This window comes from Pimephales promelas, chromosome 14, assembly GCF_988280905.1.
Source record: "Pimephales promelas chromosome 14, fPimPro1.hap1.1, whole genome shotgun sequence".
NCBI lineage: Eukaryota > Metazoa > Chordata > Actinopteri > Cypriniformes > Leuciscidae > Pimephales > Pimephales promelas.
The window spans coordinates 28,373,909-28,513,386 of NC_142782.1; the positions used below are offsets into that span (position 1 = coordinate 28,373,909).

A 139,478-nucleotide genomic window follows, 5' to 3' on the forward strand; every position below is an offset into this window, starting at 1 on the left:
TTCTCTTGTCAGGTCATGTTCATTCAAAACAAAGGTCAGGTCACCTTAACTATTGAGCTGCTGGACACAGAGGAGGCCCAGGGTGATGACCCTCTGGATGTTCAGGTACCTTATTTTTACAACAGAAAATGGTTTGTGGTGGGGATTTTTTTTCTTGGAAACTTTAAATGTAATGGGGTAATCTGGTTGGTGGGGATGGAGTGTGCTGCTGTTCTAGTGCATAACTGTCCTTTATGGTGTTGTTTCAGAGCCTGTCTAATTACATGGAGCAGTATATAGGGACAGAGTCTGTGTGCTCTCAGGCAGAAGGCTACTACTTCAAACCTGTGTTTCTACCCAGGTAAAAAAACAAAACATGTTTAACCTGCTCTGTTTATGCCTGTTATTTCCCTTTTTGTAGCTAGATTGTTAATAGTCAATTCCTTGTTTTAAAGGTGCAATGATTTTATTTTATTTCTTTTACTATTAATGTTTTTGGTCATTTGGAGGGGGGCCCAGATCATGGTGTAGACAAGCCCAATACCACTTGGTTTCTCTCATAAAGTCCCTCATATTATCAGACACTAATGTTTCTGTAATAAATTGGTTTCAGTGTGAAGTCATAGACTATGAAAGCTTGTTTCCGCCATGGAATAGAGCAATTTTAAAACATAACTGACCCTTTGCTAAGGCCCCTAGTTACTGTTGCTACGACTGTCAAGCTTTCGCGGCTGGCACATCTATTATAGTGTGGATGCACCGGTGTCAGACATTCCCAATGAGATAATAAGTAATTTTTTGGCGAACAAGTGAAATATCTGAGAGAGCAAGACAAAAGGGACTGCAGTATTTCATTCGAGGGATATATTCACGACATAATATGCATCCGATTAGAGAATAATTTCTTAAAAATTGAAGCTAAAGCCTAACGTTATAGTCCCAGCGCAACCAGCAACCGCCTCATAATATGCTGACCATTCAAAGGGGAAACACAAATTGAGGAACAGCTATGTTCACACACAGCAGGGTATCTGAAAATAATCCTAATAATTATAAATCAAACGGCTTATCCATAAATCTTGTGGAATAACACTAATACCGGGAGAGCCGTGATCGGATTGGGTTAAAGTTACTTAGTCAGGGGTAACGTTAGTAGGACGTCGATTATCAAAATGCTGTCAGTGAGCCTTTGTCTTGTCTTTAATCGTCTTATTTTACGCTATATCATTATGACCAAAGAACCGTTAATATTTCCAAGAAATAGGTATTTTTGTTAACCATGTCGACATTTACCGGTAGTTGTGAATGGGTCTCCCACACTGCTTGATCACGCCCATCATTTCTCCCCTTGGCTTTTAGATTTTCTGAAAGAAAAACAATTCCTCTCCCCCGTCCAAAATTTTAGGATACCGGTATCAGATTTGCACAATCCATACGCACAATGCTTCAGCATGTTTCCCTCATTCGAAAGCTTGCCAGGCCTCCCGCGCATAGTTACGATTGCTAAGACACAATTGGCCAGTGGCGGTTTTCGGGCATGTCTTAGTGAAGGGTCAATTACGACTTTTAAATCTCACAATTCAGACTTTTTTTTTTCCATCTCGCAATTCTGACATTTTTTTTCTCCGAAGTGCCTTGCAATTGCGTGTTATAAAGTTAGAATTGCTAGATATAAACTCACAATTCGGAGAAAAAAAAGTCCGAATTGTGAAAAGTTGCAAATACCTTTTTTAATTTGTGGTGGAAACAATCTTTAAAAAAAACGAGAATTGAAAGAAGTTGAGAGAAGTTTGATGTGTGTTCTGCTCCTCTGTGTGTCTCCCCTTTAGGAATCTGAGACATTTTCGTGGCTGGCAGCTCAAGCAGGTGGAAGCCATGCGCTGCCGGAGAGAGTGGCATCGGAAGATGGGCGTGGAGACAGCCGGGAACCTGGACTGCCGTTTCAAACTCAACACCCACAAGATGGTGTTCGTGATGAACTCCGAAGACTACATGTACCGCAGAGGAGCGCTGGTGAAGGCTCGGAGAGTACGTTGATCAAATAAAATCCAAAAACAAATCCTGACCTTTTCTGTAGTCAATATACATTTTTTTATTCGAGCACCTAAAAATATTAACTGTTACCGACTCTGTAGTTTATTTATTCTTTATTGTGTCCCGTCTCTCTCCTAGTCCCAGCACAGAGTAGCACGGGCTCAACACGAGCGCTTTGAACAGTGGCACCGGGGCTGGTTGAGCGATAACGTGTCCCCCGCCGCCGAGCGCAGCGTGCAGGACTGGCTCATGGGAGAAGAAGATGAGGACATGATCCCCTGCAAGACCACCTGCGTGTCCGTGCAGGTCAAAGGCTTGCAAGTCAACAGGTACCAGGTGCACTACAACAGCAAGGCCCCCGCCTCACCGTAACAACCTCAAGCCTTGGGATGGATTTTTGTGATCTCGTTCTCTCTTTGTCTCTTTCTCGCTCACTCATTCTCACGGCCGAGGTTAAACGTCACGCCGAACAGACGGGAGTGGTTTAAGGAGGACAGACAGCTGCTCAAAGGAGGGAATGCCTCATTGAAAAGCATCACATCTCGACACTAGTCCATCATGATCAATGCCGTTACCAGACGTTTCAGAAATGTGAATGTCAAAAACTTTTCTTTTCCTTTTTTTAAGAAAGTCCATAGTAGTTTTTAGCTCCTGAAACCAGAGTTTTGTTTTGTTTATACTAAAGTATTGAGAGACTAGGTCTACAACATCTGTATGTCTTTTTTTGTACAGTACAGTCGACTCAAGAGCTCGAGCAATTGCATATATACACAGCAGAAAGATTATTCTGTGTGCATTTTCTTGGCTATGAATGATGACTTGGACGAATTATGTTTCTCTGGCGCGCACTGGCATCTTATCCGTAACGTCCTCGTTTTGGTTCTGTTTTGTGTTCTTTGTTATCATCGTCTCTTATAACTGAACAGAGGATTGCCAGTGTTGCCCGTCAATCGCTGCTCATGATTTATAGTCGATTTTGTTACACATCCAGATCATGTATCATATCAATCTCGCCAAATCCTTGCTTTTGTTTGGTGTAATTTTTACATATTAAAACAGAAAAATGACAAAATATCAGTGTTTTGAAAAAAAAAAGAATGTATAACATTTATCCTGTATCAGTTATCACGAAATAAACAACCTAGTTGTGCAGTTCTTAAAGAACGGGTTATGATTCTTGCTGGATTCTCACCTTTGCATCAGTAAACTGTACATTTGGTACAGAAAGCCATATTATGTTTTTTTGGGGTTGTTACTTTTTAATAGTCTAGTCTATCTATAGATGCTATACTGTGAAAACCATATGTACAATTTTTTTTATTATTATTTTCCTGATATTTATGTACATATATTATTTTCCTGGTATAAAATAATTTTGGTTGCACTTTTATTTTGTTACAGTGTTCTACAAATAAGAATGGAGCAATAATAATTAACAACATTAACTTGCTCTATAATTAGGGTTAAGTTGCTTAGTAATCACAGAAAATTATGCATAATTACATAGTAAGTATATGTAAGATATGTAACAAAGACGTAAAATAAAGTATGATCATTTTAATATGGATGTGATTAAAATAATTTAGAATATTGTTATTTAAAAGCAGTACAATATAAATAAAATATGGAACAACAAATACTAGCATGATACATACATTTAATGATGCAGGAATTAAATACATTTTTTTATGAAGGAATTTTTTTTTATGGCCATAGTTAAAAACATTTATGTATGTCCTTTTTGTAAGGAATTGTGGGTGAATGTGCTTAATTTGAAAATGTCACAATGCTAGATAGATCTCAGCTAGCTTTATTTTGTTTTTCTGTTTTCTGGGTGAAATATCTTGACTGGGTTCATTATTTTCACCCAGAAATTGTGTGTATATATATATATTTATATGTAATTGCTAATTATAATTAGCATAGTATAATTAGCATTAATGAATTTGCTACAAATTAACTGCAAATTCATTAATGCACTATGATGAGTTGCACTGTATATATATATATATATATATATATATAAGTTTCCATAGAGCTCAAAAGTTGCAAGATAGCAGCTTTCAATTAGAGTTTAATCAAGTTCAGAACCCTTTCGCTTTTAAAGAGTGAAAAATATTTTTGCATTCTCTTTCTTTTTTTTGTTCCTCTTTTTTTCCCCCCGAAAATTAATTTTAAGAGTGAGTTACTTGACATCTTAGGGCCAAATGAGTGCTTCTTCTTTCAGAGCTTATAAATAGACCCTGAGATGAACTGTAGATTTACTTCGGAAAGGGATTTGGCTCTTACAAGATCTGAAGTGAGTTTGCCTTGACTTGCCCAAAAGCAAGTGTAATTTATGTATAAGAAAGTACTTTTATACTATTTTTTTTAATGTTGTGATGACTTCTATTCTGTTCTAATCAAAACATTTGCTGAATTTAATTCCTTTTTGATTGAGTTTTGGCCCAGCAGGGGGTGTCATTTGCCAGTTGGAGGATGCACACTTGTGCGGTGGGTGTGGGTGGCCTTGAACGACAGAGTGAGAAAAAGAGAAGGCAGTGAAAAAAGGAAAAACGGAGAGTAAAATTGCTGCAGTCATGGACTTGCGCTCAGAACTGCTCAAGTCCATTTGGTACGCTTTCACCGCTCTAGATGTGGAGAAAAGTGGAAAGGTGTCCAAGTCACAACTAAAGGTGAGTTACAATTTCATTAATGTACTATGATGAAACTTTAGGATGCTGAAAAAATGGGTTTCCACACAACTCTCAGACCTCAAGGTCTTAAAAATTATTCCTTGATCCGAGAGTGAAAAAGGATTCAATGAATTATATATATATATATATGCATATATATTTTTTTTTTTCCTTCCTTTGTTATGCTTTAAAAATGCCATATACTTGCTTTAACTGCTTGCGATGTGTTTCCTGTGTGAGCAAATCATCATATGCCACATGGTGAACCTGCTGAATATCTGGGTCACAGGTTTTCATTTTCAAATGCTCATTATAAAAGCAGCAAAAAAATGTCTTTTTCTCATGCATTTTAAAAAGCAAATTATGCCTGATCTCATAGGGCTTAAGGTTTCTGAGATTTACTGGTGCTTTCTTGTTTAGTTTTACAAAAATGTGTATTCATCAAGCTAATTATACTGCAATACACCTTATGTTTGTACAGACGCTGGCTTTGCATGGATGTACAGGTTGTTGCTTAAGTTTAGTCCCATGATTAGGTTTAGTCCAGTCCATATTTTAAGATGACCAGCTATAATGGGTCATCTCTAACCATATGGGGCATTGTGGGTCTGAAGTGGTTAAAAGGGCTCAAACTGATCAACTGAATCTTCAGCTTTGAGAACGGTGGCCACCGGATGTGTGCTGTGAGAGCAGACTCTTTGTTTGATCTACTCATCTCTCAGCTCTGTCATTTTCAAAGAAACATTTAGAGAAGTTCCTAAGCAAAGTTAGAGAAGTAATGCAATGTAGCTCTTCTGTTGTCGGAAGGGGTTTCGTGATGCTGTGGAATCTAACAGCAAATCATTTGCCTGTTAAAAGCATTAATCAGTACATAAATATGACTTATTATACCAGTATCATGAATTCAGTCAAACCTCTGAGAGCTGAGAATGCTAATATTTCTACCTATTGTTTGCCTCATTTCAAGATAAGTTGATTTTTGCATGTCTTTTGCATTCTTTTCTAATTGTGTAAGGCTGAATGGATCTAAAAGCATCAATGAAATCCCCTGTGATGTTTTGTGTATTTATGACCATTGGTGTATGTTAAGATGTGTGCTGTTGCTCTGCAGGTCTTGTCTCATAATCTTTACACAGTTCTGGGGATCCCGCACGATCCGGCGGCTCTCGAGGAGCACTTCAGAGACGATGACGACGGTCCCGTGTCCAGTCAGGGATACATGCCCTACCTCAATAAATACATCCTGGACAAGGTGCACAGCCTTACTATACATTCCCGTACACTGTAGTAGCCATTTTGTTTTGAGACCCAGGCTTTTTATGTCATTCTTTTCAAGACAATATGTTTGTTAATTTCTGTAAAGGTATAAATATTCCTCCAGCACTCAGAATCAGTGCATTTTCAACTTTTTGTTTTTGTTTTTTTTTTGTATATGTTGTGTTGGCTGATATGGCGTTCATGATAAACTCAGGCAACCTGACATCAATGATTTATCATTAACATTCTTGTATTTCTTGATGCTATAGTTTCTGACTTGAGAGTTTGTGTCCTCTCTGTAAGGTGGTGGAAGGCACATTTGTCAAAGAAAATGTGGATGAGCTGTGCTGGACTCTTACTGCCAAGAAGAACTACAGACCCGAGGGAAAGAGCATTTTACCCGGAAAAGACGCCTTCCGGCTCTGGTGTCTGTTCATATTTCTATCGGAGGACAGATATCCACTGGTCATAATCCCTGATGAGGTGAGATTCATGTTTTCTCAGTACCTAAAATAAACATTTTATTTGTCATTTAGATCCCGAGGCCCGAGGAATTTGCCAGGCCCGAACCTCTGATTAAGATCAGTTTTCAGAAGCATTAAAGGAGTAGTTCATTTAAAAAAAATAAAAAATTGCTGATAATTTACACACCTCCATGTCATCCACGATGTCCATGTCTTTCTTTCTTCAGGCAAAAAGAAATTACGTTTTTTGATGAAAACATTCCAGGATTTTTTGAACCAAACGATTCAAGGTCCAAAAAAGTGCAGAGTTTCGGTGCAAAATGCAAAACTTTTCAAAGGGCTTTAAATGATTCCAGACGATGAATAAGGGTCTTATCAAGCGAAACGATTGGTAGTTAAAAAAAAAAAAGTTTTATTTTTATAAGCTCAAATTCTCTCCTTGCTCTGTTCTGTGTGACTCTCCTGTTCGAACTCGTTCATCAAAATGAACAAATCTTTTTCCGAGTCAATTCGTTCATTTCGTTCGTTGAATGAACCAAATGACTCAAAAAGTTTCGTTCATTTTGATGAACGAGTTCGAACAGGAGAGTCACGAACGCGCATCACAAAACAGAGCAAGGCGACCATTTGAGATATAAAACTTTATTTTTTTCCTAATTTTTTTAAAATGAGCAATCGTTTCACTGGATAAGACCCTTATTCATTGTCTGTAATCATTTAAAGCCCTTTGAATAGTTTGCAGTTTGCATTGAAACTGTCTTTTGGACCTTGAACCGTTTGGTTCCCATTGAAGTCCATTAAATGGAGAAAATCCTGGAATGTTTTCATCAAAAACCTTAATTTCTTTTCGACTGAAGAAAGAATGACATGGACATCTTGAATGACTAAAGTTTTTTTTAAAGTGAACTACTCCTTTACATAATCCCATCAGTACACAGTCTTTCTATGCAGAACAAGATGTTTCTTTACCAGGAAGGCTTAAATATCTGTGGGGTATTTTGTGCTAAAACTTCACAAGCACACTTTGAGGACATCAGAGACATATTTTACATCTTGTGAAAAGGGAATTATACCACCTCTTTAACAGTGTAAAAATGCCTCAGAAATGTGAACCTAGTCCTGAGAAAAGTTGTAACATCGTTTATTTCCAGATTCCTCTTTGTCTAACATTTAACAGTTTTAAGTGTTGCTTACAAATACACCTAAAATAGTTTTAGGGCTACTATATCCTTAAAAGTAGAATGTTGTTGTACTGTTGTCTGTCTCTTGACTCTGAGAACTTTCTTGAGTGTAAATCACATCAGACGCCTGTAAACCTGCTGCTAACCACAGGACCACCATTTACTATATGCTATTTTCATTTTTTCCACTTCAACCGAAACTGGTAATTGTCAAAACCCCTGCAGGTTTTTCAGGTTTTGATAATCATACTGCCAAATCTGCTTTTAGTCCATCATGTTCATCTTTATTTTGTTTACTTTTCATTGTGAACGGCACAACTCTGCCAATACATGCATGTATGCTTTAAATAGCTTTTGTCAGGAAGCAAGGGTGATGTTGGTGTCAGTGGGACGATGTCAGAGCTGCTTCTTTAGTCTATTTATTTTGTGATTTTTTTTTTTTCTCTCTCTTTTTTATATGTTTGTGCTGAATGTGTGTGTTTCCCACCGCCCTTGTGCTGTTTCTTCTCTTGCAGCTTGGTTGATTTCCTGTGCTCCGTTTTGCAACTGTTGGTAAAATCATAATGTAACTTGTGACAGTTTCATAGAAGAGAAGTAAGAGAGAATAGAGTAAAGACATCTTGGTGCTTCGTAGCTGCCATACAATTGTAATAATTTCAGTATTAAAACTAACAAGCGTTTGCATTGTGCCTGTTTGAATGTGGTATTTTAGGTCGGTTGGTAAGTGCCCAACTGCAGCATCAGATAGCTGCTCTTATCTTCACAGAATAACACGAAAATATATATTTTTTTTTTTCACAGGTTGAATATTTACTCAAGAAGATATGCATGGCCATGAGTGTTGAGCTGAACCTTGTTGAACTCGAGGACTTCATTTCCCAGGATTCTGTTCAGCAGAATGGCTTCTCTGTATGGGCCTTTCTGGAGATGATGAATTCTGGGAAACTAACGAGGGGCATTGTCAAGGAAACCATCAGCATGGCAATAGAGGAGGTGTACCGGGAAATAGTGGGTGATGTGCTGAAAGAGGTATTAGCATTATCTATTTATATTAGCCTTATTTAATAATCTTTTTTGTGTGTGTGACTTTGTTCCCCTTAAATTGTGAAAACCCAACGCGTGTATGAATGAAGTCTGTTTATGAATAGAAAGTTAAAAAGAACAGCATTTATTCATAATGTATTTTTTGTAACCGTGTGAGTCTTTGTGAAATCCTGAATATATTGTTATTAGCCTGAATATATATATATATATATATATATATGAAGAGTTCAGATGCAAAAGCCTCTAAGTGCCATTTGAAATTTTCTTCTATAATGATCATTTTTATCAAGCTTGTATATTTAAGTTCATTAATTTGACTTAAATGGGAATGAAGATTACCTATGAATTGTCATTTAAGTGAAATTACTGAACTTAAATGTACAAGCTTGATAAAAATGATCATTCTAGAAGAAAATTTCAAATGGCACTTAGAGGCTTTTGCATTTGAACTCTTTATATATAGTTACAAATCTGAATATATAAATATAAATCTTAATGGAAAATATATGGAAAATATAAATATTAATGGAAATATCGAATATATATATAGTAATAATAAGTCAGAATATATAGTTATAACTCTGAATAAATGTAAATACTGAATATATAGTTATAAGTCAGGATATATATATATATATATATATATATATATATATATATATATATATATATATTATCTTGAATATATAAGGGCCTGAATTTTTGTGCAGGATTGTGGGTTTTGCACCTAATTTTAGTCATTCTTACAAGTTCCGTGCTTGTAATGTGTTAAATTCCTGCAAATAATTATTAGCATGCAGGTTGAAAGAGTAAACTAATTCATTCAGATGAACAGAGCAAATCAGTCATTTTAAATCCTGCTGTCAGACTAATTAATCATTGCAACCACATCTTCCCTCTCTCTTGGATTTCAGTGTTCATGTGAAACGTGCTGTATGTAAATGTATATGTGTGCTAAATAAAAAAAAGGATCTACCAACCGCAGTTGATTTTGATATCCTAGGTATTATTAACTGGTTTTGTGACTTTCTCACAATTCTGATTCTGTTTCTCAACGATGGTGAGACATAAACTGGCAATTGTGAGTTATAAAGTCAAATTGTGAGATGTAAACTTGCGATTGGGAGATAAACATTATACCTTTTTTTTTCATTCTGTGGCGGAAAGAAGTGTCCATCCCTTCATGTTCATTACGGTCACACAATTCTGGGCAGTTAAGAATACCTGGGATAACAAAATCACTTTTCTTGATTTGCACTCAAATACGTGAGAACGCACTTTACACACAGATATAGTGAATAATACTTTAAAAAAGAATTTAGCACATTATTATCATGGAACTCATGGGACAGCTGTGCTAAAATTCAGCCCCTAAACAATACATGTATTTATATATTTAGGATTTATAAATCTTTATAACTATGTATATTCAGATTTACATGAATATATTCAGATTTCTATTTATATATTCAGATTTGCATCTATATATTCAGGCTCAGATTTATATATTCATGATTTACATATAATTATTTCCTGTTTGCGTCCCCCCCATTGTGTGTGTGTATATATATATATATATATATATATATATATATATGAGTGTGTGTTCTAATGTGTCATTGGTGTGTGAGATTGAGATTCAAAAATATGCTGTGCTTCCTGACAACAGGGATATCTGTGGAAAAAAGGTCAGCTGAGGAGAAACTGGACCGAGCGTTGGTTCACCCTGAAACCCAGCACTTTAATTTATTTCTCCAGCGAGGACCGCAAAGATCGCAAGGGCAACATTCAGCTAGACGGAAACTGCTGTGTAGAGGTAGGGTACGGGTGTCTGTGGTTACTGGTTAGCATGTGTTTGTTATTAGAAATAAAATAAAAAACAGCATTATTCTATATTGGTATAGTATTAGTGCTACCTCTTAAGAATGCATAAGAGACTCTAGAAAGGAACTTGTCTGCATAATTAGTTCATTATTGACATTGTGGGTAGTGGGTTATGTTTCCCCTCTCTGGCCATTAACACACAATTCAAAGTGAACGTTTCCTTCTGTGGTGGTCACAGCCGTGTGTGTAATACTTCTCTGCTGTGTTTTTAAGGTTCTTCCTGACAGAGACGGGAAGAGGTGCATGTTCTGTCTGAAGACGCTCACCAAGACTTATGAACTTAGTGCATCTGACACCAAACAGAGGCAGGAGTGGACTACAGGTCTGCATGAGATATGATTTGGCTTTTTGCTCATTCGTCAGGTATTCTGTTTGTTTGGCCTCAAATGTGTAAATTATAAGGATAGTTTAAAGATGTTTATTTCTCTGTTGTCTAGTTTCCCTCGATTCAAGAGGCACTTTGTTCATTCTGGGCACTTTTCACTGATATTTACAATTGGCCTTTGTTGTTGTATAACCTTTAAATGCATTATTGAAAAAAAAATGTAAACAGTGAGAAGATGTCACTGTGGTTTTCTGCTGAAACACCCTTTGTCAGTGGAAACCTGTGACATTTTGAGGTTTGCATTTTTGCAAATTCTAAATTGAAACTCCACAGAGAAACCTTTTCTTGAGAGGTGGGATTGAATTTACCTAGCCTTCACTTGGTGAATCAGATTATTGGGGGTGGGCTTTATTTTAGGTCAGTAAGAAATCCCCAATCAACCATCCACTATAGCAGCACAAGAATTTAACATTTTGCGTTTCTATTTCTTTTCTGCCAGCTATCCAGACAGCCATCCGGCTGCATGTGGAGGGTAAGAAGTCTCTTCATAAAGACCTGAAGCTGAAGCGGCGTGATCAGCGGGAGCAGAGGGAGAAGAGGCGGGAGGCGAAGGAGCAGGAGCTGCAGCGTTTGCGGGCCCTGCAGGAGGAGCGCGAGAGGAAGATGGCGGAGCTGGAGCTGCTGAAGGAGGCGCAGAGACAGGCACAGGCACTGCTGGAGCAGGACGAACTCCGCAGGCGACAGCAGCACGAACAGCTCCAGCAGGCCCTGGAGATCCAGCTCAAAGAGGCTGAAGAGGTGAGGATCTGTCTATCCATCAGTCTGACAGTGTATTTCTGTCTATCTGACAGTGTCAATCTATCTGTCTAATATGTCTGTCTGTATGTCATTCTATCTGTCTGACAGTGTCGTTCTGTGTGTCTGTCTGTCTATCTATCTATCGTTCTTCTATCATTCTGTCTATATGCCGTCTGTCTCTCTGTCTGTATGTCATTCTATCAGTCTGACAGTGTCGTTCTATCTGTCTTTCTATCTATCTGTCGGTCTGACTCTGTCATTCTATCAGTCTTTCTATCGGTCTGACAGTGTCGTTCTATTTATCTGTCTATCTATCGTTCTGTCATTCTGTCTATTTGTCTGTCTGTGTCATTCGATCAGTCTGTCTATCTGTCTGACATTCTTGCTAAATCTGTCTGTCTATCTATCTATCGTTCTATCATTCTGTCTATCTGTCTGTCTGTCGTTCTATCAGTCTGTCTATCTGTCTCAGTGTCATCCTATCTGTCTAACAGTGTCGTTCTATCTATCATTCTGTCTATCTGTCTGTTTATATGTTGTTCTGTCTATCTGTCTGACAGTTCTGTCTGTCTGACAGTGTCGTTCTATCTATCTATCTATCTATCTATCTATCTATCTATCTATCTATCGTTCTATCATTCTGTCTGTCTGTCTGTACTGTGTTCTATCTATCTATCTGTCTATATGTCATTCTATCAGTCTGTCTATCTGTCTGACAGTCTCGTTCTATCTGTCGGTCTATCTATCTATTTATTATTCTGTCTATATGTCTGTCTGTCTGTCTGTATGTCTTTCTATCAGTCTTTCTATCTGTCTGACAGTGTTGTTCTATCTATCTGTCTATCTATCGTTCTATCTGTCTGTCTTTCTATCAGTCTGACACTGTTGTTCTATCCATCTGTCTATCATTCTATCATTCTGTCTGTCTATCCATTTATTCTGTGTGTTTGTTTGTCTGACAGTCAGTCGTTCTATCTATTGTTGAATCCATCATTCTATCTGTTATTTTATATGTCGTTCTATCTATCTATTCTTTTAGTAAGCCCTATAAACATTCAAATTTTCACTTTTTTTCAAAACTATCAAACAAGTCTTTTTGTCAAATCATCATTCACAATTTGTCCTGACAAACTGAATATTACAATAATGAATTTGTCTGTTTTATTTCTACTACATCATATTTAAAGTCTTAATCATGTTCGTTTACCTCATTTTAAATTCAGTTCAAGAACTAAATTGTAATTTTTAAAGTATTCTAAAATTAATTTCCGATATATAGATGGATAAAGATAAGAGTGTTTGTTTGCGTGCAGGCGCGGGCGAGCATGCAGGCAGAGATGGCACTGAAGGAGGCCGAAGCTGAGAGACAGAGAACACGAATCAAAGAACTGGAGGACATGCAGCAGCGGCTAGAGGAGGCTTTACAACAGGAAATCAAAGCCAGGCAGGACGAAGAAGCCTTCCGCTACGCACAAGCTCGGTGAGCAGCAGCACGCAAACTCTATTGAGCAATACACCCGTGCTCAGTTTCACCCACAAACACCCTGATGTTATAATAATATGCTTTTGAATGGCACATCTGCAGACTATTTGGTGCCCTGTTTGCCTTTTATATGTCTCATCAGTACTCTTCAGGGAAGAAATATAATAGTTTAAAAGCTCTCCCCCGTTGTATTGCATGTTAATTAATCAAGAGGAAGTTACTAAAGGAAGTAATGGACAGAAGATACTCAGTTTACAAACATTTTTGTCCAGAGAAATGGATATGTGTATATACTCTGAGAGGAAAACTAAATCCTGTTTCAAATTCAGTAAAGACAATGAGACACTACTTCCGTTTCAAATCTATTCACTATACGATACAAGCATGCAAAATGCCATTGTAAACAAAATACTTCTGATGTCTGACACAGTTGGAATAGCAATACACAGTTGAATGCACAAGACTGAGACCACATTGAAGTTTTGGGATTCTGGAAAGATGGAGTGTATAATTAATGAGGATTATTTAAGATTCTGCAGTATTTCTAGGTCACAAATGAAATGAAAAAGCAAATTTGTGACACTGATCATGCGTCTCCTTTGTACAAAGGATCAGATGTTCTTGAAGCGCAGAATGCTCTCTGGATCATTCTCAAATCATGCTGGAGAACATGGATCATAGAAATTAGTATTAATTTTTCAATTCATTATGCTGATAACATGAATATATTTTTGAACGCACGAGTCTCTTTTAGCTTGTGTTGTGTTTGATCATTCGCTGCCTCATTGTTACAGGCTGCTGGCTGAGGAAGAGGAGAAGATGAAGGCCCTCATGTCTCTCCGTGAGGAGCAGGAGGAGTATATCCAGCGAGCCCAGCGGGAGAAACAAGAGCTCAGAGAGGAAATGGAAAGCAAGTCTCGATCTCTGGATGAGGCACAGAAGCAGCTGGAGGAGGTCAGGGCCAATCGCTACCGAGTGGACCAGGATGTAGTGGTGAGTTTCTCTACGGTGATTTGTGTGACAAAAGTTTTTAACTTTAAAAAAAAATAAAATTACCATTAAAAGATTGTGGGCGGTAGATTTTTTTAATGTTGATTGATACATTAATATTGTAAATATTGCGTATTTAAATAACCGTTTTCTATTTTAATATATTTTAAAATGTAATTTATTTCTGTGTGAATTTTCAGCATCATTACTCCAGTCTTCAGTGTCACATGACCCTTCTAATATGCTGATTTGCTGCTCAAGAAACATTTCTTATTATTATCAATGTTGAAAACAGGTGTGCTGCGCAATATTTTTGTTGAAATGTGTTAGATTTTTTGATGAATATAAAAAGCATTTATTTACCATAGAAATCTTTTGTAACATTATAAATGTCGTTATGGTCACTATTGATTAATTTTAATGTGTCCTTGCTGAATAAAGTATTAATTTCTTACAAGCAAAATTTAAATGTTACTGACCCAAACTTTTTAATGGTAGTGTTTGCGTTAGTAATATTAACAGGGTAACACTTTTCAATAACTTCCTATTAGTTAACAATACATTATTTAATGAGTACATTTACTACAGTATCAATTCATTTTAGTTAAATTAAATTAAAATTAAAATGTGAGTTCAGGCTCATTAAATATTAATTTGCAGGTACAACATTTGATTTTATTGATGTAATAGTGAGTTGCATTTAACATGAATCGACGTTTAATAAATGCATTATTAGTATTTTTAAATGTTAGTGTATGTACTAATGTAGTTAACAAATGAAACCTTATTGTAAAGTGTTACATTACCAGTCAATTGATGTGCTAATGCTGATATTAGCCGTTTATGTATATGTAATTGTTGTGGAAATTGTCAAATCAACTAAACTAGCTGATTGATTGATTTATTGATTGATTGGTTGATCTGTATCTTTGTATCCTGGCAGGCTGCTCAAAGGAAGCTTCGTCAGGCCAGCACCAATGTTAAACATTGGAACGTTCAGATGAACAGATTGATGCATCCTATTGGACCAGGAGGTATGTATATCAACTAATTTACCCATATTTCAAGACGCAAAACGCAGTCCATCTCACACTGTTTACCTTTAGCAAGACCATAACCTCATCAACTTGAATTCTCTATGGTTTGAATTTGACTGATGCTAAATATCATTTTAGATTTAATCTTCTTTACATCAAGATTTTTGTTAAACTTTTGAATGAGTGATGTCTGCATCACTCGTTTTCACTGCAGTTTCAGAGATTAAAAAAAAATCCCCCTTCCTTACTGTTAAACATGTATACTTATTTCACAATCAATTGACTCTCTGTAACTTCCCTGTATATTCTGTAGAAAAAAGGTCCTCAGGAGGTGGGTCTTTTTCCAGCTTTCGCATCCCTTCACAGAAGGATCCAGGACTACGTCTGAAGCAGAAACCGGATGACCAGGATGAGGAAGGCAAAGAAAACATGGAAACCAGGGGAGGGTGTGAATCCGACAAGCGTTTGTCTACAAACGGAGACATGGACATACCTTAACATTGAGAAAAATATTTTTTATTTTGCTGTTAAGACTGATTTGAGTGAAAGGTGCCAAGAGCTCATGCCGTTAAAAACGCCATGCTTTTTAATATTCTCATTATTTGTTAATAGCTTGTTAAACTGTAATGTTTTTGTACACTGTCACATGTTTTACAAGTATTGTACTGTAGTTGTTAATTATCTGATTGACTCAAAGCTTTATGTAGACTAAGATGTACACTGAATAAATATTATGCATTTTTCAAGATGTTTTATTGTGCTGAATTTAAAAAAGGAACTGAGGGTATAATTATTAGCATACGAATGTGTTCATTTTAACAGAGACAAAAAAGATCTGCAAATGTTCATGCATGTAAATGGGATTTCTTGTGAGGGAGGAACAAGTTGAAGAGCTGAAGCGTCTGCGGTTTTGAGAACTTCCTGCTTCTGCCGTCAGATAAAAAAACCATGAAGACAACTGCATGGCACACACATGTTCCTTATAGACGTAGATTTATCTGTGCCTTATAGATAGATATAGCTATTCACCAAGTGTGCCTACACAGAGGAAATTTGGGGTTTTTTTTACAGAAACATCCGGTACTCAAAGAATATTAATCTAAAAAACAAGACAGAATAGTATGAGTTATGGGTCAGTACAGATATGATATAAATGTCAAATCCGATATAAAAAATAGTGAGCTAAATATTAATGTATATCAAAAATAAATACGGCACAGACATTTTATAATGCATGAAGTGGAGCTATTACTCGGTTGTTTTTAAAAATGTAGTACACAAAGCGTTTCCAAGAATAGCCAATCAATCAGATGTTATTTTTCAAAGCTGATTTTGCCGATAGTATCAGAACCAGATTAGATTGGTGAAACAGAGACACCTGCTGTTTACCAATAGCTCTTGTGTTATGATACACCCGGGACACTAGACGGCGGTAAGATCCCCAGCAAACCGATACAACCACATTTTAACCCGGAAAAAAATAACCTAGAACAGAAGCTGTCTCGAAACAGCTTCTAGGTACAGAGAAAGCGGTGGAAATGGCTTCACGCCTGAGCCGAATTTGGCCTACCCTGTCCCTGGTTCGTTTGAGCTCGGCGCTCGGGAGCCGCTGTGTGTCCCAGACGCCGAAGTCCAGCGCGTCTGGCGCGGCGGTTGCATCTGATCTGCAGCCCTTATCTCCGGCTCAGGACAGTCATGGACACACAGAGGTCAGCCCGTTTGACAAGGTAAGACGAACACAAACATGATGTATGATGCATGGGAACTAACTAACATTGGGTTAATTAGTGGCTTGAATTATGTTAAGCGGCTCACTCAAGTCTTTCTCTAAACTGTCTGAAGTTTGACCTAACGTTAACTTACCTGTTCATCTTTACACTGTGCACTGCATGATCTCAAGTCCGTTTTCTCGTGTCTTTCTTGTTATAATATGTTTTTTATTATGTTTAAACCTCTATCTGCTAAAGGTTCGAATTTTTTTTAGTCCTCTAATCTGTCCTATCCTTTCCTATTCTGTTAAATGGATACTCCACCTCAAAATGAAAATTCTGTCATCATTTACTCACCCTCGAGTTTTTGCAAACCTGTATTGCAAACTAGTGATTTGTGTTGATAAACAATTATTATAACTTGTTTACATCCGTAAACGCAGGTTTAAATTGTGTATTTTCAGAATCCAGATTTCCATGGCTTCCATCATTCTGACCCGTTTGTGGATGAATGGAACATGAGATTGACCTTTTTCTTTAGCATTTCTGTGGTCATTGTAATCGGAGGCACTTTCGTCCACTATTTACCAGATCACGGGTAAGTTCATAAATAAACTGACTGAATTTTGCACGAATCCAGTGATTGACCAATCAGGATCCACAATAGATACAGTGCATATTTATTGTGTCATGTTTAGTAAAAAGGTTGGAGCATAGAATATCTAGACTATCTGTGTGAAGAGGAACGTAAAAAAAAAGTTTATTTTTATGCTTGACAAAAAGGTGCTCTTAATATGTCATTGTAATTTTATTCTATTTCTATCTTGGCCTACCTGCAGTAGTGGCTGTTGCTATGTTTCACCCTTTTCACTTGAAACAGGCCTCTACTTCTGGTCAAAAAAGATCTCTGCCTCCTGCCATCACACACACACACACACTCACATACCAGGGGCAAAAATTTACTGGGGCAAAAATGGCACCAAAATTAATACAAATGCTTCCAAAATCCAAGTTATGGTGCAAAAAAAAAGAGTCTGTGTATAAGTTCTTTGTTTCTGATATTTATAACCAATATCTTGAGCAAACATGCTTTTTTTCCCGAATATCAGCACGTCTGCAAATGTGATTTTTTACAACAATTCAATGAACAATGACTTAATTGGCTATAGAGTGCCGAAGTTACGACGTCACTCTGTAGGCCAAAACGTGGACGTGAGTTAGCATTTTAGCACTACCGCTCTAAAGTCTATGGGATTTTTGAATGGGTTTTTGCTAAATCGCCTAAAAATAAGGTCTGTGGTGTAAAGCCTCTAAATATTTTCACATTTTGATCAATGACATAGAACACACAGTTATAACCTGCTTGTGGTTTTTTAAACTTTATTGTGTTTTTTAAAAATCTTTATATAGGCTTCAAAATGTATACATTTTGGATTAATTTGAAAAAATTATCTTGCTAGACAAAACGTGTAAGGGTCACAACTCTTTGTTGAACACAGATCTTATTTTTTGCGATTTTCCAAAAGTCTGTGGGGAAAATGCATTGCTTTTCGACCAAGGGAACCCATACACCGCTAGCTTCCGAGTTGTCCTACAAAGTGACGTCATCACTTCGGCACTCTATTAGGTGACTTACATTTTACACCCTATGTTGTCTGTTTATCCTCTATTTTGCCAATTAAATAGTTCCAAATAGTAGAGCCGTTGCATGTCTCTGAGCAACAGAGTTTCAGTTTCATTACTGAATGAATCTGAGTTTTTGAACAAATCAATTTAATGAATGACTTTGTTCCTTACTGAATCAGCCATTTTGAATGAATTGATGGGGGTCTGACTGTTTCTTTAAAAACAGGCCTCCGAATTGCAAAGGTCGCCTCTTGTTAATTGGTTGATAATTGGGTTCAGCAATAATGATTTGCCTTTTTCTTTTAATTATAATGAACATGATCTGCCTCTCTCTGTTTTTATGCTCCAGGATGAGGGGGTGGGCTCGCCGGGAAGCTGAAAGGTTGATCAAACAGCGGGAAGCTGAAGGTCTTCCCCTCATGACTGAAAACTATTACGATCCAAGCACGATTGTTCTCCCATCCTCGGAAGAGGACTAGACAACATCTTGTCAAAAATTATCCTGTTCATTTGTGTTGACTGTACATTTGACTCTCCTCAACTTTATCTTAATAAAAACAAAGTTATAATAAAGCAGTATGTGATATTTTCAAATTGTGATCAGTTGGTATATCTAATGATACTGTAGAATTAATGGTTTGTTTGCAAACATATGGGTGTAATAATAAAGTTGAGTGTTAATGTATGTTGTTTTATGTAATGATTATTATTTGATAGTGCACTATGAACAGTGTGTACGGTTAAGTAGAGAGAGCCAAAGTATTTATATGATGTACAAAACAACTGAAAGTAGTTGTTATGTGGTGCAGTTTTATTCATGTAAACTCAGAAAACATAAGAAACTAGGATGTGGATTAGTCAGGAAGATGAATGATCACAAACAGTCATTTTAGTTACTTTCCAACTGTTATTTATTTAGTAATGCATTCATCTGTAGCTTTATTTCAATTGTCGATTTTCATAAGAAAGTAGAATCGTGAATGATGATGTTTTCAAAACAAAATTCTTAATGAATAATTTAAATTAATTTAAAAAAAGTAATAAATTAACGAATCAAACAAAATAGGAAAGCAGTGACGAGGATATATAACCTTAACATTAGTATCCTCTTAAATGACACTGTTTCAGGAATATATCATAATTTTATTATAAGTTAAATTACATTAGAGAAGAACGAAAAAGGCGAAAGATATGTTGCTGTTCTGCTTTTGGACGTCTCTGCCTCTCTTGATTGGTGGAAACGATCATGAATGGGCGTGTCTTAGCGGCGTGGCACAGTCTGCGGGGCGGGGCCTTGGGGTCGTACAGGAAAAGATAAAGAAAGCGAGGACAGCTGTAACGAAAACGGTAAATACGCATACAAAAACACCTCTGGTACTTACAATCGATATTTTCATTGATTTCCCAAACGGTCTAGAGACAATATTGCCGAGTAACCTTTTTAAAACCACTCCATTGAGTAGAATTATGCCTTTTATATGCGGCTAGCTCAATGCTAATAGGCTAAGTGTGATGATGACGGAAACGGACGAACAACAAGATGCCGAACATGAGTTTATAATCGTATTAAGGTCCGATTATCAAGACCGTAACACGTCTGGAAAGGCTAATACAAGTGTTGATTTGTGGATCCAGTCGAATCCAAGCCAAATTGTGCTAATGATACACTTATTAGGGCGTGATATGAGGCGTCCCAGTTAGCACAGGGAGTAAACCGGGGACTGATCCATTTGGCTCAGACATGCGGCTGTTATAATGACCATCGCTAGTTTATTCTCCAACATAAAAGCCAGCCCGTTTAACGTCGATTTTATTCCCCATTAAGACCTCAGTCTTTTTGAATCAGTTCTTGACTCAATGTTAAACTACAAAAGGTTACTTGAGTGACAATAGGTTGACCTGACTGACTGCATTCAGCTGTTTTTATGGTTGATCTAATCCGATGTGTCACAGATTTTGGCATAACACATGTATTGGTTAGTCAATTGAGTAGGGTGCGGTGTTCGTGTGTGTGTGTGTGTGTGTAGAGTTTGATGCTGCAATGCTATAATAACATAAGAACCCAGTGTACAGATTGATGAATGTACTGAAATGTGAATATAGGCGTACCTAAGATAAGACTATATAGTACTGTATGTACTATATAAGATCACATGTTGTTTTATTTTGAAATATAAAACAGGCAAAGCATGACATAAATTAGTTGTTTATTTTACTCAAAGGAATCTATTTTTCTTGAATACATACAATCTGATATTATGACAGGCCGATCAGGCCAGTGGTTACATTTTTTTTACTTGCCCTGCCAAAATAAAATACAAATATCTTTGGGTAACATTGTATCCTAATAAATGATTTTTAGATACCAGTGAAATATCACAATTCTCATAACTACATAAAATATATATGAATTCAAAATAAACACAATGTGACTGATAATATATATTTCTTACTCAAACCACTTAAATAAGCTATTTTTCTTATTATACCGTAATTATAATACCGTACGAAACTGGTTGATGAATGAATGCAATCTGAATATTTGAAAACATGGATTTCACAAGAATATGGAGTTGCCAATAGAACACATTTTATATTAAAAAAAAATTCTAAAAACAGATTGAGTACATTTTTAATAGGCTAATTTATAAAAGATGCTCATGCTGTGTCTGTAATTATAATTCATAAATATAGCTTTTTTTGTCAAGTTGGTGTATAGGAATGCACCATTGACCCCCAATTGTTCCTAATAAGCCCACTTAGACATTAACTTAATTAATTGAGCTTATGAGCTTTACCCACTTTTCATTTTCACTTTCATTGTGGGGACAAAATTATGGCAACTTAGCAAGTGGTGATGATAGGTTATTGTTGAATGGATCTTCAGGAATGTCAAATTCCAAAACTGTAATTAATTTTTAATTTCTATCAGTAGTTATTTGATTATATACGTTGGTTAATACAGGTTTCAATAATATGTTAAGTATATACATAACACACATTGGGCTTATTTGTTACACAGATGGCTTCCCACAAAGTGTCCACTCTAGACTCACGTTTGAAAATTTTCACTTGTCTCCTGTAATTATTGGCTGATCTTTCTATTTTTTGTGACAGATGGCTGCAATTCGCAAGAAGCTTGTAATCGTTGGAGATGGAGCATGTGGAAAGACGTGTTTACTCATTGTATTCAGTAAAGACCAGTTTCCTGAGGTCTACGTACCCACAGTGTTCGAGAACTATGTTGCTGATATTGAGGTGGATGGCAAGCAGGTGAGATCGTCTTCTAACATCAAACTATTACAGAACATGTGTCTCTTCTAGAGCAGTTTGAACTTATGCAGTTTGGGGTTTATTCTGGGTCCACAATGTGTAATTGTCATGCTGTTGTTGGAAGACAAACTAAAATTATAATATAACATTATAGAAATATAGTTAAATATATAATATATAACATGCAATAATGTTAAAAAGCTTGGGGTTAGTACGATTTTTAAATATTTTATATATGCTCACCAAGGCTGCATTTATCATTAAAAACCGTAATATTGTGTAATATTATTACAATTTAAAAGAGTTTTTTATTTTAATATATTTTAAAATTGAGTGATTTAATCCTGTGATACAAATCTGAATTTCCAGCATCATTACTCCAGTCTTCAGTGTCACATCATTCTTTAGAAATGTGATGCTCAAGAAATATTTCTTACTATTAGCATTGTTGATAACAGTCGTGCTGGGCAATATTTCTGTGGAAATTGAGGATCCAGGATTCTTTGATGAATGGAAAGCTCAAAGGAACAGTATTTATTTGAAATAGTAATCTTATGTGAATACCATGAATGTCTTTACTGTCACTTTTTGATCAATTTAAATGCGTCCTTGCTAAATAAAAGTATTAATTTCCTTAGAAAAAATCGTATTGACCCCAAACCTTTGAATGGTAGTGTAATTATAAATAAAAACAGAATAATTTTTTAACCTTTTACACAAATTGTAATGCTGATAATATAATTTTGAATCATTTTGTTGTCAGGTGGAACTGGCTCTATGGGATACAGCTGGACAAGAGGACTACGACAGGCTGCGGCCCTTGTCCTACCCAGACACTGATGTCATCCTCATGTGCTTTTCCATAGACAGCCCTGACAGTTTGGGTGAGAAAATCCATCTCTACCATTCTTTAAATATTAATTATATACAAGGCTAATTTAGCCTTTAAATACTTTGAGACTATATGGATTAACTAAGACTACATTGCTGTGGTCACTGTATTGAAAACCTTGTTTATTCAAACAGAGAATATCCCAGAAAAATGGACGCCAGAAGTAAAACATTTCTGTCCAAATGTTCCAATAATTCTCGTGGGTAATAAAAAAGATTTGCGGAATGATGATCACACTCGACGGGAGCTGCTGAAGATGAAACAGGTGTGTGTGTGTGAGCTAACACTTTCTACACTAAACTGTTATTATACAGATTTTTAGATGGAAATAACAAAAAAATAATGGAACTAAAAGAGAAAAATGGTTGTTTCAATGTTATTATATTGTTTATAGAGATATAGAAGTGTACTAATGCCCTTTCAATGCTTCCTTCCTCGAACAGGAACCAGTTAAACCAGAAGAAGGGCGAGACATGGCTAATCGCATCAATGCCTTCGGCTACCTTGAGTGTTCTGCTAAAACCAAGGATGGCGTGAGGGAAGTGTTCGAAATGGCCACAAGAGCGGCGCTCCAAGCCAAAAAACGTGGCAAAAAGAATGCCTGCGCTTTGCTATAGAGAACGAGAGACGAAAAGAAAGAACGAGGGAGGGAAAGGGGTAACCAAACTAGGCCAAGGAAAAGGAAAGAGCTATAAAAGTTCACAAATAGAGGGAAGAAACGCCCCTAGTGTTAATTATGTACTCGGGGGGAGGGGGGTCAGAGAGGGTCATTTTCAATCCAGGCCAAAGGAAACTACAGAAGATAGTAGGGACAACTGCACCGGCAAAAAAAAAGGGACTTAAACATTTTTATGGCCATCAGTCCTTTTTCAAATCAAGATTAGTTGACCTTTAAGCCTTCAGACGGATCGATAGCATATGGATAGTGTATTTGTTGGGTAAATAAAGATTGGCGTGTGTTCACAGTGGCTCACAATCAGCGATTGCTTTAGGGGTGGGATTACTAGTGATGTATTCTTTGGCCCATAGCACATCTTCACATTTGAAGATCAGCACTGTACGCAAGAACAGAAACAAACGACTTGGTCAAAAAAGATTCCTTTTTTGGCACTAAGTGCATTATTCAGGGTGTAAAAGGCATTAGTTAGTACTCTACATCATGTGTGCTACATGTCAAGCAGGGAGTTGTTTTTTTGGATCAAGATTTTGGCCACACAACGTAATACTCCCATGATGCCCTTTGTAAACCTTCCCAGGAACCCAATGCCGTCGTATGTAAATCATTCATGCCTGTTTTCTTTTTAATGATCTTTTTTTTTTCCTACATTAACATGCTAATATTGTTGGTTAACACAACTGGTTCCTCTGTGCCCTCCTGTCCTGTCGCAAAATTGACGGTTTAGTCACTGGTTTAAAATAGCTGAAGGTAGTGGTAGTCTTACAATTCTTTATTCCAATAAGATTTAAATATATCTTGTACTTTTTTTTGCCATTTGCCTATAAAAGTCGAAGTAAGATGCATTAAGCAATGATCATACTAATTCACCTTTTTTTGTGAGTATTTTATGTGCTTGCTCGTGTATTATAATTAAAAAAGAAGAAACTTTGGGTTTATCAGCCCTCGTGGAGCTCAAAGCAGAACTGCAGCTCTATATGTTGACTGTCAAGACACTGTTCGATTTTGGCAATATTTTATAATAGGTGACAGTAACTTAATTTTTCCACATATTCCTCTTTGCCTGCATGACAGGCTTTTATTTGGTGTGCAGAAATAAAAGTAATATTTATCTCACTGTGTAAATGAGAATCTCCCTCCATTTCACTCCCATTTGTTTTCTTTTTCTCCTGTACTGTATGTTTTCTTTTTTTTTGTGAAATTCTACTGGCTTATGCTATCTCTTTTTTGCATATTTTACAAATTCTAGTATCTTAGAATTGAAACGTTTTAAAAGAAATAAAGAAGGAAAAACGTAGCGAAATGTGATTTTGAAAGAGCTGTTTAATGCCATATTATTAAATGCAAGTCATTTCTTAGAAGAGATTCTGCATTTCATTTTAAGAAAAAAAAAGAGCCTTTGATGCATCAATTATCTTTTGTATACCAGTGCATCTTTGGATTTCCACAGACTCGTTTGAAATGTATTGAAAAAAATAAATTCTTATAGGGTAATTTTTCTTGGGTCTTTATTTTGTCTCTTCTCCAGTTGATGTTTGCGTAAAATACCTCATTTCTTCACCAGCTAGATGTGGTCTTCAGTAAACGAGTACACATGCTGACAATGTTAGGAGTTAAAAGCAGAGGTAGATCAAATAAATACCAATCTTTTGCAAGTTGACCAGTTAGTCTTTATAGTGATCTGTGCAATCCAGCCACGAATTCGTGATAATAGGGCTCTGAAATAAGAGGAAACGCAAGTTAACAGTTTTTATCATCATAAATAACCAACTATCACATTCTACCAGGTGATTTGACACTAAACCTGAGTCTGGCTCAATGATGGCGTGTCTGATGAGGAAGTCCAGAACCACCATGGCACAGTTTGGCTTAAACTCCTCACTGACCAGGAGATCTTTCACCTGAGAACACATCAGACAGAATAGGCGGTAAGATGTGCCACCTCATAATCTAGTAAACTCCACACACTTTGTCCTTTATATAGAGACAGCCCTTCAAATACAGCTGCCCGAGATAAAAGTGAGTATTTTCTATGCAGAATTTCAAATATCAAAGCATTTATCTATGTGTAAGCAAACTTTTATGTCACAGCTGATCTTATATAAAATCACATAGCATTCAACCCTAAAATCAATGGGATGCTTTTACCTTCTCGATTGGATAGTAGTAAAATGCTTGCACTTCTCCGTCTCCGATATGAGGCTGAAAATTCAGTGGCAGCTCTAAATCAAAGACAAACTGACACTCAGGAAATATTCCTTCGTCATCTTCGTAGGTGTAGCTACGGAGACAGAGGGGAGCATGAATTGAAGATTCAAGATTGCAGAACGTCTTTCAATTTAGCTAAACATAGTAAACAGTTTCCAGGCAGAAATTATGCCGGTGACAACATCCATGTCTTTGATCAGTGACAGTGACATCTTCCAGACTTGAATTCTGGTCATCTTCTCTTGGGCGCTTGCAATATTTCTCTGGAAGCCTGCCAGATGGAGGCTATTTCTGGCTATTTAATCAGTCTCTTTTGTAAGAGAGTTTGAGAGATCTACCTTGGTATCTGGGAAAGGTTTTGAATAGGAAGAACAGTAACATATTTAATCTTAAAAATCGGCAGTTAGCAATAGCTTTATTTGCTTCATACAAGGTTCTAAATTATTTTCAATGACCCAAGTGAAAAAAAGAAAGGATTATGCACCTTACAGTTCCCACGGGACGCGCTTGCTCTGCCAGGCCTGGGGGGATGCAGGCTTCCTCTCCACACTCTTTTACTAGTGTATGCCTTACACTACAGCCTGCTGCCAGTCCTCCAGCCGCCTGAATGATAAATCAGATCAACCCAATTAAATCAAAGTTGGAGATATGCTAATGTACTTCTAAAAGACAGTAGTAATTTATATAGCACATAATTACAATTTTGCAGTCTTTATTTATTAGTATTAATAACTTTATACACTAACATTCAAAAGTTTGGGCTCGGTAAGATTTATTGTTTATTAAAAGTCTTTTATGATCACCAAGACTGCATTTGATCAAAAACTGTAATATTGTGAAATAATGAAATGACTGACCCCAAAATGTTTGAGAGGTCCAACTTCTTGCTCAACCAATGTTGTTAGTTTGGTGTGGCACTAAATTGTAATGAACTGATTAATTTGCGTATTAATAAATCATCACCATGTTGTCCAGTCTTCCTGGATACGTCTGTTTGGTCAGAGATCGTCGTGCCAGCCACATATTAAGATTGCCACTTGAATCCCGAGTGTAGCCATTGACATGGACGCCGTACCGTTTCACTCCGAACAGACCTGTGTTTGACCATTATTTATAAACAGCTATAAGTGCCACTTGGTCTGTGACAAAGTAGAAGCATGAAATGAATATTTTATTAACATACTTGTAGCTGCTCTCTCCATGTACATCAGCGGAGGATCGCAATACCTGGGCATCACAGCGTATTGCTGAAAAGAAATGCACTCTGATAAATATAAAAGAATCAGGGTCTGAATTATTAAACAAGGAAAAAAGGCTACTGTAGTGAATTATTCTGGAGATTTCTATTTAAAGTGCCCCATCATGCTTTTTCAGATATTAACTTTCATGCAGTGTGTAATATAGCTGTTTGTGGATGTAAAAGGTCTGCAAAGTTTCAAAGATCAAAGAACGAGAAAAATAGTTATTGTCTCCCAAAACAAAGAGCTGATTCTGAACTGCCGAAAACGTGTCTGCAGTAACTACAGTCTCACTACCTTAACATCCTTTTTTTTAAATGTAAATTGATGTCATGGTGAGTTGTGTTATATGATAGTGGAAGCCCTTGAAACTCATTCTCCATATCGCTTATTATTTCTGACACTGGAACAAATTGAAACTAATGTTTAAAGAGTAAGGGTGAAGATGAGTAACTATCTGTCTCACCTCATCTCTCCAGCCTATAAGACAGGTGAATGATGCCTCTCTCCTCAGCTCCTGCAAGACCTCATCCACAGCCACTGACCTGCTCTCAAATGTGTCAACACTGGAGCAGAAGGTGATAGAGCTCCCATAAGGTCTGAAGACAGAAGGAAAACGACCAAGAACTGATGCTACTTTTGGGGAAAGCCATCCAACTTGTTCTCCAGCCACTTCAAAACGTAGACAGCTCTCTAAACTTGAACCTGGAATAAAATAATGCACTGATGTCAAGTAAATACATGCATTTTACATGTAATAAGTGTAATAACACAGTAATATCAGTTTCCTTGCACCTTGAATACAGGCAAGTATACAGAACTTTAAAAAAAAGTGTTAAAGTGTTAAAGTCTATATATATATATATATATATATACAAATATAACTATGTTTTACAATTTGCTCATCATCTTACTTACTATAAATCGATTTTTCGAAGTATTTTATAGATCAATAAATCTAATTAAAAAAAGACCAACCCATACATGGCTTGTCCATTCACACTGAATCACATGCAAATGTATCGTTCTGTCAATTTATTTCCCCACCTGGTAAATGAAAGTTATTCATTCGACGCAGGAGTTGTAGCATTTTCTCCGACCACGAAGTCATTTGTCGATTTCACACGTGTTACAGTTAATTATCCGTTCAGAAACCGTGATTTATTATATTGGGGGATTTGTGCTTGTCGTTGACATGCTGTCACACACCCACGGGCTTCATGCTCGCCTCCATTGTTGCATTTCCTGTTGATGTGAGCCCTGATTGGGTGGCAGGTTCGATTGATCTGCGCGCTGATTGGTTGAAGCTCTATGACGAGTTATTTAACGGCGAGTGTTGCTCAGAGGTGTTTCTCCACTAGAGGGCGAATGTAGATTAAAAAAAAAACAAAAAAACAAAGTGCACTTGTTATGTTACTGGACTAAAATACTTTGAACAGGCTTGTCCAAAAAAAGTCATGTCCATTTCTCCATATACAGTGCTAAATGGTTTATTGTTCAATTATCATGTTAATATGTGGAAATTGCACCTACTGTGAATTGGGTCATTGGGCCTTCTCATTAGTAAGTTTATGAGTTCACGTCGTCACATCATATAATCTTTACGTGAAATGCTTATTGCTTGCTGTTTGATACAATTGACGTAAATAGACACAGATGAAGATGAGGTGACAGTGTAACAGCAATGAGGTAAGCATCGCTTCTGTTGTGTTTGGCAGTATTATGAACATGCTCATTCGTAGAACTCGATTTAAAATTAAAATGTGACCATTGATTACCATAATTTGAGTAAAATAACCTTATATGATTGACAAAATATGTCATGACCAATTACATTGTTTTTCACTCATCTTGGGTCTTCACTTTGATTGCACTGGGCTTCACAAAACTGAATTAACCATAATTTCCATCAAAAAGATGCAATAGATACAGTCGACTCGACATGCAGTCATGCTGTCTTCTGCTTTTGTTCGACTGGCTGTGTTAAACACTGACAAAGAGATCCATTACAGATACAGAAAGGGAGAGAGAGAGAGGGACAACTAAAATATTGGTTGCATTACACTTGCTGTAATCTGCACCACAATCTTGGGGTCGAGACTCCCTCTGAGCACTAAAAATATGCAGACAGTAATCACTGTTGTTAGAGAGGACTGAGAAGTATCTAGTTGTAGGCGTTTTTTAATGAGTCAAGAAATGCAAACTGTTCCAAAACACACAGCTAGAGAAGAGATAAACAGAAGAGATATATTTATTTATGAGTATCTATCTATCTATCTATCTATCTATCTATCTATCTATCTATCTATCTATCTATCTATCTATCTATCTATCTATCTATCTATCTATCTATCTATCTATCTATCTAAATGTTTTTCATTCTCTACTACAGTATGAGTTCTCTAAACAGTCTGGGCAGTATTTATCATGTTCTCGACAGGCTTGGCTCCAGCCATGTGTGTGGACGGATGGTGAATTCTAGGAAAAAAGTAAACACTGATTCTCAAGTTGTCATGAAGAAAATGAACACATTAGACTGTTTGCTGTCTGAGGTCGGCTTAGTTCAATTGTACATTAAACCATATTTTTGGAAGTGTCTTCATACAGCCTCATTCCAGAAATGGACCACAGCTGAAGGATGGTGCTAAAACGATTTCGGCGTTATTTGTTTGAGACATTTATATCTGGTATAACCTGTTTTTGGTCAGACTCTGAGCAGATGTACTAGGTAAACCCGAAGACAGGAAGATGTGTGGGTGGCGTGTTTACCTGTTTAAAATGATTGTTTGTCTTCACGAGCATTCAGAGTTTTTATTTTTGAATGAAAGACAGGAAGCTCGGGGCATGTCTAATGGGGGAGTATTACATCCAATTGCCTAATACTTTTCTGTGTGGGAGGCAAAAATAAAGAAAGGCTATAACGAACTGGGGTGTAGGAGATGCAAATTGCAAACAGAATTAAGCAGAACTAATTGATTTATTTGTCCCAGCCTTTTCTAAACACATTTTATATAATCACAACAGGCTTACACTTGTGTGTTAATGTTGTGTTAGCTAACACATATTACGGTCCATATTCTGAAAAGCCTTTATTCTGCTAAAAGCGGTTTAAATGCTTTAGGTTATTCCAGTCTTCCTGTACACATGGTAATTAACATGTTAGTCTTTTCCTGCTGTTTTCTTCTTGAAATAATGCGCTCCTTTTGTTTTGTTGGTTATGTTTATTTTACGATTAAAGTTACATTTAACGTTTACCTCCTCCTTCCCTGAGCTTTAACTGTTACAGTTACGTTTAATAACTTAAATTCAAATAATTTAATTTCATTCTAATTAAATAGTGTTGAATTAATTTACAGGTCACTTTATTTGATTAATTAAAACAATTTTTTTTTTTTGGGCTATGAGACATTTCTTGCACACTGCAGTAAGCTAGGTCAATATTAAAATATCATATTAATAAAAGCTAGATGACTTGTAAATGCCATGCAATATTTTAAAATATATTTTCTGGTGGAGAAAACAAAAGGTCTTTCTGATTTTGCTATGTTAGTCACATGGTTTCTACGGAAGTCAAACCAAAAATCGAGGGTAACGCGGATAATGACATCACTGACACGGGCCGTTACACTCGATAGATATCCATAATAATGTTTTACGGCGGAGTCTTTATCGTCATCACCGGCGGCCATCTTGTCACAGGCAAGATTATGTAAAATGAGTGATCAGCCGCACAAACACAAATATTCATAAGTTCATAAGTATGTAGTATTCACATATTACATATAAGTATTCACAAGTATGCAGTGTCATAACTACATCTCTGCCCAGATAGCAAACTGACATTGAATCAACGTGGAAACGACGTCTCTCATGACATTGAAACAACATTGATTTTGCTCATCGAATTAACGTTGAACCAACGTCAGACGCGGCATTCTTCAAAGCTAAATGAAAATCGAAAATTGGTTTGCTTTCATAACGTTGAAACAACGCGTTGATTTCAAGTTGATTTTCCGTTAGTTTTGAAAGAATGACGCGTCTGACGTTGGTTTAACGTTAATTCGATGAGCAAAACAATGTCAGATCAACGTTGTTTCGATGTCATATTTCCATGTTGATTCAATGTTAGTTTGCTATCTGGGTGACGTTTAGAACAAACCAACCCATTTGAAAATCGGTAGAAAATTGAGCAAGTTATGGTTATTTAAAAAGTACATGCACCATTAAAACGCAGTGTTACGAGTGAGCGTGCTGCCTGTGACGAGATGGCCGCCAGGTGCGGACCTCGACCTCCATTGGACAGTAGCGCGGACGAGACATCTAGCCTTTATTATGGATATCTATGGTTACACTGGTTAAAATTGCTGATGTCTCTGGATTTGAACATTGTTGGAAACATTTGGGATCGTGTAGGAACACAAGTTGACAGAATATTCAATATATAACATTGTGCCTATTTTTGTAAACATTTTTTTTTTTTCAACAAATAAACTTTTTTTTTTCTAGCTGGATTTGCCCATATGCAGGGGTTCAGAATGTAGACTTGAGGCCACATAGCAAAGTCCTGGCAACGACCCACAACAGTTGAGAATCATGGTGAAACATTGTGTTGGGTAATTTTAGTTTCTGATTTGAATAATAAAACCAGACGCAGAAAGAAATTAAAATGTTATTGAAAAAAGTGGTTGTCATGGCAACAATGCTTGTATGCAGAGAGTTGGCCACACTGAACAGAAAGAGGCCGCATGGTCAAGCGAGGTTGCAAAAGGCAATGGAACTTGAAGAATGTCTCAGGAGTGTGGTGCCGTTGGCCCTTCGACAAACAAAGCTAGCGTTCATATCAAGGGCTCCCTATGGTCCAATGTTTTCTCTGCTCAAAAAATTGCATATCAAGAGAGGCTTAAATGAATGTTTTATTCATCAACACAAATCTGAAATCCCACACACTGAATGTGCATCCATTGACGTCAGAACATTAAATCGTGTCAAAGATAAGATTTTTTTTCCACTCAAGGACGCTTTAATAGTTTGTTTGGCTCTGGGGACCGATGGGCGTTTGTTGAGAGGGAAAGGAGAGGCGGTTGGTGGGTCTTCAGGGCAAATGAAAGAGGCGCTTTGTTGAAACTGTTTTCTTTTTCTTTTTTCCCTCTCACTCCCCTGCTTCCGTTCCAATCCTTCCTCCTCACTCTCTGCTCTCACCTTTGCATTTCTTTTTTTTTTTCTCAGAGGGATGGGTTGAACATGATTTCCAGAGGCAGAGAATATAACTGGCCTTTCAGAGGGTGCAGCCCTCAGAGTTATTGAGACGCATGTCTCAGCCAGACCTGAACTGACTCAAGCATACATTCACAATGTACAAGTCTTTAGCTTTGTGTTTGTGCCTGTGTTTAGCGCTTTTAGCAGCTGAGGGAAAACGAGGAAGAGGAAGAGGAGAGAGACAGAGGAGCTCCAGGCGCTTCTTGTCCGCTGAGGATGCGCTTGAGTATGATAACCCTTTCCTTCCTGGTGAGCAATGCTTATGGCATTTAATTTAAGAAAATATTTCCTAATATTGTGACTTTATATTAAAATGTATATTTTGAATTCATATTTGTGCAGTTGTCACTACTATTGAAAAGTGACTATTTAATTAAAGCAACAAAAAATATATTATATATAATATAAACCATTGTGAACTTAAAGGAAACTGACATCATGCATCCACTAAAAATATATATTTTTTTATATTACCACATATTTAATGCAAAGATATTAATGAATTTTAAGTTTCTGATTACTTGTTGTATTATTATATTAATTTACTTTATAGTAATGCAATGACATTTATGCATTTTGTGTGTCCCAATTACTTGTTGGAGCCACTGTGTGCTGATTTCTGAAATTCTGTATCTGTGGACACATGCCAGGGCTTAGCAGCCAGTGCTTGGTGAATGGGATTTCTCTGTTCGAGGGGGCTGTCTGGTCTCCGGAGCCTTGCAGTGTGTGCCAGTGTAAAGGTGGAGCAGCGAGCTGTCGAAACGTCCCCTGCCCGGCCAGAGGTTTGGAAACCACCATATCTTTCTTTCTCACCGCATTCACAGTCTGCTTGATTGCGCCCTCAGTGACAACATCAGATCTACTAATCTATAATCTACATTCTTTATTTTAGATTTCTTACTACCGTTCAACAGTTTTGGGGTCTTTAACATTTTTCTGCGTCTATTTGAGCAAAAATACAGTAAAAATTTTGAAATACTATTACAATTTAAAACTGTTTTGATTTTATAGATAAATATATATCATTACTCTGTCACATAAAATCTTTGAGAAATCATTGTAACATGCTGATTAATTTCTTATTATTATCAATGTTGATTGTTGCGCTGCCTTATATTTTTCTTGAAACGTAACCTTGCTGACCCCAAATGTTTGAACGGTAGTATATGTTCCATTCATTTTTTTTATTGTTTTTTGGGGTTTCCAATGAAATAGTAGTTGGAATAGCAATTTGTAGTTTGCGCTAAAGAAAACGGTGGGCATCCCTGTGGTGATACAGGTGGAGAATTATGTGAAACATCGGCTCTTAGTGTGGCTCTGGGAAAGGTGCCATAAGGGAGTGGGATGCTTGGTGGTGGATACTGATTTTTCTGTTTGCCACACCATGTCTAGCTTCACCCACCCTGAAGTCTGTGGCCAGGAAGACCAATCCAACCTCTGTGGGGAAAACAAGCTTGAAAAACAGACTGACAGGGAATGGAAAACCACCTGTGGGGACGGAGGTTCTGGAGGTGAAGCCAAAGAAGAACAAGATGGCGGTCGCACCAGCGAAAGAAGTATGTAGATGTGCATGTTTAGTTCAATTATGACATTTAAGTAGATTTATAACCATGTTCTGGAAAAAACATTACTGATGTGCATCCTAAGACAAAACAATGCTACTGACATGTTTTAAGATATATGTCAGTGCAAGTTGCTCTTAGTTAAAACTGCTCAAACATGCATTTTAAAAGAGTAGTTCACTTTAAAAGAAAACTTTTGCTGATAATTTACTCTATTATTACTCAATTAAATCTATGTCTTTCTTCAGTCGAAAAGAAATTAAGGTTTTTGATGAAAACGTTCCAGGATTTTCTCCATATAATGGACTTCAATGGGAACCAAAGGGTTCAAGGTCCAAATGAGAGTTTCAGTGCTGCTTCAAAGGGCTTTAAACGACAACAGACGATAAATAAGTGTCTTATCTAGCGAAACGATTGGTCATTTAAAAAATAAATAAAAAGTTTCAGTTTTAAAAGCTCAAATGCTCGCCTTGCTCTGTTCTGTGATGAGCGTTCGTGACTCTCCTGTTCAAACTCCTTCATCAAAATGAATGAATCTTTTTTCGAGTCATGACTCGAAGGGTCCTAGATAAGACCCTTATTCATCGTCTGGTGTCATTTAAAGCCCTTTAAAGCTGCAATGAAACTCTCATTTGGACCTTGAACTGTTTGGTTCCCAATGAAGTCCATTATATGGAGAAAATCATGGAATGTTTTCATCAAAAACCTTAATTTCTTTTCGACTGAAGAAAGAAAGACGTGGACATCTTGGATGACATGGGGGTGAGGAAATTATAAAGTGAACTACTCCTTTAATCTGGGACTAACTTTAAACCTTGTCTGGTAAACCAGGGGTCAATCTGCTATCTTAATCTGGTGCTCAGCTGATTTAACAAATGAAAGTACATAAAACCAGTAAACTAGACCAGGTAAGAATAGCAAAACAATCTAGGATAGTGTTAAGCAGATTTGACCTCTTTTAATTGTTCTTTTTTTATTCAGCCATCCTCAAATGTCCCCAAGAAGCAAGTAAAGAAAAACCAGGTGACTTTGAGTCTGGATCCTAGAAAATTGCATAAGACCCCTTTAATACCCAGAGAACATCAATATATGAGACCAATCCATTTTGATAATGATGACCACGATGACGACGACTATCTGGAGGACGACAGTGACAGCGATGATGATGACGATGATAACAGCAGTATTTCAGTGTTCAGATCTGCTGTTCGCCCTGTAGCAATCGAAAGACGAGTGATGCCGCCCACACTCAAACCCTCTGTACCACGAGCAGAACCGGCCTTTGCTCTTCCTACAAGAAGATCTGTGCTCCTGCCTGCTGGAAGGCCGCTGCCAGCCCCCAGTGGGCGACTGGTGGATCGAGATATTGGCCGCCCAGTCTTCCGCACCTCTGTTCATATGGAGTCTCTTCCAGCAGGCTGCTTGCTTTTAGAGTCTCTTATCGCCTGTGGAAACACTCGCCTTACCCAAATACCCTTCATCAGAGATCCAGGGGTCAAGAGTCTCTTTCTTGCAGGTGAGGTGAGCTCGTGAGGGCTAATAGTACACTACAAAAATATTTGTTTTTATTATCATCATACTGTATATACACACAGTATATACATAGTTTTATGCTTTATATACTCCAGTCCTCAGTGTCACATAATACTTCATAAATGAAAAATTGCTGTTCAAGAAACATTTCTCATTATTAACAGCGTTGAAAACAGTTGTGCTTCTTAATAATGTTTACATTATTGATGAATATAATAAAATCTTAAAAAAATTGACAGACCCCAAACTTTTGAATGTTAGTGGATAAAATATGTATGATAAAAATTTGTGTCACATTGTGAGATATTAAGCTGTGACATTCACAAATTGTGAAATGTTAAGTCACAATTATTAGATATAAAGTCAAAATTGTGGAATATGTTTTTTTAAACATTATTAAATAAATTTGTGTGTACTGTTTATATAAAACTCACTAAATTGATGTAGATTTGTGTAAAATGTATGAACATTTTATTTGGTTGTGCAAATGACAGTGAAACAAAAATTTATATTTAAAAGGGTGTCTAGTGTCTGAAAATAGACCCCCCTGGCCCTTAAAGATACATTTTTAGGGTGAAAAGGTGTTTCCAGAAAAACCGTGATCCAGAAAGAGGTGGAAAATAACTCATGACTTCCTGGTGTTTTGCAGATAACAAAATCAGCAAGATCCCAGCGGATGCTCTGGCAGGTCTTCCCAACTTAGAGTGGCTCGACCTCAGCAAGAACAAGCTGGATGATTTCTCATTGGGACTGGATGTGTTTCAGGTGAGATGCAGTCAAGAAAACCTTATTAGCAAGTGCACTGGAACATCTCATCATCTCTGTTTGTATTTTAAAAACAATGGCTATGATTTTTGTTTAAACTCTAATAATATTCTGAGCAATATAAATCTTTGTGATCTGTTACAACTGTGAGTTATCAGGCTTTATGGTGCCGCACAGTGCATGCTTGATATTTAGCAAGTAGCTGACGTGTTTTCGCAAGATGTCGGGTCTGACATCACCGAGAAAATTCTCACCAGGTTGCTGCAGTGAACAGGAATTTTCAATCAGTAGATATTACCCCTTAAAATGAAACGCAATCATTTTTTACCGTTTTCTCACCTGTGTGCCATTTCAACCGGGCCCCAAGCACAGGATTTTACAAGTGACATGTATGTGACACAGAGCAGAATAGTGTTTTTTTCACATGTTCACTGCACCTCAGTGTTTACCTGCGCTCGGTAGCATGATCGGGAAATGTCTGTTCGTCATGCCAGATGAACTCTGAATATCTGTGTAACTTTTGCTTCTGTGACTTGCAGAAAGCTTTGAAATATTTCCAGTGTGGCTTTGACAGTGTTCTGAGTATCTTCTCGGCCTGTTGCAGAACTTGACGAGGCTCAGGAGGTTAAACCTTGACGGAAACAACTTCACTAAAGTGCCGGCTCTCCCTCCATCACTGGTGGAGCTGAAGATCAACGATAATAAACTCAGTGGTCTCACTCCCCACAGCTTTAAGGGTAAACACACAACCACAGTGTCCGTATGAACTCACTATCCAACACTCAAGTCCAGTAAAAGATCTGTTTTTCATGTTAGGGGTTAAAATGACTTATCTACTTCCCAGTTAGTTGATGCTTTATCCAGAGTGATTTATGGTACACTTACACTAACTATAAGGGGAAAAAAATCACAAATTAGATGTTTTTAATATTTTCTCCATAGACGGAATTGAAATTAAATGGAGAGAAAAATGGAGAGAAAAAAAAGAAAAAAAGACTCCAAAGGCAGTTTATTTAATAGAGACAATCAAAACATGTAATCCAAAGTGCAAGGTCAAACGCAGACAGTCCAATCAATCAATAAAATAAACTGGCAGGGAGCACAGGCAAGAAATGCAAAACCAAGAGACATATGTCCAGAAAACGCTCAGAGATGCAGTGTAAACAACTAACAAGACTTTACAGGGAATGAATGTGAAAACCAGGCTTATATGGGCTGAGATAAACAAGGTAAATGCATACAGGTGAATGATCTATTTCGACCTCACTCAGACCGTCACCACGGTCTTACCTTGAATGACGCCATTCTACTAGCTCTCCTCGAGACCTAATGTAAACAATGTCAGATGACTGACCCCAAGTGGTTGGTTCCCTATAAAACATCCGGATGAACCGAACACTTCCTCTTTGCCTTTCTCGCCTCTTCTGAGACCGGTTTGGAGAAAATCCGCGTGTATACGAGGATATTTGGAATCTTTACCCACTCAATCCGTCACTTTAAGTGCAGGCGCCTGGTGCCCCTGAGGATTGCGGTAATTTTCCCTTTTTCTTACTATTCAGGTGAGTGGTTGGTTTTATTTACATTACAAATTTACGAATTTGATTCATGTTAATATTTGTTTTGTAGGGATTATATTCCGACGCTTAAAAGCATATGTGGTGAGTAGAATACTAATATTGTTTTTTCTGCTCTATTATTCATATGGCTTGAAAGGAGCTTAATTGTTTACCCGCTGATCGGCTGTTCGCAGCTGAGGGGACTCTGTCACCTGTTTTAATCTGTGCGTTCGCGTATAGATAGGTGTTTTTGGTTAAAAAAAAAAAAAAAAAAAAAAAAATTTACATTTGTCAAACTCCTGTACGCAGGGTAAGGTATTATTACTAGGCTACAGCTGTACGCAGTTGTATTGTAATTATGAGTCAACCTATGTGTTGTTATTGTCATGCTACCATGCATCCTCGGGACGGACACCGGGAGTGTCCATCATGTCTGGGTATGGCCCATTTGCTGGAGGACATTGAGAGACCATGTCCCGCCGCAACTGAGTTCTCCCTACAAGAAAGGGTGCAAAGAACAAGACTTTTTGAACAAGCAACTAATGATAGAGGAGCATCAGCATCAATGGCTGAGGCACGATCCCTTAAACGGAGACGGGAAAATTCTCCTGTTGAGGTTAATGATGGGTCTACCTGTTCTGATGGAAGAAGATCGAGGGTTTCAGATCTTCAAGCTGATACTCAGATGCAAATTCTTGCAACCTTGAGGGATTTGGCTGGTAAGATGGATGTTTTTAGGCCCCAGTATATTGGTTTAAACGCACAACAGCATGCAGCTCCATCTGTTGTATCTGAAAATGATATCCCTCCAAATCAGGGAGGAAGAGGTAACATTCCTGACACTATTTCTCTCCATGCTCATGGCTCGCTTTTTGGTAGTGATGATCAGGATATGGGTGAGGAAGATCAAGGAGATGAGTCCAGGTCTTCTACTAATGATAAGGATGGTGCACAACCTGACATTCTTACCCGAATTCTAAGTGCTGCAAGAATTTTAGGCCTGGAAACATCGGCCGAGACATCAACTGCACCAGTGGTGCCAGGAGTGTGGGCTGGGGTTGCCCAATCCCAACCATCTGTTTCAATCCCTGTTACTGAGGATTATTCACAAATGTTAAGCAAAGCTTGGAATAACCCCAAAGCTGCACCCCAGTTCAATGCTGGTTGTAGACGTTTTGCTAATGTACAATATGCTACAGAAACGGGCATGGCAGGTATGCCAGCGGTGGAGCGTGAAATGGCATCTTTAACACCCTTGGGTTTAGACCGGGTGACTGATGACCCAAGATGTCCCCGGAAGGAGTGTGAGAAGACAGATAATTTAGTGTGTCGAACCTACAACTCGGCCACACGTGCAGCCCGATCTGGTAATGCCTTAGCCATAATTCTGGCCTCTTTACGGAAACTTATAAATCCACAGGATCAGGACATCATTGGGCTGGTCGATGCAGCTCTGGTTACGCACGCCCAGCTTACTAGGGACATTGGGGCCTCTATGTCGTCTGCGATACTTTCCCGTAGACAGATTTGGTTGGCACAGACTTCCTTACCGGATACTATCAGGAAAGAACTGACTAACATGCCTGTCACCCCAGGCCGGGTGTTTCATCCAGACTCTCAGTTGACGCTTGACAAAGCAGAACAAGCGCGACGTAGAAGAGATTCAGTGCAACGCACGTTCGGTCCTGCTAGGACAGCTAGACAGTCATATCGAGGCTATCAACACTCTCATCCTCCTGCTTTTAATCGGTCAGGATCATGGGAGTTTAATGGAAGACAAAATACTCATTCTCTGGGGTTTGGTAACAGTCGAAGTGCCAGACAAGCACCCCGACATTCACAAATGTCTCGGTCTCGTACTTCAGGAAGAGATGCACCACAAAAGAAGCAGAACCCCAGGGGCTCAGGCCCCTATGGGGGTACTGCGTAGCAATCCTGGTGGAGCTGCCGGAATCTGCTCCCAGCTATGCCTGGACAGCTGGGAGGAGAAAATATCAGATCGTTGGGTACTCACTGTGATAAAAAACGGATACAGGATCCAGTTCCGGCGACGACCTCCTTCGTTTTCAGGTATCCACTTAACTGTGGTCAAGAATCCAGTCCAGGCAGAAATTTTATCCAAAGAGATAGCGGCCCTTCTGAGGAAGAAGGCAATTACTCAGCTACAACCCAACGAACAGCACACTGGGTTTTATTCGAACTATTTCCTTGTGCCCAAAAAAGATGGAGGTCTCCGACCCATCTTAGACCTAAGGCGTCTGAATGCATACATAAAAGTGTTGCCATTCAAGATGCTGACTACTGCCCAGATCTTGGAGGTCATAGAACCAAGCGAGTGGTTTACAACACTAGACCTCAAAGATGCATATTTCCATGTGCCTATTCATCCAGATCACAGGAAGTTCCTTCGCTTTGCTTTCCAAGGCCAAGCATACCAATTCAACGTCCTTCCCTTTGGCCTGTCTCTCTCTCCCCGGGTATTTACCAGAGTGGTGTCAGCCGCCCTTCATCCTCTTCAGGCTGTAGGCATAAAGATCCTTCCATATTTGGACGACTGGTTGATATGTGCACCAAGCCATCACGAGGTTCTAAGGGATACAGAGGCCGTTATCAACCACATACAAGAACTTGGGTTCCGCATGAATTACGAAAAAAGCAATGTCAAACCACGACAAGAAACCGTATTTGTTGGGTTGGTTTTGAACACCCTAACAATGACAGCATCTCTATCCCCACAGAGGGTAACACAGTTATCCACCCTGGCACAATCTTTTCGCTTAGGCAAGCGAATGGAGTTGGCACAGTTCCAAAAGTTAATGGGGATGATATCGGCAGCAATAAAGGTAGTGCCTCTGGGGCTGCTCCAAGCACGACCATTGCAATGGTGGATCAACAAATTTCAACTCCACCCCAAGTTACACAGGCGAGTGAAGCTGAAAGTCACACGGAAATGTGTTCAGGCTCTGCGTCCATGGACAAGAAGCAACAAGTTGAATCAAGGGGTTCCTCTGGGGAATATACCAGCAAGGAGAATGGTGGTGACAACCGATGCTTCTCTGACAGGTTGGGGGGCTGTCTGGCAAGGCAGAACAGTCAGAGGCTCGTGGGTGTTCCCTTGGACCATGGATCACATCAATGTGCTGGAGCTGAGAGCCATTTATCTATCTTTGAGACGTTTGATTCCATTCCTACAGAACAAGCATGTCCTTGTAAGGACCGACAATATGTCGGCAGTTTATCACATCAATCATCAGGGAGGCACCAGGTCATTGCGCTGTCTCCAAGAAGCCAGGAGACTTCTGTTTTGGGTCTACCCAAGGCTTGCATCCCTCAGGGCAATCTACTTACCCGGAGTAATGAACCGGGCAGCCGATCTCCTTTCTCGATCAGGACCTCTCCCGGGGGAATGGCGATTACACCCGGAGGTGGTGAATCTGATATGGGCCCGTTACGGAAAAGCCCACACCGACCTATTTGCATCAGTCGAGACAACTCACTGCAAGATGTGGTTCTCTCTGAATGGCCAAGGTGGGCCTTTGGGACTGGATGCACTGTCTCACGAGTGGCCGGGAGGTATATTATATGCTTTTCCTCCCCTACCATTGATTCCTCATGTGCTCAAACGAGTGGATCAGGGACATTGCAGGGTCTTACTAATCGCCCCGAAATGGCCAAAGAGACATTGGTTTCCACTTCTCCTACGTCTGGTACAGGGCCATCCATGGAAACTGCCAATGAGATCAGACCTTCTCTCTCAAGTAGAGGGTCAGATCTGGCACCCGAATCCAGACACGTTACAACTCTGGGTGTGGCCCCTACTCAGCCCCTCTCTTGTCAGCTGGAGCAGGCAGTAAAGAAAACCATAAAAAATGCTAAAGCACCTTCCACTTGGAATAACTACTCGAGCAAGTGGCGTGTGTTCTCTAACTGGTGTCAGGACAAGAGCTTGGACCCCATGAATTGTGACCTTGATTCTGTTTTATGTTTTCTTCAGTCACTTTTAGACTCTGGAAGAAAAGTCACCACAGTGAGAGTTTATGTAGCGGCCATTTCTCATTTTCACAGTTTGGTGGAAGGCTTGTCCATTGGTAAACACATGTTGGTTACTCAATTTCTCAAAGGGGCACGTCGCCTCTATCCAGAAAAAAGACTTAGATCACCATCTTGGGATCTTCCCATGGTTCTACAATCACTGACTAGAGCCCCGTTTGAACCATTGGCCCAAGCGGATCTTAAATCGTTAACATGGAAAACAGTTTTCCTTCTTGCTATCTGTTCAGCAAAAAGAGTGGGTGAGATACATTCTCTAACAGTAAGTGAGGACTGTCTAAGGTGGAAAGCAGACTATTCAGGGGTCTCTCTTTGGCCGAACCCTGCTTTTTTACCTAAAGTTCTTAATACTGGCTCGATCAATCAAGTAATTGAACTTGCAGCATTTCAACCTGATCCTGATCTCTCCTGTACAGAGTTGGATCTTACTACCTTATGTCCAGTTCGAGCACTTCGCACATACATTGAGCGCACACAGTCGTTACGACATTCGCACACTCAGCTGTTTCTGTGTTTTGATAAGAAAAATGATGGAAAACCAGCCTCGAAACAGCGTCTATCTCATTGGATAGTAGACATGATTGCTTACGCATACTCCAGTAAGAGTTTACCAGTTCCAGGGAACCTGGTAGCTCATTCTACCAGGAGCCTGGCCACATCATGGGCAGCACTGAAGGGGGTAGCACTAACAGACATATGTGCAGCCGCATCATGGAGTTCACCTTGTACCTTTGCCAGGTATTACAGGGTCAATGTGGCGGACCCACAGACGCTTGGGTCCACAATTCTGCTTTCGGCCGCTAAGCAGGGATGTAAAGAAGGTGAGACTTCCATCCCTCGTGACCTTGATGGCACTAGTCATCCAAGGTAAGACCGTGGTGACGGTCTGAGTGAGGTCGAAATAGATCGTAAGTTATGACTATAACTATGGATCTATGAGACCGAACGATGACCGTCACCATTTCTTGTCACTCGGGATGAACTGAGACGTTCCAGGCAAAGAGGAAGTGTTCGGTTCATCCGGATGTTTTATAGGGAACCAACCACTTGGGGTCAGTCATCTGACATTGTTTACATTAGGTCTCGAGGAGAGCTAGTAGAATGGCGTCATTCAAGGTAAGACCGTGGTGACGGTCATCGTTCGGTCTCATAGATCCATAGTTATAGTCATAACTTACGTTATCCTGGCAGATTAGTCTGGGCAAAGGATTATGGGAAATGTAGTTTGTGGATGTGTGGTGATTGTTCGAGTTGGAGTGCCCTCTGGTGGTTATCCCAGCACAATCTCACTGGTAATCGTTAAAAGTATAATAAACCGTTTCAGTCGTGTCTCAAAAGGTGCTCAGATTTGCCAAGTTACCAAAATGGGCTATCAAAAGTCAGGGATTTCAGTCTGAAGTCCAACAATTGTCTCTCTCATTTGTTTCTTTTATCCACAAAAATATTAAGCAGCACTACTGTTTTCAACATTTATAATAATAAGAACACTAAATCAGCATATTATAATGATTTCTGAAGGATCATGTGAAAATTCAGCTTTTCCATCACAGGAATAAATTACATTAAAATATATTAAAAATATATTTTTAATTGTAATTGTTGTTTTTATATTTTATATATTTTTGTATATTATTTTTATATTTTAATTGTAATATTATTGTTTTTACTGTAATTTTGATCAAATAATTTTAGCATAAGAGACTTCTTTCAAAAGCATAAAAAAATCCTACCGACCCCAAACTTTTTTACTATAGTGTAAATGAAACACAACTGAAACCGCTATTAAAGAAATACTGGTAAATACTGACAAACTAAGAGTCATTGCTATTTTCTGGCAATCTAATGTTCTTTATTTTCTTCCTCAGGTCTGTCACAGTTGCTGACACTGGAGTTGGAGGATAATTATTTCCACGATGGAAATGTCTCTCCTCTGGCCTTCAAACCTCTGAAGAGACTGATTTACCTCAGGCTGGATGACAATAAATTCAGAGCTATTCCCTCTGGTCTGCCTGTATCCGTACAGGTCTGTCACATTTTGTGTCTGAAAAGCGCTAAAGTTGCAGAACATACAAACTATATACACTGTGCAAATCAATCATGTATTAGATTTTAGTTTGGTGACCTAAAAAATACATTTAGTTTTGGAATGTTATTCAATGCAGAGTTGGAGTGCAATTGATAATTGAGTGTTGTTGTTTTTGTTACTCCTTTAGGAGCTGCATCTGTCTGACAACAAGATAGAGGTTGTCCATTCAGGGCTCCTCAACAAGACCACAAATCTGAGAGTCCTGAACCTCAGCCATAACCGAATCCGAGAGGACCGCATTCATCCAAGAGCATGGATACACTTGCTGTGAGTTCAGATCTCTCTCTCTCTGCTGTCAGGTGCCATCTTGTGGTTAGTTACTGTAATGCATCCAAATATGTTCAGGACCACTTACTAAAGAGATGGAGCAGTTATATAAATTGATGCGTATGGCCGCCTTTCAGAACATTATAAATAGGGAGAATTTTATATTAAAGGGTTAAAGGCCTATATTAACCCCTCTGAGTCGCGTCGAGTATGTTTATGATGGATGGATGGATGATCTTTTTTGGACTTCAAAATCTCAGCCTCCATTCACTGCCATTATAAAGCTTGGACCAGTGTTGTAGTCGAGACCACCTCACTCGAGTCCGATTCGACACCGAGACCAGAGAGAGTCGAGTCCGAGTCAAGACCGAGTCCATAGAGAGTCGAGTCCGAGACCAGAGTCGGTCGAGTCCGAGTCGAGACCGAGACCAGTGAGGGTTGATTACCTAATTTACTTTTATTTACTTAGAGAAATCCTTTTTTTTACTTGGAGTTTAAAAAATATGATCAGTTTAGGGTAAAAAGGCCACATAGTAGGTGGTGTTAAAAGTAATTTTATTAAAATTTGTCATGCGCAGTTGCACACTAGAAAATCACCAATCACTGGGCGTGTCAATCAATTTAAAGAAATATTTTATAAACATACATTAATAATCATGAAAAATATTTTTAATTGAACTCCAGTGGACTCGGGAATAATTTCGAGTCCTAAAAAAAAAATGTTCGAGTACGAGTCAATTCCGAGTCCAAATGGACACGAGTCCATGACAAGACCAAGACCATTAAAATATGGTCTCGAGACCGAGTCCGAGACGAGTCCGAGTCTCGAGTACTACAACACTGGCTTGGACAATCCAGGATTTTTTAACTATAACTCCGATTGTATTCGTCTGAAAGAAGGTCATATACACATGGGATGGCTTGAGGGTGAGTAAATCATGGGGTAATTTTAATTTTTGAGTGAGCTAACCCTTAAAAGGCCAAATCCTGGATAAGTCTAAACCCTGTCTGTGAAACCAGGCCATTATATATATTATAAAGTATTTCAAAACTGTTTTGAACCATCTTCAAAAATGCCTTTATCCACAGAAAACTGGAGTATTTGGACCTTTCCCATAATAAGCTTGTTCACGTTCCCTCTTTCTTGCCGGCTGGTCTGCGGCAACTCATCTTGCATCATAACCAAATTGAGCGCATTCCTGGCTATGTGTTCGGCCACCTGCGGCCTGGTCTGGATTCGCTTCAGCTGTCTTACAACCGTCTGCGTGAAGACGGGATAAATGAAGTGTCCTTCATGGGCTTGTACAACTCATTGACTGAATTTCTGTTGGACCATAATCAGCTCAGGTCCATCCCACGAGGCATTCTACAGTTAAAGGCTCTGCAGCACTTGACCCTCAACCACAACTACATCAGGTTAGTCTATCTATCTATCTATCTATCTATCTATCTATCTATCTATCTATCTATCTATCTATCTATCTATCTATCTATCTATCTATCTATCTATCTATCTATCTATCCTTTCAGACTTAAGCCTGCATCAAAGTTTGTCTACAAACTTGTTTACTCTACATTTACATGAAGAAAAGCCATACTGCTTAGTATGTTTATACATATACATTTATTTTGTACACTTATAGTAGTAAAAATAGTCTTAATAATAGAGAGTGTTCATTATCCTGATCTTCTCCCTATAGCTACATCACTATGAACTCATTGTGTGACATCACGGCCCGTGAGGACTCCCCGCTGGTCTCTGTTCACTTGGAGTACAACCTGATCGACCGCCGCCTCATTCCCCCCACAGCCTTCTCCTGCATCAAAACCTACCAGAGCATCCTTCTGCGGCCACAGAGATACGAAGAGCACCAGAAATGAAGCCTTAGAGCTTTGAGTTTACAGAGCATCTTTAATCAAGCCATAATTCAGAGATTTAAGTGAAGTAACAATACAAATACTGTTCCCTTTTTTACACTAGAGGCCTTTCATTTTGTGTTAGTTGTGTTTTAGGGATGTTCTGACAGTCTCAATGGGGCCACACATGCACATGCATTTTTTTTTTTGTGCCTTACTGCAATTAAAATCTACTGTTGTTTGACATTAGCATCAGCTGTGTTCAATGTTTAACAGATTTGCAGGGGTGTGTTTAGCACAGATTTACATTTACATGTAGCATCTTTTCTGTCTGTTGTAGTTGTTTTACATTATCTTATTGTTGTCTTTTACACCAGTATGTCTGCAATTTACTTTTTTTTTTTATAAATCAAACTTACATGTGCAAAGATTCGGGTTTTTTTTAAGTATATGCAATAGTTATTTATATATATATATATACTTATACATTATTTATTTTTTGATTGAACTGCTTTGCATAGATTTATTTTAAATACGATTTTAACATGGTTTTCAGTACCAGAAGGTTTTGACTTTTACAATTCAGTTTTGTGTTACTTTGTTGTCTGTATGTTTGTGTTCTCTTATTTACAAGCTACAATAAAGTTGAGAGGTGAAATAATTCATTTGGTATCAAAAAGATTTATTATAATATTATAAGCACATCTCTGGTGAAAATGAGGCACTTGTGTCCTGCAGTTCTGCAGACGAAGTTACTTAATCTCACCATTTAGTGTGTGTGTGTGTGTGTGTGTGTGTGTGTGTTCTCTGCTCAGTGCATCTGAATTTCACATTTGTCCACTAGGGGGCGACGGAAGACGTAAAATTTAAAAAATATATGTATTTATTTGTTTCTGGATTATTTGGCTTGTTTTCATTGGCGGAGAAAAATATATATCGATTTACAGTTTTAGTTTGAAATGTAAATTATTTGATGCTAACTTGTTGAAATGTTGCAAATGTTACCCTTATTTGATGCCGTATCGGCGTTTTCTCCAGTCTCGTCACCGCGAGTAAAATAAATAAAACACGGGTTACAGTGGTGATAATTCACAATTAATATCTGCAGTATCACTCCTGCTTTTTCGGGACATTGCTTTGTTCTTACCATAGGTTCTTACAGAAACGGACAGCAGAGCATCAACGCAGTGCTGAGTCGCACTTTCGTCATTCTGTCTGTGTTATGACACTGACTGACTAGCACTGGGCAGTGGCGCTCTCTGGTTGCTCTATTTCTATCCAGAGAAACTCTTAAAGTGGTAACTTGCTGCCACAAGTGCTTCTTTTTCTACTTCACAGCAGGACTCTGTCTCAGATTTATTTTCTTTGGGCCGTCCCTACATTGATTCTCTGCTGATGTATATATTTCTGTGACTGCTCTTCATTTCCAGGGCGTGTACTGTGTCCTAAACCATGAAGAAAAACTTCCTTATATTAAAAGAGCATATCCTGGAGTAACACCAGTCTTTGTGGGAAAACCTGGAAGTCTGTGGCAAGATGTATTCATTGTGGCTCTTAGCATGTCAAACAGAGATCAATGTTTCTATCTATCTATCTATCTATCTATCTATCTATCTATCTATCTATCTATCTATCTATCTATCTATCTATCTATCTATCTATCTATCTATCTATCTATCTATCTATCTATCTATCTATCTATCTATCTATCTATCTATCTATCTATCTATCTATCTATCTATCTATCTATCTATCTATCTATCTATCTATCTAAACACTTGAAACTAATTAAGACTGAAGCCAATATCAAAGTTTGTCTACAAAACGTTATATAGCCTAGTTAATGTTATTAGTCTTTTTAACAGGAAAAAAACTTCACATTTTAAATCTATTAATCTCTTTGTCTCATTTCATTACATCTCATTTATATATGCAGAAACTAAAGTGTTTTTGGATGGACACTACATTAATGATATGTATCCTGAATGTTCAAAAAAGGGTGATTTCAAATGAAATGTCTTAATAAGTATAAATAATAACTGGCAGCCTAACTAAGTATAGTATTTGGGAGAAATTACCAGCCCTCACACTATCTGACTCTCGCTCTCTCTCACTCACCACCTAAAAAGAAGGAGAAAAACAGTGGGAGGGAAAGACAACTTAAGTGGGAATGTCTCAAATACACATTTTTTTCCCTCTTTTTCAAACTGTCCTGTGTTTTGAACTGCAGGTACTATTCAGTGCTGAGTGACTGCTGGCAGCCAAGGACCTAAAAGACAGTCATCCAAAACAATGATCAAACCATAAAATCTGTTTGCCATCAGACATCTGAAAAAAGAAGAAATCATCTCCGAGTTAATCTTGCACATCAGGTAAGATGCTTTGATGATCTTATTTATCTTTCTGACATGTTCCCTGTTCAGTTTAGTGCACCTGATGCACGGCAACTTAATTAATCTGATTCTGTTATGACCAATTACATTCTTTGAAAAGCTTAAAAGCTTTTTTAAATCTCATTTAAAAAAGGAAAAAAGGATACTTTAAAATCCTTGAGAAATGTTGCGTTGGCATCAGCTTTATGAGTCACTAAGTCATCCACGTCAACTCTGCAATCTTGACAGCATTCAGTAATGTAGTCTTTAATATAGCTCATCTCACCTCTCTATGTGATGTACATCAACTTTGCATCACCATTTGGCATCATTTTGATATTGCACATCTTTGAAGAAAAAAGCTAGACACCTTAACATTTTTAGTTGTCCGTTGAGATATTTTTTTCACAAGAAATAAAGACTCATCTGCATCAAACTCATAAGTGGGTACAGACTGCTTTAAAACTTTCTATTCATTAGTACTCATTTTATTCATATTCATTTTATTGTGTTAGTAAAATTGTTCTGGCTGTGGTCAAAATCAGGCTGTGCACCATCGTTTAATTCGTTTTTAAATGAGGTTTTCCAGTTTATTACATAACCTTATTGTCTTATTTTAAGAGGGTGATTTTGGTGCATTCAGTGTCTTTATTTCGGTGCATGAATCAGGGTGTCTCTCCAAAAACAATCTGTTAAACTTGCCAGTAATGTGGTTCTTCTGCCATTCTGTGGTAAAGGGTGTGGGAGTGAATTTAGAGAGAGAGAGAAAGAGCTCAAAGGCAGTTTAAAACCACACGCACAACACGTGGCACAAAATAAAACTAGTTACTGCGGATCTGGACGGTCACAGAATCGAATAAAATATGTGGATCAGTGTGTCTGCACATTGAAATGAAGCAGCCTTATTTTAGTATAATTTATATATATATATATATATATATATATATATATTTTTTTTTTTTTCAAGGAGCTTTGATTTCATTTTAATTTGAGTTTAAGTTTCAATTGTGTTTAGTACTTTTGTCATTTTTATATATTTTTTATTTCTATATAGCTTTATTTTAAGGCAAAATTTCAAATTTTCATATATGTTTTTAAGTTTATTTTTCCACCTCATATTTATTTATTTATTTTTACTTTAATATCTTTAGTTTTAGTTTTTGTTAACAATAACACCACTGGACGTATAAGTCTAAATAGCAAAAATATCACATTGGAAATCTCTTTAATATCTCAATCGTTTCTCCTAGACAATAGTGAGATTAAAAGGCGAGCATATTGAGATTTGCTTTCTTTTCAAAACTTACTCTTAAAGGTATGGTAGGCAATTTCAGACAGGCTAGCAATAGCAAGCTAGCTTTAAAACTAAGCGTAATATCCCACCCGTCTCCAAAGTCACACCTGCTTCAAAACACATGAACACACACAGCAGAGTTAAACGTTAAACTATCTCATGTCTCAAAGCACAATAACAACAATATGAACGTAAATAACTTAAAAAGCGCTGACCAGTACCACCTGACTGCAGATCCGTTTTAGCGTTGATTATGTTGATATAGAAATACGCATAAATCCGAGTCTGAGGACGTGAACAGCTGCGAACATCACGGGTTGCCACTCGTATTGGTTCAGGTGGAACTGTGAATGGCGTGTGATGTTTGTGTCAGCAGGGTGTGGGGAGGTATGGAAATACATATGTTGACAGGCAGGTAGGACCATCCTATCATTGCATTGGGACCGAATGCAATGATTGGATGAACATTTTTTTGGTCCTGTGCCTTCCACAGAAGATGTATGTACATTTTTTTAATATTTAGGCCCCTTCTATTGTTGATTGCCATCAGGATGTGAAGAGAGTTTCAACCATTGTAGAAATTGTTTATAAAACACATTTTTGCAACCATACCTTTAAAAAAAACATCCTAAAATCTCTCCTCAAGTCTTTTCAGAAGAGATCTCAATTATTTAACCAACTGTGCTCCGATTTACCAAGATACCAATCAAAAGTCTGTTTGAATATGAACTCTGGTATAACTCACGTAATTATCTAAGCTATGTAATCTTTTACAGCTTTATAGTCTTACTGTGTCAACAAATTTCTAATTTATTTCCATTTTTGAATCTCCTAAGGAATTTCAGACTAAACATCTGAGATTGTTGATACTTAAATGAAACAAGAATCCCCTAAGCTATGAAAGAGCAACATCTAAGTAATTCAAGTTTCCTCTAGGATGGAACTGCATCAGTTATTATTGTAATTAGTGAGTCAAGTCACATGATTTATTTACATTAATTATGTACATATGTCATATGTTTCTTCTACAGAAGACAATTATCAAATGCACCAAAAGGGCTAAATATATATACTGTATATCCTACTGACGTTGCATCAGTGTGGTTTCAGCTGTAATTCAGCTGGACAAAGGACACAAAAATACACTCAGATGATGTTACACCCGTTCTGGGAGAAAAAAAAAACTGTAAATATAGCTTTAGGACAGGTTACGAAAATACACATTTGCACACGTTGATGCATCTGACCCAAACAAGTCTTTCCCTGTCTCAGGTTTTAGTTTTAGTTACAATGAGATATTTTCACCGTTGTCGATGTGGACAGCAGATTGGTTTATTATGACTGTCAGCGAGGCAGCTGCATATTCAAAGCTTAATGAGACCACAGGATGAAGGATTTGACCAGAATCAGCTCTTGGATGCAAAGTAGCATTTACGGTTTTTATAAAAGTGTGGAGAACAATTGTACTGCCATATTTTTAAAGTTTGCTTCTTCTACTTCTTCTGTCTTACTGTCTTTTTTGCAGATTAAAAACGTGGCAGCCATGTTGTCAGTCTATGTGGCTTTCCTGTTTCTCTGCACTGCCCACCTGCCACTAGACTCCTCCGCCCTTCCCTTTGAGCAGAAAGGATTCTGGGACTTTGGCAAGGACATTGATGTGAAAGAGCTGATGATGATGATGAAGGACCAGGAGGAAGGGTCAGCCATGGATCCATACCAACCTGAACATCCCACATGCCCGTTTGGCTGCCGGTGCGACCGCAGAGTCGTACAGTGCTCGGATTTAGGTGGGCTTAAGATGATATGTGTTTGCGATGGTGTCTTGGTATAGACAGACAAGATAATGACTGTTTAGTCTGAGAGGTTTTGCTTCTAGACTCAAATTTTTTATATGGGACGATGCAGTGCCAAAATTGTTTGCTGCTGAAGCGTAAACATAATGGCCTTAAAACCAAACAATAAAAATATAGTCCCAAAAATATGAAAATTTATGGCATGAACCAGATGAATATGAAAAAAAAATGTGTATATGTATCAAATATAGTATAGCAATTTTAAAGAATTGTTCAATTAATTATGCATTTTATTATTTAATACTGTTTTTCAACAACATTATCAGAACATATAGGGTGCTTTTGACCTGTTTTTGTTCTGCAACTCACCAGTTGATAACCACAGGTGTAAAGAGTGAACTTGAACAGTGAAAAGTTACAGGATATCCTGTTTATATTATCCATCTTATCCCAAAATTACTAGCCTGTTACATCGAGCAAACTTCAAAGACCTGCCTGTCATTTTCCCCATGATATTTCAAAAATGTAGCATGAATGAACGTGGGATACAATATGAATATGAATTACGAGAATATGTACGCTAAATGAATCAAAAGTTGTGGCTCAAAGTAGGGAAAGTGAGGAGGACATTTTGTCTGAAAGCTAAAGAGAAATGTCAGGTTTTAAAATCCACATCAAAGTCCTGCATGAGATCAGGATCAAATTTAGCTCAAGAACGGATACCAATTCAGACACACCGCTAATCTGGCCCTTCCACATCAGACAGCACATGTGGCGTGTGGTCAGTCACCTGAGAAGACAGACGTTCTGGTTATTCTACTCGGTACAGCAAACGTGCCATAAACTATGATGTCGGTTTCACCAGGGATGATGAATTTAAAAGCAAAATGGATAATTTCTATGGATGCCAGGTACCACCCAAACACAGCTGCCCTCTCTTCCTCTATCTCTCTTTTATGAAGTTCATAAAATACAGCTTTTCTCCTCTTTTTCTCTCTCTCCACATTGTAATGTGCTACGTGGAGCCATGGTCATCTGGCTCCATCTTAATTATATGGGAAGCTCAGAGGGGAATGCTAGCACACAACAACAGAGCACAGCAAACACACAGAGTCCCGAAGCCTAGAGAATTACCAAACATTTCCAAAATTACAGCCCGCTGAAAAGTTTACAAGTGAACCTGGGTAATCCAAAGACTTTCTTAAATGAGCTGCCTACTAGGCTATAGCTACTTTCTAAAGGCGTCATGTGACATGATTGGTTGATACTTATCTATTTTTATTTTTATTGTTATTGTTTGATGGCTACAGTGTCTAATATTATTATAAAGATAACTAGAATACACAATTCTGATTTGCCAGTCGTGGCAAGAAGCGGATGGATATTGGCTTTCATTAGGCCTATCCATTGTAACGTTGACGCTGTATTACTGTACATATTAGTCCGCTCATCCGTGTTATCTTTGTTTCACAGTATTTTTCTCTTAATGTTTAATCTCATGTTATGTGCTTTGTTGTATTACACTGAAAGGTAAAAAATAGGGAATGCTTTTTAAGGCGTTTAACATCACAGGACGATGACTGACGTGAACTGATACCGGCGCTACTTTCATGTCTCTCGTATCGCTCCGCGGACTCGCGCTCTCATTTCATATAAGCGCTACTGGCGCCATCTGGCGCCTCAAATCATCAATTGTAGCAAGAATAACCTCACTTGACTTCTGTTTTTATATTACTGGTTTAGTGTTGCAGTGTTCGTCTTGTTGCTTGGCCGATTGTTTTGTACTAGTAGCCTACTTTTTTCTAGGCAAAGCTTTAAACGTTTTTACGTTATTTTGTTTGCTTTTGTTTTTTACTGTATTGCTGTAATATCTGGCCATCAATAGGTAAGCTATGGCTTTTTACTTTTTTAAAGTGACAAGTGAGACAGGATATTAAACTAGAAAAAGAATATGGGTAGGACTTAATTTTATCCACCACACATTTTGTGAAATGTGGTCAGACAAATGTTGGAGGGAAGGGGTTAAAAATGAGTGTTTGCTCATGTCAGCTCAGCTGAAATGTAAATAAAGTCATTTCAGAGACTGGGCAAGTTAATAGGCCCTATTTTAACGAAAGATTATATAGACAAGCAGTTTTTCTCTTTGGAATTACTTGGTCCATTAAATTCCACAATATAAGACCAGAATGTGTATTAAGAATGTACACATTTTCTTTCTGATCTCATGTTGAGTTTTCCCCCAATTACGGAAAATATGAATAACCACTGCAACATAAAAGCCTATAAACAACATTTGATCCACAATATACATTTTTTTCGAGACCTTATTTCTATCAATATATCTATTTTTGTTTGTTTGTGCTTTATTTCCCAACAGGGTTAGGTTACGTGCCATACGATATTCCTTCAGACACACTGCTGTTGGACCTGCAGAGCAACAGGATCACAGAGATTAGAGAGGGAGACTTTAAGGGACTGACCAACCTCTATGTGAGACCCAACATATAGGCTATTCATTTAATATTTTGCATCATAATGATTACATTTGCTGTCCTTTTGTCAATGAATTTCTAAATGCAAAATTGTGCTTTATGTTGTGCATTCCTATCAAAGATTCATAGCCCCTGTCCCATTTCAGGCCCTGGTGTTAAGATATAACCAAATCTCCAAAGTTCATCCCAAGGCATTCCTTCCTTTGAAGCGTTTGCAGAAGTTATACATCTCACACAACCTTCTGACTTCCATCCCCAAAAACCTGCCTCCATCCCTCGTGGAGCTGCGTATCCATGACAATCACATCAAGAAGGTGCCGGCATTTAGCTTCTCAGGCCTCCACAACATGCATGTCATTGGTAAGACATGTGTTTGTCTGTGTGAAACTGTATATTAGCTTTGCTAATGACATCATTTGATTCATGGTGTCACCTAATGGTTGCTCAGTGAGGTTATAGTCCTTTAAAGCTGATTTTTTACAACATTGATAAAAAGCTCTACATAAATAAAACAAAATACTTTATTCGTGCCTCAAACACTGGTTTATTTTGCAGAAATGGGTCGTAATCCACTCCAGAACAGTGGTTTCGAACCTGGAGCATTTATGGGCCTTAAACTGAACTACTTGCGCATTTCTGAAGCCAAACTCACTGGAGTACCCAAAGGTAATGATAATGATGGTTAAAATTTAATATATATTTAAGTAATTGACTATTTCGAAATAAATGTTATAGCCTATAGGCTATTGCAGCCATTAATATTTGGCTTTTAATTTGAATAAAGTTTTAATTATGGTTTCATGAGAATGCACTATTGTTTATACAGTACACAATACAGCAAACAGTACCTGTCAAAAGTTTGGAAACATTACTATTTTAATGTTTTTGAAAGAATTATTTGATAAAAATATCATTACAATTTAAAATAATGTTTTTTCTATTTTAATACACTTTAAAAGACCATTTATTCCTGTTAAGGTAAAGCTGAATTTGTAGCATCATTACTCCAGTCTTCAGTGTCACATGATCCTTCAAAAATTATTCTAATATGCTGATTTATTATCGATATTGGAAACACGTCTGCTGCTTAATATTTTTTATAACCTGTGATACTTATTTCAGGATTCTTTGATGAATAAAATGTCAAACAGCATTTGTTTAAAATAAAAATATTTTGTAACAATACCTATACATCTATAATCAGATATAAGCTATAAATCTTTACAGTCACTTGATACAAAGTGAAAGTAAAGATTTATATAGAAAATATTTCTTTTTTGATTCAATGCTGTTCTTTTTATTTTTTTATTCATCAATGAATCCTGACAAAACATCACAGGTTCCAAAAAAAAAAAAATTAAGCACAACTGTTTTCAACATTGATAATAACTGAGTATCAAATCAGTATATTTGAATGATTTCTGAAGGATCATGTGACACTGAAGACTGGAGTAATGTATTTATATATAGGCTACAGCATACATATACAGAATAAAGGTGTTTTGTTACAGAATGCAAAATTCTTTTCTTCAAGGAATGTGTCCCATTATGTTTTAAATACAATGCAACTCATTCTACTCCATATGGAATGTGTTTCATTCTTGCCAGACCTTCCCAGCAGTCTCCATGAGCTTCATTTGGACAATAATCAGATTCAGGCCATTGAGTTTGTGGATCTCAGCCAGTACACCCAGCTGCAGAGGTAAACCTTACACATTCCCAATTATTTGGTGTGATTAATGTGTATGATCAATGAAACATTTCCCTTTATGGGACTTTATTATGACATAAAATTTGCTTTGGGTGTCCTCTAGTGGTTAAAACCCCCCGTCTCTGTGTCTAGGTTGGGACTCGGCAGTAACCAGATTCGCCACATTGAGCACGGTGCTTTATCCTACCTCACCAACCTGAGGGAGCTGCACCTTGACAACAACCGTCTGCCCGGTGTGCCCAGTGGTCTGCCTCAAATGAAGTATCTACAGGTGTGCATGTCTTCGTGTACAGATTTCTATCTAGTTAATTTACACTAAATAAACTGAACCACACTCTCCCTACAGGTTGTCTACCTTCATTCAAACAACATCACCAATGTTGGGGTGGATGACTTCTGCCCAACAGGTTTTGGGATGAAGAGGGTGTTCTACAATGGCATCAGTCTCTTTGACAACCCGATCAGGTACTGGGAGGTCCAGCCCGCTGCGTTCCGCTGTGTCAGTGACCAAATGGCTGTACAGTTTGGCAACCACAAGAAATAAAAGATGCACAAAACCAATCCAGGAGGAGAACAAGAAGAAATAGTGTCCAAAATCTGTGTAAATCATCAAGATATTTGAGTGAAGACGTTGAATAAACATTCCCATGGAGGCATAATTCAGAAGAAACGTGGACTCCATTTAAACCCAAGGGTTAAAGAACCACTGGTAAATGACAGCATTCAAAACTATTGATGTGTATAATTCCCTGCTGATATTATATGTACTCCACAAAAATGCCTTTTTGTTCAATTTAGTTGACACAGCATTTTTGATTCCTTAATTAACTCTAAGATGTCTATTAACAGTTTCATTTGCTTGGTTTTCATGGATTGGATCTTTAAATAATTAGATAAATTCACAGTTTGTCATTCTGTACGCCTGTTGTCACTCATTCATCATGGTAATACTGTAATAAAGTTGATTGTGGATGTTTATCATGCCATCACAAGACAGCCTATAGGTGACACGCTTATTTTCTTTAATGTCAACTTTAATGAATTTATTGTAAAGGAATGATCCTAAGCGGATTCGGTTGAATAATAACCCTGCAGATGAGGCAGAAGATTTGAAGGTGGAGTAGCTAAATTACACTCCAAGGAGAAAGTCTTCACAAACAAGTCCTGCTTCTAGTTGTCGTGTGGCCACGCCCACAAGGCTTGGCAGAAGAATTTATCCAGTCCTTTTGCTTATAGTTTCTGCACTTAACGACTAAACAACACGAGAGATGGACTACAAAGAACAGGTACGTTTACAATTTTTTACTGAATTAACTCAATACGTGGATAATAATGATTCATGTTTCAAAATAAGCCTAGAAACTAATACAATTTTTAACTATTATTTTGTCACGCAGACTAAATTAATTAGACATGTTAAGAATGCTGATCCTATTCTGTCCAGAATTGTTTAAAATATTTAAATATTTATTATTGAAATAACATTATGTATAAATATTTGGAATCAGCTGAGGATCATTAGGTTACTTTTTCCTCATATGTAACTACCGCTAGAATTTAATGTGAAAGTAGCTTTAAGACCGTTCTCCAACAATAGGACTTTCACACCAGGTAGTAATTTATAGGAACTAGCCATTAGTTCCCCAAAAGGCGTTCCTAACTTAATACGTTCCCAGTTCCTGCGGTGCAAGCATGCCAAAAAGTGGAAACTATTAATTCTAGGAACTATGAAAAGGTTCTTCCGGTGCGAACGCAAAGCACCAGATGCGTTGTGAAGAAATAGGAATTATTTTACTTTAATCTTTTGACACTATTGCGATTAGTATGATTATAATCATCAAAAGAATGCAGACGTCATATGTTGTCAAACTTGTTCTAAAACCTGTACCATTAGCGGGAGAAATCTTGACAGATTGAAACTGTCATGCACAGGTTGAGCAAGTTGTATCCAGCGCGCAATTCGGAGATTTGATCGAGTTCTCGTACCCCATTGGCTACTCACACTGGGGCGTTTATGACGGAGATGGATACGTCATTCACTTTGCGGTTGCAGGTAAGCGCAATGATTCTATAAAAATAGATATTAGTATTAAATACAGTCTATACTATACTATACTATACTATACTATACTATACTATACTATACTATATACTATACACTATATACTATACTATACTAGGCCTAGCTATACATTTATGTGTCTGAAATTAGTCTGAGAAATATAAGAATCTTATAGGCTAACTCCTACACTGCTACACAGGTTCAAATGTCACCTGATATCCTTCCAGGAATAGACTTTTGTCCACTGTGGACATTATTTGAGTGAATTTCGGACACCATACATGCTAAAGTTTTAAAGGGATCGTTCACCCAAAATTTTAAAATGTGTCATTACTTTCTCACCCTCAAGTTGTTCCAAACCTGTATGGGTTTCACTCTTCTGTTGAACACAAAAGAAGATCTTTTAAAGAATGTTGTTAATCAGATTGCTGACGGCACACATTGACATCCATATTTTTGGATGTCAATGGGTACTGCCAATGTTTGTTTGCAAACTTTCTTTAAACCTAAAACTGTATTCTGAACAAATGTGGGCAAAATAGTTTTGACTTTAAAAAAATAAATAAATAAATACTTCCCTTGATCTGAGCGGTACAAGATTTGGCTACTTTTCCTAAGTTTGTCTCATGAACACACAATTTTTTGACACAATTTTACAATGTTAAATGGGTGAAAAAATAAAAATAAACTCCCTAATCTTGTATTTGGGTCAAAAATGGGCACCCATAGAAATGAAAGGGGAAAACTAATTTATAGCATTCTAAAATAAGCCAAAATAAGACACCAGGTGACAGCAAAGTCACTTCATCTTTAGGTTTTAGCTCTAAGAACTTATTGGAATGATAATTTATTTAAAAGATTAATTAAAAAAAAACCTACATAGTAATTCATTTACATAGAAATAATTTACAGAAAATATGGTACTTTTTGAAGTTAAATAAATTAAAAAAAATACCACCAAAATAAAAGAAAACAACATAAATGGATAGACAAAACTTTATCGAAGATATTGATATAACATTTATAATAAATACAAATTAGTATCACACGGGAGTCCTCTGTGCCCACATTTGTCCACAGTTACAGGATTAAGGGCTATAAAGTGAATACGGTTTGAGGGCTACAATATCTTCTTTTGTGTTCAACAAGAAGAAAGAAACTCATACAGGTTTGGAACAGCATGAGGATGAGTAAATTATGATTTTTATTTTTGGGTGAACAATCTCTGAGTCCTGTAAAGAGCACATTCATGGCTTTTCAGAGATACCAAATGTTTGGGGTTTTACAATGACAACAACTTCTCCTTGGTCTTTTAAAAAGACTGACAATAATTTAGTGATCAAATTAGCACTCTTATTGAAATATGATAATGTTTTGTAATTATCATTTAAGTCTGACTAATTTTAAAATTGTTTGTCATAAATCAACATCTCAGGAAAATGGTATGAGGTTTCTGTTACAAAAGACGGCATTGATTTCATACATGTCCAGTGGACACCAGGGATTAAATCATGTTTTTCTGCCATTTTGGGAGACACAAGTGAATGGGGAGTGAAATTATGTACCAATATTCCTATGAAATAGATATTATTATGAAAATGTTTCCAATTATTACTCCCATTATTGATTTCTTATTTCTTCTATTCTTGATCACTGTTATGGCAACACTTTGTCTCATACAGAACTTGCTTTTTTCATACCAGATGAAACTCAGGTGATGAGTTCGTTTCGGGGTTTTCTGCAGACTGTCTTCCCTGTTTGTGGTGATCTTTTGCTTGGAGAAACCAAGATACGGCGTCAGCTCCTGTCTGAAGTCAACGTACCTAAAGGCGCTCGTGTTTTGGTGAACAATAACCAACACGATCTCCAGCCTTCACCTGAGGATGAAATTAGACGGCGACGAGATGCTTTACTTGACCAGGAGTTTACTTACAAAATCCTCACATTTAATTGTGAGCACTTTGCCACATTTGTCCGCTCTGGAAAAGCTATGTGCAATCAGGTGAGTTTGTTTATATCAAGTTTAACAGTATATCATAAAGATCATTATGTTACTCTGACATAAGTTTATATTGGTTCCTTTGTTTTAACAGATCCCAGGGAAGTCCAAAAACAAGGAATGTGAGGAGGCTACTGAACAATTTAGCAGCCTTGTGCCCTCTATGCTTCTGCCATCGAATACTGAATTATCAATGCCAACGTTCACATTACCGGACACCAGACTAACTTTTTCTACTGGGAACGCTGTAGCCCCTGACTGAAAATTTTAGCAGCGCAAGCAGAAACGTTTGGGGCACATCTTAAATTAGCTTGCAATGCAATTATTAAAATTTCCCCCCAAATAAATATAATACTGACAAATTATTTAATAATAAATAGACTTAACGTGCTGATATTAGACTAAAATCTGAGGGCAGCATCACTGAGAGTTCTACAAAAAAAGATCTGGTAGCACTGGGGCTGACAATATAGCTCTAAGCTTAATTTAGGGTGTAGATGAAATTAACTTTAGTTATTATGTCTTAATATTAATTAAAAAGCAAAAGGAGTGACATTTTTTATATTAAGGAGTGAAAATAGCCAACAAACATCCTACTGTTTAAATAAGAGTTTTACTACATCTTAACATTCTTTGTTTTTAGACAATCTTTGAAGGAAGAACAAAAAAATGTGTTGGTCATCACATTAAAAATAACATTTATATATGATATTATAGTTTTGATGTGCTAGAAAAAGATGTAGTCCTAGTACTTACCTAGACCTAGTAAGCGTTTGACTATTTTTGTCACAATACCATATTTATGGTTAGAGTTACTACATCAGCCTAAATCCACAGTGAATGTTGCTTATTTGTGGACTATACGCCTTCTATAAGTGTTTCTCCTGGTTTCAACACTCACTTCAGTGCTGTTTGATCTGATATAACAGAACTTAATGTGCATATTAGCCATTTACAGTGGCCATTTCCAATTCTCGTCACGGCCTGCCACTTATTGCGGATTCATTTAATTCACGCGTCCCTTCCACGTTTAACTTTTAAAAATAAATTTACTGGTTGCACATGTCTCAAATTTTGGTCGCAAAATGTCTGGAGCCCTAGGGTTGAGTTTCACTAAGGATATTTTCCCCTCATCCTTGGCATTAAACCAGTTTTAAAATATTCCTAGTTAATGTCAATGGAAAGGGTTCTTCAATCTTCAATGTATTTGGTCTCCTAGCCTGGTCAGACTGTTCTGTTGGCTGGTTTAAAAACGGTTTGGGCACTTTTTAGGTGGTCAGGTCAGGTCCTGTTATGCCTGATAATCAATTTAGCTTAGAAGGGTTTTTTACTTTTTTTTTGTTCTTCACATTTCTAACTAAAATGGCACTTACCATTACTAATATTTACCATAGATAACACCACAGTTATAAAAAAAAATGTTTAAATCCCATGGAATTGCTTAACAAGTGCAGATTTATTTATTTTGCTGCTGACACTGCCAGTTAAAATAGAAAGACTGGGAATTATCTAATGGCTCATCCCTATTAATGCCCAGCATACACAGAACATTTCCCTAATGTTAGCACATTGTTACTGTTTGTTTTTGTTTTGTTTTTTGGAACTACTACTAATTAATAAAAACTAATCTTTCCAGAGCATTGCAGGGAGGTAATGCTCGAAAGCAAAAATCGTTAGCTGCTCAGCTTTAAATTACGCCACAGCTACCTACATTGATTTAATACTTAGTCAGCTGCCGAACCTGTTTTGAGTAGACTATTTGATAATTTTCTATTGGGAACAAATCTATTTTGAATTCATTGACTTTATATCAGTCAGAATTGATAAAAAAAAAGGTATAAACAAAAATGGCAAGATTACAACAGCTTGTTGGGTTTGAAGATATACTTATTTTTATTTGTTAAGATTTTACAGTAGGAAAAATAACTAGTGAGCTAATTGTATTTTGGATGAAAATGTGGTTACCATGGTGATCTTTCATAATGTAAAGGGGCTATGCAGTGCTGTGTTTCTCATGTTTTAAAAAATAAATATTTATATTCCATACAAAGACCTGTTCTGATTAACGTTTTTCTTGTAGATTTATTCGTAACAGCAATGCAAAAAAAGCACATCACGAGAGTTTATTGTCTGTTTGATAAAGACGAAGCGTTTCCTACATTCCCGGATGTTGCCCCACGCTTGCTCATGTCCCGGATGTACCTACATTTTAGCAGAGGAACAAAAAATGGGCTCATTACCAAGCTTCACCAAACCGTTTAAATTATCCCCACACACGATTATTGTACATGTATGAGGACCAGACCGCACTTTTGAGCAGAGTCCGCGTCCGTAGTCACCGTGTCTGTAAAGTGATTCATGAAATTAAACAGGTAAGACAGTTGTATACATTCAGTGTTGCTACACGCTGTTGACGTTAGCAAGCCAGCAGTCAGTTGCTAAGCGAAGTTTATATCAATAGCAGATAACGTTTAAGTATCTTTCGGAATATAGAAAAGATCGCAATTAAATGTTAACATAGAAAATGTATAAAATCTTAACATATCATTGTGCTCTACAGCCCCTCCTTGTGTATATGCTAAGCAGGCTAACACAGCTGTCCTGATACATTTCAGGAGATTGTTGATGTCTAACTGCTTATTCATAAATCTATTTACTACAGTGTCTTGTCTTGAAAAGAGCATTGTGTTAGTTTTTTAAAACCATGATATGGAAGTGAGATGTTTGATACATCCAGCACTATCATTATTCATCCCAAGTAAACCTGTTAGACGTTAATGTATAAGCTAACCAGGTCAGTGACTTAACTGTCCCTCTACCAACATAATACGTTGTAGATCAAAACTGAACAAACAGGCTTAAAATACAAGTTTGATACAGAAGTTATAGTCATATAGGTTCTTAAATTGAAGCAATGTATTTGTCATATCAAAGTATATATTATTTATGGTTTTAAATGCAGATGTGATATCAGAATATAAACCAGTAATCTGTGTGTTTTTATATGTAGATGTGATATGAGAAAATGTGATCCTCATGTTTTTGTTTGTAGATGTGAAATCAGAATCATTTTTCAATGTTTGATTTTATATGTAGTAGTGATATCAGAGTGTAAAATCATAACATTTTATGTAGATCAGAGTATATTATCTGTATGTTTCAATTCAGATTTGATCAGACTATATAATTTGTATGCTTTTTTTATGTAGATGTGATGTGCAAACATGATCTGTATGATTTTTATCTGTTGCATGATTGAGCAAAGGCAGTCTAGATACACAGTTGAGCAATATATCTGTTTACATATATGTAAAATTCCCCCAGGTCTTGTGATAATTTGTCCTAGTCTGTTTATCATCCTTATTAATGTATTATTTATTATGTCATATGACTCTAAAATGCTGTAGTGGAGTCAGTGACTTAATGCTATGAATTCTCTTCTCTTCTAGAGCGAAGCTGGAGGTGAGAGTCGTGGGCCGAGCGTGTTGACAGAGTTCGAGCTGCTTCACACTGCTGACAGGGCCTTCCGTCATCCCCCTCACCCGTCATCTGCCTAGTGAAGAGTGATGACCTCACAGCAGCATGGGAATGCCAACCCTGCCCTCCTTTTGCCACAGAACTCTTCATCTAGTCAGGGCAGGCAACACATTTCTCGTTCTCCGATAGACTCGTATTCCCGCTCCGGGCTCTCCTCTCCACGGAGAGGCTGGGTTGCGGCATCTTCATCCGCAACAACTCACGGTAACTCCCTTGCGCTCTCTCTAAGCCGTCTGGCTCCGGCGTCCTGCAGTAATTCCTCCTCGTCTCGGAGACCTGCGTCTGGCCGGGTGGAGCCGTGGCCAGAGGAGTCTGTGGACGATGCCTATGGGCTTTACTCCCTTCACCGCATGTTTGATATTGTGGGCGCTCAGCTGACGCACCGTGATGTGCGGGTGCTGTCCTTCCTTTTTGTGGACGTTATTGACGAGTACGAGAGAGGAGGGATACGAAGCGGCCGGGATTTCCTGCTCGCATTGGAGCGTCAGGGGCGATGTGATGAAACAAACTTCAGGCATGTTCTTCAGCTTCTCCGCATCATCACTCGCCATGACCTGCTGCCGTACGTCACGTTGCGCAAGAGACAGACAGGTTTGAGATCTTGTCACTTTCACCCTCATTTTAGTCGCTAGTTCATCCACTGCTTATGACAGCAGATTATTGTCTTTTTTTATTATTTTCCAGTGTGCCCAGATCCAGTAGATAAATATCTGGAGGAGACGTCAGTCCGTTATGTTTCTCCCAGAGGAGCAGGAGAGGCCCAGCAGGGAACTACTCACAGAAGAACAGGTGTGTCCTCCTTTGGTTGTGCTTTAGACTTTTTGCTAGGGCTGTAACATTTTTAGTATTGATGAATTGTTTTTTTATTCTTTCGATACACAGAAAACATTTATTACATTTTATGTAATAATCAGTTAATTCATTAAATTAAATTTAATAATAACACTCAAATAACATATTTAACTCATGGAACATATTTTTTTCCATAGTTGAAACTAGTCAACTGGTTGAGTGATAATATGATATATTTCAGTAAGTTGTACTGTTTCTTTCAACATACCTTTTGATGTCAATTCATCTTTATTTCGTCTGTATTGGAAGCCTGTTTGTTCAGCATCTTTATGCTTTAACTAGTAGTAAAGAGGAAGAGTTTAAAAAGTGCCAAAATAAAAAAAAAATTGTGAGTTTGGTTATAAAATGTACCAAATTTGAAAGCTCAGACTTTTTCCATATACTAAAAGTAACAAAATAAAGCTTATTGCAATTTTTAGATGCTAGGCACACTATAAATAATGTTTAGTACAGTTTTGTTCAATCACCAACTTACAACAGCATAGATTAAAAAATCTTGGTTAATCAAACTCAAGATTGATTAAAAAAGAGAAATTGATATTGTTAACTCAGCCCTAGCATCCACACAGCTGACATGTTTATCTGTTGGAGCTTATCCACGTTTTGAGTTTGAAATACTTATGCTCTCAGACTTATGCCGGGTTCAGACTATACTTGAAATCAGCCTGATTTCGGAAAAGTCTGTTTGACGAGGGGTGTTGTGGTGATTCGTAAATGCCAATGCTCATTCTGACCCAATAATTAATAATTTGATCTTGTATAGTGTGTCAAACAACCGACGCTGCGTCTGCAGTGCTTCACATTGTCCTGTCAGAAAGACTAGCATGTTTAATTTTTTATTTGCTTCTCCATGACTTTGGTGCTGCTAGGTTTTTTGTTACAAAAATGTCTGTGCATCACTTGTTTTTAATCACACCTGTATAGGGTTGGGTATCGTTTGAATTTGAACGATTCTGATTCCGATTCCTTGTTTCGATTCCGGTTCCTAACGATTCTCGCTTTCGATTCTTTTAAGAGGCAGGGTCAAAAAAGTTTAGCTAACCTTGCTAACCAACGGTCTTTCTGAAGGAAATACTCCTTCTGTCACAAATACTTGTCACAAATTTTGCATTTTGCCGAGATTTCGTTAATTTTTAGAAAAGTGAAGCCACACTTTGGACCGCCGACGTAAGCTACTCATGTTCGACTCGCGCGGTTATGCCAACACTTCCGGTAGACGCTTCTACGTTGGTGTTGTTCAGCGGTTTCTTCTTCCGCTCGGGGACTGTGAATATCAAAACTAGGAATTGAAATTTTAACTTTTGAACGATTCCGGGAAAAACGAAAAGTTAGTCTCGGTTCCAATTGATACTCGATTCTCGATACCCAACCCTACACCTGTATCACACACCCGTCACTCTGTAAACTGCAACAATCATGCACTAAATAATGGTCTAATTATTTAATTAACCAATCAGAACTTTTAAGGTGGTTTTTGCCTGCCATTCATTTTGTGCCGTGGATCCCTAGGAGCGGGGTTGAAGACATCTGATATTGTGCATTTGTGGAGTACAACACATAAATGGCCAAACTAGCACCAACTTGTCTGGACTGCAAATTGGGGCAAAAGCTGTGTAGTGTATTCCAGCCTTAACAGCATTTTTAACACTATTTTTTTTCTGTTTATCAACTGGAAATCATCCAAATCTTCAATTTATTTATTTCTCCCTAACCTAATCGTGATCAGTGTAAATGCATGTATTACAAGACGGGCATTGTGGTACTGATTTTGATCATGTTCTGTTTCTCAGGACCCCAGCCGTTGATCTGCTGTCCTCCATCAGGACCCCAGGTATGCCCACCACGTGCTAAACCCACCCCACCTCCACCGACCAGGAAAAGGAAAAGATCTCACACAACAGCGGACTGTAGGGAAAAACAGACCTGTGGTAAGAAAACAAATCTGCTCTAGTACAAAAAAAAGTTGCATGCTGGTTGACATGGTGGTGGCAATGTTTTTTTTATGCAGAACGAGAAATTTTGACTCTGTGGAATAAGATATTTGTACAATCATAACAACACCATTTTACCCATAACATAAGAAATTGTAATATATCTACATACTTAAGGCCAATTTATACTTTTGCGTCGAGGGTACGCCGTAGTGTACGGTGTAGGCTACGCACGTAGGCGACGCCGTCGTGAGCATTTATACTTCTGCGTTCAGGTCTTGGTTGCTCTGCAGTACTGCTCCGAAACGCTAGTTGGCGGCGGAGGGTTTTAATGTTCCACTGTGTTTAGATTCCTCGGGGCTAGGTTACTGCAAGCAATGGCGACTGAAAGAGAGCGGATCATGTTGGAGTTGGTTATTGAGGTGGAAAAACAGTTCATTTTAGTGAAATTTCTAAAACTGAAAGGCAGCAACGAGAGAAGACGTTGGAGGAGATGGTGCGTGCGGAAATGCGTGAGATGGTACGTGCGGAAATGCGATGCTACCAAGCCGACCAATCACCGATCTTGCGGTCCGCGTCATCGCGACGTGCAGTTACATTTTTGAGGATGTGCGCGTCAGGCTACAGCGAAAGGTATGCGGTATGGGACGCGTCTGTGCGTATAGTACGCCTTACCTACTGCACGCACCCTACGCACCCTTGGCCTTTAAGCAATATGACATGTTCGAATCTGGCCACTTGGCGACACTCCCCCCAAACTCGACTTTTGATATATGTATATTAAATCTCATGCAAAATCTCATCTCTTGGCAACCTTTTGAAAGTTGCTTTGAAGCCAGACAATCAGATTGAATCTGACCATTTCAGCCATTTTTGGGTATGTATGATATTCCTTTAAGTGTTTGAGCACAGATTTTAGTTTTTTTTTTTAGGTGGGTATACAGTAAAAGCTATCTTTTTAACTAATCATCCTTCTCTTGCAGACATAAGACTGAGGGTGCGTGCGGAGTACTGTCAGCACGAGTCAGCTCTACAAGGCAATGTCTTCTCCAACAAGCAAGAGGTTCTGGAGAGGCAGTTTGAGCGTTTCAACCAGGCCAACACCATCCTCAAATCCCGTGACCTGGGTTCCATCATATGTGACATCAAGTTCTCAGAGCTGACCTACCTGGACGCCTTTTGGCGGGACTACATCAACGGTTCACTATTGGAAGCCCTGAAGGGCGTTTTCATCACGGACTCTCTGAAGCAGGCAGTGGGTCACGAGGCCATTAAGCTCCTGGTGAACGTAGATGAGGAAGACTACCAGGCTGGCAGGAGGAAGCTGCTGAGGAACCTGGTGGCAGGTGGTGCCGGTGCGGGCACGGGAAGCAGGGAGGGTCCATTGTCCTAGTTGTGGGAGTGACTCGGTAAGTGGAGGAAATTCAGAGAGACCCAGATGAGCAGAGATTGGACACTAATGAGAAGGTATACATGGGAAAGGAAGAGTGAGGAATGTAAACAGAGAGGAATTGACTCTTAAAAGAAAGATACTCTACTAGAGGCCGGGATTTGCATCTTTAGCCAATATGGATGAAAAGAGGTGTTAAAAGTGTTCTGGAAAGTTGCGTTATTTCTATTTTATTTTGAGTATCTCAAGTTGTGGAAATAAAAGATGACGGGGAAAAGGTTTGGACAAAGAAGGCATTTAGTTTCTTTTGTCTTTATTCCTGCATATTTGACACTAATGCTTTTGTTTTTAGGCTTTTGTGAATTAGGTTATTTTTGCTATATTTCCATCAAGTTTTGTTGCACAACCATTTGCTCTTAGTGAAATTCTCCTGGTTAAATGAAATATGTTCGCCTCAACAAAAAGGACAGGTCGCAAAAGGTTTGATTGACTGATTTGCCTTTAAAACATCACATTGCTTCAACTCTTTATGAAATAATTCCACTGTCAATGTTGTCTAACCATCCATGTACAAATCAGTCTGGATGTGAACTTGCATTTTTAGTCTTTTCATTACAAAATCCCAAGCAGAATCTACATGAGAAATCACACAAAATCTTCATGGCACACTCTAACATTGCACTTCACTTAGGAACTATGACTACTTTAAAAAGGAAAAATTCTCTGTTTCTGTTTTATCATTGACGTTATTGCACAATTGGGTTAGTTTTAGGTAAATTCACAAGGGGGCGTAGTCCAACATCTGAAGATTCTGGAGCATGGAGAATTGGTGCTCAGAATGGTTTATGATATGCTTTGTTGCAGCTTGTGTTTTGATGCATGTCCCTGTAATTTTCTTTTGTTTATGGAAAAAACACAGTAATGTTGGCAAATGTTCGCTCTTGTTTGAATTCACAACTTAATAGATGCTCTTTGCCCAGAATTTTCCAAAGCGATTTAGACTTTTGGAATCTCTAGGCCTATTAATATCCATGTTTGGCCCAAAACATAGCATTAAAATTAATCTTCATTATTTGCTTTTGTTTGAATTTCTGGGCAAAGAGTTTTTTTGTTTTTTTTTTGCATCAGTATAATACAGAGATATGCCTTTGTAAAGTTTGAATGCATTCGACAGCAGTGTTTGATTAAGGCTGTAGCTTTTGTTTTCACAAAGGAACAAATTGGCTGCTTTTATTTAATAAATAAAAAAAAAGGTAGTTTTGATAGTTCTAGTGAAAAACGATTTGGACTGTTATCGCTAGTTTAAAATGTGACCTCACATGAATCTCACTATATAGTTTTTTAACATGCTTTATTTATAATTTCCAATTCCACCATTTGAATTCAAGCAACTGTGCCAGGGTTTCTGTGTTGAAATAATCAGCTGTAACTTCTGTCCAACAAGTCTTGAAAGATGACACAAAATGTGGGAACCTGAAGCTGTTTTTACATGACTGAAGTGAAACAAAAATGCCTGAGCAACATGCAATCGCAGGAAGATGTGTAATTTGACTGACTTGAGATGTTTTTGCTATACTTTTAAAATACCAAAGCTGTTCCCAGACATTCATTCTCTTTAAACTCTCTTTTTCATTCTCTCATCCTCAATCTGTTAAGATATAATGAAACTGTTGAAATATTGAAAGGAAAATTGGTGAGTGGAACAGATGTTAAGAAAAGTTAGCTGTGGATCAATTACTGCTATTATTATTATTACAGAGGGAAGAAAAGCATTTTGTAATGTTTTCCTAATGGAACTAAACAAAGTTACAGACTGGTATCTATTATATAGGTTACATGTTCTATTGATTGTGTTCAAGTGTTTGTCTTTATATCTTGCATGTATATGACATTGATCCCCTTAAATATCACACAGTGACAATTGAGCTGTGGTCTGTAGATTTGAAATATCTAGACATTTCTAACCTTTTTTACACTTTGTTTTTCATAGAGAAAGAAATGGGATTGCTACATTTTGGAGAGGTGAGATGAGAGTATTCTCAAAGTGACACAGTAGAACAGATGAAGACGGAGCACTTTATTTTTTACTCTAAAGTATTTCACCAATTGTAACCATATATAGTAATACACCATTCCAAAATGTAGGAGCATCGGCCATCTGTCACATTATGACTCTGATTTTTGAATAATTTTATTTTTTTGTTGACCATGCCGGTGGTTGTGTTAAGTGAAATATTTACGTGCAAAATAGACAGCTGGTTCATTCAATGTCTGTACAAATCAATAAAACAAATTAAAAAACGCTATCTGTTGCAGTTCATTTTTAAAAACATTCAAATATACTGTTAGTGACACATTAATTGATGTTGAAATTTCAATTTAGCCATTCAAAATAAAATTTCCTGAAAATAATTGCTCTGTTTGAACTGCCTGACCAAGCAACATTGTCTCAAACTAAAATTTAGGGCAGTACTACCTTCTATATTTTTTTTAAGATTGCTTATGAAGGGTGGGTTTGGAAAAGCCATTAAGAAACTGCAATTCTGTAGGAATACAAAAAGTTAGCATTCATACTCATCTCATTGCTTATGCTTAGTTTTGCCATTTTTTGAGCCAATCATCTGAATCTAAATACGTGATTGGTCAATGCTGAACATAAAAGCGCTCACTAGTCTTCTCTAGTGACTAAACTTTGCTGTGAAAGGCAGAAGAAATGGAAAAATTTCCATTTCACAATTTTAAAAGCCTTTCCACAAGTGGCCATCAAACATCTACTTTCATATATTAATAATTTTGTCATTTAAATGTTGCTTGCAAAATTATGAATTGAGAAAGAATTTAGTTTCTCAGACAAATACAGCCAACAAGCCCATGCAAACGAACCAAACCATGACCCATTGGAAGTAGTGCAGAAATTACATAGAGCAACATTAATGATATCAGCCTAAAAAAGGAGATCTTCACTCTTTTTTGGCTTTCCTTTTCCTGACGAAAACTTTCAGCAAAGCCCTGCTCATTAAGACCAAGAGCAGACAGACTGCTGTAAACAAACTTGCTATCAGCATGATCACATCCACACAGTAGTAGGAATACCAAGGAAGCTTGTAGGACTCTGTGCGTAAATGCGCTGCACCCTTATGCCTCATGACAAACTCCAGCCAAAAGATGGCGCTGTCCATTGGCTTGAGCGGTGTGTCACGATGTATACTTGATATTCTGCGCATGTTCTTCTGGTATGGTTGATTTTCATCCAGGATATCCATCAGGGCTTGCGTTAGGGTATCTACATCCAGGACTGCGACGTCAAGCACTTGAGCCACCCCTCTGGCTTCCAGGCGAATCATGTTGTCGAATTGGTCGAAGATGAGCGGGAGTCCAAGCATCGGCACGCTGTGGTAAATAGCTTCATAGATTCCATTCGTTCCTCCGTGGGTGACGAAAGCTTTAGTTTTAGGATGCCCTAGGAGGTCGTTCTGAGGCAACCATTCCACGATGAGTGTGTTATTCCCCAACGTAGACGGCTTTTCCCCTACATGCCTCCAAATCACCTTTTGCGGCAAGCGAGCGAAGGCAGAGGCGATAACCTCAGATATGTCCGGAACCAGACTTCCAAGCAGGGTACCCAAAGACATGATCACCACCCCATGCTCTCCAGAACTCTCGACAAACTTCTCCAATTCATCTGGTAGAGGTTTGGATGGTTTGCACTGGAAGCCTCCAATGTAGACCACGTTGGGCATAGTAGGACGAGGGAACTCGAAAACAAAATCGACTCGCATGAGCCACAAATCTGCTCCTTGGATCAGAGAGTAGACATTGGAATTCGGGTCTATGTATTTGCTGACAACTCCTTGATAGAGGGGCCTAATGAGCATGTGGTCCATATATTGGCCGATTCCAAAATGCAAGAGATTTTTCATTTTATTCACAAAGCTCATTTTGTCCGTCACCCCGGATCCGATAGTTGGGATGTAAGAAAGCGGTGACGGTGCAATCGCAAAGTGCCCTTCTCCGTTTGTTATCCATCGTACGTTGAACACCATTGGTAGACCCAAGTGCACACCCAATATGACCCCTCCTGCAAAACCAGGATCAGTTAGCATCAAATCGTACTTGAACTCTTTGAGTGTTTTTATAAGCTTTTTGTCTTCTAGGATGATCCTCACCATCTCAGCAGAAGACCTGTGAGACTCTTCTAATAGAGTAAGGATTTCTTTCTGCAGGGCAATGAATGACCAAATTGATCCCTTCCCTCTTTGGATCTCAATGTTTCTCTGAAGAAAGGACGCCATGTACTCTGGGTCCTCTATACTGCTGAGGTGCTCAATCTGGACTGTGATGGGCGTATAGTGTGTGGTGTTCTCTGGGATGTACCAACTGTTGGCAGAACGGATCACTGTCAGTTTGTGACCTCGCTGATGAAGCTCTCGTAGCAGAATGTCCATGTTAAGCCAATGGCTTCCATCCACAGGGTACACTAGGATCTTCCCAGTCAGGGAAAGTGGTGGGAGACTCCAAAGAAAGACAAGGACAAAGATGGAGGTATGCAGCAGCATTGTCTGAAAATTAGTATGGTGAGACAATAATTTTGATTGGGAAAAACACATTGCTGCTTGACTCTTTGCAATTGTAGAAAAAAACATATGTACTTATGCTTGTAAATTAGAAAATAATGCCAGGTCAGTTACTTATTATATTTGTGTTTAAAAGGGATAATTCACCCAAAATTTGCAATTCTGTCATCTACTCACCTTCATGTTGTTTTTAATCCATGAAATGAACCTCCAAGTTTGTGGAATGTTGTTTGGACCACTTGGTCTTTCAAAATGTATATAGTTATACGTCTTCTTCTGCAGAAGAAAGTCATACAGGTTCAGGTTAACATTAATGATGAAAGAGTTTTCTTTTTTTCAACGGTGAACTTCCACTTTAATCATTAGCATTGCTTAAATTCAGATACTGAGTATTACAAATCAAGTACGTACAAACATCTTATTGATTCTTAATTTGCCGTTTTGTAAACCCAAATTAATGGACGGATACATGCTGATTCTTTTTTGTTAATTTTGGGGGTAGTGATGGCGCAGTGGATAAGACGCATGCATTTGGTGTGAGAGACCCGGGTTCGAATCCACTGTGAGACACCAGTGTAAGACACTTAACCCCTAGTTGCTCCAGAGGCGTGCGACCTCTGACATATATAGCAATTGTAAGTTGCTTTGGATAAAAGCGTCATCTAAATGAATAAATGTAAATATTATAATACATAATATGCTTGCCGTCGCATCAAGGTGGATGTTGCACATTGGTGGTGGTTGAGGAGATTCCCTCTTCCATGTGAAGCGCTTTGAGTACTAAGTTTTTTTAACTATATCATTAATGATTACAAATGGATATGAATGCTTATTTTAAGTCGTTGGTAATGATCTCATGTCTTTTGTCTCTCCATTATTTATTTATTCATTTATTTATTGTGTTTTGTCTCTATTCCTCATTTGCCAGAGAGAAGAGAATACAGTTATCTGAGAGAATACACTTATCTGTAGAGAAGTACAGTTATCTGTAGAGAAGTATTGCACATTGACCAGACCCTGCTTCAAAATATAATGTAAAGTTTCAAGACTTAACTGATAGCATGTAAGAAAAGGTCTTGAACTAAGCACAGATACATTTCCCTCACATGTATGCTAAATAGTTATGTAAAGGCTATTTATCCAAGATTAAACTTTGGCATTCGAAAGACATGAGTATCTAAACCTGTGTAGCCTATCGCAAGCAATTTAGTGATTTGCACAAATATGTAAATGTACAACTGTGTAGCTCATTGTATAAAAACACTGTGTACGTTGTTCTTAATGACATTCTGCAATATAGTCTCCTTTTACTCTATATAAAGATATTTACTTTCAACTGCAACTGCAAAAAGAAACATTTTAACCACACAGACAAGTAGAATGTTCCTTGCCTTTGGCGATGTCCTGAAGATGTGTGATGCTCCAACTGTGCAGTTTTTGTTCCTGATCTGGCAGACAGCGTGTGAAAGTGTATTGCCGAGAGTGAGCAAGGTCCTTCACTTATGTATTCATTGTATATCTCTTGTTTTAGAAATCGGACTGGGAACAGAGTGAGGTTGAACTTTGGTCCAGATTTGCACTTCCTCTGTTCGTTTGCTAGCCTAGCCCTCAAAAGTGGGCTTGATCTGAATCATGTGTTTGGTGGAAGAGAGAATGAGAGAAGGGGAGACCCACCAACAGATTATGTTAGAGGATTACATACAGCACATTCCACTCTTGTTAAAACCTTTATTTGAATCTAAACCATTAAAACAGCCCTTCGAGAAAGTATGGAGCCAATAAACAATGTTGGCAAAATTGTTCCACTTTTGACTTGTGTGAGAAAGTCAAAGTTACCCCGGATGGCAGTATGTCCTGTGTTTGTTTGGTTTATGTTATTTCTGTAAATGTTTGTTTCTCATTATTTGGTAACTTTTTTCTAGTCTGGGGGTGCACATTAGACTGTTAAAAAAACACCAAGAGATTTATTTCTTTATTTTCTTTATTTTGGTATTTATATAAATCATTAGTTTTATCCTCATTTGAAAAACTAACTTTCTGGGTTAATGTCTGCAACATGGTTTCTGGGGGTGGGACATGCGGCCTGGGCTTTCCAGTTCCTCAATTTATGCCATCCCACAGAATTATGGGTAGTGTTGGCATAGTCCATTTCTCAATGGGAGCAGGGGGTCATTGTTTCATGTTTTATTGTGTTTATGTTCATTGTATGTAGAAATGTATTTATTTATTATTTGTATTATCTTCTTATGTAATTAAGGTTGATGTATTTTGAATATTATTTTCATTTTCAGTGTAGTTATGTATTATGTATGTCAACATTATTTAAATTCCCTATTACTGTCAAATGGTTGACCCTTTCAGTATTGAGAATGAGTAGTCACGTGCCAATTTGGGCGGGGTCTGAGCATGTCGGCCATGATGGTAGGAGACGCTATCGCTGGCGGCAACGCCTTTAGAACACTCCAGAGCTCTTTTTAATTTTCGTGCATTTATTATTTTCGCGCATTTATTTTGGCTGGACAGAGACGAATCTAAGAATACGTGGAAAAAAAAGTAAGTAAAGCAATGCAAAAAGATAAGGCAAAAAAAGAAAAGGGACCTTACAGGAAAAAACTCACAAAAGCGCAAAACAGCTGTATTTGGAGAAGCAGCATCAAGATATTTGTTCTTTTGCACTAATAACATTATTATTATGTTGTCCATGTAACTTATGTTGTCCAAAAATATTTATAACGTTATATATTTCAGTTCTCAATAAAATATTGTTAAGCCATATCAAGTTGTTTTAAACATTTATTTCAAAGAAATAAAAAATTAATGAACAAGGCACTCAAACAACACATTTGCATATGTTCGTTAAGGCACGGCAAACAGTGAAAATCGTATATTAAAGACATTCGCCAACCAAGCAACCCAGCGTCTCCTCGTCAGATACTCTCCCTGATGTTGTGTCTAAAAAACTAACCCTAAAACCTAAACCTAAAAAACTGTATTCCATTGTTCCTATGTTTTCCATATGTATCGCATGAGTTTTTTTAGCGCAGCAGTGACTTCCAGGTATGGTAAAACAGTGCGGAATTGCGAGAACCTCCTCTACTACCGAGTTAAGAACACATGTAAAACAATCATGTTTTGCCGTGGGATCCTACCAACATGGCGGAGAGGGGAGGGGCTCTTTACAATGTGACAACTCGCAGTTCAGGTGAGGCAGAGCCGTTGAAAAACGGCTCTGAGGTGAGGGATCTCCGTGAGGAGGGTCACCTTGGGTGTTTTTGTTTGTGTTATTATTTATTATTTATTTAGAAGTCAATAAAGATTTCACTGACTGCAAGCAGTGTCTCCTGCCTTTGCTCTGCTCATGTCAATCACGACTTGTTAAAAAATCTAAAAGGAGTGCAGTCATGAAAATATATCATAATAAATATATATTATCCAACTGGATAAAATAAAATTCTAATTTTCTATTTGTTTTTCAGAATTTCAGTTTGATACATCAATCTTCAATCTTATTTGGTATGAGTAGGCTTTTGTTTTCACCTCAGTAGAGTGAGAAGGCACTTCTTAAATATGCAGTCCTTGTGTTAGATAACAGCTCAGGGCATTGTAAAAGACATAATTTAATCAAATTGGCTTCAGAATAGATAAATTGCGCTGCTGGATGCAATGCCATTCTTCTCCAGTAGAGGGATTCACTCGTCATTCATTTGGGATGCATGCAGGAGAACATTACAGAACGTGAACAAATAGGGAATCTTGTTATTTATTTAATAAATTAAACAAGATTCCCTATTATAGATTCCCTATAAGACCCCAATTATATATATATATATATATATACATATATATATATATATATATATATATATATATATATATATATATATATATATTTTTTTTTTTTTTTTAAAAACTACACACACACACATTTCTTGTTTAGCCTATAGGCTACTTTGAAACTAAAATTAATATTAATTAATCCAAGGCTCTCTCTTTTTAAATCCTTTGTCTGGATGTTTTATTAATGGAGCAGGCAGCAGACTGCATGAGCACTTGCTTAATAATTAATACCCAGCCGAGAGAGGGAGAGAGACGGGAATGAATTAAAGAGTAAATTCATCAAGCAAAATTGAAAAATTATTTTTTTTTTGTTTTATTGTTTTTAGTTAATTAATTATGTTTGGCTTAACTATAAAAATTTTGTCTCAATCTAAAGTTTATATATATATATATATATATATATATATATATATATATATGTTTTTTTGTGTGTTTGTTGACGAGTATAGTGATTATTCTGTGCTAACATGCAAAATTAGCACATGGATATTAATAAGATGCGGACGTTGCAAGATAAAATCGTCCAATGCCGAATATCTGTTTCATGGAAATTTAAGATGCATCATGCTGCCTAATGCCTACCGTATCGTAAAAATCACCCAATGGCGAATGTTCTACTTATGAATATTAAGTACATCATGCTAACGTATCGTGACAACCACCCAATGGCGAATGTTCTACTTATGAATATTAAGTACATCATGCCCACGTTTCGTCACAACCACCCAATTGCGAATGTTTTGCTTATGAATATTGATTACTCGTGCTGATGTTTGGTTGCTACCTTGCTTGGTTACCTTCCTAAGGCAAAAGCTTAGGTTATGAATATTTAAAATATAAATATAATAATACTAAGCCTTCGCCATAGTAGAATTCGTCTTTACCGGGAAAAGGAAAGGATTGAGGGGAGAGAGAGTGAGGGAGGGAAGCGAAGTTATTCGTCCACCCCTCCCCCACCCCCCCGTCCTCCGGCGCTCGGATGCTGCTACCGCTGCCATCATCACCGCGAGATGCGCGTCAAACTGGCATCATCAGCATGTAGACCCACATCTCTCCTTCACCCATCACTCTATCAATCAGCGCCCAAAAAAACAGCAACGATGTGACCAAAACGACCCTCCTTTACGTTCCCGACAGCACAATACGCCGTTTTTAACAGATTAATTAATGCGGACATGGTACAATCTCATCTGCATCATTCAGGTTTTCTTCCGCATAAGATGAAGTGGTCACCACCGTCTGCTGCCTCCTGCTCCCTTCATTTGATTTCTATTCTGCACCGTTGCGCATCATCTGCATTTGGAATAGCGTAAAGGTCAAATGATGTGACTTTCATTTTTGTGTTCTCCATGATGGGCATGATTTGAGGATAAATCACTGGATATCATTCCGTTTTTCCTGCCTTTTTTCCGGCTCAACGTGAAATGTCCTTGGAGCATGGCCTGCGCGGTGAGTGAATAAATTTGTTCATGGATACATGTTCACAAGTGCCTTGAGGTGTCAGCGGGGTATGTTTTATGTGTTTGTCTATTTGTTGCAGTCGAGTGTCTGCTAATGTATAATTAAAGTGCTTTATTATTACAATATCAGTAGGGAAGCATTGCATGGAAATTATCATCATCATTTACTGTACGCCTGGCATATTTATGCTGATATTATTCACCAATATGACTTTTTTTTGCCATGAGTGTAGCTATTCCTGATTGTTTAACAATCGTTTTTAATGTCATTAAAATAAAATAGTAATAATCAATATAACCTAAATGGAATAAAAAATAGACGAATAATAATAATATAATCATACATAATAATGCATTTTTACAATCCGAAATTTGACACGACTTGCATTCTCAACACTAGCATGTATTTAAAAAATATTAATCGTCGTCATTGTGCCATAAACTTAATTAAGAGCTGTGAATTTTTATTTACCTGTATAGGTAAAATAAAAAAAGTAGTTCTGGGTAGACTGATCTGGAAAGCAGGTGGTGGATGGATGTAACCTTGCTCTCTGGTCAGTTTGTGCATTATCTCATTTTAATCCCCTCTAAATGCTTTTAATATACATTTGATTTACCTTCCTGCCGTGATTAAACCAAAATAAATCATAACACAAATGCTACAGGCTCTGTCATAAGCTCTGAGCAGCTGTACAGTGGACCAAGGTGAACATCCGATTCCTGAAGGTTACCAGGAAAGGGCATCATCTTGTTTAAAGAGCGTGTTTGTTGAGGATTCTCCTGGCCATTTTTAATAAAAGATGAGGAGGCGCGCACACAGATTATGGGTTTAAATGTTCGGTAAAGTTGGTGTCACAGCAGGGAAATGGAGGCTCAAGCGGATTGTAATGTCATCCAAATTTGCAGGCCTGATGGCTGGTAGTGTTGTCTTCGTAAATCTGTTCTGCAGTGGGATTGGGCAAGTGTTTCTGTGCGCATGCGCAGGTGTCTCGTACTGACTGAGAGAAGGCAGATTTTGCGCCGAGAGGCGGTACTGTAAAGTAGCCTACATGGGTTGGGGAGAGACGCACATATACACCGCTTTTATCAAGAGAGAGTATTTCAAAAGGCCTTTAGATAAAGAGTAATTGTCCCCGGATTGTCCATCGGATATTATGTAAACAATCCATTGCAGTAGGTGTGCATTGTGAACACTTGCCTAATGCCTACTTGGTTTCCCACAAAACTACCTACACCTGTGACTCCTCGGTGAGAAATGCCACCTCCACATTTCGAGACGTTTAGTCTAAATCATTATTTTTTCCAATTTTGAACGATACCATTAGACAAAACTATGTGTTCATAATGTAACGTTAAGTAGGCTAACGTTAACGTTAGGTTCACAGTTCGAATCACGGGGGTATATGGGGAGCCGACCTCCCTAGATGAGACTTGGACCCTCCCAAAAGGGATGAAAATAATAGTTTGACTGAAAAGAATTTGATAAAATATAATGTAAGCCAATGTATTTAAATGCAGAAACGTGAGTAGCCTATTGCGTTTAATTTACATCAGCTAAATAAGATATGTTGTTATTCAAACAAAACCTAGCTTTCATTTTCTAATGTGACTTAATATGCTACGGAGCCCGGGAAGTCTGTGGTGGAAAAAACAATTGATAGTATTTTACACAAAATTTCAAGCACATTTTATCTCAAATCATTGTCTAGCTGTTATATTTTGTGATCATGGTTATTCACCTATGATGAGCCTGAAAAAATGATAATGTTTTTGATTAGGCTAGTTTTTTTTATAACATTATTTTTTAATGAAATAAATTTATAAGTGTCTGTCTTGTCTCAAGATTTTAAGGTGGCATCTTGCTCACTTGCATTTCACAGCTGTCTGTGTTTTTAGTTTGACCAAGTTCAGAGATGAATGTTTAACATTCCCTTTTTTCCTTTTCTTTTTTTGTTTGTTCCTCAGGTTATTTACCAACTTTATTACTGTGTCAATAGATCCCCTTTATTGTTTAAGAATCAGTAACACTTGCTTCATTTGGTCTTCATATAGATGGATTGGCACAATGGCTACCACTTTTTTTGCTGATTTTTTCTTTATGGGGGGATATTTCAGGGGAACCCCTGCTACCACACCATAGAATAGAAATCCCCAATAAAACAAACTTACAATTCATGTCTCAATATGGAGAACTACATAGAGAACATCTTAGAAATAGGTGAGAACGAATATATATAGGACAAAAGAGATAACTCATTTTCCCAGGTACCCATCTCTTAGCTCATAGCATTTGCTAAAAAGCTGCTAGTCTTCCAAAACCAACACACCATCATGGGGGATCTGGGCAACAGCACGGTAGAGTTCCACCCTAAGAAGCCAGCCATGGACGGAGGAGGCAACGAGGGGGATTTCGGGATGACAGTGGACGAGTTGTGTTCGCTGATGGAGCTCAGGGGACCCGAGGCCCTGCAGAAGATCCAGGAGAGCTACACAGACACAGAAACCATCTGTCACAGACTCAAGACTTCACCTGCCGATGGTGAGTTGCTCTAGTTTCGACATGTGACCATATCTCCTGCTCAATTACATAAGATCACACGTGCTTCCTGAAACATACAGACATTTTCAGCTATTAAGCTTTAGAAGCTATTCAGCTATTGTAAAAATTCAGTGGTCCTTTACTCACTCTCAGGTCATTCAAAACTGCATGATTTTATTTCTTCCGTGAAAAGCAAATGGAATATTTTACTGATTGCTGTGTACCATGCAGTTAGTCCCTATGGGGACTGAGGCTTTTACCAGAAAAGATGCATAAGCACCATAAAAGTATCGTAAAGTGGTCCATTAGACTTGTGCAACATATTCATATAGGTCTTCTGTAGCCGTACAATAATTTTGTGTCGGAAACAGACCAAAAATTAAGCCGTTATAGACTTTAATGTAGTGCACAAAATTCTATGGTCCATTTTATGGTACTTTCATGGTGCTTTCATGTCCTTATTTAAAGCTACATGACTAAGTCCCCATTCTTTGTAACTGCATGTGAAAGAGCAACCAGGTCAGTTCACCCTGCCCATTTTGTGGTCCACAGAAGAAAGTCAGTTATACAGGATTTGAATCACCAGAGGATGAGTAAATAATGACAGAATTCTTGTAAATCTAGATGCACGTATATTCAATAACAAGCCCGTCTTTACAGAAATAATACCAAATGCCAGGCACCTTTATCTGCTTTTGAAAGCAAACACGGCCCAATGTTATCAGACGAGAGCATCTTTCTGTAATGCTGTTTTTCTCTCTGCAGCAGTTTTTTGTCCCAGTTTTTCAAAAAGGTGCCTTTATACAACATCATGGGATTTTTCAAACATAGTTTCATGTTTTATTTGATAGCTTTCTAAGTTATGGAGCATAACAGAGTTGATATTGCTTTTACATTTCATCATTTAGCATGAGGAGAACAAAAGAAGCAATTAAGCCAACAAAAGGGCAAATATATATATATATATATATATATATATATATATATAAATATATATATATGGAAAAATACATACAGTAGAATAGGTCGTTTTAGTATTAATGCATCCCTTGACCTAAAAGATGCATCTTTAGCCGTTTCTTTAAAACGCTCGGGTTGAGTTAGGCAGGGCATTCCACCACCAGGGAATGTTTAGTTAATTTAGTTAGCTAAGATTTGTGTTTAACTATTAAAGGAATTTTAGAATGATTTTGCTCTGAATCTTTTATTGCTGTGGCTATTCTGGGTAGATGATCCTAGTTTGCGCTCTGATAATCACATTGATTTGCATCTTGTTCCGACCAAGTCATGCGGTCTGCCTGCATTTATTTGGCAGCCACGACGAGGTTACTTTAAGTTTATTGTAAAGCTCTTTTTCCTCTTTTAATACTGCTCTTTGAAAAAACTCTCTTCAGAAACCGTGACAGGGATACAAAAAGAAAAGCTTACGGGCATGGATGGAAAGATGAAAGAGTAGAAGAAAGCGCTGGATGTACTGCAAGAGTCTTTCAATACTGATTCCGTTGAAAGAGGATTACATTGCTGCGTCTTAGCTGTCTTAATTTTCTTGTGCCATGAACAGAGACTGAATGAATTAATTGGGGCAATTGGAATGAGTTAGGGAAATGATTTCCCACAAACCTATGGAGTAACTCAATTAGGCTTTACAGTGAGTGAAAGGGAAGCTCTGATGGGAGATGAGAGGTTGCCAGGGGCAGCAGGTGATGATTGGCAGGGTGAGGATTCAGAGAGTGTGACAGTCTGTCTGGGTCTTGCTGCCAAAAATCACACCCTGTGGTGCATCCGAAACACACTGACTTAACCATCTGTGCCCTGTGTTCTCTTGTAATGTCCTGTTCCCTCCCCTCCTGTCACTATAAGAGGTCAGGGATTGGTGTTAACAGAATTGAGTGATGACTAATGAGAATCCAGGAAGTTCTCAGAAGCGTTTGCATGGAGAAAAAAAAAAAACATTAATACTCGTTCAATAGGGTTTTTCACACCTTACACCAGTATGCATGTTCTTGGATTGATTTTTTTTTTTGCATTAAAACAAATCCTGTTGAATTTTGATGGTGAGAATGTTTCAGGCTTTACTGGTGGACAGTTTGGTGTGGGTATTTTACATTTAATTGAATGACATAATAATGTCACTGAACATTTCTCTTTTGAGATGTAAAAATGAATTACTTTTATTGCCATCCTTCCTTCTCAAAAGGACTATCGGACAATCCCGCAGACTTGGAGAAACGTCGGCAGGTGTTTGGAATGAACTTCATCCCTCCTAAGAAGCCCAAGACCTTCCTTCAGCTCGTGTGGGAGGCTCTACAGGATGTTACCCTTATAATCCTGGAAATTGCGGCCATTATTTCCCTCGGACTGTCCTTTTACCAGCCGCCTGGAGGGGACAGTGAAGGTGACTTAGTCTTAAGGATTGATCAAATAGTAAAAATGATCACAAATGAAAACAAAATCTGTCAATATTAGAACAGGGATTGCTGTCCTTTCATGGGAAGCTCAGGAAAAACATGATAAGTTTTATGTCGTAGCCAATTTCCTATTAAAAAGTCTGGTGTCCTTTCATTTGCTAATACTAACACTGCAACTTGTACATGTGTTTATTCCATAACATTTTAGCATATGTTTGTCTCTAAAAGCCTCTTGTGTCGTTACTTTACGACGTAAGTAACTGTATAGTTGTATGGATAACAAATCAAAGAATAAAAGGAATGGAGTGAGAGATGGATGGATGGATAAAAGAACATAAAGGATCACAAGTAGACACTTAAACTCCCTGTCCTCCCACACATTTTTACCTTTCCATCTCTTTTCTTTCTCTCTCTCTCCAGCATGTAGTAATGTGAGTGCAGGTGCGGAGGACGAGGGAGAGGCGGAGGCGGGCTGGATCGAGGGCGCAGCTATCCTGCTCTCGGTGTTCTGCGTGGTGCTGGTGACGGCGTTTAATGACTGGAGCAAAGAAAAGCAGTTCCGTGGCCTGCAGAGCCGCATCGAGCAGGAGCAACGCTTCGCTGTGGTGCGGAACGGCACAGTCATTCAAATCCCCGTGGCTGAGATGGTGGTGGGGGATGTTGCCCAAGTCAAATATGGTCAGTAGAGTTCAAAATTGTCTTTTTTATAATTTTTTTATAAAAGACATCTTGCATGCAACAATGTTTCTGAATTAAAGGGTTGGTTCACCCCCCAAAAAATAATTATCCCTTAATTTACTGACCCTCAAGCCGTCTTATGTGTATATGACTTTCTTTTTTCAGCCAAACTCAAACAAAGTTATATTAAAAAATATCCTGGCTTTTCCAAGCTTTATAATGAGAGTAACTGGTACCTTGTTACTTCCATCCATCATAAAAGTAATCCATACGGGGTTAATAAGGGCCTTCTGAAGTGAGTGATGCAAGTCTAATTCCAGCGGTAGAGTGACCTCTGACCCGACGTATGATGTATTGATGAATGCGGACTCTCACCTAACTCTCAACTCTCACCTAAGCTTACGTCCTACATACATTTCGCCCCCTTAATGACACTCGGCAGACAGTCCGTACTGTTCTCAGTTCAGTGTACTGTTTGACTAACAAGAGCACTGAATGTGAACATGTATACCTGTGCTGACTTCAGTTGGTTCAGTCCGATTTGGGGAACTAGTTCAAACAGCTAACTAAAAATAACCCTTTTGTTGAGTGACGTGCTAACAACTGTAACCCTGAAAATGAAATGTCTAATTTGCATATTTAAATATAAAAAAAAAATCTTTGCAATTTTTAATGTAATAGATCACCTCGGGAAGCATGGTAATGTCTATTAGGTTTTTTTTATACCCTATTTACCTGTCGTGAAGTAAATAATCTAAATAATTTAGATTTAAATTTAGAATCTTTTTAAAATCCTTCAGATTATCCTAAATTATGCATATATATATATATATATACAGAGAGAGAGAGAAAATGTGAAGATGCCTTTGAATATTTCATTCATTAGAGGAAGTATTATTCAAAGCCGCTAAGATGTAATTGATCTGTTACTGTCACTCTGGGGCCCCATAGGTGACCTCCTGCCCGCGGATGGTGTTCTCATCCAAGGGAACGACCTCAAGATCGATGAGAGCTCCCTCACTGGAGAGTCTGATCACGTAGGCAAATCCATCGACAAGGATCCCATGCTGCTATCAGGTAGGGTGTAAAGGTTATGTAAGTGAACATATGTTTGCGTGGGGTTGGGTGGACTGGGTCGGCCATATGGCCATAGGTTGTGATGAATGTTTGTGTTTTTTTTTACATAAATAATTTTAGTTATTCAGAACCATCCAAATACTGAAAGATTTTCACCATCTGTTCAAGATTTCAGATGATTTGGGTTGCAAACAGATCATTGGAGCAGGTGGCAGGTTTGAACATGGAAAGGGTGTTTTGTTTGTTTGAGCAGGACCCACGGGCACTATTCCCTTATGGCGACATCACATGTATATAGTATACTGTAAGTCTTTATTGTGTTAAGAAAATCACCAATATCAATTCATTTAGGATGACACTGTTGCAATCCATCTAAACTGAACCAATTTGCTGTTTGAGGGGGTTGGGTACTTTGCTTGCAAAGTATTTTGTCAATACTTTAACACTGAGATTGCACAGTGCTTGGGTTAAATCTCATTGACCGCTTTAATGAGATAATGTCCCTGAGGTCTGATAAACAGGTTAATCAGCTACTTCCCTCATCTCTGCTTCCCGGAGAAGGGCTCAGATTTGTGTTTGGCCGTCCAGAGACCTGCTCTGCCACTTCTTTCTAATGATCACAGCTCACCAGAGAAGCATCTGTTTCTCCGCTTGGCTACACACACAGCGCCCACGACCTCAACCTCTTCATAATCAAGTGTGAAAGAAAAATGAGAAATGGAATCTATGGAAACATAACATGGTTTTAGGCATTTATGTGAAAAATGCATGTGTAACCTGATTAGAATGGGCTTGCGTAAATAAATTGACGTTAACGGAGAGTAATGGATACTAATTTGTGCAAATAATTTTTTTTAATATCATTAACTTTGGACCTTGAGTGTCCAATTCAGAATCACTTTTACCTATATCTTCAGCTGATATTTAGATTTAGAATAAGACTGTACTGCTCAGATTTTTTTTTATTTTTTTTAAGAAATTAATACTTTTATTCAGGAAAGTGACAAATTAACAGTAAAGACATTTATAATGTTACAAAAGATATATACATCAGCTTTGCTATCACAATAAATTGCATTTTAAAACTGGAAGCAAGAAGCCCTGGAGTGCACCTTAAAAAAAACTGAAAAAAATAAAATAAAAAAATCTTGCATTTCAAAATTAGAGTCAAAATGTTTCGAGATTAAAGTCGAAACGTTTAGAGATTAAAGTTGAAACATTTCGAGAATAAAGTCAAAACATTACAATAATACAGTCTTCCGTAGAAGTGTGTGCATTCACAACAGTGCTCCGAGCGCGCGCGCGCACGTGTGTGTGTTTGTGTAAAGAAATGCACTCGTGAAGTCGAACTGCCATGGATTAACACAAAATAGCATTTTACTTTTATCTGGGCTTTCAGCAAAATTCTACACATGTGCTAGTGGCAGTGTTTCCTGAGGTGTTTTTGTGCTCGTCTAGTCAACACTATCTGGGTCCAGAACACAAGAGTAACCGTTCTGTCTCCCTCTTCACCGTAAATACGTTCTGGATGCATTTTAAGCGCATCATTCTGTATTCAATCATTTGGCCGGATCCTGTGATTTCCTAAGATTTAATTACCACTAATGGTTGAGGAGAGATTCTCTGATATGTTTGTAAAGCACTTTGTGTGTAGGCCTAGTATGAAAGTGCTATATAAATGCCCCATTCATTCATTCATTCATTCATAAAGCTGGATTTCTCCATCCAGTCTGAAAAATGTTTTCCGTGTTGGTTTTTCTATAGGCTAAAGTCTATTCCGGCGCAGTATATTTTATAACGTCCTATAATGGTAGCCTAATGCTGGTAGATTGGCACCTGTTGAATTTCCTTTGATGAAACAAAACACACTTTCACAGTGTGAAACTCGCTATTGGCCATTATGCATGCCTGTGTGTGCAGCAATGTGAGACAATGGCAAACACACGCACAGCTTCTACGAAAGACTCTCGTCTCTCGAAATATTTCGACTTTAATCTCTACATTTTTCGATTTTAATCTCGAAATGTTTAGACTTTAATCTCGAAAAAAAAATTTCGACTTTAATCTCAAAATTTTTCGGCTTTAATCTCAAAATGCTAGATTTATTTATTTATTAAAATTTTTAAGTTGTGGTTCAGGGCTTCCGTAGTCATTTGATCCATGTCACAAAATACATTTTTTATTTTATTTTATATTTTATATTTTATATTTATATTGAAATTAAATTAAGAGTTCATGTTACCCCAGTAATTATCTCTTGCTGCATGTTTTTAAACTTTAAAATGACAATTTTCCGTGGAACTGTCTTGTTTTATTGACAAGATTTTTCTGTCATTCATCAGCTTGTGTAATTAATCAAGGAGCGCAAATTATATTATTTTCTCTGTCACAATGGGAGAGGCTGCTCTTCTCAACATGTATGTTTGAAGGCTTCTGTTGTGAAGAAGGAAATGCACACTACAAAAAATGATTGTCTTAATCAGTAATTTTGTCTCGTTTATCACTGTGAAACATCTTCTCTCATTGGCAATAGTCATAAACATCACTAAAGTGTGTTTAATGTAATTCTTAAAACAACAACTGTGTTGGATAAACGCTTAGGTAGTTTTTTGGGTAACACTTTACAATAAGGTCTCATTCGTTAACATTAGTTTAGTTAACTAACAGGAACTAACAATGAGCAATACATTTGTTACAGTAGTTATTAATCTTTGCTAATATTGGTTAATAAAAATACAGTTAATTGTTTGCATGTTAGTTCACAGTGCATTAACTAATGTTAACAAATACAACTTTTGATTTTAATTATGTGTTAGTAATACATGCTCAAATGAATATTAACTAAGATTAATAAATGCTTGTTCATTAGTTCAGGTTAACAAACTAATGAAACCTTATTCTAAAGTTGTTTAGTTTTTTTTAACAAATATCTTTATGGTTGTGTAAAGATTTTTACTTGAAAACAAGACAAAAATACTGGTAAAGAAAGAAAGAATTAATCTGCAGCGAACCAGGGAACAAAGAAGCAATCTGGCTCGGTTTAATTGTATTACACACTAAGAGGAAAGGCCATGGAAGAGACTTCAGCCTTAATTTGGATCCTTGGTTTAGACAAGTGCAGGGACTAATGTGTGCACAACAAACAAACACAATACATTACATAAGGAGGTTATTCGTGACTCATACAATAAATAATATTATAGGCTTATATTTCCCCTTTACCTCACTTTACAAATACCAAGATGAAGTAGCTGTTCAACAACAGTGTTTTTTGGTTTTTATGACACTTTTGGGATTGACGTAATCCCTAAAATCCTTGCATAAACAATGACATGTCATTTAAACATCCTCAAACTGGAGACTGTAGAAATTAAAATTGAAGTCTTTTTAGTCACTTGCTAAACCTTTTGAGTCACGAGATGGCACCAATAAGCTATTTTAATTTGTGTTTGTTTGAAAAGTGGTAACTGGTGTTTGATGGGCTTTTTAAAGGGGTCATCGGATGCAACAATGAAAAAAAAACCCCATTCACTCCTTTTTTTTAATCCTCAAAAAGCCTAAACACTCTCAATAATCAAGCCGTTTGGATTTTCTGAGCGATATGATGTCATATGATGCTTCGCCCCCGACCACTGACTGACTGTCCCGTATTAGCATATTTCCCCCTCAGCCATTAGCGGTACAAAGGGGTTGTTTTATACAACCATGTGAGGTATTTTAACCAAAGTATGTTACAAATTTGACACAAAGATCCTAAAGAATCATACCAACTTGTGGAAAATATGCATCTGATGACCCCTTTAAGCGAATAGGGATGAAAATATTTACTGTAATGTCTTCTCTGTGTCCCTCAATTTTCAGGCACTCATGTAATGGAGGGGTCAGGGAAAATGGTGGTGACCGCTGTTGGTGTCAACTCTCAAACGGGAATCATCTTCACCCTCCTGGGGGCCGGAGAGATGGAGGAAGAGAAGAAAGACTGCAAGAAAGGTTGGCGTCTGACAGATCTTTGAAAATATTTTATATATGATTAAAAACTGAGCATGAATAAACATTATAAAAGAAAAATCCTTCTGCTTGAATACCCACAGGACGATCCAGATTCAAAATGTCTAATGTTCTAGGTCATTTCTATTTCGATGCACTGAAATTCTCAGAAATGTTGCTCACTCATTTGAGTTGATTTTCCATTGTTTTTGTTCAGCATTTAGGTTTTTATTTTATGTCTTTACATACCACCTTCGTTTTTGTCCTATCCAACAATTATTTCAGAGGTCAATAGTAATTCATCCACGCAGTTCCCCAGTGTTGAAGCCAAAGAACACAACATCATAAATGGTAGGTGACATTCACAATAGAGAGAGACTCATAAACAGACATCCTGGTTTTAACTCTCCATATCTGTCAAATATTATCCCTCCATGTTTTATGTTTTCTTTCTCATGCACTTTATTGTTGTCTCATGTCAGCTACTTTGACCTCAAGAGGCAGAAACAATTTTTTTTTGTGTTTGTTTAAATTTTTGCATTCAATTTCGCAGGGAAACAAGATGGGACCCTGGAGAACAATCAAAATAAAGGTGACTTTCAAGACTAATGTAGATTTGAGTTCAGGTAGATTTATGATGAGATGAAGTCATTATACAGGCTATTTCAGAATCAAATACTACATACCGCACTGCATACACTGTATACTGCCTACTATTTTTTTCCAAAGGTGTATGTGAAATAGTGTAACAATAAGCAATTCAAATTATTGCATGCAACAGTACATTATTGTCACTTTGAGGTCAGCTTACTTTGCATGTAACAAGTGTCATCTTGCTATTATATTGGCCACCATATCGGTATCAGCCATTTTTAATGCTATCATAAGAAATTTTGCCGATATTAATAATATCGATAGCCAATAAATAATGTATTATTTCCTTCATCTGAGACGCTTCAGTAATGTAGCAAGTAATGTTGTCCAATGACTTGTTTGCATTATTTAATTATTATTTTATTTATTTGTGAGGCAATAGATTTTTTTTTTTTTGATAAGGAAAGTTGACCATAGTAGTGTAAAATTCATTTTAAAACTAACACTGGTTCAAACTAGGCTACTGTACTGCATATATTTGATTTATGTTTTAGTGTTTGGGACTTTTTTTGCAATCAGGCTCTCAAAAATAATATAAAAGTTCGAATTTAGATTTATTGGCCAATGTATCGGTTATCGGCTTTAAAATATAAAGAATTATTGGTTATTGGCATCGGCCGAAGTTTTCATATCGGTGCATCCCTGATGAATTGCTTTGTAAAATGTCTTGTCAGTCAGATAGTGTGAGCAGGATACAGTGTATATGCAAATCGCAAAATAGTGTGTAGGATTGTGCTATTCTAAACATTTCCAACAGTTACCTGTGATTCTGCCTGCCTGATCACTTCGTCTCTTTGACCCGCTATAGCTAAGAAACAGGATGAGGCTGTTGCCATGGAGATGCAGCCACTGAAGAGTGCAGAAGGTGGGGAAGTGGAGGAGAAAGAGAAGAAAAAAGCCAGTGTCCCCAAGAAGGAGAAATCAGTTCTTCAGGGCAAACTCACCAAGCTGGCAGTGCAAATCGGGAAAGCAGGTGGGGAGGTCTGCTGTTAGGATGTTTTAGGTCAAGTCCTTCCGGTAGTGTACATTTTGGTCTGCAATTATTTGGTCTTAAATTTTCGTCTCATACTAGGTGTGCTGTTACTTTCTTAGCAATCAGATGTATTCATTATTTTAGGTCTGGTGATGTCCGCCATCACTGTGATTATCCTGATGCTGTACTTCGTGATCGAAACATTCGTCGTTCAGGGACGGGTGTGGCTGACGGAGTGCACGCCTATTTATGTGCAGTACTTTGTCAAATTTTTCATCATCGGAGTTACAGTTCTGGTGGTGGCTGTGCCAGAGGGTTTGCCACTGGCTGTCACCATATCACTGGCCTACTCCGTAAAGGTTAGAAATGAATAACTGAAATTTTCTGTAACGTTATGTTGAAAAATGCACCTGCGAGTCTATGGAAGTGTCATTTACACACATACTCACATTGGCTAGTGCTCTTAACATTTTAACTCTTCCTATCAATGTCTTTCCACAGAAAATGATGAAGGACAATAATCTGGTGCGTCATTTGGATGCCTGCGAGACTATGGGCAATGCCACAGCTATTTGCTCCGATAAAACAGGGACCCTCACCACAAACCGGATGACAGTGGTGCAGATTTATATACTGGACCAGCACTTCCGTGACGTCCCAACACCAGATCAGATTAACCCCCGGACACTGGAGCTCCTCACCAGTGCTATTGCCGTGAACTGCGCCTACACCTCCAAAATAATTGTGAGAGGCTTTTACTAAAGCAGTAAAGCAAGAGAGGCCATGCAGTGATTTAACTACGTTTTATAACCCTCATTTCATCCTTTCATTCACCATTCCTTCCTCTCTCTTCACCTCTTCCCATTAGGCTACAGATAAGGAAGGTGGGCTGCCCAAACAGGTGGGTAATAAGACAGAGTGTTCTCTGCTGGGACTCGTGATGGACCTGAAACAGGACTACCAAGCTGTGAGGGAGCAGATCCCTGAAGAGAAGCTCTATAAAGTGTACACTTTTAATTCTGTCAGAAAATCCATGAGCACCGTCATTCAGATGCCTGACGGAAGCTTCCGTTTATACAGCAAAGGAGCCTCTGAGATCCTGCTCAAAAAGTAAGTTGTGTTGTCCTTGTGTACGTCGTGATTTTGGCTTGTCCCACCTGTGTGGTTTTTTTTTTAATCACAATAATTATGTTGTAATGGTAAAATGACATGTAGTCTGTATGTACTAAAAAGTATTAAAACTAATTTACACTATATATATATATATATATATATATATATATATATATTAGGGCTGTCAAACGATTAATCGCATCCAAAATAAAAGTTTGTTTAATTTTTGAACATAATTTTTGTGTGTGTGGTGTGTATAATTATTTTATATATATATATATATATATATATATATATAAAAATACACACACATGCTTGTATATATTTGAAAAATATTTTCATGTATATTCTGTACATAGATTGATATATAATTTATATTATATATAAATATACATTTTTATATTTAAATTATATATTTTCTTAAATATACATGCATGTGTGTGTTTATATATATACAAAATAATTGTACACAGTGCATCCACATATTATGTAAACACAAAATTTTATTTTGGATGCGATTAATCGCTTGACAGCCCTAATATATATATATATATATATATATACTTATTACCATTCAAAATTTTAGTTTGAGATCACTAAGACAACACTGTATCACTGTTTCCCCGCTTAAATAACCAGGCCAGCTATTTTTTAAATGTGATGATAATAAGAAATGTTTCTTGAGCTCTAAATCATTTTATTACAATGATTTCTGAAGGATCAGAAATTCACTAAAAAGGTTATTTGAATTGAAGTAATTTTACACAATATTACAGCTTTTACTGTATTTTTGGTTTTCGACTTTGTGAACATGAGAATCTTCTTTCAAAACTGATACTGAACTTCTGATATTGATAATCAACCTTTTGTAAAGGTTAAGCTTATTTCACTGGCCATTTGTTAAAAAAAAAGTTAAAGCCAAGGACTATCTTTCTTTAAGGCCTAATTTGTACCTAATTTGTGGATAGTGCCAAATAGAACATCAAAAAACGACCTTGATCAATAAATGTTGAATTCAGAGACTTTTAACCTTACACTGCTGGAGAGTATATGAGTTGTTCTGAGGTTTTGTTTTGCATGTGGCGTTGAGGTTGCCACTAATTTTGATATTAATCCTTTTTGAACAAAGTTTTCTTTGTCAAACAAAAGAGTGTAAGTGTTAAAAGGAAGTAACAATTACACCTTACCTCCTTCTAGCTGGCTTTATGGTAAATATGGACAGCGCAGTCTTTGTCAAAAAAATAAAAAAATAAATAATGCAGTGTAAAACGAAATTAAACAGTTCTGCCTTCATCCCAGGTGCTCCTTCATCTTAGCCCGAGACGGTGAGGTTCATGCTTTTAAGCCACGGGACAAAGATGAGATGGTGAAGAAAGTGATTGAACCGATGGCATGTGAGGGCCTTCGTACGATTTGCATCGCTTATCGGGAGCTTCCTGCTGACCCCATGCCAGACTGGGACAACGAGGCAGATATTGTCTCTAACCTCATCTGTATCACCGTGGTCGGCATTGAAGACCCTGTTCGACCGGAGGTATGCAGACCAGTTTACTTAGATGTCTGTTTGCAGTTCTCCTATCTAAGAAACTACATCTACATTTTAACCTCTAAAAAAATCTTTTATGATTATAAGATGTTGTATATGAAGGATATTTATGACATCGAAATCTGTTCTAGTTTGCTAATTGTAATTCCAATCAGGTCCCAGATGCCATTAAAAAGTGCCAACAAGCAGGCATCACTGTGCGTATGGTGACGGGTGACAACATAAACACTGCGCGTGCCATTGCTGCCAAGTGTGGCATCATCAGTCCTGGCGACGACTTCCTGTGTATAGATGGGAAGGAATTCAATAGGCGAATCAGGAACGAGAAAGGAGAGGTATGCACAGCTTATACAGGAATTAATATTATAAATCTTTTCCTTATTGCCAAGATTAATTCTAAAGACACAACATGCACAACATTTTAAATGGAATACACAACAGCCAGTGAAAAATATCTAGATGAGTGACCATATATGTAGTTACGTACATGTTCAGACATTTGTAGTCAGTAAGATTTATTTTGAAGAAATTAATAATTTTATTCAGAAAAGGATGAATTAAATTGGTCCAAATTTATATTTCAAATAAATGCTGTTCTTTTGATCTTTCTATTCATCAAAAAAATCCTATAAAAAACTGTATAATGGTTTCCACAAAAATATTTCAACATTAATAATATCAATACATGTTAATTGAGAAGATCACCATGTTAGAGTGATTGACACAGTCATGTGACACTGAAGTAAAAACGAGTTACAAAGCTGAAAATTCTGCTTTGGCATCTTAGGGATGACTTACATTTTAAAATAAAAAGCAATATTAGTTTACAATATTGCATTGCATTTTTACTGTATGTTTGCTTAAATAAATGCATTCCGGTTGAGTCTTTTTTAACATTGAAAAAATCCTACCATCCTCAAACTAAAATGTGTAGATCTCATTTTTATTTAAAAATGTTTTGCAGATTGAGCAAGAGCGCATTGACAAAATTTGGCCCAAGCTCAGAGTTCTTGCTCGCTCCTCCCCCACCGACAAACACACACTTGTCAAAGGTGAGTCTCTTCCTCAGTCGCGTTCATCCCTTGTTCTTCTGAAGATGATTACATCTCCATTGTACAATACAAAAGTGACATGATGAGCAGAGATACTGTGCTTTTCCTGTTGTTGATGATGATAAACTGATGTTTTGATCTCGGTTATAACGATTTTTGTTTTATTTTGTGTTTGCCTTGTGTTCAGGTATCATAGACAGCACCATTAGTGATCAAAGGCAGGTGGTTGCAGTCACCGGTGACGGTACAAATGACGGGCCCGCTCTGAAGAAAGCTGATGTGGGGTTTGCAATGGTGAGAAGTTCCATCCATTAAATATATATGAACAATTTAAAGAGGGCTATATATTTTTGAGGTTCTGTGACACAAAGTGTAATGATAAATCCAAATGAAGCTAAATATGAGACATTCCAAGCTGACGGTTGTGGTGGGGCTCAGGTTTGATTGATATTAAGGTTTATTTCTTTAATTAGTTTAAAAGCCATCTTCCAAACCATACTTCAAGTTCATTTGAAAAGTTCATATGACCTGCAGTACATTTCATAAAAGCATGTCACCTGGGAAATCTCAGAATGGTAAGATACCAAGTGTAAAAACAAAGGTGTAATTTTTTTTTTTTTAAATGAAACAAACCAGAATTATAGATGTGTAAATGCTCTTTCTCCGTTTGCATAGGGAATTGCTGGTACAGATGTGGCCAAGGAGGCCTCTGACATCATCCTGACGGATGATAACTTTTCCAGCATAGTGAAGGCCGTGATGTGGGGAAGGAACGTGTATGACAGCATCTCCAAGTTCTTACAGTTTCAGCTCACAGTGAATGTGGTGGCTGTCATAGTAGCCTTCTCTGGTGCCTGCATCACGCAGGTACATGCATACACTTCCATTCAAAAGTTTGGGGTCATTAATATATATAAAAGAATACATTTGAAAAAGTACTATATTCAGAAAGGTCACATTAAATGGATCAAAAGCGAAGACATTTATAATATTTCAAAAGATATCTAAAAAATGATCTCGGTTTACACAAAAATATGTGTACAGCTGACTGTTTTTAACATTGATATAATTAAGAAGTGTTTCTTGAGCACCAAATCATCATACTGGAATGATTTCTGAAGGATCATGTGACACTGAAGACTGGAGTAATGATAATATTTCAGCTTTGGCATTACAGGAATAAATTACATTTTAAAATATATTCAAATAGAAAACAAATATTATTTGACTGTTTTCTTCTTTCAAAAACATTAACAAAAATTCTTACTGAACACAAACTATTGAAGGATAAAATACAAAAAAAGAGTATATAAAACCTGGCATATAATCTGTGATTTTATTTATTTGTGTGTGTGTGTGTGTAGGATTCTCCCCTTAAGGCTGTCCAGATGCTGTGGGTCAATCTGATCATGGACACGTTTGCTTCTCTTGCTCTTGCCACGGAGCCGCCCACTGAAGCGCTGCTCCTGAGGAAGCCCTACGGCCGAAATAACCCCCTCATATCTAGAACCATGATGAAAAACATCCTCGGACATGCTGTCTTCCAGCTTATCATCATCTTCACTCTGCTGTTCGTAGGTACGTTCTAACCAGCATTTGCTGGATGCACAAGTTCTGTTCTCTTTCTTCATCTACAAGGATCATACTCTTTTATCTGCCGTTTTTTTATTTATCAGTATTGGTTGATATTGTATATTGTGTTTGGATATTCATTTCATCCTTCCCTGACCTTTTTTGCAGGTGAGAAGATCTTTGATATAGACAGTGGCCGTAATGCTCCACTTCACTCTCCTCCCTCCGAACATTACACCATCATTTTCAACACATTTGTCCTCATGCAACTCTTCAATGAGATCAATGCCCGTAAGATCCACGGAGAGAGGAACGTGTTTGATGGAATCTTCTCAAACCCCATCTTCTGTTCAATCGTGCTGGGGACCTTTGGAATACAGGTGAGAGCATACAAATAGGTATTTAAATGTAGATTCTTTTATTTCCATTTCTACTTGTTAATTGATCTTTATAAATTAAATACCACACTGCCACTGCTTATTTTGGAAGATTTAAAAAATTGTTAAACGTTTTTGAAAGAAGTCTATTATTCTCACCAAAGCTGCATTTATTTGATCAAAAATATGGTAAAAACAGTAATAAAAAAATTGAAGAAAAAAAAAATTTCTATTATAATATAATTAATTCCTGTGATAGCTCAATTTTCAGCATCATTACTCCAGTCTTCAGTGTCTCATGATCCTTCAGAAATCATTCTAATATGCTGATTTGCTATATAGTTGTGCTATATATATATATATATATATATATATATATATATATATATATATTGTTACCATGTTTAATAAAAGTATTGAAAAAAGCTTGCTCACCCCAAATTTTAATTCTTGTCTTATTATTATGAATCATACTTTTTAATTTGTAAATGCCATTTTATTACCTCACATTAGTTAAGAAATAAACTATTAATGTTATTTTTTTCTATTATTAATTTGTTACAATGCAAGGACAAAAAAGCTAAAATGCTGAAAAAGCTAAAAAGAAATGGAAACAACTCACAGCACCTCAAATATACACTTTCCCTTATTCATATATTTTGATGCATTTGTACTTTACACACAGATGAAAGAAAACAATTTCACTCCTATATCTCTGTTTGTGATTTGTAGATTGTGATTGTGCAATTTGGTGGGAAACCCTTTAGCTGTTCCCCCTTAAATGTGGAGCAGTGGCTTTGGTGCCTGTTTGTGGGATTGGCAGAGCTGGTCTGGGGACAGGTAAGTGCTGCAGTCAACAGATTTGCCATTCTAGATGCACTCATTAAAACAAAAGCTGATATTTTTGATAGTCATTTTCTGTTTCTTTATTGTATCTTTTCCTAGGTGATAGCATCAGTGCCAACACATCATCTGAAGTGTCTGAGAGAAGCGGGCCACGGGCCGGCTCCAGACGAGATCATGGATGAAGACCTAGCTGAGGATGAAGATGAGATTGACCATGCCGAGAGAGAGCTGAGACGAGGACAGATCCTGTGGTTCCGAGGACTCAACCGAATTCAGACTCAGGTGACGTTCAGTCTCCGTGTTTTCCTGTCTAGTTTAATGTTGCTTTTGCATTGTTTCTGACAGGGACAGCCGTTCCCGCTTAGACACATACTGCCTTAAAATATACCAAATGCCTTCTGTGTCATATGCTCTAGTTTGCGCACTTTTTTCGAACTTTACTTTCCTCATAACTCAAACATATTTTTCTTTCTTCACCAGCCTTTATAAATTGATGAAATATTAATATTTAACAAGCTTTCTGTGTTGTAAATCTTAACGTCTCTCTCTCCCTCACTTCATCCTTTATTCACTCTGCTGCTTGATCACGCTGTTTTATTCAGTCTTTTTTGCCCTTCTACTTGCATCTCCATGTATTATATCAGTCCTTGGTAACTATAATTGGCTTTTTTGAATTTTTAAATATTAATGTGAGTTGTATGCTCAATGTTTCTTCAAGTATAGGCACTTTAGTTTTGTATTTACTTTCTGAACCAACAAATCTCAAAATGTTTACATTTACATTTCAAAATGTTTACATTTAATAATTTTTGATTTGCAAATTCGAATTTCTAATTTAACAGTTTATGTATCCTAAATTAATCAATTCATTAACTATTTCAGTCGTATCCTCCGACTTGCCATATGCGAGAGACCATCCATGAATTTTCTTGGTGATGATTTTTCTGGGGTAGGTCCAGGACTTTCCCCAAACCCTTTGCAATACATGGCTTGATTATCTAATCAACCAATCACATGGCAGTTGCTTCAAAGCATTTAGGGGTGTGGTCCTGGTCAAGACAATCTCCTGAACTCCAAATTGAATGTCAGAATGGGAAAGAAAGGTGATTTAAGCAATTTTGAGAGTGGCATGGTTGTTGGTGGTATTTCACAATCTGCTCCGTTACTGGGATTTTCACGCACAACCATTTCTAGGGTTTACAAAGAATGGTGTGAAAAGGGAAAAACATCCAGTATGCGGCAGTCCTGTGGACAAAAATGCCTTGTTGATGCTAGAGGTCAGAGGAGAATGGGCCGACTGATTTAAGCTGATAGAAGAGCAACTTTGACTGAAATAACCACGCGTTACAACCGAGGTATGCAGCAAAGCATTTGTGAAGCCACAACACGCACAACCTTGAGGCGGATGGGTTACAACAGCAGAAGACCCCACCGGGTACCACTCATCCCCACTACAAATAGGGAAAAGAGGCTACAATTAGCAAGAGCTCGCCAAAATTGGACAGTTGAAGACTGGAAAAATGTTGCCTGGTCTGATGAGTCTCGATTTATGTTGAGACATTCAGATGGTAGAGTCAGAATTTGACGTAAACAGAATGAGACCATGGATCCATCATGCCTTTGTTACCACTGTGCAAGCTGGTGGTGGTGGTGTAATGGTGTGCGGGATGTTTTCTTGGCACACTTTAGGCCCCTTAGTGCCAATTGGGCATCGTTTAAATGCCACGGCCTACCTGAGTATTGTTTCTGACCATGTCCATCCCTTTATGATCACCTTGTACCCATCCTCTGATGGCCATGTCACAACATTTCTAAAGAATGCTTTCAGCACCTTTTTGAATCAATGCCACGTAGAATTAAGGCAGTTCTGAAGGCGAAAGGGGGTCAAACACAGTATTAGTATGGTGTTCCTAATAACCCTTTAGCTGAGTGTAGATAGATGTAATAAGAAATAATATTTAAATGAAAATTTTGCTTTCTTTCAAGGGTAGAGTGATACAAATCTTTATTTTAAAATACATTCCAATCCAATTTTCATGTGAGTTTCATAAAACAAAAAGAACATTTAAATCCATTGGTTTTAATAAAAATAAATAGTGCTCATAGTTGAAGAAACACCCTTAACATCATACATGCGCATTTACAATTTATGAAATGCTGCTTTTCCTGCAAGACGTTCCTCCATAAAACCCCCCAGTCCTGTTCATTTCATTGAGCTCATTCACCTGTCTGTGTGATGTCCTTCTTTCTCTCCTGCAGATGGAGGTAGTGAGTACCTTCAAGAGAAGTGGTTCGTTTCAGGGTGCAGTGAGACGCCGCTCTTCAGTGCTCAGCCAACTCCATGACGTAACCAATAATTCTACTCCCTCTCACGTAGTTCTCTCCACTGCCAATGCAACTGGTGCCCCCGGGAGTGAGTCCTTACATTCCGTTAACGGCACCTCGTAGAGCCCGTGCACTCAGATGGCTTAGCATTTACACCAACACACACACTCACGTGCATTGTTGCCTGCCTTCAAACGCACCTAGTCTGCTGAATGTTAAGTGTGTGTGAAAGAGAGAGCGAGAGCAGATTATCATCATAGCATCTGCTTCAACTCTCTACTTCTTTGTTTGTTTTGCTTATTAGTTTCTTTCTTTCTTTCTTTCTTTCTTCCTTTTCTTCTTTCCTTCTCCCTTGCTACCTCATAACTTATTTCTTGCTCTTGTTGTTTATTCTGGCTTGATGCTGCCAAGATGGTTTTCTTTTTCTTGTTGCCTTTTTATTTATGCTCCCGTCGCTTGATTTGCCAATAATTCACCCTCAAATCAATGTTGCCTTAAAGGGCTACCAGGATTTCACTCGAAAGAGCCAGAGAACAATTGAACTGCATTGAGAGAAACTAAAGTGGGGATGTTTCATCTGTTTCCTAAATCAAAAGCTGACAACATAGGTACGACGAAAGCAATGGTTGACTGTTGTAAACCTGCGAGTATAAGCCCATAATGGTTTCTGCTGCCATTTTCATATTAGGGATATTAGCATTAATAATGCTAACATTTTTCTATCCCGTTCAGGACAAAAAGCATACATACGGTATGCCATGTTTTTTGCTCATGTCTTCTTGTGCGCCTTGTTCAGATTCTCCTCTCTCTCTTCACAGGTTTCGTGTTATAACCCGTCATGATCTAATGACAATGTCCTGCTATTGTTGCTGCTTGATTAGAAAATCTTTCTTACTCTGCTGCTATGATTTATTGTCACAAAACAGCTGTAGTTTCGGACACAATCTTCTTGAAAGTCATTCTCACAGACTTTATGAGGGTTTAATGCAGCAACATCAACATTGTCCTCTAGGTACCAGAAGCGATCTTTTCCGTGGTCCAAAGAAAACAGCTTCATTTTAGCATTCCCCAAATCCCTTTAAAGAGACCAACAAGCATTAGCCCAGCTGGGACCCCCTCGGTTTCATCACTTCCCCTTCAATGTTAATATTCAGTTGCTTTTATTTCTGAACCTTTAAAAATGAAAGTATGAGCACACTTTCAATTTTGTCCTTTTTTTAACAGAGTTTTTTTTTTAGTGTCTTATCCTGTCCTGTCAGTCCTGTCCAGTGTTTCTTTTTCGTGTTCGACTTCTTTCATCGTCTTGTAGCATTTTGTGCTATGCTATCTTAGCTTAAATACAACAGAGAAGGGAAGGATCCGGCTCAATGACTTTCATTCAAAATTTGTATAGTTCTAGTTTCAAAAAATGTTGCACAAGAGGGCTGCTTCTCAAAAGCTTTTGTTTGGCTGTCACGCCACAACAAAAGAAAATGACTTTGTGCCGTAGGATTAGACCTCCATCCATCAAACGTCTGTGTTTCACCTCCCTTCTCCTGCCGTCTGTCATGAGGAGTTCTGATGCGATGTGTTTGGAGCTTTTCAAACACAATTCCTTTTCTGTTTTTCCATCCAGTGCCTGAATTACAAAAGACTAGCCGAATCCTCACTGCAGTTAATTTTTATAATGTTTTTTTTTCCCCCTCTTTGATATCATAACCAAATGCCATTATGAATTCTGGGCCTTATACTCGAAAGTTTACACTGTCAACAGAAAACAGCTTTAAATTAAGCATAAACCACAAAACAAATGGCTCTTTGGAAAAACAAAGCTGCAGAAGTGCTGTTGTGTCCATGTTGTGAAGTCCCCTCCCTCTGTCAGTCACATTGCTTTGTGGTCATTCCCAAGCGTGGTTTGGCTATGCATGTAGAATGCGGAGAGCGGGGGAAAAAATCCCGTCTGATGAATGTGACGGTCCAACATGCATGGTCACACACACACACACACACACACACGAATGGTTTCTTTTCAAGAAGATGCATTTTTACCACGGCTGCTGTAAAATCACACACGATGAGAACGAGGACGCCAGAAAAAGGAATATGGAACAATTTGATCGATGTTTTTACGGATTTTTTTTCTTTCTTTTCCTATTGAACGTGTACTTGCATGCCATGCATGAACGGGAAGAGGAAACTTGAATTATTGTGCATGGTTGCATGGGAGACAAGTCCCATTTAATGTGTTCATACTTTTGAGGGCATAGAGAGTTTGGTTTTACTTTTTTCTTTTTTTTTTCTAAAACAACAAGGCAACCAAGAACTTCTAAATGTCCTCATATTAGTAAGCTACTATAATTAAAGATACCTTGCTTTACGTTATATAAATTTTTTTTCTCCATTGACTATAGAAAGTGGATTTAAAAAAAGACTTGCAAATATACCCTATAAATGTAACGAATAGAAAACTGATGTCAGAACAATAAATATTGCTTACAGACACTAATGCAATCTGTTTTTTCAAAAATGTTCAATCCGTATTACAGTTTGTCAACACCAACAGTATGTGAATATGCATGTCTTTATTTCCTGTGTATGTTGTTTTTGTGTTTGTGCATTCTGTGCACAGCCGTGTTGTGTAAACCTCACTTTTTATGTTCTAAACGTGTTTTCTGTGTGTATGTGTGTTTGTACCACATGGTGACGTGTGCCTTCAAAATCATTGTTTTTTTTGGTGTGCGTGTGTGTTTACTGTCGTTTGTTGGCATGTGTTTTGTTCCATGAATTTTAATCACCTGGTATTGAACTGGCAACAGTGAAAGTTGTAATTCTACTTTTGAATTTCGCAGACAAACATGTCTTGCATTATTTTATTTCTTTTTTAGTAATTTTTTTTTTTTGCTCACAAATTCGACATGTCTTATATCAGAGGTTAGAGAAAAGAAATCTAACTTTTTGATCATTATCATTAAAAAAGTAGTTTCGTAAGAGAAGTAGTTGAAATTGGTGTGGCATTCGTTAGATCCACGCATTAAAAACAGACAGGGGGCTAAGGCTGCTTTGACAGACCATATTCTCAATATGTATGGTATTGGAACGATTTGTGTTTGCTGTCTTGTGTTAGCTTGACTGTATCTTGAGATTTGTTTTTCCTCTTGTAATTACAACTTGGATTTCAATTGTGTTTTTGGGCATCATTCTATAGAGGCCTATAGAATGGCTGTGGAGTTTTGTTTCTTTTCAAAGGCCTACTGCACCAAAGGTCTTAATGGATGTGAAACTTTCAGCTCTCGCAGGTCAAGCTAGCTGAAAGTGTGCGAGTAGTGCAAAAGGGAGACTAAACTTCTCTCCACCTCTCTGTCCCTTTCGATCCCTTCATTTTCTTCCCTTTGACATCTCCTACCCCGCACCCTTGACGTATAGATCCGGGTGGTGAAAGCTTTCCGTAGCTCCCTGTATGACGGCATCGAGCGGCCGGAGTCGCGGAACTCCATTCACGACTTCCAGGCGCACCCGGAGTTCATCATCACGGACTCGGTCCACAACATCCCCCTGATCGACGAGACGGACGTGGACGACGAATCGGAACGCTCCAACCATAACCACGTGCGTGTGGCGCTTCGTCACCCCGTCCCTAACTCTCAGCCCCAGAGGCCCCCGCGGTCCCGCTACCCGTCCCGCCCTCTGAGGCAGCAGAGTCTGCCGGTCACCCTCAACTACAACAACAACAACGCCACCGAGAGCCGTGTCTACCTGGGCTCGAGCGACAACGGGGCGCCGCACGTTTCCCCCTGCCCCGCGAGCCCTCTGCACAGCTTGGAGACATGCCTCTGAAGGAAGGTCAGGGGTCAGCGAGTCGAGACTACCAGCCAGATGGACTGGTTGTGGCAGAGAAACAGTTAGGATGTTTCTGTACCTAATCTTTGTTCCTATCACTATCACAGATTCACTGCTTCAAATTGTTTCAGTGGTTCTTTACAGTATCTTGTGTGACCCAAAGACAATCCCGCTCCGCATGAAAGCCACCGATTATGTTCTCATACAGTATGTCGCACTTGAACAAGTACCCAAAATGACGAGGCGGATCTACGTGTGTGTAGGATTGGACTCTGACTAAAGATTTTAAAAAGACTGTGTGAGCCTATAGAAAGTGTACAAATGGGAAGAAGGAAAAAAAAAGTTTATTTGGGGATAACTCCTTTTGCCTTTTAATTAATAACATTATTGTTCCAATTATTCTAGTGGTTACATTTCTGCTAAAACTACGACAATTAATACTACAGTTGCTATACTCCAGTTATGATACTTCATCGTTTAGCTTTATATAACTATGTTTGTATGTATGACGTAAGTCTGTATGTATGTGTATTTGTTTGTTTGTTTGCTGTTGTTAAAATCCGTGTCTATGTTCTCATTGGTTCCACACGTGGCCCTCTCTCTGTTTTCTGTGTTAGAGTGTGATGTGTACGTCCAATTGAAAAAAAAAAAGGAAATGAAATTAAAGAACATATATCAGCAGCATAAATAAAATAAAATCGAACCATTGGAGGAAAATCTTACAATACTTCCTGGAAATGACAGGAAATCGTGCAAGAGCAATGTGTTTTCTTTAAAGAGCATCTCACCCATTCCTGAAAACATATATTCCACTGTTCAAAAGGAAAGAAAATATAGACTTGCATTGATCAAAGATCTCTTGGTTGTAAAAAGTCATCCACACTGTATAGGCTACAGTATGGTGTATTATGTCAGTGAAGTAGATCAGCAAACCCTTAAAGGACAAACAAAAGACAAATAGCCTATGGTTGGAAAAGAAATATTGTTCTTTTGAAACATACACAGGAAAAGACTTAAATGGAAATATCAATTATACTGTCCGTGTCAATAGTACTTTCAACAGGGCTCTGTATGTCCAAAATATGTTGTTTACCGGAAAAGGCGTTCAAACGCAAAATCAAATATTTTTGACCAAATCAGATCATGTGGAGCCCTTTAATCCTAATCCCTCTTTTATACTTGCAAACAAATTAACTAAACATTTGCATTAACCATAAATGTATTTGTGTACCTCACTGCATTATGCCATTCCAGTTCTTTCTTAGAACAGGGCACACACTCTGCCAGGGATTGGTTTAGAATTTCAAGTTATTTAATGTCCCATCCATCAGATTTTTAGTAAAAGCTAATAGCAACTGCAATTTAAAGTAAACATGAAAACTATTTTTGTTGCAATATTTCTGTTAAAAAAATAGTAGATAGAATAAGAAATGGATTAAAACTATTCTACAATTTTTGGCGTTTTAAAAATGTAACATTGTCTGTTTTACATTTCTATTTGTATTATATTTTCCTGCTGATGAATGATGAACCCTTACAGTCAATCAGAATCCACTCGAGCTCGAGCATTTAGTGCACCAGACAACGTAACGCTAATGTAGTTTTTTACAATGATTAAAACAGTGAGTAAAGGGGTAGATGACAATATTTATATTTTAAATGAACAATTCATTTTAAACTTTACCAGCTGTTTTACTTTTTGTCAGTTTTTATATCGAACAATGACTTTTATTTTGACATTGAAGACCAAACTCCGGAAGTTTTCTCTGGAAGTCCCCGCTAAATGCAGAGCGAGAGAGGGGTGCATGCAGATGTTCGATAAAAGGTTTATGAATTCTATTTATGAGCTTTGCTGTGGAGACATGACTGTACCGTTTGTGCCGCGATTGAAGTGACCAATTTTAGGTATATGACAACTTTTGTTTTTAGCTTGATTTGGTAACGTTAAACGTTTCCTGTTTATACGTTTGACTGTCAATGGTCCTTCCTAATGACAAATCCACAAAATTCACAGTGTTAATGATAATTACCTTCAGTTAACGCTAGAAATATTTAACAAGTTTAAACAGCATTATTTTAAAAAGTATTGTGTTTTACAGTCTCTCATTTTATTTATTGTTAAAAGGACCTATGTAGAATTTAGAAACAATTATTAATGGCGACACCCGTGGCGGTTAGGCGAACTGCAGCCAACTTACTCCAACCTATTCTATGTAACACACAAGAAGACTGAACGTGGTCCTATTCCCCGATTTATTATACATACTGCTGCTAAATTCTTTTCCGTTCCTCACTCACATGGCAACAGAGAATATATATTCTGTAAAGCTTTTTGTTTGTCTAATTTTATGTTTGTTTTTAACAAAATGGACTATGGGAAGTTGTCCAAATGTACAGTCTTGCATAAACTTAAGCTAAGTCAGAGACAGTTGCGTTCATTTGGTGTTCACACTCGGTGTTTAAAATCTACTGCAGTCGTTGGAAACAGCCTGTAAGTGTGTTCAGTTCAGTCTTAGAATGTTTTAGCTAGTCGTTAAGTGTGTTCCCGACTTTAGGGGTAAATAAAAGTTGGAAATACCTTTGCAGCAATGTAGCCTACTGTTAGGGATGCGCCGAAATTTCAGCCACCAAAAATTATCAGCCAAAAATGGCATTCCCGGATTTTGCCCGAAAATATGCTGCCCCACCCCTGGGCATATATGTCATATCCTTTACAGTTTCCTGCAAAAACGTACCGAGTCATTTACATAATAATCAGTCAACTCAACATTCTTTCATAGAAAATATAGCAAGTCGGGGAAGGTCTAGTTTTCCAAGGTTCATTAGAAGCTCTTCACACAGGTATTAATACATTAAAATTCTTATATATAGCCCCTTTAATTGTAGTAGTTAGTAACAAAAACGTAAGTCGCTAGGCTGTTGGATGAAGCTAGTAACAATGGTAAACTTTCTTTAAAATCTTGAGCATTTTTTGTGCTATTGTCTTTAAGTTTACTACTAAATTGACAATTTAGTTGTATAGTAATAATAAAATTCAGAGGCATATATATAAAAGCTCAGCAGACTGCAGTAATATGAATGCTTTATTCAACCAGTCCCACAGGTTCAAACTCTTCTGTGATTCAGCATGTCCTGCATGGAGAACATTGTTGTTTACATTCCCAAAGGAACATGTGTCAAAAACATCCCCGTGCAGTCCCTGTCCAGCTCCACGGCCAGGAAGATCCGTGTCGCTCTGTCTCCGCGTGAATCAGAGAAACAGATGCCGCAGACAGTGACGTGGATCTGTCCGGTTGAGCTGCGGGAAAAAGAAGTGGCTGTGGGCAAGGACAGCAGAGAAACACTTCCACTGGGCCAGAGGACGCTGCCGGTCGCCAAAATAACTCCAGGCCAGTTTTTGCTGCCTGTTGTGAGTTCCAGCATCACTGCCTTTAAGGTCCTAAGAACAATTTTAAAAACACATAAGCCCAAAATACTGTTTTCAGGGCCGGAGACTGAAGCGGCCTCAATTCCCAGCATCAGGGATTCGGTTCAGCGAAATGCCATCATCGTGTTTAACGGCCAGATCTTCCTGTCAGTGAGAAAGTCACACTACAGGCGAGTGAGACTGCAAAACTCTCCCTCAACACCTTCAGGTGTGTGTCCGGTTTCTCCCAGGCAACAGCAGCAGATAAAAACTCCACCTAGATGTCAGGGTCAACCGCTCCCGGACCCTTCACCCAGATCGCAACAGAACAAGGTGGGTCATTTCACAATTCATATTCAGTAATGTTGGACTGCACTTACATCGGATGAGACCAAAATTTGAACTGAATTGACTGAGTAACAACATCATTATGTCAGTGATACACTATTATCTTCCCTAGAGTTGCTTTACCGCTGAATTAAACTTGTTTTATAATTGATGAACTCAAACATTATTTAATTATTGAACCGATTTAAATCAACATCGAACTAAATTAAGCCGGATTGTCTTCCATAGAACTGCTTTACAGCTGAAATTTAATTTTTTTTTTTATGTTATTTTCACTTTTAATAATGTGAAGCTGCTTTGAAACAATTTATATTGTATTAAACTCTATAAATAAACAGGGAATAAAATTGTTAGATGCGATTTCTTTAATTGTTACAAATTAACTTTAAATTTCAAAAAATATTTTTTAAATAAAACCTATTTAGATTTAACTGTAAATGGTTAAACCAGTTCATTGATATCCATAAAATAAAATAATAATTGTTCATTGATACTCAAAGGAAAAAAAGTTTAAAAATATGACACTCCACTCCATAATCACTTAACCAGCTTCTTGCCGAAATATACTTGTTATAACCTCTTTCTCCGTTGTTATCACTCTTAAGATGATTTCAATTTCATGCTGCAAGGAAACTTGAAAGCAGTGTTATAAAATAAAATGATGAAATAATTCAAAGCAGAATATGCTTTTACTTTATAAATAGGGCTCTGCAAAAATTAATTCCGATTAATCGCATCCAAAATAAAAGTCTGTGTTTACACAATATATTTGTGTGTGCTGTATATAATTATTTTGTATATATAAATACCTATGCATGCATGTATATATTTAAGAATTATTTGCGTGTAAACTCTATATATATATAAAAATACATAATCTATAATATTATATAAATATAAATATTTTATATATGAATAACACATTTTCTTAAATATATACATGCATGTGTTTATATTTATATATACAAAATAATTATATACAGCACACACAAATATATTATGTAAACACAGACTTTTATTTTGGATGCGATTAATCGCAATTAATTTTTGCACAGCCCTAATTATAAAGGATCTCTAAAGGAAAAATATCAATATCAATTCAACATCCCTTTTACATTACGTAGCTATAATGGTTCAGAATTTTTTTTTTAAAGTCAAGTCTTTTATTTACTTTCTGATTTCTGTTGCATGTCTCTTTCCAATCCCAATCCACAGACTCAGGATGGTCAGGCTCCAGCTCCAGATCTTGACATTAACCTGCACATTCAAGTCTCTGAAGAAATGCCAGAGCAATGCTGTACGGGCAAAGAGTGTCAAAAGGTCAAATTTCAGTATTTTATTTTACTCTGTGTACTTGAAGATGTGCATGATGATCTTACACGATTAAAGGTGCTATAAATGGTTTTGAATGCAATGCAGAAAATTTTGTGAGGACTAAAATATGCCTGCCTGTCAATCACTTTACCTGGCTATTTGTTGGCACCCCCCTGGTAGCATTTCTTGTTTTTGAGCCAGAAAGACAGAGAAAATAGACGATTTTTAAAAGTTCTCTAGAATACGTGGTTACTTTTGAATGACTGCGAATGGAGAAAGACTCAGAATGGTGTAGTTATGGCATCTACCAGCAGGGGCTAACTAGACCATCCTAACCTTGATCCCTTGGTGACTGGCAAAATAACTGAAATCCCTTACAGTGCCTTTAAATCTTAAAAAACAACAACATTATTTTAAAAGGGATTAGGTCATTGGTGTTGTTTTGCATTTGAATTAACAGGAAACCTCCGAGTCCAGGTCAGCGATTAGCCCACCCAAACCTAAGGATCTGGAGTCCAGTCAGGAGCCCAATATCCTCCAGCAGTCCCAGATCATCCACGCATCAGCTAGCGTCTCCGAGCAGCCTGAAGCAGCTGGAGAAAGAGAGGCGCACAAGGATGACATTGAGCGTTTAGAGGCCGCATTGCTCCCCAGAGCTGAGAGCTGTCTTGCTTTTGACTTTGAACAGTTGGCCCAGGAGGAGAGAATCAGCAACCTACGAGCTCGGCTGAGGCAGAAGGAAGCCGCCCTCAGCATCTTTAACTCAAAGCTGACGGGTCAGATTTAGAGGATCACACTTTACTAAAGATGTCTGTTCAAGCGGTATTAAAATTCCTCGTACATAGTTTAATTTGAGCAGCAGAAGAGATGTCTCAAACTTTGGTTAAGTTCATCAATTTAAACATGGCATTGTCATATGTTTTTGTGCAATACATAAATATGCTCCTAAAATTAAAATGTCATTCGGTTCATTGGTTGAAATAAAAAAGGTTTTGTGTCAAACTAAGAATTGGCTATTAATGTACCCACACATCTGACTGGTGGTAACATAACGTTTTGTCTCTATTTTATCTTTAAGCGTGTACTCTGTGATTGACTGTGAATGCATTCCTTTGTTTTATCATTTCAGTTGAAGCCCACACACTCGAAAATCACTTAACCGGCTTCTTTCTGAGATATACTTGTGATAACTTATTTCTCTGTTGTCGTCACTCTTGAGATGGATTTCAATGTCATACTGCAGGGAATCTCTAAACCGGCGTTCTAAAAGATAATGGTGACAAATCAAAATTATATATGCACATAATGAAGGATCTCTAAGGGGACTATATCTGTCAGATAAGTCCATGCACCACATCCCTCTTACATTACTTAATAGCTATAAATGTTCAGATGGAAAGTCGTTTTTTATTTTCTGTTGTTTATCTTTAACAGATTTCTTTTGTAGTTTCATGCGTCCAGCAAAAGACAAGCTTTGCGATTATGTGTCATCTTTGTGTAGAAGGAAGGGTAGGATGTGTGCGGGTGTGTCCCGTTGGCCCGTCCCCTCCTGGTCCTCCTATAAGAGCACACCGGAGTAAGAACGTCAGTAGCTCTGTAGAGACCAAACATAAAAAAATAGACATGCCATCAGACGGACTTCCAGCCTGTCATACCAGACGCCTTCAGATTCTAAGAGGATTCATGCTGAAGGTAAGACTCTTCACACACTTACCTAGAAACACATTGCACAAGGATCAGGCTTTCAAATTAAAGACCATTTCACCTGTTGCATGTTATCTGGAGGTAGAATTTAGGGGGAAAAGACCCCATCATGCTGCTTTTTTTTTTGTTTCGAGGTGTTCAGAAAGACTCCACTGATGGTAAGAATCCATAAAAGCTGGTCAAAAAACAACTTTCCTCTTTTTTTGTGCTAAATGACTAGCTTGCATAGATGACTCAAATTACCTTTTGGTGACCAACAATTACTGCCTCCAATGCAGGTTTGCATGTTAGGGAGCTATTATGACGTTGCTTTGTCGTGTGGGTTGTAGGAAAATATAGATCTGTAATGCATGTCATCGTATCAAAAGGTCAAGTCGGTTAATACTTTTGCAAAGTCATTTTCTGAGTCAACAGTTGTTGTTGTTTTTTTTGTGTACACTTAAAAGTAAATTGGTATCAGTGGTTGCATGAATAACCTTTAACATCCATGGAATCACTGGACAAAAAGTTCTTTATAGTAGAAAAACATTCGATAGATTATTAAAATGTTGACTGAAAGGTTCTTTGGGGAACCCAAATTGGTTCTTCAACGCTTTTAATATATAGGTTCCAGAAGGTGGGGCTTCACAGCGATGCCATAGAAGAACCACTTTGGGTTCCCCAAAGAACCTTTCAGTGAACAGTTCTGGAAAGGACCATTTCCATGACTATTAAAGGTTCTTCATGGGCAGTTATAACTTTCAGGGCACTGCCAGTGTGACTTTGTACATGCTCTCAATTCAGTACGATTTGAAAAACAAAATGTATTCAGAACGTCATGCGTCACGACTTGTATTCATTGCTTTGACAAAAAGGAGTGCATCTCTCAGATAAGATGCAGCTGGCTTAGAGTTTGTTGTTTCTGTTGAAGCAGGTGCCCAGCTGGAGAAGTGTGTGCGTCCTCTACTCCCTGTACTGCGTCCTGATTCTGCCAGACGCTGGCGAAGCGGCCAAAGCACGCTGTGGACGGGAACTGGTCGCCGATCTGGAGTTTGTGTGTGGAGACCGTGGCTTTTACAGAGGTCAGAGTCACCTACAGTCTTCATCTTATATTTCTGATGTCCTGTATTTGGATACTGCAGAAACTAATGTTTTCAAAGAAGTGCGTGCTGCTGGTTGAACCGTTTGGTTCGGACACAGTGATATAGAAGTAACTTGCATGTCTCTAAATCTTTTATCTCACTCACAACACCCTATCATATTCATACCAATGAATATCAGTGTATTAAAAGTGGCCTTGCCCTGAAGATACAGACAGTGGTGTCAAGTCAAGCCCTTATCATTATGGTGTTGATGCAAATCACCCCAACAACCAATAGCAAACAGTAACTGTCTTCTGTTGTGGGTGGCCTGAAGTTATAGTTATTGATATAAAACACTCCATTAATGACAATACAATTTACCGCACCCACATGTACTCTTGATTTGCGTTTGTTGATATCAACATTTTTTATTTCTACTAACTGAGGCTCTTTCACCCTGTTCCATATCCAAGGCCACCTTGATAGGTTTCTCATTCTCATTCACTCCTTTTCTCAAAAAGAACATTATGACACGACTCGTATTTCAATAATTTCACAAAAATTGGTATTGTTTGTCAGCGTCTTTTCACTTTTCACTCCTAATTGTAAATGAAAGTTCAATGAAATATATAAGAATTGATTCGATATAGAAATTTTAAAATAAAAGTCTTTACTGTCATACTGTCAGGAAAATTATTCATTTCTTTCAAACGAAAAGTACTGACCCCAAGCACTTGATTGTTACAACAGTTACAACTAAATCTAAGAAACATGACTGGCTTTAAAACCTTTAAAATTTTCCTTTGTGTCTGTTGGTGGTTAGGCAAACCTGGAGCAGCTCGTAGCGGCGGTCCTCGCTCTCGTGGGAAAGGGATCGTCGAGCAGTGTTGCGTGCGGGGATGTGACCTCCAGCATTTGGAGTCGTACTGTGCCAAACCCAAGAGGGTGCGCCGTGACGTCCCTGCATCCCTGCAGCAGACTTTGGTGAGACTTCAACTCTATAGGCAGACATAGATCCTATTTAACTTCTTGAAAGTACATAGGCAGGTGTGCTAAAGCAGGATGGGAAAAAAACAAAACAAAAACAACTTTGCAGATAGTCTTCAGGAGCAGGGTTGAAGACCTCTTCTTCAAGCTTACAGAGGCCTACCTGAAGTTTATTTCCAACCTCCTTTAGCACACCTGCATGCATATTTTCAAGCGATCCTGAAGACCTTGAATGAAGTTGGAACTAAATATAACCGCATATTTAAAGTATATACAAATATACTCAGTGGTCACTCTTGCCCATTAAATTACAGTGTCATTTAAATTGTTCATGTTATCTGAAGCCCATCAGTAAAGTTCGATTGAGGGTAATCATCACGACTTGATCACAATATGATACCTTATAGTCATTTTTTAAATAATTATTCTGGACTGGAGTTTGATAACCAGTCCTCATTTATTTTGATTGTGTTTAAGAAAAGAGTTTAAAGGAGTAGTTCACTTTTGAAAACACTTTTGCTGATAATTTACTTTACAAAGTTAAAAGTTTTATAAGCTCAAATGGTCTCCTTGCTCTGTTCTGTGACCCACGTTCGTGACTCTCCTGTTCGAACTCATTCATCAAAATGAACAAATCTTTTTCCGAGTCATTTGGGTCATTGAAAGAACGAAACGAACAAATTGACTCGGAAAAAGATTCGTTCAGTTTGATGAACGAGTTCAAACACGAACGTGCATCGCAGTACAGAGCAAGGCGACCATTTGAGCTTATAAAACGTAAACTTTTTTAACATTTTTTAAATGAGCGATCGTTTCGCTTGATAAGACCCTTTTTCGTTGTCTGGTGTCGTTTAAAGCTCTTTGAACAGTTTGCAGTTTGTACTGTGCATTATATGGAGAAAAATGCTGAAATGTTTTCATCAAAAACCTTCATTTCTTTTCGACTGAAGAAAGAAAGACATGGACATCTTGGATGACATGAGGGTTGAGTAAATTATCACCAAAAGTTTTTTTGAAAAGTCAACTACTCCTTTAAGATATAATTTAAAAATGAACCTTTTGTGTTGTATGGAAGAAAGAAAGTCAAAGTGAAACCTTGCAACTTTGAAACCCATCAAATTCCATGAAAATTATACACAATTGCTTTTTGTTTGTTGCAGGAAGATCAGTTTTGGCTGTTGTTTCAGCGGCGATACCAGAAGTTTGCAGGGATAAATAGAGATGAGGACGCTGCGTCTCATAGACTCAGAGAGCAGATGCTCTACCGGTGGAACAACAGAGATTCAGTATTACTAAACAGCAACACACTCAACCGACCCCCTTCAACACACCAACATCCTGCCACTGAGAGAATGACATCAAGACCAACATTTATCCCCCACATCCGATAGTCATGGCTCTTTTTGGGATCTGCGTGGACTCTATGAATCATCTTCCTTTTCTAAGAAAGACTTTTCCGTCCTTGCAGAAGTATAAACTGAGGATTATTTAAGAGAACTAGACGGCAAGATGCCTTGAAAGTGAAGAGTGGTGTGTGTGTGTGTGTGTATCTGAACATGGCTTGTACTAGTTTCTCATTTGTCGAATATGACATGAACTGTATTTTTTCATTTTGTTTTCAGCTTCCCTCCTAGCATTGACTTCTGGTTTTGGGTAAATGTGTTCAAAGCAAGTTGAGGCAAGTTGAAAGAGTATGTATGCCACTCTTATAGACTTGAAAGACCCAATATGGGAACACCGATGACTCAAGTCATTTTGAATGTAAATGTGATGTGTTTTTATGAAAGATTACTGATATCAGTGAATATATTTTCTTAAATGTTTTTTTATGTTTTATTTATGGTCTGTATATTACTGTATTATTAGGGTTTTCTAATACTTGTGAAATATCCAAATGAAAGCAGATTTGGAAAGAAACTTTAATTTAAAAAAATTGTGAGAACAACATGCTTTTCATTTTATGGCAATATTTTATAATGGCCATCATTTCCCAACATACTCAAATCAGCTTCAGTTTAATCATTTAAAACCTCATTTATAAAACGTGTGTACGCACAGATTTGATCTTAAAGAGTGCACATGCTAAAATCCACACCAACGTTCATATTCATAAAAACAGTGTTTGATGTACTGTAAAAAACATAGACTGGTGATTTATGTTAATGACTTTGTTGATGATGTTAATTAGGCAGCGTTTACAAGGTGGAGAACTGAAAACACTTTTTTGCAATTTATACATTTCACTTCTGGATTATTAGATATCATCCCAATGACCTCTAAGGAAAGAACATTATGGTGAATAAAAAATATCATCTCAGCCTTGGTGTGTTATCACTCTCTAAACATCAAATACGTTTCTTTTTGGTAGGCATTGGTGCAGTTTGGTGTTATGACTTGGATGTTCTTCACAAAGGTCTTTAGTAAGAGTGCAGTCAGCAAAGCATTTTTGACATTGCAGGAGAGCAGCACACAGCAACAATAAGAGAGTTAAACAAGCAAGAGGAACAAGGACAGGGCAAAAAAAAAAAAAGATGTTTTGTGTTGTTAAGGCTCTATAACGGCATAAATGTTACGTGGGATCTCAATATCTCAGCTCTGGAAGGGTCTAGAGCCTCCATTTTTGCACTAAGGTCTGTAAACCCTGTCATTTTTTTTTTTGGTGTGAAAAAAATAAGTTTCTCCAATCTTCTTGAAACTCTGGATTCTGATAGAGGGCCATGGGACTTAGACTTGAGTGCAAAAATGGAGGCTCTAGACCCTTCCAGAGCAAAAATTGGGTAACACTGGGGTAAAAAAAAAAAAAAAACGACAGGGGTAACACTGTCGTTTTTTTTTTTTTGGGTCAAAGTTTTGAGTTTCTCTGATCTTCTTGAAACTCTGGATTCTGATAGAGGGCCATGGGACTTAGACTTGAGAGCAAAAATGGAGGCTCTAGACCCTTCCAGAGCCGAGATATTGAGATCAAACGTAGCATTTATGCCATTATAAATATATCAATATCTCATCTCTGGAAGGGTCCAGAGCCAACATTTTTTCACTCAGGTCTAAGTCAGGCAGTGTTATCCCTGTCGTTTTTTTTTTTTCGGGTCGAATTTTTGAGTTTCGATATCTCAGCTCTGGAAGGGTCTAGAGCCTCCATTTTTTCACTCAGGTCAATGTCTCGCGGCCCTCTATCATAATCCAGAGTTTTGAGAAGATTGGAGAAACTTGATTTTTCGCCCGAAAACTGAAAAAAACGTAAGGGGTAACACTGTCGTTTTTTTTTCGGGTCGAAATTTTGAGTTTCGATATCTCAGCTCTGGAAGGGTCTAGAGCCTCCATTTTTGCGCTCAGGTCAAAGTCTCGCGGCCCTCTATCATAATCCAGAGTTTTGAGAAGATTGGAGAAACTTGATTTTTCGCCCGAAAACTGAAAAAAACGTAAGGGGTAACACTGTCGTTTTTTTTTCGGGTCGAAATTTTGAGTTTCGATATCTCAGCTCTGGAAGGGTCTAGAGCCTCCGTTTTTGCGCTCAGGTCAAAGTCTCGCGGCCCTCTATCATAATCCAGAGTTTTGAGAAGATTGGAGAAACTTGATTTTTCGCCCGAAAACTGAAAAAAACGTAAGGGGTAACACTGTCGTTTTTTTTTCGGGTCGAAATTTTGAGTTTCGATATCTCAGCTCTGGAAGGGTCTAGAGCCTCCGTTTTTGCGCTCAGGTCAAAGTCTCGCGGCCCTCTATCATAATCCAGAGTTTTGAGAAGATTATAGAAACTTGATTTTTCGCCCGAAAACTGAAAAAAACGTAAGGGGTAACACTGTCGTTTTTTTTTCGGGTCGAAATTTTGAGTTTCGATATCTCAGCTCTGGAAGGGTCTAGAGCCTCCATTTTTGCGCTCAGGTCAAAGTCTCGCGGCCCTCTATCATAATCCAGAGTTTTGAGAAGATTGGAGAAACTTGATTTTTCGCCCGAAAACTGAAAAAAACGTAAGGGGTAACACTGTCGTTTTTTTTTGGGGTCGAAATTTTGAGTTTCGATATCTCAGCTCTGGAAGGGTCTAGAGCCTCCGTTTTTGCGCTCAGGTCAAAGTCTCGCGGTCCTCTATCATAATCCAGAGTTTTGAGAAGATTGGAGAAACTTGATTTTTCGCCCGAAAACTGAAAAAAACGTAAGGGGTAACACTGTCGTTTTTTTTTCGGGTCGAAATTTTGAGTTTCGATATCTCAGCTCTGAAAGGGTCTAGAGCCTCCGTTTTTGCGCTCAGGTCAAAGTCTCGCGGCCCTCTATCATAATCCAGAGTTTTGAGAAGATTGGAGAAACTTGATTTTTCGCCCGAAAACTGAAAAAAACGTAAGGGGTAACACTGTCGTTTTTTTTTTCGGGTCGAAATTTTGAGTTTCGATATCTCAGCTCTGGAAGGGTCTAGAGCCTCCATTTTTGCGCTCAGGTCAAAGTCTCGCGGCCCTCTATAATAATCCAGAGTTTTGAGAAGATTGGAGAAACTTGATTTTTCGCCCGAAAACTGAAAAAAACGTAAGGGGTAACACTGTCGTTTTTTTTTCGGGTCGAAATTTTGAGTTTCGATATCTCAGCTCTGGAAGGGTCTAGAGCCTCCGTTTTTGCGCTCAGATCAAAGTCTCGCGGCCCTCTATCATAATCCAGAGTTTTGAGAAGATTGGAGAAACTTGATTTTTCGCCCGAAAACTGAAAAAAACGTAAGGGGTAACACTGTCGTTTTTTTTTCGGGTCGAAATTTTGAGTTTCGATATCTCAGCTCTGGAAGGGTCTAGAGCCTCCGTTTTTGCGCTCAGGTCAAAGTCTCGCGGCCCTCTATCATAATCCAGAGTTTTGAGAAGATTGGAGAAACTTGATTTTTCGCCCGAAAACTGAAAAAAACGTAAGGGGTAACACTGTCGTTTTTTTTTCGGGTCGAAATTTTGAGTTTCGATATCTCAGCTCTGGAAGGGTCTAGAGCCTCCGTTTTTGCGCTCAGGTCAAAGTCTCGCGGTCCTCTATCATAATCCAGAGTTTTGAGAAGATTGGAGAAACTTGATTTTTCGCCCGAAAACTAAAAAAAACGTAAGGGGTAACACTGTCGTTTTTTTTTCGGGTCGAAATTTTGAGTTTCGATATCTCAGCTCTGGAAGGGTCTAGAGCCTCCATTTTTGCGCTCAGGTCAAAGTCTCGCGGCCCTCTATCATAATCCAGAGTTTTGAGAAGATTGGAGAAACTTGATTTTTCGCCCGAAAACTGAAAAAAACGTAAGGGGTAACACTGTCGTTTTTTTTCGGGTCGAAATTTTGAGTTTCGATATCTCAGCTCTGGAAGGGTCTAGAGCCTCCGTTTTTGCGCTCAGGTCAAAGTCTCGCGGCCCTCTATCATAATCCAGAGTTTTGAGAAGATTGGAGAAACTTGATTTTTCGCCCGAAAACTGAAAAAAACGTAAGGGGTAACACTGTCGTTTTTTTTTCGGGTCGAAATTTTGAGTTTCGATATCTCAGCTCTGGAAGGGTCTAGAGCCTCCGTTTTTGCGCTCAGGTCAAAGTCTCGCGGCCCTCTATCATAATCCAGAGTTTTGAGAAGATTGGAGAAACTTGATTTTTCGCCCGAAAACTGAAAAAAACGTAAGGGGTAACACTGTCGTTTTTTTTTCGGGTCGAAATTTTGAGTTTCGATATCTCAGCTCTGGAAGGGTCTAGAGCCTCCATTTTTGCGCTCAGGTCAAAGTCTCGCGGCCCTCTATCATAATCCAGAGTTTTGAGAAGATTGGAGAAACTTGATTTTTCGCCCGAAAACTGAAAAAAACGTAAGGGGTAACACTGTCGTTTTTTTTTCGGGTCGAAATTTTGAGTTTCGATATCTCAGCTCTGGAAGGGTCTAGAGCCTCCGTTTTTGCGCTCAGGTCAAAGTCTCGCGGTCCTCTATCATAATCCAGAGTTTTGAGAAGATTGGAGAAACTTGATTTTTCGCCCGAAAACTGAAAAAAACGTAAGGGGTAACACTGTCGTTTTTTTTTCGGGTCGAAATTTTGAGTTTCGATATCTCAGCTCTGGAAGGGTCTAGAGCCTCCGTTTTTGCGCTCAGGTCAAAGTCTCGCGGCCCTCTATCATAATCCAGAGTTTTGAGAAGATTGGAGAAACTTGATTTTTCGCCCGAAAACTGAAAAAAACCTAAGGGGTAACACTGTCGTTTTTTTTTCGGGTCGAAATTTTGAGTTTCGATATCTCAGCTCTGGAAGGGTCTAGAGCCTCCGTTTTTGCGCTCAGGTCAAAGTCTCGCGGCCCTCTATCATAATCCAGAGTTTTGAGAAGATTGGAGAAACTTGATTTTTCGCCCGAAAACTGAAAAAAACGTAAGGGGTAACACTGTCGTTTTTTTTTTCGGGTCGAAATTTTGAGTTTCGATATCTCAGCTCTGGAAGGGTCTAGAGCCTCCATTTTTGCGCTCAGGTCAAAGTCTCGCAGCCCTCTATCATAATCCAGAGTTTTGAGAAGATTGGAGAAACTTGATTTTTCGCCCGAAAACTGAAAAAAACGTAAGGGGTAACACTGTCGTTTTTTTTTCGGGTCGAAATTTTGAGTTTCGATATCTCAGCTCTGGAAGGGTCTAGAGCCTCCATTTTTGCGCTCAGGTCAAAGTCTCGCGGCCCTCTATCATAATCCAGAGTTTTGAGAAGATTGGAGAAACTTGATTATTCGCCCGAAAACTGAAAAAAACGTAAGGGGTAACACTGTCGTTTTGTTTTTCGGGTCGAAATTTTGAGTTTCGATATCTCAGCTCTGGAAGGGTCTAGAGCCTCCATTTTTGCGCTCAGGTCAAAGTCTCGCGGCCCTCTATCATAATCCAGAGTTTTGAGAAGATTGGAGAAACTTGATTTTTCGCCCGAAAACTGAAAAAAACGTAAGGGGTAACACTGTCGTTTTTTTTTCGGGTCGAAATTTTGAGTTTCGATATCTCAGCTCTGGAAGGGTCTAGAGCCTCCATTTTTGCGCTCAGGTCAAAGTCTCGCGGCCCTCTATCATAATCCAGAGTTTTGAGAAGATTGGAGAAACTTGATTATTCGCCCGAAAACTGAAAAAAACGTAAGGGGTAACACTGTCGTTTTGTTTTTCGGGTCGAAATTTTGAGTTTCGATATCTCAGCTCTGGAAGGGTCTAGAGCCTCCATTTTTGCGCTCAGGTCAAAGTCTCGCGGCCCTCTATCATAATCCAGAGTTTTGAGAAGATTGGAGAAACTTGATTTTTCGCCCGAAAACTGAAAAAAACGTAAGGGGTAACACTGTCGTTTTTTTTTCGGGTCGAAATTTTGAGTTTCGATATCTCAGCTCTGGAAGGGTCTAGAGCCTCCATTTTTGCGCTCAGGTCAAAGTCTCGCGGCCCTCTATCATAATCCAGAGTTTTGAGAAGATTGGAGAAACTTGATTTTTCGCCCGAAAACTGAAAAAAACGTAAGGGGTAACACTGTCGTTTTTTTTTCGGGTCGAAATTTTGAGTTTCGATATCTCAGCTCTGGAAGGGTCTAGAGCCTCCATTTTTGCGCTCAGGTCAAAGTCTCGCGGCCCTCTATCATAATCCAGAGTTTTGAGAAGATTGGAGGAAATTGATTTTTCACCCGAAAACTGAAAAAAACGTAAGGGGTAACACTGTCGTTTTTTTTTCGGGTCGAAATTTTGAGTTTCGATATCTCAGCTCTGGAAGGGTCTAGAGCCTCCATTTTTGCGCTCAGGTCAAAGTCTCGCGGCCCTCTATCATAATCCAGAGTTTTGAGAAGATTGGAGAAACTTGATTTTTCGCCCGAAAACTGAAAAAAACGTAAGGGGTAACACTGTCGTTTTTTTTTCGGGTCGAAATTTTGAGTTTCGATATCTCAGCTCTGGAAGGGTCTAGAGCCTCCATTTTTGCGCTCAGGTCAAAGTCTCGCGGCCCTCTATCATAATCCAGAGTTTTGAGAAGATTGGAGAAACTTGATTTTTCGCCCGAAAACTGAAAAAAACGTAAGGGGTAACACTGTCGTTTTTTTTTTCGGGTCGAAATTTTGAGTTTCGATATCTCAGCTCTGGAAGGGTCTAGAGCCTCCATTTTTGCGCTCAGGTCAAAGTCTCGCGGCCCTCTATAATAATCCAGAGTTTTGAGAAGATTGGAGAAACTTGATTTTTCGCCCGAAAACTGAAAAAAACGTAAGGGGTAACACTGTCGTTTTTTTTTCGGGTCGAAATTTTGAGTTTCGATATCTCAGCTCTGGAAGGGTCTAGAGCCTCCGTTTTTGCGTTCAGATCAAAGTCTCGCGGCCCTCTATCATAATCCAGAGTTTTGAGAAGATTGGAGGAACTTGATTTTTCGCCCGAAAACTGAAAAAAACGTAAGGGGTAACACTGTCGTTTTTTTTTCGGGTCGAAATTTTGAGTTTCGATATCTCAGCTCTGGAAGGGTCTAGAGCCCTTTGTCTTTGCGCTCAGGTCAAAGTCTCGCGGCCCTCTATCATAATCCAGAGTTTTGAGAAGATTGGAGAAACTAGATTTTTTTTGCCCGAAAACTGAAAAAAATGTATGGGGTAACACTGTCGTTTTTTTTTGGGGTCGAAATTTTGAGTTTCGATATCTCAGCTCTGGAAGGGTCTAGAGCCTCCGTTTTTGCGCTCAGGTCAAAGTCTCGCGGTCCTCTATCATAATCCAGAGTTTTGAGAAGATTGGAGAAACTTGATTTTTCGCCCGAAAACTAAAAAAAACGTAAGGGGTAAGTAACACTGTCGTTTTTTTTTCGGGTCGAAATTTTGAGTTTCGATATCTCAGCTCTGGAAGGGTCTAGAGCCTCCATTTTTGCGCTCAGGTCAAAGTCTCGCGGCCCTCTATCATAATCCAGAGTTTTGAGAAGATTGGAGAAACTTGATTTTTCGCCCGAAAACTGAAAAAAACGTAAGGGGTAACACTGTCGTTTTTTTTTCGGGTCGAAATTTTGAGTTTCGATATCTCAGCTCTGGAAGGGTCTAGAGCCTCCATTTTTGCGCTCAGGTCAAAGTCTCGCGGCCCTCTATCATAATCCAGAGTTTTGAGAAGATTGGAGGAAATTGATTTTTCACCCGAAAACTGAAAAAAACGTAAGGGGTAACACTGTCGTTTTTTTTTCGGGTCGAAATTTTGAGTTTCGATATCTCAGCTCTGGAAGGGTCTAGAGCCTCCATTTTTGCGCTCAGGTCAAAGTCTCGCGGCCCTCTATCATAATCCAGAGTTTTGAGAAGATTGGAGAAACTTGATTTTTCGCCCGAAAACTGAAAAAAACGTAAGGGGTAACACTGTCGTTTTTTTTTCGGGTCGAAATTTTGAGTTTCGATATCTCAGCTCTGGAAGGGTCTAGAGCCTCCATTTTTGCGCTCAGGTCAAAGTCTCGCGGCCCTCTATCATAATCCAGAGTTTTGAGAAGATTGGAGAAACTTGATTTTTCGCCCGAAAACTGAAAAAAACGTAAGGGGTAACACTGTCGTTTTTTTTTTCGGGTCGAAATTTTGAGTTTCGATATCTCAGCTCTGGAAGGGTCTAGAGCCTCCGTTTTTGCGCTCAGGTCAAAGTCTCGCGGTCCTCTATCATAATCCAGAGTTTTGAGAAGATTGGAGAAACTTGATTTTTCGCCCGAAAACTAAAAAAAACGTAAGGGGTAACACTGTCGTTTTTTTTTCGGGTCGAAATTTTGAGTTTCGATATCTCAGCTCTGGAAGGGTCTAGAGCCTCCATTTTTGCGCTCAGGTCAAAGTCTCGCGGCCCTCTATCATAATCCAGAGTTTTGAGAAGATTGGAGAAACTTGATTTTTCGCCCGAAAACTGAAAAAAACGTAAGGGGTAACACTGTCGTTTTTTTTTCGGGTCGAAATTTTGAGTTTCGATATCTCAGCTCTGGAAGGGTCTAGAGCCTCCGTTTTTGCGCTCAGGTCAAAGTCTCGCGGCCCTCTATCATAATCCAGAGTTTTGAGAAGATTGGAGAAACTTGATTTTTCGCCCGAAAACTGAAAAAAACGTAAGGGGTAACACTGTCGTTTTTTTTTCGGGTCGAAATTTTGAGTTTCGATATCTCAGCTCTGGAAGGGTCTAGAGCCTCCATTTTTGCGCTCAGGTCAAAGTCTCGCGGCCCTCTATCATAATCCAGAGTTTTGAGAAGATTGGAGAAACTTGATTTTTCGCCCGAAAACTGAAAAAAACGTAAGGGGTAACACTGTCGTTTTTTTTTCGGGTCGAAATTTTGAGTTTCGATATCTCAGCTCTGGAAGGGTCTAGAGCCTCCATTTTTGCGCTCAGGTCAAAGTCTCGCGGCCCTCTATCATAATCCAGAGTTTTGAGAAGATTGGAGGAAATTGATTTTTCACCCGAAAACTGAAAAAAACGTAAGGGGTAACACTGTCGTTTTTTTTTCGGGTCGAAATTTTGAGTTTCGATATCTCAGCTCTGGAAGGGTCTAGAGCCTCCATTTTTGCGCTCAGGTCAAAGTCTCGCGGCCCTCTATCATAATCCAGAGTTTTGAGAAGATTGGAGAAACTTGATTTTTCGCCCGAAAACTGAAAAAACGTAAGGGGTAACACTGTCGTTTTTTTTTCGGGTCGAAATTTTGAGTTTCGATATCTCAGCTCTGGAAGGGTCTAGAGCCTCCATTTTTGCGCTCAGGTCAAAGTCTCGCGGCCCTCTATAATAATCCAGAGTTTTGAGAAGATTGGAGAAACTTGATTTTTCACCCGAAAACTGAAAAAAACGTAAGGGGTAACACTGTCGTTTTTTTTTCGGGTCGAAATTTTGAGTTTCGATATCTCAGCTCTGGAAGGGTCTAGAGCCTCCGTTTTTGCGCTCAGGTCAAAGTTTTGCGGCCCTCTATCATAATCCAGAGTTTTGAGAAGATTGGAGAAACTTGATTTTTCGCCCGAAAACTGAAAAAAACGTAAGGGGTAACACTGTCGTTTTTTTTTTCGGGTCGAAATTTTGAGTTTCGATATCTCAGCTCTGGAAGGGTCTAGAGCCTCCGTTTTTGCGCTCAGGTCAAAGTCTCGCGGCCCTCTATCATAATCCAGAGTTTTGAGAAGATTGGAGAAACTTGATTTTTCGCCCGAAAACTGAAAAAAACGTAAGGGGTAACACTGTCGTTTTTTTTTTCGGGTCGAAATTTTGAGTTTCGATATCTCAGCTCTGGAAGGGTCTAGAGCCTCCGTTTTTGCGCTCAGGTCAAAGTCTCGCGGCCCTCTATAATAATCCAGAGTTTTGAGAAGATTGGAAAAACTTGATTTTTCGCCCGAAAACTGAAAAAAACGTAAGGGGTAACACTGTCGTTTTTTTTTTCGGGTCGAAATTTTGAGTTTCGATATCTCAGCTCTGGAAGGGTCTAGAGCCTCCGTTTTTGCGCTCAGGTCAAAGTCTCGCGGCCCTCTATCATAATCCAGAGTTTTGAGAAGATTGGAGAAACTTGATTTTTCGCCCGAAAACTGAAAAAAACGTAAGGGGTAACACTGTCGTTTTTTTTTCGGGTCGAAATTTTGAGTTTCGATATCTCAGCTCTGGAAGGGTCTAGAGCCTCCGTTTTTGCGCTCAGGTCAAAGTCTCGCGGCCCTCTATCATAATCCAGAGTTTTGAGAAGATTGGAGAAACTTGATTTTTCGCCCGAAAACTGAAAAAAACGTAAGGGGTAACACTGTCGTTTTTTTTTCGGGTCGAAATTTTGAGTTTCGATATCTCAGCTCTGGAAGGGTCTAGAGCCTCCATTTTTGCGCTCAGGTCAAAGTCTCGCGGCCCTCTATCATAATCCAGAGTTTTGAGAAGATTGGAGAAACTTGATTTTTTGCCCGAAAACTGAAAAAAACGTAAGGGGTAACACTGTCGTTTTTTTTTCGGGTCGAAATTTTGAGTTTCGATATCTCAGCTCTGGAAGGGTCTAGAGCCTCCGTTTTTGCGCTCAGGTCAAAGTCTCGCGGTCCTCTATCATAATCCAGAGTTTTGAGAAGATTGGAGAAACTTGATTTTTCGCCCGAAAACTGAAAAAAACGTAAGGGGTAACACTGTCGTTTTTTTTTCGGGTCGAAATTTTGAGTTTCGATATCTCAGCTCTGGAAGGGTCTAGAGCCTCCATTTTTGCGCTCAGGTCAAAGTCTCGCGGCCCTCTATCATAATCCAGAGTTTTGAGAAGATTGGAGAAACTTGATTTTTCGCCCGAAAACTGAAAAAAACGTAAGGGGTAACACTGTCGTTTTTTTTCGGGTCGAAATTTTGAGTTTCGATATCTCAGCTCTGGAAGGGTCTAGAGCCTCCATTTTTGCGCTCAGGTCAAAGTCTCGCGGCCCTCTATCATAATCCAGAGTTTTGAGAAGATTGGAGGAAATTGATTTTTCACCCGAAAACTGAAAAAAAAAGTAAGGGGTAACACTGTCGTTTTTTTTTCGGGTCGAAATTTTGAGTTTCGATATCTCAGCTCTGGAAGGGTCTAGAGCCTCCATTTTTGCGCTCAGGTCAAAGTCTCGCGGCCCTCTATCATAATCCAGAGTTTTGAGAAGATTGGAGAAACTTGATTTTTCGCCCGAAAACTGAAAAAAACGTAAGGGGTAACACTGTCGTTTTTTTTCGGGTCGAAATTTTGAGTTTCGATATCTCAGCTCTGGAAGGGTCTAGAGCCTCCATTTTTGCGCTCAGGTCAAAGTCTCGCGGCCCTCTATCATAATCCAGAGTTTTGAGAAGATTGGAGAAACTTGATTTTTCGCCCGAAAACTGAAAAAAACGTAAGGGGTAACACTGTCGTTTTTTTTTCGGGTCGAAATTTTAAGTTTCGATATCTCAGCTCTGGAAGGGTCTAGAGCCTCCATTTTTGCGCTCAGGTCAAAGTCTCGCGGCCCTCTATAATAATCCAGAGTTTTGAGAAGATTGGAGAAACTTGATTTTTCACCCGAAAACTGAAAAAAACGTAAGGGGTAACACTGTCGTTTTTTTTTCGGGTCGAAATTTTGAGTTTCGATATCTCAGCTCTGGAAGGGTCTAGAGCCTCCGTTTTTGCGCTCAGGTCAAAGTCTCGCGGCCCTCTATCATAATCCAGAGTTTTGAGAAGATTGGAGAAACTTGATTTTTCGCCCGAAAACTGAAAAAAACGTAAGGGGTAACACTGTCGTTTTTTTTTTTCGGGTCGAAATTTTGAGTTTCGATATCTCAGCTCTGGAAGGGTCTAGAGCCTCCGTTTTTGCGCTCAGGTCAAAGTCTCGCGGCCCTCTATCATATTCCAGAGTTTTGAGAAGATTGGAGAAACTTGATTTTTTGCCCGAAAACTGAAAAAAACGTAAGGGGTAACACTGTCGTTTTTTTTTCGGGTCGAAATTTTGAGTTTCGATATCTCAGCTCTGGAAGGGTCTAGAGCCTCCGTTTTTGCGCTCAGGTCAAAGTCTCGCGGTCCTCTATCATAATCCAGAGTTTTGAGAAGATTGGAGAAACTTGATTTTTCGCCCGAAAACTGAAAAAAACGTAAGGGGTAACACTGTCGTTTTTTTTTCGGGTCGAAATTTTGAGTTTCGATATCTCAGCTCTGGAAGGGTCTAGAGCCTCCATTTTTGCGCTCAGGTCAAAGTCTCGCGGCCCTCTATCATAATCCAGAGTTTTGAGAAGATTGGAGAAACTTGATTTTTCGCCCGAAAACTGAAAAAAAAACGTAAGGGGTAACACTGTCGTTTTTTTTTCGGGTCGAAATTTTGAGTTTCGATATCTCAGCTCTGGAAGGGTCTAGAGCCTCCATTTTTGCGCTCAGGTCAAAGTCTCGCGGCCCTCTATCATAATCCAGAGTTTTGAGAAGATTGGAGGAAATTGATTTTTCACCCGAAAACTGAAAAAAACGTAAGGGGTAACACTGTCGTTTTTTTTTCGGGTCGAAATTTTGAGTTTCGATATCTCAGCTCTGGAAGGGTCTAGAGCCTCCATTTTTGCGCTCAGGTCAAAGTCTCGCGGCCCTCTATCATAATCCAGAGTTTTGAGAAGATTGGAGAAACTTGATTTTTCGCCCGAAAACTGAAAAAAACGTAAGGGGTAACACTGTCGTTTTTTTTTCGGGTCGAAATTTTGAGTTTCGATATCTCAGCTCTGGAAGGGTCTAGAGCCTCCATTTTTGCGCTCAGGTCAAAGTCTCGCGGCCCTCTATCATAATCCAAAGTTTTGAGAAGATTGGAGAAACTTGATTTTTCGCCCGAAAACTGAAAAAAACGTAAGGGGTAACACTGTCGTTTTTTTTTCGGGTCGAAATTTTGAGTTTCGATATCTCAGCTCTGGAAGGGTCTAGAGCCTCCATTTTTGCGCTCAGGTCAAAGTCTCGCGGCCCTCTATAATAATCCAGAGTTTTGAGAAGATTGGAGAAACTTGATTTTTCACCCGAAAACTGAAAAAAACGTAAGGGGTAACACTGTCGTTTTTTTTTCGGGTCGAAATTTTGAGTTTCGATATCTCAGCTCTGGAAGGGTCTAGAGCCTCCGTTTTTGCGCTCAGGTCAAAGTCTCGCGGCCCTCTATCATAATCCAGAGTTTTGAGAAGATTGGAGAAACTTGATTTTTCGCCCGAAAACTGAAAAAAACGTAAGGGGTAACACTGTCGTTTTTTTTTTCGGGTCGAAATTTTGAGTTTCGATATCTCAGCTCTGGAAGGGTCTAGAGCCTCCGTTTTTGCGCTCAGGTCAAAGTCTCGCGGCCCTCTATAATAATCCAGAGTTTTGAGAAGATTGGAAAAACTTGATTTTTCGCCCGAAAACTGAAAAAAACGTAAGGGGTAACACTGTCGTTTTTTTTTTCGGGTCGAAATTTTGAGTTTCGATATCTCAGCTCTGGAAGGGTCTAGAGCCTCCGTTTTTGCGCTCAGGTCAAAGTCTCGCGGCCCTCTATCATAATCCAGAGTTTTGAGAAGATTGGAGAAACTTGATTTTTCGCCCGAAAACTGAAAAAAACGTAAGGGGTAACACTGTCGTTTTTTTTTCGGGTCGAAATTTTGAGTTTCGATATCTCAGCTCTGGAAGGGTCTAGAGCCTCCGTTTTTGCGCTCAGGTCAAAGTCTCGCGGCCCTCTATCATAATCCAGAGTTTTGAGAAGATTGGAGAAACTTGATTTTTCGCCCGAAAACTGAAAAAAACGTAAGGGGTAACACTGTCGTTTTTTTTTCGGGTCGAAATTTTGAGTTTCGATATCTCAGCTCTGGAAGGGTCTAGAGCCTCCATTTTTGCGCTCAGGTCAAAGTCTCGCGGCCCTCTATCATAATCCAGAGTTTTGAGAAGATTGGAGAAACTTGATTTTTTGCCCGAAAACTGAAAAAAACGTAAGGGGTAACACTGTCGTTTTTTTTTCGGGTCGAAATTTTGAGTTTCGATATCTCAGCTCTGGAAGGGTCTAGAGCCTCCATTTTTGCGCTCAGGTCAAAGTCTCGCGGCCCTCTATCATAATCCAGAGTTTTGAGAAGATTGGAGAAACTTGATTTTTCGCCCGAAAACTGAAAAAAACGTAAGGGGTAACACTGTCGTTTTTTTTTCGGGTCGAAATTTTGAGTTTCGATATCTCAGCTCTGGAAGGGTCTAGAGCCTCCATTTTTGCGCTCAGGTCAAAGTCTCGCGGCCCTCTATCATAATCCAGAGTTTTGAGAAGATTGGAGAAACTTGATTTTTCGCCCGAAAACTGAAAAAAACGTAAGGGGTAACACTGTCGTTTTTTTTTTCGGGTCGAAATTTTGAGTTTCGATATCTCAGCTCTGGAAGGGTCTAGAGCCTCCATTTTTGCGCTCAGGTCAAAGTCTCGCGGCCCTCTATAATAATCCAGAGTTTTGAGAAGATTGGAGAAACTTGATTTTTCGCCCGAAAACTGAAAAAAACGTAAGGGGTAACACTGTCGTTTTTTTTTCGGGTCGAAATTTTGAGTTTCGATATCTCAGCTCTGGAAGGGTCTAGAGCCTCCGTTTTTGCGTTCAGATCAAAGTCTCGCGGCCCTCTATCATAATCCAGAGTTTTGAGAAGATTGGAGGAACTTGATTTTTCGCCCGAAAACTGAAAAAAACGTAAGGGGTAACACTGTCGTTTTTTTTTCGGGTCGAAATTTTGAGTTTCGATATCTCAGCTCTGGAAGGGTCTAGAGCCTCCGTTTTTGCGCTCAGGTCAAAGTCTCGCGGCCCTCTATCATAATCCAGAGTTTTGAGAAGATTGGAGAAACTTGATTTTTCGCCCGAAAACTGAAAAAAACGTAAGGGGTAACACTGTCGTTTTTTTTTGGGGTCGAAATTTTGAGTTTCGATATCTCAGCTCTGGAAGGGTCTAGAGCCTCCGTTTTTGCGCTCAGGTCAAAGTCTCGCGGTCCTCTATCATAATCCAGAGTTTTGAGAAGATTGGAGAAACTTGATTTTTCGCCCGAAAACTAAAAAAAACGTAAGGGGTAACACTGTCGTTTTTTTTTCGGGTCGAAATTTTGAGTTTCGATATCTCAGCTCTGGAAGGGTCTAGAGCCTCCATTTTTGCGCTCAGGTCAAAGTCTCGCGGCCCTCTATCATAATCCAGAGTTTTGAGAAGATTGGAGAAACTTGATTTTTCGCCCGAAAACTGAAAAAAACGTAAGGGGTAACACTGTCGTTTTTTTTTCGGGTCGAAATTTTGAGTTTCGATATCTCAGCTCTGGAAGGGTCTAGAGCCTCCATTTTTGCGCTCAGGTCAAAGTCTCGCGGCCCTCTATCATAATCCAGAGTTTTGAGAAGATTGGAGAAACTTGATTTTTCGCCCGAAAACTGAAAAAAACGTAAGGGGTAACACTGTCGTTTTTTTTTCGGGTCGAAATTTTGAGTTTCGATATCTCAGCTCTGGAAGGGTCTAGAGCCTCCATTTTTGCGCTCAGGTCAAAGTCTCGCGGCCCTCTATCATAATCCAGAGTTTTGAGAAGATTGGAGAAACTTGATTTTTCGCCCGAAAACTGAAAAAAACGTAAGGGGTAACACTGTCGTTTTTTTTTCGGGTCGAAATTTTGAGTTTCGATATCTCAGCTCTGGAAGGGTCTAGAGCCTCCATTTTTGCGCTCAGGTCAAAGTCTCGCGGCCCTCTATCATAATCCAGAGTTTTGAGAAGATTGGAGGAAATTGATTTTTCACCCGAAAACTGAAAAAAACGTAAGGGGTAACACTGTCGTTTTTTTTTCGGGTCGAAATTTTGAGTTTCGATATCTCAGCTCTGGAAGGGTCTAGAGCCTCCATTTTTGCGCTCAGGTCAAAGTCTCGCGGCCCTCTATCATAATCCAGAGTTTTGAGAAGATTGGAGAAACTTGATTTTTCGCCCGAAAACTGAAAAAACGTAAGGGGTAACACTGTCGTTTTTTTTTCGGGTCGAAATTTTGAGTTTCGATATCTCAGCTCTGGAAGGGTCTAGAGCCTCCATTTTTGCGCTCAGGTCAAAGTCTCGCGGCCCTCTATAATAATCCAGAGTTTTGAGAAGATTGGAGAAACTTGATTTTTCACCCGAAAACTGAAAAAAACGTAAGGGGTAACACTGTCGTTTTTTTTTCGGGTCGAAATTTTGAGTTTCGATATCTCAGCTCTGGAAGGGTCTAGAGCCTCCGTTTTTGCGCTCAGGTCAAAGTTTTGCGGCCCTCTATCATAATCCAGAGTTTTGAGAAGATTGGAGAAACTTGATTTTTCGCCCGAAAACTGAAAAAAACGTAAGGGGTAACACTGTCGTTTTTTTTTTCGGGTCGAAATTTTGAGTTTCGATATCTCAGCTCTGGAAGGGTCTAGAGCCTCCGTTTTTGCGCTCAGGTCAAAGTCTCGCGGCCCTCTATCATAATCCAGAGTTTTGAGAAGATTGGAGAAACTTGATTTTTCGCCCGAAAACTGAAAAAAACGTAAGGGGTAACACTGTCGTTTTTTTTTTCGGGTCGAAATTTTGAGTTTCGATATCTCAGCTCTGGAAGGGTCTAGAGCCTCCATTTTTGCGCTCAGGTCAAAGTCTCGCGGCCCTCTATAATAATCCAGAGTTTTGAGAAGATTGGAAAAACTTGATTTTTCGCCCGAAAACTGAAAAAAACGTAAGGGGTAACACTGTCGTTTTTTTTTTCGGGTCGAAATTTTGAGTTTCGATATCTCAGCTCTGGAAGGGTCTAGAGCCTCCGTTTTTGCGCTCAGGTCAAAGTCTCGCGGCCCTCTATCATAATCCAGAGTTTTGAGAAGATTGGAGAAACTTGATTTTTCGCCCGAAAACTGAAAAAAACGTAAGGGGTAACACTGTCGTTTTTTTTTCGGGTCGAAATTTTGAGTTTCGATATCTCAGCTCTGGAAGGGTCTAGAGCCTCCGTTTTTGCGCTCAGGTCAAAGTCTCGCGGCCCTCTATCATAATCCAGAGTTTTGAGAAGATTGGAGAAACTTGATTTTTCGCCCGAAAACTGAAAAAAACGTAAGGGGTAACACTGTCGTTTTTTTTTCGGGTCGAAATTTTGAGTTTCGATATCTCAGCTCTGGAAGGGTCTAGAGCCTCCATTTTTGCGCTCAGGTCAAAGTCTCGCGGCCCTCTATCATAATCCAGAGTTTTGAGAAGATTGGAGAAACTTGATTTTTTGCCCGAAAACTGAAAAAAACGTAAGGGGTAACACTGTCGTTTTTTTTTCGGGTCGAAATTTTGAGTTTCGATATCTCAGCTCTGGAAGGGTCTAGAGCCTCCGTTTTTGCGCTCAGGTCAAAGTCTCGCGGTCCTCTATCATAATCCAGAGTTTTGAGAAGATTGGAGAAACTTGATTTTTCGCCCGAAAACTGAAAAAAACGTAAGGGGTAACACTGTCGTTTTTTTTTCGGGTCGAAATTTTGAGTTTCGATATCTCAGCTCTGGAAGGGTCTAGAGCCTCCATTTTTGCGCTCAGGTCAAAGTCTCGCGGCCCTCTATCATAATCCAGAGTTTTGAGAAGATTGGAGAAACTTGATTTTTCGCCCGAAAACTGAAAAAAACGTAAGGGGTAACACTGTCGTTTTTTTTCGGGTCGAAATTTTGAGTTTCGATATCTCAGCTCTGGAAGGGTCTAGAGCCTCCATTTTTGCGCTCAGGTCAAAGTCTCGCGGCCCTCTATCATAATCCAGAGTTTTGAGAAGATTGGAGGAAATTGATTTTTCACCCGAAAACTGAAAAAAAAAGTAAGGGGTAACACTGTCGTTTTTTTTTCGGGTCGAAATTTTGAGTTTCGATATCTCAGCTCTGGAAGGGTCTAGAGCCTCCATTTTTGCGCTCAGGTCAAAGTCTCGCGGCCCTCTATCATAATCCAGAGTTTTGAGAAGATTGGAGAAACTTGATTTTTCGCCCGAAAACTGAAAAAAACGTAAGGGGTAACACTGTCGTTTTTTTTCGGGTCGAAATTTTGAGTTTCGATATCTCAGCTCTGGAAGGGTCTAGAGCCTCCATTTTTGCGCTCAGGTCAAAGTCTCGCGGCCCTCTATCATAATCCAGAGTTTTGAGAAGATTGGAGAAACTTGATTTTTCGCCCGAAAACTGAAAAAAACGTAAGGGGTAACACTGTCGTTTTTTTTTCGGGTCGAAATTTTAAGTTTCGATATCTCAGCTCTGGAAGGGTCTAGAGCCTCCATTTTTGCGCTCAGGTCAAAGTCTCGCGGCCCTCTATAATAATCCAGAGTTTTGAGAAGATTGGAGAAACTTGATTTTTCACCCGAAAACTGAAAAAAACGTAAGGGGTAACACTGTCGTTTTTTTTTCGGGTCGAAATTTTGAGTTTCGATATCTCAGCTCTGGAAGGGTCTAGAGCCTCCGTTTTTGCGCTCAGGTCAAAGTCTCGCGGCCCTCTATCATAATCCAGAGTTTTGAGAAGATTGGAGAAACTTGATTTTTCGCCCGAAAACTGAAAAAAACGTAAGGGGTAACACTGTCGTTTTTTTTTTCGGGTCGAAATTTTGAGTTTCGATATCTCAGCTCTGGAAGGGTCTAGAGCCTCCGTTTTTGCGCTCAGGTCAAAGTCTCGCGGCCCTCTATCATATTCCAGAGTTTTGAGAAGATTGGAGAAACTTGATTTTTTGCCCGAAAACTGAAAAAAACGTAAGGGGTAACACTGTCGTTTTTTTTTCGGGTCGAAATTTTGAGTTTCGATATCTCAGCTCTGGAAGGGTCTAGAGCCTCCGTTTTTGCGCTCAGGTCAAAGTCTCGCGGTCCTCTATCATAATCCAGAGTTTTGAGAAGATTGGAGAAACTTGATTTTTCGCCCGAAAACTGAAAAAAACGTAAGGGGTAACACTGTCGTTTTTTTTTCGGGTCGAAATTTTGAGTTTCGATATCTCAGCTCTGGAAGGGTCTAGAGCCTCCATTTTTGCGCTCAGGTCAAAGTCTCGCGGCCCTCTATCATAATCCAGAGTTTTGAGAAGATTGGAGAAACTTGATTTTTCGCCCGAAAACTGAAAAAAAAACGTAAGGGGTAACACTGTCGTTTTTTTTTCGGGTCGAAATTTTGAGTTTCGATATCTCAGCTCTGGAAGGGTCTAGAGCCTCCATTTTTGCGCTCAGGTCAAAGTCTCGCGGCCCTCTATCATAATCCAGAGTTTTGAGAAGATTGGAGGAAATTGATTTTTCACCCGAAAACTGAAAAAAACGTAAGGGGTAACACTGTCGTTTTTTTTTCGGGTCGAAATTTTGAGTTTCGATATCTCAGCTCTGGAAGGGTCTAGAGCCTCCATTTTTGCGCTCAGGTCAAAGTCTCGCGGCCCTCTATCATAATCCAGAGTTTTGAGAAGATTGGAGAAACTTGATTTTTCGCCCGAAAACTGAAAAAAACGTAAGGGGTAACACTGTCGTTTTTTTTTCGGGTCGAAATTTTGAGTTTCGATATCTCAGCTCTGGAAGGGTCTAGAGCCTCCATTTTTGCGCTCAGGTCAAAGTCTCGCGGCCCTCTATCATAATCCAAAGTTTTGAGAAGATTGGAGAAACTTGATTTTTCGCCCGAAAACTGAAAAAAACGTAAGGGGTAACACTGTCGTTTTTTTTTCGGGTCGAAATTTTGAGTTTCGATATCTCAGCTCTGGAAGGGTCTAGAGCCTCCATTTTTGCGCTCAGGTCAAAGTCTCGCGGCCCTCTATAATAATCCAGAGTTTTGAGAAGATTGGAGAAACTTGATTTTTCACCCGAAAACTGAAAAAAACGTAAGGGGTAACACTGTCGTTTTTTTTTCGGGTCGAAATTTTGAGTTTCGATATCTCAGCTCTGGAAGGGTCTAGAGCCTCCGTTTTTGCGCTCAGGTCAAAGTCTCGCGGCCCTCTATCATAATCCAGAGTTTTGAGAAGATTGGAGAAACTTGATTTTTCGCCCGAAAACTGAAAAAAACGTAAGGGGTAACACTGTCGTTTTTTTTTTCGGGTCGAAATTTTGAGTTTCGATATCTCAGCTCTGGAAGGGTCTAGAGCCTCCGTTTTTGCGCTCAGGTCAAAGTCTCGCGGCCCTCTATAATAATCCAGAGTTTTGAGAAGATTGGAAAAACTTGATTTTTCGCCCGAAAACTGAAAAAAACGTAAGGGGTAACACTGTCGTTTTTTTTTTCGGGTCGAAATTTTGAGTTTCGATATCTCAGCTCTGGAAGGGTCTAGAGCCTCCGTTTTTGCGCTCAGGTCAAAGTCTCGCGGCCCTCTATCATAATCCAGAGTTTTGAGAAGATTGGAGAAACTTGATTTTTCGCCCGAAAACTGAAAAAAACGTAAGGGGTAACACTGTCGTTTTTTTTTCGGGTCGAAATTTTGAGTTTCGATATCTCAGCTCTGGAAGGGTCTAGAGCCTCCGTTTTTGCGCTCAGGTCAAAGTCTCGCGGCCCTCTATCATAATCCAGAGTTTTGAGAAGATTGGAGAAACTTGATTTTTCGCCCGAAAACTGAAAAAAACGTAAGGGGTAACACTGTCGTTTTTTTTTCGGGTCGAAATTTTGAGTTTCGATATCTCAGCTCTGGAAGGGTCTAGAGCCTCCATTTTTGCGCTCAGGTCAAAGTCTCGCGGCCCTCTATCATAATCCAGAGTTTTGAGAAGATTGGAGAAACTTGATTTTTTGCCCGAAAACTGAAAAAAACGTAAGGGGTAACACTGTCGTTTTTTTTTCGGGTCGAAATTTTGAGTTTCGATATCTCAGCTCTGGAAGGGTCTAGAGCCTCCGTTTTTGCGCTCAGGTCAAAGTCTCGCGGTCCTCTATCATAATCCAGAGTTTTGAGAAGATTGGAAAAACTTGATTTTTCGCCCGAAAACTGAAAAAAACGTAAGGGGTAACACTGTCGTTTTTTTTTTCGGGTCGAAATTTTGAGTTTCGATATCTCAGCTCTGGAAGGGTCTAGAGCCTCCGTTTTTGCGCTCAGGTCAAAGTCTCGCGGCCCTCTATCATAATCCAGAGTTTTGAGAAGATTGGAGAAACTTGATTTTTCGCCCGAAAACTGAAAAAAACGTAAGGGGTAACACTGTCGTTTTTTTTTCGGGTCGAAATTTTGAGTTTCGATATCTCAGCTCTGGAAGGGTCTAGAGCCTCCATTTTTGCGCTCAGGTCAAAGTCTCGCGGCCCTCTATCATAATCCAGAGTTTTGAGAAGATTGGAGAAACTTGATTTTTTGCCCGAAAACTGAAAAAAACGTAAGGGGTAACACTGTCGTTTTTTTTTCGGGTCGAAATTTTGAGTTTCGATATCTCAGCTCTGGAAGGGTCTAGAGCCTCCGTTTTTGCGCTCAGGTCAAAGTCTCGCGGTCCTCTATCATAATCCAGAGTTTTGAGAAGATTGGAGAAACTTGATTTTTCGCCCGATAACTGAAAAAAACGTAAGGGGTAACACTGTCGTTTTTTTTTCGGGTCGAAATTTTGAGTTTCGATATCTCAGCTCTGGAAGGGTCTCGAGCCTCCGTTTTTGCGCTCAGGTCAAAGTCTCGCGGCCCTCTATCATAATCCAGAGTTTTGAGAAGATTGGAGAAACTTGATTTTTCGCCTGAAAACTGAAAAAAACGTAAGGGGTAACACTGTCGTTTTTTTTTCGGGTCGAAATTTTGAGTTTCGATATCTCAGCTCTGGAAGGGTCTAGAGCCTCCATTTTTGCGCTCAGGTCAAAGTCTCGCGGCACTCTATCATAATCCAGAGTTTTGAGAAGATTGGAGAAACTTGATTTTTCGCCCGAAAACTGAAAAAAACGTAAGGGGTAACACTGTCGTTTTTTTTTCGGGTCGAAATTTTGAGTTTCGATATCTCAGCTCTGGAAGGGTCTAGAGCCTCCATTTTTGCGCTCAGGTCAAAGTCTCGCGGCCCTCTATCATAATCCAGAGTTTTGAGAAGATTGGAGAAACTTGATTTTTCGCCCGAAAACTGAAAAAAACGTAAGGGGTAACACTGTCGTTTTTTTTTCGGGTCGAAATTTTGAGTTTCGATATCTCAGCTCTGGAAGGGTCTAGAGCCTCCATTTTTGCGCTCAGGTCAAAGTCTCGCGGCCCTCTATCATAATCCAGAGTTTTGAGAAGATTGGAGGAAATTGATTTTTCACCCGAAAACTGAAAAAAACGTAAGGGGTAACACTGTCGTTTTTTTTTCGGGTCGAAATTTTGAGTTTCGATATCTCAGCTCTGGAAGGGTCTAGAGCCTCCATTTTTGCGCTCAGGTCAAAGTCTCGCGGCCCTCTATCATAATCCAGAGTTTTGAGAAGATTGGAGAAACTTGATTTTTCGCCCGAAAACTGAAAAAAACGTAAGGGGTAACACTGTCGTTTTTTTTTCGGGTCGAAATTTTGAGTTTCGATATCTCAGCTCTGGAAGGGTCTAGAGCCTCCATTTTTGCGCTCAGGTCAAAGTCTCGCGGCCCTCTATCATAATCCAGAGTTTTGAGAAGATTGGAGAAACTTGATTTTTCGCCCGAAAACTGAAAAAAACGTAAGGGGTAACACTGTCGTTTTTTTTTCGGGTCGAAATTTTGAGTTTCGATATCTCAGCTCTGGAAGGGTCTAGAGCCTCCATTTTTGCGCTCAGGTCAAAGTCTCGCGGCCCTCTATCATAATCCAGAGTTTTGAGAAGATTGGAGAAACTTGATTTTTCGCCCGAAAACTGAAAAAAACGTAAGGGGTAACACTGTCGTTTTTTTTTGGGGTCGAAATTTTGAGTTTCGATATCTCAGCTCTGGAAGGGTCTAGAGCCTCCGTTTTTGCGCTCAGGTCAAAGTCTCGCGGTCCTCTATCATAATCCAGAGTTTTGAGAAGATTGGAGAAACTTGATTTTTCGCCCGAAAACTAAAAAAAACGTAAGGGGTAACACTGTCGTTTTTTTTTCGGGTCGAAATTTTGAGTTTCGATATCTCAGCTCTGGAAGGGTCTAGAGCCTCCATTTTTGCGCTCAGGTCAAAGTCTCGCGGCCCTCTATCATAATCCAGAGTTTTGAGAAGATTGGAGAAACTTGATTTTTCGCCCGAAAACTGAAAAAAACGTAAGGGGTAACACTGTCGTTTTTTTTTCGGGTCGAAATTTTGAGTTTCGATATCTCAGCTCTGGAAGGGTCTAGAGCCTCCATTTTTGCGCTCAGGTCAAAGTCTCGCGGCCCTCTATCATAATCCAGAGTTTTGAGAAGATTGGAGAAACTTGATTTTTCGCCCGAAAACTGAAAAAAACGTAAGGGGTAACACTGTCGTTTTTTTTTCGGGTCGAAATTTTGAGTTTCGATATCTCAGCTCTGGAAGGGTCTAGAGCCTCCATTTTTGCGCTCAGGTCAAAGTCTCGCGGCCCTCTATCATAATCCAGAGTTTTGAGAAGATTGGAGGAAATTGATTTTTCACCCGAAAACTGAAAAAAACGTAAGGGGTAACACTGTCGTTTTTTTTTCGGGTCGAAATTTTGAGTTTCGATATCTCAGCTCTGGAAGGGTCTAGAGCCTCCATTTTTGCGCTCAGGTCAAAGTCTCGCGGCCCTCTATAATAATCGAGAGTTTTGAGAAGATTGGAGAAACTTGATTTTTCACCCGAAAACTGAAAAAAACGTAAGGGGTAACACTGTCGTTTTTTTTTCGGGTCGAAATTTTGAGTTTCGATATCTCAGCTCTGGAAGGGTCTAGAGCCTCCGTTTTTGCGCTCAGGTCAAAGTCTCGCGGCCCTCTATCATAATCCAGAGTTTTGAGAAGATTGGAGAAACTTGATTTTTCGCCCGAAAACTGAAAAAAACGTAAGGGGTAACACTGTCGTTTTTTTTTCGGGTCGAAATTTTGAGTTTCGATATCTCAGCTCTGGAAGGGTCTAGAGCCTCCATTTTTGCGCTCAGGTCAAAGTCTCGCGGCCCTCTATCATAATCCAGAGTTTTGAGAAGATTGGAGAAACTTGATTTTTCGCCCGAAAACTGAAAAAAACGTAAGGGGTAACACTGTCGTTTTTTTTTCGGGTCGAAATTTTGAGTTTCGATATCTCAGCTCTGGAAGGGTCTAGAGCCTCCATTTTTGCGCTCAGGTCAAAGTCTCGCGGCCCTCTATCATAATCCAGAGTTTTGAGAAGATTGGAGGAAATTGATTTTTCACCCGAAAACTGAAAAAAACGTAAGGGGTAACACTGTCGTTTTTTTTTCGGGTCGAAATTTTGAGTTTCGATATCTCAGCTCTGGAAGGGTCTAGAGCCTCCATTTTTGCGCTCAGGTCAAAGTCTCGCGGCCCTCTATCATAATCCAGAGTTTTGAGAAGATTGGAGAAACTTGATTTTTCGCCCGAAAACTGAAAAAAAACGTAAGGGGTAACACTGTCGTTTTTTTTTCGGGTCGAAATTTTGAGTTTCGATATCTCAGCTCTGGAAGGGTCTAGAGCCTCCATTTTTGCGCTCAGGTCAAAGTCTCGCGGCCCTCTATCATAATCCAGAGTTTTGAGAAGATTGGAGAAACTTGATTTTTCGCCCGAAAACTGAAAAAAACGTAAGGGGTAACACTGTCGTTTTTTTTTGGGGTCGAAATTTTGAGTTTCGATATCTCAGCTCTGGAAGGGTCTAGAGCCTCCGTTTTTGCGCTCAGGTCAAAGTCTCGCGGCCCTCTATCATAATCCAGAGTTTTGAGAAGATTGGAGAAACTTGATTTTTCGCCCGAAAACTGAAAAAAACGTAAGGGGTAACACTGTCGTTTTTTTTTGGGGTCGAAATTTTGAGTTTCGATATCTCAGCTCTGGAAGGGTCTAGAGCCTCCGTTTTTGCGCTCAGGTCAAAGTCTCGCGGTCCTCTATCATAATCCAGAGTTTTGAGAAGATTGGAGAAACTTGATTTTTCGCCCGAAAACTAAAAAAAACGTAAGGGGTAACACTGTCGTTTTTTTTTCGGGTCGAAATTTTGAGTTTCGATATCTCAGCTCTGGAAGGGTCTAGAGCCTCCATTTTTGCGCTCAGGTCAAAGTCTCGCGGCCCTCTATCATAATCCAGAGTTTTGAGAAGATTGGAGAAACTTGATTTTTCGCCCGAAAACTGAAAAAAACGTAAGGGGTAACACTGTCGTTTTTTTTTCGGGTCGAAATTTTGAGTTTCGATATCTCAGCTCTGGAAGGGTCTAGAGCCTCCATTTTTGCGCTCAGGTCAAAGTCTCGCGGCCCTCTATCATAATCCAGAGTTTTGAGAAGATTGGAGAAACTTGATTTTTCGCCCGAAAACTGAAAAAAACGTAAGGGGTAACACTGTCGTTTTTTTTTCGGGTCGAAATTTTGAGTTTCGATATCTCAGCTCTGGAAGGGTCTAGAGCCTCCATTTTTGCGCTCAGGTCAAAGTCTCGCGGCCCTCTATCATAATCCAGAGTTTTGAGAAGATTGGAGGAAATTGATTTTTCACCCGAAAACTGAAAAAAACGTAAGGGGTAACACTGTCGTTTTTTTTTCGGGTCGAAATTTTGAGTTTCGATATCTCAGCTCTGGAAGGGTCTAGAGCCTCCATTTTTGCGCTCAGGTCAAAGTCTCGCGGCCCTCTATCATAATCCAGAGTTTTGAGAAGATTGGAGAAACTTGATTTTTCGCCCGAAAACTGAAAAAAACGTAAGGGGTAACACTGTCGTTTTTTTTTCGGGTCGAAATTTTGAGTTTCGATATCTCAGCTCTGGAAGGGTCTAGAGCCTCCATTTTTGCGCTCAGGTCAAAGTCTCGCGGCCCTCTATAATAATCCAGAGTTTTGAGAAGATTGGAGAAACTTGATTTTTCACCCGAAAACTGAAAAAAACGTAAGGGGTAACACTGTCGTTTTTTTTTCGGGTCGAAATTTTGAGTTTCGATATCTCAGCTCTGGAAGGGTCTAGAGCCTCCGTTTTTGCGCTCAGGTCAAAGTCTCGCGGCCCTCTATCATAATCCAGAGTTTTGAGAAGATTGGAGAAACTTGATTTTTCGCCCGAAAACTGAAAAAAACGTAAGGGGTAACACTGTCGTTTTTTTTTCGGGTCGAAATTTTGAGTTTCGATATCTCAGCTCTGGAAGGGTCTAGAGCCTCCATTTTTGCGCTCAGGTCAAAGTCTCGCGGCCCTCTATCATAATCCAGAGTTTTGAGAAGATTGGAGAAACTTGATTTTTCGCCCGAAAACTGAAAAAAACGTAAGGGGTAACACTGTCGTTTTTTTTTCGGGTCGAAATTTTGAGTTTCGATATCTCAGCTCTGGAAGGGTCTAGAGCCTCCATTTTTGCACTCAGGTCAAAGTCTCGCGGCCCTCTATCATAATCCAGAGTTTTGAGAAGATTGGAGGAAATTGATTTTTCACCCGAAAACTGAAAAAAACGTAAGGGGTAACACTGTCGTTTTTTTTTCGGGTCGAAATTTTGAGTTTCGATATCTCAGCTCTGGAAGGGTCTAGAGCCTCCATTTTTGCGCTCAGGTCAAAGTCTCGCGGCCCTCTATCATAATCCAGAGTTTTGAGAAGATTGGAGAAACTTGATTTTTCGCCCGAAAACTGAAAAAAACGTAAGGGGTAACACTGTCGTTTTTTTTCGGGTCGAAATTTTGAGTTTCGATATCTCAGCTCTGGAAGGGTCTAGAGCCTCCATTTTTGCGCTCAGGTCAAAGTCTCGCGGCCCTCTATCATAATCCAGAGTTTTGAGAAGATTGGAGAAACTTGATTTTTCGCCCGAAAACTGAAAAAAACGTAAGGGGTAACACTGTCGTTTTTTTTTTTCGGGTCGAAATTTTGAGTTTCGATATCTCAGCTCTGGAAGGGTCTAGAGCCTACATTTTTGCGCTCAGGTCAAAGTCTCGCGGCCCTCTATAATAATCCAGAGTTTTGAGAAGATTGGAGAAACTTGATTTTTCGCCCGAAAACTGAAAAAAAACGTAAGGGGTAACACTGTCGTTTTTTTTTCGGGTCGAAATTTTGAGTTTCGATATCTCAGCTCTGGAAGGGTCTAGAGCCTCCGTTTTTGCGTTCAGATCAAAGTCTCGCGGCCCTCTATCATAATCCAGAGTTTTGAGAAGATTGGAGAAACTTGATTTTTCGCCCGAAAACTGAAAAAAACGTAAGGGGTAACACTGTCGTTTTTTTTTCGGGTCGAAATTTTGAGTTTCGATATCTCAGCTCTGGAAGGGTCTAGAGCCTCCGTTTTTGCGCTCAGGTCAAAGTCTCGCGGCCCTCTATCATAATCCAGAGTTTTGAGAAGATTGGAGAAACTTGATTTTTCGCCCGAAAACTGAAAAAAACGTAAGGGGTAACACTGTCGTTTTTTTTTGGGGTCGAAATTTTGAGTTTCGATATCTCAGCTCTGGAAGGGTCTAGAGCCTCCGTTTTTGCGCTCAGGTCAAAGTCTCGCGGTCCTCTATCA

The 139,478-nt window shown here is 38.6% G+C and overlaps 13 protein-coding genes across 21 annotated transcripts in view; 11 read left to right on the plus strand and 2 right to left on the minus strand.

The window, feature by feature from the left end:
* Nucleotides 1-3,174, plus strand: part of sin3b (SIN3 transcription regulator family member B) — a 16,923-nt gene extending 13,749 nt beyond the window's left edge. The window contains exons 16-19 of the mRNA XM_039664003.2: nt 13-105; nt 249-340; nt 1,809-2,007; nt 2,152-3,174. Coding sequence (XP_039519937.2) covers nt 13-105; nt 249-340; nt 1,809-2,007; nt 2,152-2,385 — 618 coding nt within the window. The 3' untranslated portion in view covers nt 2,386-3,174. The remainder of the gene's footprint in view (nt 1-12; nt 106-248; nt 341-1,808; nt 2,008-2,151) is intronic.
* A 1,350-nt stretch (nt 3,175-4,524) lies between these two features.
* def6a (DEF6 guanine nucleotide exchange factor a) lies at nt 4,525-15,899 on the plus strand. Of its 2 annotated transcripts, none has more exons than XM_089119794.1 (11): nt 4,525-4,688; nt 5,800-5,940; nt 6,249-6,428; nt 8,392-8,619; nt 10,304-10,450; nt 10,732-10,840; nt 11,343-11,641; nt 12,955-13,121; nt 13,919-14,117; nt 14,315-14,409; nt 15,058-15,148. In XM_089119794.1, exons 1-10 carry the CDS (start codon nt 4,593-4,595, stop codon nt 14,360-14,362), a joined length of 1,614 nt encoding a protein of 537 aa, XP_088975920.1. In that variant the 5' UTR covers nt 4,525-4,592; the 3' UTR covers nt 14,363-14,409; nt 15,058-15,148. The 2 variants fall into 2 exon arrangements, with proteins under 2 accessions (XP_088975920.1, XP_039519949.1); XM_039664015.2 differs by lacking the exon at nt 14,315-14,409 and adding an exon at nt 15,465-15,899 and having other exon boundaries at nt 4,529-4,688.
* Nucleotides 15,900-16,609: 710 nt separating this feature from the next.
* Nucleotides 16,610-19,171, plus strand: ndufb11 (NADH:ubiquinone oxidoreductase subunit B11). The gene is made up of 3 exons (XM_039664044.2): nt 16,610-16,878; nt 17,325-17,458; nt 18,836-19,171. Exons 1-3 carry the CDS (start codon nt 16,690-16,692, stop codon nt 18,963-18,965), a joined length of 453 nt encoding a protein of 150 aa, XP_039519978.2. The 5' UTR covers nt 16,610-16,689; the 3' UTR covers nt 18,966-19,171.
* A 506-nt stretch (nt 19,172-19,677) lies between these two features.
* On the plus strand, nt 19,678-24,821 carry rhoaa (ras homolog gene family, member Aa). Its single transcript, XM_039664039.2, has 5 exons — nt 19,678-19,833; nt 21,604-21,759; nt 22,523-22,643; nt 22,786-22,916; nt 23,095-24,821. Exons 1-5 carry the CDS (start codon nt 19,678-19,680, stop codon nt 23,266-23,268), a joined length of 738 nt encoding a protein of 245 aa, XP_039519973.2. The 3' UTR covers nt 23,269-24,821.
* Nucleotides 24,509-28,028, minus strand: tpk2 (thiamin pyrophosphokinase 2). The gene is made up of 8 exons (XM_039664027.2): nt 27,821-28,028; nt 27,240-27,478; nt 26,719-26,782; nt 26,499-26,629; nt 26,020-26,138; nt 25,476-25,608; nt 25,132-25,228; nt 24,509-25,045 (listed from the first exon to the last, which is right to left on the minus strand). The coding sequence occupies exons 1-8, from the start codon at nt 27,882-27,884 to the stop codon at nt 24,999-25,001; spliced, it is 894 nt and encodes a 297-aa protein (XP_039519961.2). The 5' UTR covers nt 27,885-28,028; the 3' UTR covers nt 24,509-24,998.
* A 3,972-nt stretch (nt 28,029-32,000) lies between these two features.
* LOC120473970 (extracellular matrix protein 2) lies at nt 32,001-46,372 on the plus strand. Its single transcript, XM_039664057.2, has 10 exons — nt 32,001-32,278; nt 32,680-32,811; nt 33,422-33,585; nt 34,573-35,107; nt 35,774-35,889; nt 36,494-36,626; nt 43,361-43,518; nt 43,709-43,848; nt 44,938-45,264; nt 45,549-46,372. Exons 1-10 carry the CDS (start codon nt 32,125-32,127, stop codon nt 45,727-45,729), a joined length of 2,040 nt encoding a protein of 679 aa, XP_039519991.2. The 5' UTR covers nt 32,001-32,124; the 3' UTR covers nt 45,730-46,372.
* Nucleotides 46,373-47,481: 1,109 nt separating this feature from the next.
* Nucleotides 47,482-56,357, plus strand: bgna (biglycan a). The gene is made up of 8 exons (XM_039664083.2): nt 47,482-48,077; nt 50,897-51,158; nt 53,542-53,654; nt 53,803-54,016; nt 54,212-54,322; nt 55,265-55,358; nt 55,500-55,638; nt 55,714-56,357. The coding sequence occupies exons 2-8, from the start codon at nt 50,915-50,917 to the stop codon at nt 55,909-55,911; spliced, it is 1,113 nt and encodes a 370-aa protein (XP_039520017.1). The 5' UTR covers nt 47,482-48,077; nt 50,897-50,914; the 3' UTR covers nt 55,912-56,357.
* Nucleotides 56,358-56,572: 215 nt separating this feature from the next.
* Nucleotides 56,573-59,829, plus strand: plaat1l.2 (phospholipase A and acyltransferase 1l.2). Its single transcript, XM_039664096.2, has 4 exons — nt 56,573-56,653; nt 57,300-57,420; nt 59,133-59,431; nt 59,523-59,829. Exons 1-4 carry the CDS (start codon nt 56,636-56,638, stop codon nt 59,688-59,690), a joined length of 606 nt encoding a protein of 201 aa, XP_039520030.2. The 5' UTR covers nt 56,573-56,635; the 3' UTR covers nt 59,691-59,829.
* Nucleotides 59,830-61,610: 1,781 nt separating this feature from the next.
* On the plus strand, nt 61,611-69,442 carry dedd (death effector domain containing). Its single transcript, XM_039664113.2, has 5 exons — nt 61,611-61,800; nt 62,878-63,556; nt 63,650-63,754; nt 65,608-65,745; nt 66,732-69,442. Exons 2-5 carry the CDS (start codon nt 62,995-62,997, stop codon nt 67,139-67,141), a joined length of 1,215 nt encoding a protein of 404 aa, XP_039520047.2. The 5' UTR covers nt 61,611-61,800; nt 62,878-62,994; the 3' UTR covers nt 67,142-69,442.
* ugt5e1 (UDP glucuronosyltransferase 5 family, polypeptide E1) lies at nt 68,377-73,322 on the minus strand. Of its 2 annotated transcripts, XR_005621714.2 has the most exons (4): nt 73,104-73,322; nt 71,890-71,988; nt 69,825-71,697; nt 68,377-69,614 (listed from the first exon to the last, which is right to left on the minus strand). XR_005621714.2 is itself a non-coding variant. In XM_039664100.2 (3 exons), exons 2-3 carry the CDS (start codon nt 71,893-71,895, stop codon nt 70,099-70,101), a joined length of 1,605 nt encoding a protein of 534 aa, XP_039520034.2. In that variant the 5' UTR covers nt 71,896-71,988; nt 73,104-73,322; the 3' UTR covers nt 68,377-70,098. The 2 variants fall into 2 exon arrangements, 1 of the variants encoding a protein (XP_039520034.2); XM_039664100.2 differs by having other exon boundaries at nt 68,377-71,697.
* A 3,183-nt stretch (nt 73,323-76,505) lies between these two features.
* Nucleotides 76,506-102,689, plus strand: atp2b3a (ATPase plasma membrane Ca2+ transporting 3a). 3 transcript variants are annotated; one of them, XM_039664133.2, is made up of 22 exons: nt 76,506-76,998; nt 78,975-79,548; nt 81,746-81,943; nt 82,377-82,634; nt 83,586-83,711; nt 87,573-87,701; nt 88,252-88,290; nt 89,161-89,325; nt 89,470-89,684; nt 89,827-90,069; nt 90,194-90,435; nt 91,738-91,972; nt 92,140-92,319; nt 92,949-93,036; nt 93,224-93,330; nt 93,712-93,903; nt 94,401-94,614; nt 94,777-94,988; nt 95,718-95,825; nt 95,931-96,113; nt 98,091-98,177; nt 101,559-102,689. In XM_039664133.2, the coding sequence occupies exons 2-22, from the start codon at nt 79,341-79,343 to the stop codon at nt 101,967-101,969; spliced, it is 3,840 nt and encodes a 1,279-aa protein (XP_039520067.2). In that variant the 5' UTR covers nt 76,506-76,998; nt 78,975-79,340; the 3' UTR covers nt 101,970-102,689. The 3 variants fall into 3 exon arrangements, with proteins under 3 accessions (XP_039520067.2, XP_039520110.2, XP_039520085.2); XM_039664176.2 differs by having other exon boundaries at nt 98,091-98,244; nt 101,559-101,724; XM_039664151.2 differs by lacking the exon at nt 98,091-98,177.
* A 771-nt stretch (nt 102,690-103,460) lies between these two features.
* LOC120474041 (uncharacterized) lies at nt 103,461-107,917 on the plus strand. 4 transcript variants are annotated; one of them, XM_039664199.2, is made up of 4 exons: nt 103,461-103,797; nt 105,068-105,711; nt 106,942-107,046; nt 107,501-107,917. In XM_039664199.2, exons 2-4 carry the CDS (start codon nt 105,100-105,102, stop codon nt 107,825-107,827), a joined length of 1,044 nt encoding a protein of 347 aa, XP_039520133.1. In that variant the 5' UTR covers nt 103,461-103,797; nt 105,068-105,099; the 3' UTR covers nt 107,828-107,917. The 4 variants fall into 4 exon arrangements, with proteins under 4 accessions (XP_039520133.1, XP_039520124.1, XP_088975922.1 ...); XM_039664190.2 differs by having other exon boundaries at nt 103,462-103,877; XM_089119796.1 differs by having other exon boundaries at nt 103,466-103,877; nt 105,140-105,711.
* Nucleotides 107,918-108,191: 274 nt separating this feature from the next.
* Nucleotides 108,192-113,094, plus strand: igf3 (insulin-like growth factor 3). 2 transcript variants are annotated; one of them, XM_039664210.2, is made up of 4 exons: nt 108,192-108,732; nt 109,655-109,805; nt 110,629-110,789; nt 111,953-113,094. In XM_039664210.2, the coding sequence occupies exons 1-4, from the start codon at nt 108,523-108,525 to the stop codon at nt 112,181-112,183; spliced, it is 753 nt and encodes a 250-aa protein (XP_039520144.2). In that variant the 5' UTR covers nt 108,192-108,522; the 3' UTR covers nt 112,184-113,094. The 2 variants fall into 2 exon arrangements, with proteins under 2 accessions (XP_039520144.2, XP_039520153.2); XM_039664219.2 differs by having other exon boundaries at nt 109,658-109,805.
* The last annotated feature ends 26,384 nt before the right edge of the window (nt 113,095-139,478 follow it).

Bases quoted from the DNA above. Each gene is read 5' to 3' on its own strand.
- def6a (XM_039664015.2), top strand. From the start codon at position 4,593: ATGGACTTGCGCTCAGAACTGCTCAAGTCCATTTGGTACGCTTTCACC. The intron at 5,941-6,248 runs GTGCACAGCCTT...CCTCTCTGTAAG, and splicing joins ATAAATACATCCTGGACAAG to GTGGTGGAAGGCACATTTGT. The intron at 10,451-10,731 runs GTAGGGTACGGG...TGTGTTTTTAAG, and splicing joins ACGGAAACTGCTGTGTAGAG to GTTCTTCCTGACAGAGACGG.
- ndufb11 (XM_039664044.2), top strand. From the start codon at position 16,690: ATGGCTTCACGCCTGAGCCGAATTTGGCCTACCCTGTCCCTGGTTCGT. The intron at 16,879-17,324 runs GTAAGACGAACA...GTGTATTTTCAG, and splicing joins AGGTCAGCCCGTTTGACAAG to AATCCAGATTTCCATGGCTT. The intron at 17,459-18,835 runs GTAAGTTCATAA...TTTATGCTCCAG, and splicing joins CACTATTTACCAGATCACGG to GATGAGGGGGTGGGCTCGCC.
- rhoaa (XM_039664039.2), top strand. From the start codon at position 19,678: ATGTTGCTGTTCTGCTTTTGGACGTCTCTGCCTCTCTTGATTGGTGGA. The intron at 19,834-21,603 runs GTAAATACGCAT...TTTTTGTGACAG, and splicing joins GGACAGCTGTAACGAAAACG to ATGGCTGCAATTCGCAAGAA. The intron at 22,644-22,785 runs GTGAGAAAATCC...TTATTCAAACAG, and splicing joins AGACAGCCCTGACAGTTTGG to AGAATATCCCAGAAAAATGG.
- tpk2 (XM_039664027.2), bottom strand. From the start codon at position 27,884: ATGACTTCGTGGTCGGAGAAAATGCTACAACTCCTGCGTCGAATGAAT. The intron at 27,479-27,820 runs GTGGGGAAATAA...ATTTTATTCCAG, and splicing joins GAATAACTTTCATTTACCAG to GTTCAAGTTTAGAGAGCTGT. The intron at 26,630-26,718 runs GTATGTTAATAA...GGTCAAACACAG, and splicing joins CATGGAGAGAGCAGCTACAA to GTCTGTTCGGAGTGAAACGG.
- LOC120473970 (XM_039664057.2), top strand. From the start codon at position 32,125: ATGTACAAGTCTTTAGCTTTGTGTTTGTGCCTGTGTTTAGCGCTTTTA. The intron at 32,812-33,421 runs GTTTGGAAACCA...CACCATGTCTAG, and splicing joins CGTCCCCTGCCCGGCCAGAG to CTTCACCCACCCTGAAGTCT. The intron at 33,586-34,572 runs GTATGTAGATGT...TTTTTTATTCAG, and splicing joins CGGTCGCACCAGCGAAAGAA to CCATCCTCAAATGTCCCCAA.
- bgna (XM_039664083.2), top strand. From the start codon at position 50,915: ATGTTGTCAGTCTATGTGGCTTTCCTGTTTCTCTGCACTGCCCACCTG. The intron at 53,655-53,802 runs GTGAGACCCAAC...GTCCCATTTCAG, and splicing joins AGGGACTGACCAACCTCTAT to GCCCTGGTGTTAAGATATAA. The intron at 55,639-55,713 runs GTGTGCATGTCT...CTCTCCCTACAG, and splicing joins CTCAAATGAAGTATCTACAG to GTTGTCTACCTTCATTCAAA.
- plaat1l.2 (XM_039664096.2), top strand. The intron at 57,421-59,132 runs GTAAGCGCAATG...TTTTCATACCAG, and splicing joins CATTCACTTTGCGGTTGCAG to ATGAAACTCAGGTGATGAGT. The intron at 59,432-59,522 runs GTGAGTTTGTTT...TTGTTTTAACAG, and splicing joins GAAAAGCTATGTGCAATCAG to ATCCCAGGGAAGTCCAAAAA.
- dedd (XM_039664113.2), top strand. From the start codon at position 62,995: ATGACCTCACAGCAGCATGGGAATGCCAACCCTGCCCTCCTTTTGCCA. The intron at 63,755-65,607 runs GTGTGTCCTCCT...TCTGTTTCTCAG, and splicing joins AACTACTCACAGAAGAACAG to GACCCCAGCCGTTGATCTGC. The intron at 65,746-66,731 runs GTAAGAAAACAA...CTTCTCTTGCAG, and splicing joins TAGGGAAAAACAGACCTGTG to ACATAAGACTGAGGGTGCGT.
- atp2b3a (XM_039664133.2), top strand. From the start codon at position 79,341: ATGGGGGATCTGGGCAACAGCACGGTAGAGTTCCACCCTAAGAAGCCA. The intron at 87,702-88,251 runs GTTGGCGTCTGA...TCAATTTCGCAG, and splicing joins GAAGAAAGACTGCAAGAAAG to GGAAACAAGATGGGACCCTG. The intron at 93,331-93,711 runs GTGAGAAGTTCC...CCGTTTGCATAG, and splicing joins CTGATGTGGGGTTTGCAATG to GGAATTGCTGGTACAGATGT.
- LOC120474041 (XM_039664199.2), top strand. From the start codon at position 105,100: ATGTCCTGCATGGAGAACATTGTTGTTTACATTCCCAAAGGAACATGT. The intron at 105,712-106,941 runs GTGGGTCATTTC...CCCAATCCACAG, and splicing joins CCAGATCGCAACAGAACAAG to ACTCAGGATGGTCAGGCTCC. The intron at 107,047-107,500 runs GTCAAATTTCAG...TTGAATTAACAG, and splicing joins CGGGCAAAGAGTGTCAAAAG to GAAACCTCCGAGTCCAGGTC.
- igf3 (XM_039664210.2), top strand. From the start codon at position 108,523: ATGTGTCATCTTTGTGTAGAAGGAAGGGTAGGATGTGTGCGGGTGTGT. The intron at 108,733-109,654 runs GTAAGACTCTTC...TTTCTGTTGAAG, and splicing joins TAAGAGGATTCATGCTGAAG to CAGGTGCCCAGCTGGAGAAG. The intron at 110,790-111,952 runs GTGAGACTTCAA...TGTTTGTTGCAG, and splicing joins CATCCCTGCAGCAGACTTTG to GAAGATCAGTTTTGGCTGTT.